The sequence below is a fragment of the Carcharodon carcharias genome, chromosome 17 (genome assembly GCF_017639515.1).
Source record: "Carcharodon carcharias isolate sCarCar2 chromosome 17, sCarCar2.pri, whole genome shotgun sequence".
Lineage (NCBI taxonomy): Eukaryota > Metazoa > Chordata > Chondrichthyes > Lamniformes > Lamnidae > Carcharodon > Carcharodon carcharias.
Window position 1 is genome coordinate 74,766,241 of NC_054483.1, and position 137,590 is coordinate 74,903,830.

General features: G+C 39.4%; 2 protein-coding genes across 5 annotated transcripts; both read right to left on the reverse strand.

Moving 5' to 3' along the window:
- Positions 1 to 17,615: 17,615 nt before the first annotated feature.
- LOC121290029 (regulator of G-protein signaling 10-like) lies at positions 17,616 to 71,754 on the reverse strand. The gene is made up of 5 exons (XM_041210170.1): positions 71,482 to 71,754; positions 42,008 to 42,126; positions 29,808 to 29,894; positions 25,122 to 25,265; positions 17,616 to 20,908 (listed from the first exon to the last, which is right to left on the reverse strand). Exons 1-5 carry the CDS (start codon positions 71,531 to 71,533, stop codon positions 20,759 to 20,761), a joined length of 552 nt encoding a protein of 183 aa, XP_041066104.1. The 5' UTR covers positions 71,534 to 71,754; the 3' UTR covers positions 17,616 to 20,758.
- A 16,336-nt stretch (positions 71,755 to 88,090) lies between these two features.
- tial1 (TIA1 cytotoxic granule-associated RNA binding protein-like 1) lies at positions 88,091 to 121,508 on the reverse strand. Of its 4 annotated transcripts, XM_041210260.1 has the most exons (13): positions 121,382 to 121,398; positions 119,802 to 119,898; positions 109,580 to 109,700; positions 109,180 to 109,329; positions 106,080 to 106,134; positions 103,099 to 103,186; positions 97,904 to 97,979; positions 94,553 to 94,661; positions 92,054 to 92,149; positions 91,853 to 91,937; positions 90,354 to 90,477; positions 90,092 to 90,234; positions 88,091 to 89,793 (listed from the first exon to the last, which is right to left on the reverse strand). In XM_041210260.1, exons 4-13 carry the CDS (start codon positions 109,204 to 109,206, stop codon positions 89,673 to 89,675), a joined length of 924 nt encoding a protein of 307 aa, XP_041066194.1. In that variant the 5' UTR covers positions 109,207 to 109,329; positions 109,580 to 109,700; positions 119,802 to 119,898; positions 121,382 to 121,398; the 3' UTR covers positions 88,091 to 89,672. The 4 variants fall into 4 exon arrangements, with proteins under 4 accessions (XP_041066194.1, XP_041066193.1, XP_041066195.1 ...); XM_041210259.1 differs by lacking the exon at positions 109,580 to 109,700 and having other exon boundaries at positions 121,382 to 121,508; XM_041210261.1 differs by lacking the exons at positions 109,580 to 109,700; positions 119,802 to 119,898 and having other exon boundaries at positions 121,382 to 121,402.
- Positions 121,509 to 137,590: the final 16,082 nt, after the last annotated feature.

The following is a 137,590-nucleotide window of genomic DNA, read 5'->3' on the forward strand; positions in this document are numbered from 1 at the left end:
TGTAATCTATGCCTCAACTGATAAAGGCAAGTGTCCCATATGCCTTTTTCACCACCCCACCAACATGCCCCTGCACCTTCAGAGATCTATGGACACACATGCCAAGGTCCCTTTATTCCTCAGAACTTCCTAGTGTCATGCCGTTCATTGAATATTTCCTTGTCAAATTACTCCTTCCAAAGTGTATCATCTCACACTTTTCAGGGTTAAATTCCATCTGCCACTTATCTGCCCATTTGACCATCCCATCTATATCTTCCTGTAACCCAAGATACTCAACCTCACTGTTAACCACCCAGCCAATCTTTGTGTCATCCGCATATCTGTTATTCCTGTAGCTTAGCGTCATTGTGAAATGCTATTTATTACACTAAAGAAAGTTGAGGCAAAGCTAAAAGATTGGGAATCACTCCACCAGAGAAGAAGCACAGATTACACTGCCTCACTTTATTGCTTCCAAACAAAATAAGGCAATCATGGGAAAAGATTGTAATACAAAGGCAATAGGAGTAACTGATTGAAAATGCTGGGCCTAACCTACTGAAATTAAAGTCATGATTGTGTTTTAAAGAGAGATAATGAATGTATTTCCAGACTTCACTCCATTATATTTGCTCAAAGGATCCACATCAAATAAATAGTAATGTTTCTATCATCATGGAAGTAATATCATCACTAGAATCTCACCACATTATAAAGATTTAACACAATATTGGTTTTAATCATTGTGATGCTGCTAAGGTGTAGAAATCTTTATAAAAAAATGTGACCATTTACTAGGTAAATGTGGAGAAATTGTTGATAGCCTATGATAGATGTGTTTAACTATTCTTCTTTCTTTAAACTTTGCCTTCAAGCATGAACATTTGTGGTATGATTTGCTATGAAAGCACAATGTGCCTATATAAAATAAATGTATATATTTAAGAGCCTCCTTCCTTATATTCAATAATGTTTCTTTTATACCCACCTTCAGGAGAAAGCCTTAGTGCCAGATGAAATCTGTTCAGGATACATATCATAGTGCCCTTATTAACATAGATTATTAATCCATAATGGAATTCTCAGGGAACAAAGGTCCTTTCACACCTGTGTTTAAATCCAGCCCAAATTGACGGAATTAGAGTCACAGGGTAAAATTGGATAGACTCTGAAATGGGCATGGGGATCACAATGTGAGAATAACTTTGTGCAGCCTGCTGATTTAAACAATGGTAGTGTGCAGTCCATTGGCAAGCACTGTTCAACAGCAACATCCTTCAGTAGGAGGCCTAAGTTCATGTGAGATTAAAACCACTTAAATGTTATATCCAGCCTACACCTCTTAAAGTGGAGGTACATTCAAGCTGAAGCAGATGCTGGAAATGGCTGTGGAACAGACTCTGACCTGCAAAAAGAGTGGCCAATAGTGTAACTGCAGAGGGAGTGTGCACTAACTTTCTTAGATGCTGCACTGAGTCCTTGGTGCAAGAATTGGAGAGAAGGAGAGATGTCCTCTATCCATAGAGGACCAAGAGACTCCAATGACAGACATTGCAAAGGCAATGGGGACAGATAGCCATGGAGATTGATGCCAGAAGTGTAGCCCTGAGGATCTGGATGCAGTGCCACATGAAGGTCAATGACCTCACATGAGCAGTCAAGGTAAGTGAATGTATCTTTAGTTGCCATTTCTAACCAACTGCACCAATAGCCTCACACACTGCTAAGTGCACAATACCCCCATTACTCATCTACCAACAACCTCTATCAATAATGACTCCAACATTCATAGCTTCAGCTTGCCCTCACATACTTGGGACTGTTGCAAACCTCACACCCACATCTCAGCTTGCACACACTACCAACTATTGAAACACGTCTGGCATATCATTCAAACATTAATCAGGCCGTGGCCAGTGGTGGGACTAAAATCAATGAAGTTGATAGTTTGCTCATACCCAATCCTCCTTCCCATATCTTACTTCCTCCTCATCCCACTCCCTCTTCTGATTTACAAGCTGCAGTTGATGTAAGAATGCACTTCTTGATTTCCACTCCTCCCCTATCACAACCTTACCCTTGTGTCTTTCTCCTTTCAGGTACCCAAGAGTTATAACTCTGGAGGAACAGGTGGAAGAGTAGGAATACAGTGATGATGAAGAAACATTGTCACTCACCTCACTCTCACAACCACCAACTCAGATATTTACCCCAAGTGCACTTCAGAGGGTAGATTGGAGGTGGAATCCACATGTAGTGAGACGCCAGACACAAGTGGCCTGCGACCAGGACAGTGGACAAAAGTAGCAGATCGCTGCCATCATAGCTGCATATACCAATATTCAAAGATGCTTTCAAAGTTCCACAGCAGTCCAACAATCCATCCTCCAGCACATGGCTAGGAGTTGTTGAGGCGCCAGTCCAGGGAAGTAGCAGTGGCTTTTCGGAACACAATCCTGCTGTCCATACTCAGGATGACAGCATTTGTCTTCCCACCACTGCCACTCTGCTGGTGCCTTTGATATTGTCTGTCAGCCAGCTCAGATTGGTGCCACCAATGCTGCGATGGTGCAGTCCAAATCCAGGCCTTCTAGGGCAGAGCTGCTCGAGGTTGTCCTGCAAGGCCACCTGCAGACTCCTCCATTGAAAGTCAGTAGCCTTCCATGAGCAATGTTGCAGCGATTGGGGTATCACTGCAAGGAACACTAAGACAAAGGCACATGAAGGATCAGCACTAAGGGAAAGCACAAGGGTAATTAGTTGACCATCAAATGCATTTTTGGATAGTTTGATTTATAAATTTGGGTTTGGGGTGTTTATTTTGTGCTGGCTTTTATTTTTGTATTGTGGCAAGGAGGACACTGTGATGATCAGTAACAGAGGGAGGGTAAGGTGTGGCACTGTTGGTGAATGGGGTTATGTTTACTAATATTGCACTTGGATGGCTTGCTCACAGGCAGCCTGGCCCAAATGAGGATGTGTTGGCTGCCTTCTCATCTTCTTTCTCCTCCTCAGCTGTTCACTGTATACCAGGTGACCAGGTCAGTGCCCTCATAATGGAGGTTGTGCCGCACAGAGCAGACCATAACCAACCTGGACATCCCATCCGTCTGCTTGGTTGGATGTAAAATTCCACAGCACTATTTTAAAGGAGAGGTACTGAAGGACTCCTCCAGAACATTCCAGGCAGTGAAAGCATTGTTTAAGCACGCCAACGGTCCACTTGATCACATTTCATGTGGCCACATGCCTTTCAATATATACACATTGCATGTACATATCTTGAGTACTGGAACCTTGAGCCACGTGGCCAGCAAATAGCACCTGTAGCTGCCCTCTGGCTTGTTGTGGCAGCACAAATGCAGATGGTACACTGGGCTGGCACAAAATTAAGCCATCATGACAAATGCCAGGATACCAGGCATTGACCTACATGATACATTATGTATGGTCGCACAGAAGTTGGACCTTGAGGTAATGGAATCCCTTTCCTTTGCGACAAATCTCAGAGTTCACATACAAAAAAGAAAGATTTGCATTTATATAGCGCCTTTCATGACCATCAAATGTCGGAAAGTGCTTTCCAGCCAATGAAGTACTTTTGAAAGGTCACCACTGTTATAATATAGGAAATGCGGCTGCCAAAATTCACGCAGAAAACACACACAAATAGCAACGTGATAATGACCGGATAATCTGTTTTCTGTGATGTTGATTGAGGAATTAATATTGGCCATGGTGCCAGGGATAACTCCCCTCCTCTTTTTTAAAATAGCGCTGTGGAATTTTACATCCAACTAAGCAGACAGATGGGGCCTCAGTTTAATATTCTGGGTCCAAGACCCACCAGCAGATTTGATCTGATTATAGCTTATTTTTTAAAAAAGTAAATCTAAATATCCATTTTGCATCACTCTATATTGTCTACCCACAGTGAATTCACCTCACGCACGTGGTAAATTGCCTTTCATTTTGCTTGAGACTTACAGGATGTTAATCTTTGGTCAGAAACATGATGTATCCTGATAAAGGAGGCCAGATTTACCAAAGGCTAAAGTTTATCTTAAAACACAGTGCCTCTACCAGAGAATGAGAGAACAAACCATGCACCTAAATAACAATGTCAGAAATAAATCGACAGCAAAATGCCACAGGAAATATTTGTGTGACTGCTGGTTCAAAATCTCAACTACATTGCGGTTAAAGGCTGAGGGATCTTGGTACCTAAAAAGGGGATGTCATGCATTTTAAATTTTGGAGTAATGGTCAGCCTAAAAATACAGAATTTAAATTTATACAAATTAATCATTTGATTAAGTGTTTGAATCTAATTATTAATGTTATGTCATTAATCAGGATTACTTCTGGTAGATTTCCTCATTAAAAACTGGCAATTTTTTGTTACAGTATTGTGCAACCATTAAGGCTGTTTCCTTTTTCAGTTTTATTAAAATTGAAACTACAAATGAGAACTCCCACAAAAGGATACACCACAAACCCTCCTTCCTTCTGTTAAAACGATTCTCCATCATTGTCAGATGAATATCTGATTCACTGTTTCTTACATGAGCAGCAAGTGTCCCAGTTTTAGTATTAGTTAGGTTGTAATCTCAAAACTGCCAAAATCTAATCTCTTTTGCATACTTTTTTCAAATATATGGTTCAACCAAGGGGGAAAATTCTAACTTTGGGCAGACTTTGGGTGGACAACAGGAAGAGGGCTTGAACCTTCAGCTTGAAGCTCCTGAAGAGAGGCTCAAGCCATTTTTCATGGCCAAGCCACTTATTGACAGAGGGAACAGGAACTCCAGAGACCCAAGATGGAGCTAAGGTAGAACTGTTTTCTAGGGGATAAGGGGGATGTGGGGTGGGGCACTGACAAGCCAGACATGGGGACAGAAGATTTCTGTGGGGCCAGGAGTAGCATCTTTTTAATAAAATGGTTTCAGAGTGATCTTTGGCCATTGGTGCTTCAAAATAATATCGGGGTAGGATCATATTTGCATATTGGAAGTAAAATGGAAAACATAAAAGAAAGGCTTGCATTTATATAGTGCCTTACGTGACCTCAGGCCTTCCCAAAGCTCTTTACACCTAATGAAGTACTCTTTGAAACATATTCGCTCTTGTAATGTAGGAAACATAGCAGCTGATTTGTGCACAGCACGTTCCCACAATGTGATAATGACCAGATACAGTCATCTGTTGGTCGAGGGATAAATAATGGCTACATCACTGGGAATATACCCCCTGCTCTTTTTTAAAGCAGTGTCGTGGAATCTTTACATCCACTTGAGAGAGCAGATGGGGCCTAGTTTAACATCTCGTCTGAAAGACGATGCTTCCAACAGTGCAACACCCCCTCAATGCCGCACTCAGTGAGTCAGCTAAATTTTTGTATCTTTAGAGTGTGACTGCACAACCTTCTGACTCAGGAGTTTAAATGCTACCAACTAATCCATGGCTGACACAAATTTAGCTCCTTTTTGAGTTACACAGATGCTTAAGCTTCCCTCTCGAAAACCCTGACAAAAATGGGAGTTTAATGGGGAGCTAAGTAGTGCACTGCCATTTTTGACCTGCTATCGTTCAATTCCAGCCAGATGGAGATCATGAAAATTATTTCCAATTACTCAATTAGTTATAATGAACAATCATTGCATTTCCTGAATGATAGCTGGAAATGGGCAGTCAATCAAAGATAGGTGTTGAAATTGTCCACCTTATACCATTTTTGGCTCCGTGGGAAGAAACCATCTATTGGCCCAATTTGCAGAAGGCTTTTCGATCCAGACAATATCGGTTCAGAAGAAAGTCTGTAGAAGAAAATTTGTATCCAACTTTATTTGTGTACTGTTTTCATACTGTATGATGTGAGCAACAGGAAACTAAAATGGTAAAAATAATAGTGTGATGATGACTCCTTTCTCTCTCTCTCTTTTTGTAGCTCATTAACACTCGCAATCACCCAGGCCTTCAACCATTTTTTAATGCTAGAATACTGGTTTTAATGTTAAGTAAAACAATGCTCCATTTTGTTTATAAGAAATGTTATGAATCGGCTAAATACCAATAAAAATCTGTAGCATCATTCAAGGATACGAGGTCTTGTTGCTCATGTTCCTTTGTGTGGTTGAAGACAATCTGAAAGTTTACAGAGCAGTATTATCTCTGATAAGAGCATCATTTTGATTGGCATATTTTAAGGTTAAAATTCAAGATTCAGATCTAAGAACCTTGGCTCCAAATCCAAAATTGAAACTATTCAAATAGCTATCACTACTGTCGATCTGAGGCATGGACTGCTGCTAGCTTTTACATGCCTTTTACCATTTATCAGGAAGGAAGTTAATACAAGCATTCCAATTAAATCACCCATTGTCCTTATAACAATTCAAGCACATGCACATTACTAGCAAGCTTATCCAACAGTACAGCACTCCCTCAATGCCGCACTGGGCTTGTCAGCTAGATTTTTGTATCTTTAGAGCAGAGCTTGACCCCACAACCTTCTGACTCATGAGTTTAAGTGCTACCAGCTGAGCTAGCAACAGCATAATACCTGTTCCTCCATATGCAATGTACAACTGTGGTATCATTATATTTGTGTACAATCACTTAATTTCATCAATCAAGAACCAGTCATGGAGGTGAAGGTAACATTAATGTCAAAAAAGCACTCTAGCTCTCCAAGAATTGACAGGTATCAGGCGACATCTTTTCATGAAAATATACTACTTCTTCAGATTAATATATATTTATCATGTACTAACTCTATTGCACAGAGGATATCATTTGTTAACTCTTTACTATTACAACCATAAGTGTTCCATTAGAGTTAGTACACATGTTGGATGTATGCTAATATGAAGTAATGATGCAACAAGTATTGACGGAAAGGGCCCACAGGACTCACTGGATTCAGGAACGGTCCCATCAGAGTGGAAGTTGGCAAATGGTATCTGATTTTCAAGAAAGGAGGGAGAGAGAAAACAGGGAACTACAGGTCAGTCAATCTAACATCAGTTGTTGCAAAAATGCTGGAATTGATTATTAAGGAAGTATTAACAATGCACTTAGAAAAGCACAGTATGATTAGGACAAGTCAACATGGTTTACTAAAGGGAAATTCTGTTTGACAAATTTATTGGAGATTTTTGAGGATGTAACTAGTAGCGTAGGTAAAGGGGAACCAGTATGTGTAGTACACCTGGGCCAGAATTTTCGGGTCGGTGAGTGGGGGTAGGGCCCACTTGCCAATGCGTAAAATGACACGTGCTGACGTTGGGCGTGTGTCCTGACATCACCATGCATCATTCAGATTTTCAGTTCAGCGGGCGCACACCCAAGTTGGCTGCACACCAGCCAAACTGTCAAAGGCCTATTAAGGCCATTTAAACATCAATTAAAACACTTAACGGAGCTGGCCATCCAACCTTATCATGGAACATCATCCACGGGCGGGATGAAGTTTCATGAAGGTATTTAAAATTTTATGAAAATTTTTAATAAGATTCATAGGCATGTCCCAGCTCATGTGATACTTTCACATGAGGGGACATGTTTTAATTTTTTTTTCTTTATTAAAATTTTCAGAACTTCAACTAATGTCCCTGAGGCAGCTCTTTGCCTCAGGGAGATTTCTGCGCTCTTTCGCGTCATACTGGGCGGGCTTTAATTGGCCCGCCCACGTAAAATGGTGGCACCCAGTCAATCACGGGTAGCGATCCGCTCCACACCTGCCCGCGCCTGCTCCCACCCAACAACCCTGATGGGGAGAAAATTCTCCCCCTGGATTTCCAAAAGGTTTTCGATAAGATGCCGCACAAAAAGTTAACAGACAAGTTAATTGCGCATGGAATTGGAGGTAATATATTAGCATGAATAGAAGGTTGGTTAACTAATAGGACACAGAGAATGGGCATAAATGGGCTTTTTCAACTTAGCAGGCAATGAATAGCGGAGTACTAGGTCAGTTCTGAGGCCTCAGCAATTTACAATTTATACTAATGAATTAGATGAAGATATAGAGAGTAATGTATCTAAGTTTACTGAAGATACAAAACTGGGTGGAAAGATAAGCTGTGGGGAGGACAGAGAGAGGCTGTAAAGTGGCATAGACAGGTTATGTGAGTGGGCAACAAGATGGCAGATGAATTATAATGTTGGGAAGTATGAAGTTATTCATTTTGGCCAAAAGAATAGGACAGCTGAATATTTTTTAAAAGGTGAGAAACTTGAAAGCATGCATGTTCAAAGAGACTTAATGTATGCTCATACAGGGATGTAAAAAGTTAACGTATAGGTACAACAAGCAAATGGCATGTTGGCCTTTATTGCAAGGGCGTTTGAGTACAGGAATAATGAGGTCTTGCTAGAGTCGTCCAGGGTTTTGGTGAGACCACATTTGGAGTAGTGTATGGAATTTTGCTCTCCACATTTGAGAAAGGATATACTTGCATTGGAGCCAGTACAGTGAATGTTCACTAAATTGGTCCCTGGGATGAGGGGGTTGTCCTATGATAAGAGGCTGAGCAAATTGTGTCCATATTCTCCAGAGTTGAGAAGAATGAGAGATGATCTCATTGAAACCTACAAAATTCTGAAGGGGCTTGATAGGGCGGATGCTGAGAGATTGTTTCCACTGGTTGGGAGTCTAAAAAATAGGGACACAGTCTCAGGATAAGAGGCCGATCATTTAGGACTGAAATGAGGGGAAATTACTTCACTCAAATGGTTGTGAATCTTTGGAGATCTCTGCCCCAGAGATAGTGGATGCTCAATTATTGAATACATTTAAGGCTGAAAAAGACAGGTTTTTGGTCTCTCAGGATATTAAGTGACATGGGGAATGGGTAGGGAAGTGGAGTTGAAGTCCAAGGTCAGTCATGGTCATATTGAATGGCATAGGAGGCTTGAAGGGCCATGCTCATTTTTTATTGTGTTACTGTGTTCCACTATTACCCTAGGCAGTGTATCTACCACAGGCAATAGAGCTCTTTCAATCTCATAGAAGAGAAATATGCAAAGAGACCTCACCTAGCTAAGAATGCCACTAATGAATTGCACCAACTCTGGGAATCAGACTTAGCACCATTTAACAGCATTCAACTTTTTCCCCATAGGCTCCATCTAGGCAATGACGAGAATTACTATTGTATAATTAAGGTTACTGATGCCCTGGCTTGACATGTTGCTGACGACATTAAATTCAGCGATGTTGCAACAGCTTTTAGATCAATGTGGCATTGCCTATCGTTCAGGTCACCATCGACGGCACCAGTGGGACCTTATTTTTCTTTATCTGGAGCCACATGTAAATCAACTGCTACATTTCCCACAATACAAGAGTGACTGCACTTCATTGGGTGTAAAGAGTTTTGGGGAGGCCTGAGGGCAGTATATAAATGCAAGTCTTTCTTTTTGCTTCCAATATGTGGGGAAGGATGGCAGTTTTTACAAAAATCAATCATAGTTGACAGCTTTATATTCCAGATTTTATTAATTGAATTTAAATTCCACCAGCATCTGTGTTGGTGGGATTTGAACCCATCCCCAGACAATAAATAATGGACTTACGAGGAGTAAATCCCAAGTTTCTATTTACTCAAGGACAAGAACAGAGTGATTGGTTGGCTCCATAGAGATATTGATTATTCATTTTAAAAAGTGTCAATTCCGCATGCTGCTTAAAAACCCAATAATAAAGAACATGTCATAGAAAGCGTAGAAACCTTATTGAAAGTCACTTGGTATGTTGAGACAATATTTATAATATTTGGACGGCCACATGGGGTGCCTTGCACTCTGTCCCTAAGGGAGCTGATAGTGTTGTGCTGCATGTGCACAGTAATTCCATGAGAAAAACCGCCTACATATTCCTGGACACAGCCCATTGTGCTGTCAAAAAGGTCACTGAAGTCTTCTGTGGGGTTGTTCAGCCCTGCAAATACTAATGAGACCAATGTTGTAAGGGGCTTGAAAGCAGCCTATCAAGTAAAGAACTCTTACTGCATAATTTCATACAACTAGCAGGCAATTCTGATGTAATGCTCTGACCGGGACAAGTGACTGTTGGACCCATTCACAGGGCAGGATTTTCGAGTCGTCGGGCAGGCGCGCGCCCAACACAGCCGAGCGTGAAACAGCATGTGATGATATGGGGCGCACTTCCCAATGTCATCCTGCACTCGCATGATATTTTGGTTGGCAGGCACATGTGAGAGTCGGCAGCACGCCTTCTGGCAATTAGCAGGCCTATTAAGGCCATTAATGTATTAATTAACCTGGATTTTCCGCTGCCCGTCCAACGTTACGGTTGGCTGGCGGGCGAACTGGTCAGGCGGCCTTTGGATTTTTGAGGAAACCTCATCCAAGGGTGGGATGAGGTTTCTGATATTAATTTTTAAAAAAACAAAATACTTGGGCAGAATTTTTATCATCAATGTGTTTAGGTTAATGATTCTTGTGGGTGGAAATTTTTTTCTGAATTCCATAATGTTTATTTTTGACTTTAAAATTCTTCAGCTCCCTGGGGTAGCTCTCTGCCTTCAGGGAGCTTTCAGTAAGCGCTCTCCCTTGTCCGTGCCAACTTCTACACTTGCCCTCTTCCCGCCCCCCACCTCAGCAGCACTGGGCCTTTCAGCGTGCTTTTCACATTGGCTAGCTGTTAACTGGCCAGCCAGCATGAAATTGCGGTTGGGGGCCGATCATGAGCAGTGGCCCGTTTCCCAGATGCTCCCAGACCCACCCACCACACCCGCCCGATGACTTGAAAATCCTGTCCAACTATTTCATAACTGATCCTTGGGTCTGAATCCCAAAGTAACTCAACAGGGATCATAACAATGCTAGAACTCCATTAACAGCTGGTACACTGTCATCAGCTCTTAATTCTACCTGTTATGCATTCATGTGAAGTCAATCAATCTCACCTTCCTCTAAATCAGTTAAATCATTCCTGGGATAATATCTGCTTCAATTACTGAATGCTGTGTTGAGGATCACTGACGAGAGGACCCTGTTTGGTATTCTAACATTAACAGTTTTATGACTGCATACTTGGTTATTATGAAGTAACTAGCCTATAGAATTGTTACAGACAAGGGAGGGAGGCAAAACTGAACTTCATTTTTCTCGCTGCCTGTCGATAAACAGAGGTGTAGTAAGTTTTGACATAGGCTGTGGTGTATTTCCCCAAACCGTCTGTTTACGAAGTCAATTTTTAAAGTATAGTTAATTCACACATTCAAATCAGGGGAATGGTGGCAACTTCATATACACACACAAGTACACAATAAGAAGCAAGGAAAGAGGAATTTTTACAGAAATGAATAACCTTTTTTTAAAAAAGCACCACAGATGTTGATGTCAGTATTGTCAGAGTCCAGGAAGTCAGAGTCCAGTGAGGATTGCTTCACAGCTGAGCTACAGTTCAGCTAGTTGAAGCAAGATTTTGCAGAATTCCTTTAAAGTTGATGGTGATGCAGCCAGATGAGGTTGGTATCCAGAAACTTGGTCTGCTCGACAGGCAACGGCAGGAGTCTTTCAGAGAAACAGGGTTCAAGGAGGCTTAGGCTTGATGCAGGCTGGCAGTCAGCCTCAAGTCCTTCTTTGATGTTTGTAGGCTAGAGTTTCGACAGTGGACTGAGTTGCAAGTCTTAAAATGTAATATGAAAACTTTCCAAAAGCCAGAAGCTTAGATCACGTGATGTGGCCCTTTAATGAATCAGTTGCAGGATAACAAGCAGTTTCTATGCCTCTGGTCAAAATCCATTGTGTACCTTAGGAGTTGGATGTAGGCGTTTGGCACCTCTGCAGTTATAATGAGTTTCAATGGCTCTCCCTTGTTATAGTCCAGGCTGGGGAGACAAGTTGCCTACTGGTCCCTGATTTCATTGATAGTAATTGATTGAGAAGTGTGAGATTCCACAAGGAAGAGATTTTAGCTTTTTGTCCTGTAACTTTTGTTGGAAATTCCCAGCAACTGTAGCCAACTTATGAATCATGTGACCTGTAGCAGCCCTCTTTTGGTTCAGCAAAGTCTATTTTTTAAATAAGCAGTAGGTTTGATTTAACAGTTTATGATCTCTTACATGTCTTAAGGACATGATAGAATGTTTCATGGAAGTTTTGAAAACTGACAATTGGCAGGCTTTCTTTTACACAGTCAGTCATCTTTGTTTCTCACCTTCACACTTTACTGCAAATCAGACAACATTTTCCAGATTTACCCCCAATTGTTCCGGCACTAACAAGTCTCCCAGGCCTGCCTGACCCTCTGATTATTAGTGGATATGACACAGATGGCAAGATTTCTAGTTGGTTGAGTAGTTATTCACTAGTGTATTCCCTCAGTAAAGGAAGCACTAAACAGTAGAATAGATCCACAAGCAACATGCAAGCATCACAATGCAGAAGGGGCAAATGCTTTGGCAAATGGAATAAGCATGTATACCAAGAGGATTGAAAAATATACATACAGATGGTGACTTGCAGTGCACTGGTAATGCATAGCTGATGATTCTATGTCCTGGCCTACATGGGACATCTCAGATACAGCTAAGCCCACCCTTCTCATGCACTACACACCCAACATAACCAGGTAGCTGAACCTGTTGTGGAATTGACTCAATCCTGGGATCATATTTGCTGTGAATCCTTTGTCCATTCTTTCTAAACCTTTGTCTCTTTCTTCTCTCTCTCTCTCTTTTCCTCTTTCTCTCTCCTCATTTGGACACTGCACCCATACTTTTGTACTCTGCTAAGTTATTCAATTTCTCCACTATTGTATGATACTGTGAAATCTTTCCCTTTACTAAATTCAATAATCTGAATTAAATAATTAAGAATTTCTAAAGCTATATGGCAGGGAATTTGAATGTATTTTGATAATGGTGAAGGAATTTCAGTACCAATAGGGTTAACAGGCTTAGCATTCATCCTCATATTGTATCCATTTCATACTGAACATTTGTTATAGCTATGAAATCTATACCCATGCTGCTCTAACTAAGCTGCATGTCAGCACATGTAGTCCAGCTAAAAGAATGGTCTCTTTTATAAGTCAGTCCTCAGTGAGACGCAACATGTGCTAGCAGGCATCTTGAAATCACAGAACAGCAGCTGTTTCCCTGACACTATTTTCAGGTTCTGCACAAAACCTCTGCTGATAAAATTAAAGACATCTGAAAGACTGATTTTTTTGTGGGGGAGGGTCGTGTGGGTGGCGAAGGGAGTGTATGAGATTATTACCACACAAACTGCATGTTAACGTCTGTAAACCAAAATTATTAAGTTACTTCTTTTAAATTCCTTCTTGGGAATAGAGGTGTAGCTGGCAATGTCAACATTTATTGCCCATGTCATGTTGCCCTGAGAAGATGGTGAAGAGCTTTCTTTGTGAATCATGTGGTTCAGTGAATTGATACAACTGAGCATTTCAGTGGGCAGTAAGGCTGGAGTCACATACGCAGCAGACTAGGTAAGGGTAAGGTAGGTTTCCTTCCCTAAACAACATCAGTGGTTTTATGACAATCTGACAGCTCCATCGTCACTTTTACTGATACAGTCCCTACCATTTACGTCGTCCACAGTTGTCAAGAGCTTACGTATATATCAGGTAAATAGTGCTAACCAATACTACAATAGTCAATTACAAAGGTGTCACGTAGAACATATTAAGTGTGCTGACTATTTTGGGTAGTTCAATAATTACTTAGCCTGTACTTACTGATTTAAATAGTTCCGCCAATTTCAGGAACAAATAGGGTCTTCGATCAATTTCAATGAGCAGTTCACGCCTTGTTAAAAATCTGTATTGCACATGCTAGTTTAAAAGGGTTTGCTGATTTCAGCCAAAATCTGTTCTTCAAGCAGTTTCACTCAGCTGTTTGCATTTGGAATTGTAGTGCAATTACCTTAGTGATGAGATTCTGAATGCAACTGCTAACCATTACTAAATGAATATTTCCTGCTTTTGGTTTTACCATCCATCAAGTAAAGTGGACAAATCATGTTAATGCCAACTCCAAGGGCTATACCAGCTTTTTAAACTCAACTCAAATTGTCACAGCAAGATTTCAATTTGCATTCTCTGAATTATTAATCCATCCCCCTAGATTAGTCGTCCAGTAACATAACCACAACATTTTTAGGGTTGGAAAACAATATGAAAAACGTAGTAATAAAACAGAAAATTCTGGAAATATTGAAGACACGGGAGCACAGATTTTGCTGTCATCAGTGGACAAATGGTACTAGCCATTCATTACACTTAACCTTGCCCGCAGACCATCTGTGACTTATGCACTTACGTGCAGTAATTAGAATCAAAACAGGGCAGCATCCTCTGCAGGGTATCAGGAACCCATGAAACAGGATAAGCATCAGTGTGTTTCCTTAGCCAATCAAACTGAAGAATCCTTAGTGAGATACACAGGGAGGCATTCAGCCACAAGGGCAGGGGGTGGCTTTCAGTGGGCCACGCCCCTCCCCTATGGCTTGTCCTTCAATCGGGCATTGAGTGCCTTTGAACAAGACACACCCCCATCGGAGGCTGCAAGCAACACCGTATAGGATTGCTTGTCATGCTTTTCAAATGCCGACTCCCCCACCCCACACTGCCCCTGCCAATAAGTTATTACCAAGTGCAGCGGGATGAGGCCTTTAAGTGGACAAATTAAATGCTGCTCCCCCACACTGTAGCCGTCTGCAAATCAGGAAATGTAAATTAGAATACTTAATTCAATGAAAATAAAGAAAAGAAAAGAGAGACAGAATTATGGCAGGTAAAATATACAGGGAGAAAACGTTCATTTTTGTTTTAATTTTTACGATTTCCAACTATAATTAAAATTTGAAGGTATGAGAGTTCACACATTTGAAAGCAAATTTTCAATAGCAGAGAGATTGTTTGACAGTAATTAAGACTAATCTTACCATTAAAATTTACTTTCACCCTAACTTTTTCTGGCATGTTTAATGAGCATCTAGTGGGTAAGTACTGCCATTTCATGTGCTACAATGCCAAGTCACTTGATGAGATTCTGTTAAAGATTCTGGAAGTGCAGGCAACTCAACAGCAACTTCCTGCTTTCTGAATTTAACAGCAGTTATGCAGATGCCTGCAGTTTCTATACAATTTTCTCCTTAATGGTGGTGAAAACTGATGGCCTAATCATTATTCCTACTGCAAAATCCAGGTCATTGTCTTTCCTCTTAACTGTCCTGATGCTCATGTTTGGCTTCTTAATATAAAACTGTTCAAGGAAGGTCAGGATGCATGAACTTTGGAGAATCAGTTTCAGAGTCAAGTTTTTGACTTTGACTTTTGACAAATTATCTTGGTGATGTGTTTAGATTCTAGGGCCTTGTCTTCTACGATTAAAATGGCAATATCACGGAATAACAGCTATTTCTTGAATTTGGGACTGCAAAGGTAGAGCACATCCTTAATCAATTTTGTGCAAATCCCCCTCCCCCCAGATCTGCCATATGGGCAGGGGCAGAAAATAGTCAAAGTACAGAAGCTCTGTAGTTTCAGTGTAAAGTGAACATGGTAATCGATAAAATTGTGGTACTGCACCCTGCAATGATGCTAAGAAGCAATGCTGCCTTGTGGGAGGTGCCACTTTTTATAAGAGGAACAGAGACAATTGAAAGGGAGATAGCTTGCAAGTATTTATTGACAGACATTAGGATTGATATGGAGCCGCACCAGAGATTTATATGCAGATGGAATGTAAAACACTGCCAGTAGCCTGTCAAGGTAATCAGAAAAATGGCTCATTTCCTGTCCCACCAAAGTAGTCTGAAATGAGGTTCATGTCCTGCCAAGAAAAATGATTCATATCCTATTCCACCAAGCGAGTCTCTAACGTGCTTAGTCTTGTTCTGCTAAGGTATTCTGAAACATAACCAGTTTTCTGTTTCATCAAGACAGGCAGAATGCTCTCAAAAAATAGAGGAGCTCAAAACAACTCATGAGTTAATAGCTCAGGATAATTGAAAAATCAATTCAAATGAGAAATGGACCTCGGGGGAGAAAAAGTTTATTTAGGATCATAAGGAAGATTAACATGATAGCATTAAAAAAATTATCAACATTAGAAAGATGTGGGTGATTACATAATTTGTTGTTAAAGATCCCATGGGTGCTATTCAAAGAGGAGCACAAGGTTTTCTGGATGTCCTAGCCTACAATATTCTCTCAGCCAATTACACCAGAACAGATTAACTGATCAGTCATTTCATTGGGGTGGAATTTTTGCTGGGATTCTTCCATGGAAACACCAGTGGAAATTCACCCCATTGTTCTTTGCGGGATCTTGCTGTGTGCATTTCGAAGTAATTCATTGCATGTAAGGCGTTAGGAGATATTTCTAGATGTAATAAAGGGCTATATAAATGTATATCTTCCTTTCAAATTGCTAAGTTTGAATAGATAGTTTTGCTTGCTGGAGGTCCCTATAACACTGCCCTTTGCTAAATCAAGTTTATTTAATAAGTTACAATTACTATATTTTATTAACAGACTGCAGCTATCTAAATAAACTTATGAATTTGCAGGGTTCACTTCTTGTTTCCCTTAAACAGTAGAAGAATTCCTATTGGCATTCATCCCAAAATATCTACATAAAACTTCCCAGGAGCAGTAATGGATAAAATATACAATTATCACAAATGGGAGAAGGAATATGAAACACCAAAATTGTTGTCTGAAATGTTTATCACTGCCTTTGAATAATGGTTTATACAGAATACAACAATGCCTGCAAAAGTGACATTTGAACATTACTTAAGTAAAATATCAGTTTGGGCTTGAGATGGAAGCTTTGCAGGATTGTATAAGTTTAGACAGTGGACACAAGCAGTCCATTCTGAACCTCCAATCCAGTGAAAGACAGATTCTGGCTTGGGTTCAAAGCTTCCTTCCACCTCTACATAGTTGAAAGGTTTTCCCCAGTGCTTAACAAAGACCCAGACAAGAACTCCAAAAACAACACTGTCTGCAGACTCTGAGAATGAAGATGGGAGGTTTTTAATCAATCATGTTTAGCCATGACTACAACTATTAACACTGGAACAAATGGAGAAACATTTGTAATAGCTTAAATAGATTTATGAAAAACAAGAAAAAATATTGAGTTTCTCACTATTTGTGAGCTATCCCAAGAAATGTCTAAAGTTAAAAAGACACAATTTGCTTTGTCAATCAGGTGGAAATCACACTAAACATTATTCCTGTATTTTAACCATTCCTACATTTCTGAATCTTTTAAAAAGTCTACATGGTTTTCATACAATGGATTCCTAAGCTCAGCAGGAGTTATCTAAGGCAACAATGAAGAAGAGAAAATTGCGAGGAAAATTGAACCCATACTACTTACTCCATACTTTTTAACATGTAGTTCAAAGTGGCAAAACTAGGACCAAACTGGAATCCATGTAAAATTTCAGATAGGGTGGTGTATTCTATTTAAACCCAACAGTGTACTGTACAACTGCACATCTATTCAATCAGTTTATTAACATCTCTAAAATGAATTTGGGAGCTGCTTTTCCTGACTGGACCAGTAGTTAGATAATTAAATATCCAAATGTGGAAAAAAGATTACCAGGGAAATCTTTACTAGCAAGGCAACATTGAATTTTAATATTCAAACATAACAAATACAAGACTTATATACAAATACAAAAACTAATCACACTAACTGACAAATATTTTAATGTAAACACAACCAGCATCAACACACATGGAATTTGTCTAAAAATAATTCTTAAAACCCTCCTGAATTCAAATATTTGTAAGATTTTGAACATCATAAATTAGTCCTGAAGGTCCCTCCTAAACCTGCAATTTCAACTCTTTAAGCCATTGATTATATTAATGATATACCATGGTCTGCAACAAATATAAGTGGTCACCATGATCTTTAACATGTTTTTGGAAAGATAGTTCAAAGCAGTATAGCAGCGTAGTGTGATAATGTACCAACTTGGTATGCCACGCAGTGCTTTGGTGTAAGTTCCACTCATAATTCCCCACAGATTGAGTTCCTGATCTCAAGCAGGGAGTATCAAGTATAAGATTGGCACTTCCTAACAGGAAAGGGGGAAAGAAAATCAAAGAATGAATGGATCACCCTTTGCATTGCCTAGCAGTCTGTTAAAAAGTGGCATTCATATAGGCCTGGGAGCAGATTGGCTAGCAGAGTCATTAATGGAGCACAACACAGCAGAAATAAAGCTCAGCTTTTCTTTAGCAGGTCAAAAGCAACAAATTAGCGCCAACCACATTAAAATTTACAATTGGATTTCAACAGAATAAATAGGCTATCATACCATGGGCCATGCACTCCTACTGGCATTGACTTTATGTGCCAAAGACAATGATGAGTTTGGTTCTTTAAAATTATGAGAACTTTCAAAGCTTACCACAAACCAGTGCATTGTGCAATGCATCATGACAATACAAGACATTTCATCATTCCAGGGAGTCTGCCTCCCTGGTGTAGTAAAACATAAATGTACAAACATATTGTAGTTGTTTTATACATCATTACATAGTATACATTTGAAAGACCTTAAAAGTAATCATTATTGTCTGATATCAAAAGAATTTTGGGTTTGTTACAGAAAGCATATCAAACAACTGAATGGGTTTCATCAGCTGCCCCTGTACAGCACATGGATATTGAATGACAAAACAAGATAATCAGCAACAAGATTCTGGCACAGGCAAACACAACTGACTTTGAGGCAATGCTGACAAAGACTCAAATGTGCTGAATTGACCATGTGATGCGAGTGGTTGAGATTGCTCCCAAAATAGATCTTTTGTGGTGAGGTTAAGGAGGTAAACCTAGGAAAAGCGGTCAACATAAATATTTCAGGGACATGCCAAAGCAAAATCTGATCAATTTTGTTATGCTATTAGAGTATTGGGAACACACTACCATTGATCAGTTACGTTGGCATGTTACTATTCACAAAGGAGTAAAATATTTTCTAAGCTCAATGTCTGATACTTATGGAGCAAAAAGGAGAGCTAGACTCAACTAAAAGCTCAAACATCATAGCTATCAATGAATATTATAAATGTAGGTGAATGTTCCATGCACACATCAGCCTCAGCATCAACACCACCGGAGAACACAAGCATGAATGTGACCTGAGATTTTGACTGTTTTCTTGTTGAGACTTGTGTGACAGCCATCATGTCAACAGACATGTCTTGCAACTATTTTAAGGATTCAAGGCAGTTGAATATGGATCTTGCTTTCCCATTCTTTTATTTGTAAAATGTAGTTTGTTCAGTGGACCCCGCCATGTGCTTTCGGTTGTTTTGTTTTCATATGCAAAGAATACAATATCCTAACAGCAACATCAAATGGAAATGTAACATGAATGATGGAAATGGTCTTTTAAGGTCACTTCATCCAAATTGCATGATACATCTTATGCCTTCTCACCATTTCACCTCTTTCCAGAACTGCAGATTTGGATTTCTAGCACTTGTGATTTTTAGTAGCACATATGAGTATGTACAGTACAATGCTATTGGGGATGAAAGATGGCACAGTTACCCAGTAAATTTATGCTATATACATCTTGCAATAGCCTTTGATGCAATCAATAGGTCTTATAAAGCTTATCCAATACAAGACAAATTAAAAATAAAATAAGTTCTAAGCACTTCATTCAGTACAGTGGGTGTCTGTTTATTTTCAGACAGCTAGCTGAATGAATAACCCCTTTTCTTCAACCGGAATTATTAAATACAAGTGGGATAAAATTGCAGCAAATGGCATTTGAATATGAACATCCAACACATATGAAATTCTTGGTGTTATTTTAATAAAGCTTTATCACATTTCTTTGAAGGAATTTTGTATGTTAATATTGCACTGCATAATTTTGCCACATTGACTTGATCAGATAAGTAAAGATACTAAATGTAATCTCCATATTGATTCATCTGAAATAAGGTCCATCCTCATTAGAAAGCTCAATTCACCCTTATTAGTTTATGAATTACAAACCTACTCGGATTCCAATGTTTTTAGTTTATATTTGGTTAAAATTGGCCACAGTACACATCTAGTTATAACGGGCACATGGACCATATTGTAATGAAGGTACAGCATATTACTGTTAAAATTATCAAATGTCATTAAACAGAAAAGGCACTAATAGTTCCTATTATGGTTTGTGATGATAATCCACTATGTTGCCAGTTTGATAGTGAGCTGCTTATTGAATAAAATTAAATGATTGAGAAACATATACAAGTGAAATTCTATCTGCTTTTTTTTGAATGGTGATTGTTTTTAAATAGTTCTTAGTTCAGGATATTCAGTAGTCTAAAGCAATTGATGAATGTCTTCATGTGCAGAAACTTGAACAGTAATGAATTCCAGCAATAGGTGGTGAAAGCATTATAAGGCAGATGGCTATCTTGGTGTAGTACCAGAAAATCATAACCACAAGAGAGTACTGTTGCTTTTCACATCAGAGAGGCCGAGGTAGAATTCAAAATGTCTACTCATCCACCCTGATGCTGAAATTTAGGTGCTATTGTTCACAGCTCCAGTGCTATAGTTGTGTACACATGCACCTTAGCTGAGAACACCCAGTATCATCATATACAAAGCACAAACACATCCCTTTCTTCAATACAGTCAACATTTAACCAGATAGGCATCATTAGGGTCCACGAGCAAGTAAAGCTAAGAAAGCACACTGTTGTTATGCAGCTAGTCCACATGTTCAGTTATCGATTATAAATCCTGGATGCCCTTTTCGGGACAGTTTCATCATTGTCTGGGGAATTCTTTCCACTTTCTTCCAGTCGCTTGACTTGTTGGCATAAATCAGATTTCAGAAAACGATTGTAACTGTCATATTTCATAAGAGTAAATATCTGAAAGATAAAAACAGTACGTCAAACAATAAGGTCACCAAACACCACCACCTCTATCACCTACGGAGCTATGTGATTCATTAAAGTGGCAGCTACTTAACTAGAAACTACATTGCTTAGTGCATACTTTTTAAAAACTCAATTCCGATTTAGAAAAGAGCAGCTGATGCTTAACTGTTCCAATTACAACATTGCAAACTGATGTAACACACTGGTTTATTCCAATTTAACTTCTAACCTTTAGCAACATCTGTGCTTTTTGGATCCTCAGCATAGGAGAGTTAAATTGTGGGAAAAACTGCCATTTTTAAGGGCAAAAAATGTGTCTATAATTTCTTTTAAATAGCAACTCCACGGGATTTCTGTTTTCAGAGAGTGTAAAAGTTAAACAGAATGACATTTTCTCTTTCCACAGGTTATATTTTTCTTACATTCTTTTCCATTACAATCCAGAAGGCAATCATTCTACATTTTCAGTTCTTATGTGTATTTCTATGGAATAGTTTTCATGTTTTATAAAATAATCATTTAAAGGGCAAGATAAAAAAAAACAAGCTTAGGATGGACAGAAAAAAACTACTAAAATAAAGGATAGAATAAAGTTCACAAAGGAATTAATGGTAAGACAAACTAGACAGATAGCCATAAATAAACTAAATACGCTAAAATATAAGACAATTCTAGAAAAGCAGAAACCACAGCCAGTATGGGAAAAATTGGCAAAATGGCCCTTTGTTTAGACCACATCAATGCCAAACTACAGAAAAATTATAGCTGTGTTTTTTAGTATTTTTATCTTGGTTCCTAAATAACAAGAATAAAAAGTGTAATCATATTATCAGCTGAGAGTACAGCATTAAAATCCAATTAGATTTTGGATTACTATATGACCAATAGCAAAAATGGAAAGGGAAAAGATTCAAAGCTTCAGTACTGTCACTGCCAGTCTGCATCATGAGAGTGCTCTGAACTTCAGGCAATGATGGTGGCATTAACTGAAATACATGAGACAGACATTAGAAATAAACCAAGGACCTCATTGTGAATGTGCTTAGGTTTAAAATATGCAAGGGTCCAGTTATATTGTTATACAGATATATCCAGTTCTATTATAGTCACCAAGGGACAGCATGTAGATGAGAAAAGGTAAGGGGCCAAGGATAGATTCTTGGTGGACACCAGAGGTAATGTGCAGGAGTGAGAAGAGAAGCCATTGTAGGTGATTCATTCTCTGAGTAGCCATTTGCTGCAGATTGCAGATGTGGGAAAAGAAACCGGCTCCACTGTTGTCAACACTTTACCGCCTCTCAACACAAAAGGTTTCAACTGTATTTCAGCACATATCATATTTCAGTGATGGCTGACAGCACTGCCTAAAAAGTACAAGGTAGCTTTGAAAGAATTTGCATGCTGAACAAATATGTTTCAAAAAAGATGTACCCTTACTTTACATTTTAAATTATTTCACTTTTAATTTGTGCAAATATTCTGTTTAAATTCTTGGCTGAAGAGCCAATAAATGCATAAACTAAGATTAAACACTTAGTGCAAGATAGTGAATTAAACAGAAAAGCCACCAACTCCCCTGAATGAAAAGAAGTTCAAAAATAGTTTGGAATGATTTTAAAATTAAATTTGATCCTCTGAATACATTGCAATTAAATTAGTTCAGTTCTGTTGCTTCACATGGGACACCAGATTGACCAATAATAACATATCTTCTGCGATATCTGGAAGTACTTTTGTCTCTCACCATTGCTCCTCCTGTGCCACACATATTCCCATGACCCAAAGGACAGTCAGGTGTTCCCTTCACAGGCTACTGCAAAGACTGCTGGATAATTGGCTGCTGCTAAATGCGCAACAATGAGAAGGTAGCAAGACTTTGTTCACTGATTCTCCTCAGCAAGGGTGAGAGAGGGATTTCAGCTGAATTGCCCTGGACACTCCTATAAGTGAAGCTTCTCTTGCCTGACTCCGATGAAGGATTTAATCTATTAGAAACAATAGCAGAGGAGGAAAGTGGAGGGACCAAACATGAATTCTACCACATACTGGTACATGATGAGATGTAGTACAGCTCAGCAAGATGTTTCAACAAACATTTTAATGTTGCTTTCATTAAGATTAACATTTTACAGAGGTTTATGGTTGATATTTACTTTGTAGTCCCCTGGAATTCATTGCAAGGAAAAGATTTCTGAGTCCATAAATTTATCCAGAAAAATGGAATTGCTATGGCATTTGTCCATGTTCTTTAACATAAAATAAACTACTCTGTATGAAGGGCCCCACAGAGGAAAATATGACTGTCACTTTGTCTGGTGTATGACAGAGAATCAAAGCTGGAAGTGCAAGTGCAAAGCCTCAGCATGAAAGTTAAATGAATTATTTTTATGTAATTAAGATCTATGCACATCTCAAGCTCAATGCAAGCCTGAAAAGGAATGTTTAAATATTTGCTTAAACCCACATTATAAACAAAAGGTAACTTTTGTAACACAAATAAGTGACAGCAAAGCTTGCATACCATCACAAACATAAACAATACCAAATACAAGGCCAGAATTTTCTATTTGGCACATGGGGATGGGCCCCACATGCCGACGAGTAATATGATGCGTGGTGATGTCGACTCCGATCTTTCAATCGGCGGGCGTGCACCTGAGCCGGCTGCACACCCGCCAAACTGTCAAAGGCCTGTTAAGGCTATTAATAAACTAATTAACATAATTGTCAGGGCTGCCTGTTCAACCTTAAGGTTGGCGGGCAGGCGAAGAGCCCAGGCGGCCTTCGCATTTTTCATGAAACCTCGTCCATTGGTGGGATGAGGTTTCATGAAGGTTTCATTAATTAAATAAAAATTATCAAAACTCATAGACATGTCCCAGCTCATGTGACACTGAATAATTTTATTTTTTCTTTTTTTCCCAACATTACAACTGCACTTAATTTCCTTGAGGCATGGTGCTGCCTCAGGGAGATTTCCGTACTCTTTTACACATGTGCGTGCAAGAGCACAGGCCCCGACTCTCCCTCCTCCCCCCACCCACACAGGTAGCGCTGAACGCTACCGGGAGTGCGTCATGCTGGGATGGCCTTAACTGGCCCACCCACGTAAAATTGTAGCGCACAGCCCATCACGGGCAGTGAATGGCTCCGTGCTCACCCATGCCCACTCCCGACCTACCCACCCAATGAGGAGAAAATTCTCCCCAAGAGCTACATATGAGTAGGTTCAATTGTAAAAGGTAAAACATTGCAATCTCAATATTTGACATTTTAAAAAATACTAACTAAAACCAAAAGAATCTACATCAATGTATATCATACACACACAGAACTGCAGGTGCTTTGCAAAATAGCATTAATCATGACACATGCTCTTTGAAATTAGAATGCCAAATTTTAGTTTTCAAAATGGATGTCAATGAATGGTGTTTATATCACGCGAAGCTGACCTCTTGATAAAAGGGACAGACCTGTTGTTCTTAATGACTATTTTTCTGTTACTAAAAAATCTTAAATTGTTACATTAGAAAAGAAATCTCACACAATCAGCTGCGTATACTTAAATGGAAAGTCTCGGCATTTTCTGTTTTATAGTGTTGTTATATTGTTTTGAGTTAGGGAGAAGCTGTGAGGCGGGGCAAGAAGCAGGGAGAAACCAGTAAAGGCGTACAAAGCAGGCTAAGAGATTAGGAATAAGGCAAAAACTGGGTGAAATAAGAATTTCAAATCCAATAGAGGCCGTGAGAATTTGCGGAAGCTTATAGAGAAAGCAAGCAGATGGGAGAAGCCCTTCCATAATACTTTTCCATTTTCAGTTATCAGCCCTTTGTCAAGCCATTGAAATTAGTGGCATTTGCAGCCACTTCTATGGGCATTCTGTGGCAAATACCTGTCCACAGACTTGGAGACTAGGCAGGCTCATTTCTAATAGGAGCAGTGACTTGGGCTGAATTCATACCAAGATTCCAATAGCATTCTAGAAAACATAGGTATCCTGTCAAATATTTATTATGTTACAATCAATATCTATATATCCACTGTTAACACAAGTATATGGCAACCAACAAACCAAAGAGCCAGAGATTGAAAAGAAGTCACTTTGCCTTTTAACCTCAACATTGCAATTAAATAGTTTCAAGCTAAATTCAATAAACACTTGCAAAAATTAGCTATCCAGAAAAATAAACATGGAATAGTTTACCTGTTCTTGCAGTTTCTGAAACATGAACGGGTGTGGTTGTGCCAGCATGCTCTCACTGATACGAGACTGTCCCTCCACATTTACTTGTGTTGCAGCCTTACTGCTCAGAAAGGTTTTGTAGATCTGCTGTGCCTTACCATGAAGCTTAATCATTACAATAAAGAGTATTCAAGGAATTAATACATAAATATTAGGCCTAAATTAACTTTGACACAAATGATCAATTAGAATATTAGCTATAAATTTATATGTATTAAGTCTATAATTACAGTATTATACAATACATAGCATAATACAGTCATTGTTTTAGTTTATATATAATTTTATCAAATATTATTTAGTGAGTTTGAGACATGAGCTTTCTTATCTCATGAGCCAATGGTAGCCATGGATTATTCTACATATATTAATAAATTAATCAGGAGAAAATTGTTCTATTATGAGGTACAAGTTTATGAAAAGACAAGATTATTTTCCAATCATCCAAATATAGAGTGGGAATACCCAAAAAAAAAATGATTAGGAGTTTGGGTCAGCAAATGTAATAGTTGAAGGCATCACAACATCCTGTGGCAAGGAAGCCACAAGAGATAATGCACATTTGGACCTTATTATATTGTAGGTGACTCAAATAACTCACTCACTAAGTGGAAATTATGATACCTTTTGAGGATGATGATTATAGATTTATCAGGTTCAACATTATCTGAGATGCAGAAATTTTCCTTTGCAATCAAGTAAACAGTCCCAAAAGGGATAACTTCAAAATTTCTGAGGATATAGGTGGTAGCTGTGGGAAAACTTTGCTCAACAACATTTTAGCAGGTAGAAGGTGGAATCACTTTAAAGGTATAATGCTGAACATGTTGAGTATGATATAAATACAAAGCTGGAACAGACAGGCCTAGACTCAAATGTAATCTTAAATTGCTTAACAAATTAATCAGCAACAAAATACGAAAGAAGAGAGAACACTACAAATCTGATAAGGAGAAACTGAAGAGGTTCACATAGACAAATACCATATGCAGAAGCATATTAAAAGGGTGATCAGATATGCAAAGAGGGTCTTGATGAAAATATGGATGCAGATGCAAAGTCTAACATCAAGAAATGATAATACCAATGAAACAGAGAAGTGATAAGAAGTTATAATATATAAACAGGGCTGAAACCAAGGATTGGTAGAGGCTAGGAGGGGAGATGGGGGCGTAGTGGTAATGTCACTGGACCAGTAATCCAGAGGCCCAGGCTAATGCTCTGGGGACATGGGGTCAAATGCTACCATGGCAGCTGGTGGAATTTAAAATTCAATTAATAAATCTGGAATTGAAAGCTAGTCTCAGAAATGGTGACCACGAAACTATCCATTGTCATAAAAACCCATTTGGTTCACTAATGTCCTTTAGGGAATGAAATCGGCCATTGTTACCTGGGCTGGCTTATATGTGACTTCAGATCCACAGTAATGTGGTTGGCTCTTAACTCCCCACTGAAATGGCCTAGCAAGACACTCAGTTCAAGGGCAATTAGGGATGGGCAACAAATGCTGGCCTTGCCAGCGACACCCACATCCCACAAAAGAATAAATTTTAAAAAGTTAATACACTGAACAATTATTTCCTTGAAATATTTACAAGGGTCGTAAATCATTTATTTACATGAACACATATCCTCATCAAACTAGAATGACCCAAATGGAATTAGTGACAGATATAAATATAATCCTAGATATAAAAGACCCAAATCAAATAAATCTTTAGCAATAGATAATATCTAGTGCTAAGTGAGGCAAGGGAGAAAATCTGTGAGGCATTGACGCATGCAGGAGAGTCCTAGTTAAATGATCCAATTTTATAAAAATGTGACAGAATGGATTCTAGTGCTCAAGCACAGAAGTCAAGGCTGGTACACCAGTGCTCTAGTGAGGGGCTGCTGCACTATCAGAGGTGCTGCCTTTCTGATGAGACATCTAAAAATGGCACTATTTCAAAGGAGAGCACGGGAGCTACTCCTAGTGTCCTGGTCAGTATTTATCCTTCAATCAACATCACAAAAACAAATTATCTGGTGATTATCACAATGCTGTATTTAGGAGCTGGCCGTGTACAAATTGGCTGCCATGCTTCCTACATTAAAACAGTGACCACACTTCAAAAGTACTTCATTGGTTGCAGGCAGTCGTGAAAAGTTCTACATAAATGCAAGTCTTTCTTTTTTTAATCATTGCACCACATTACTGATTCAAGAAGCCAAACTAAAAAAACTTGGGCTTTTTAGTCATGAAAGGACATAACTGAGGAGCTATCCTTAGAGGTTTGAGAGTGAATGCATGGAAAATGTTGAATCAGAAAATTACTTCTACTAAATTGTGAGAATAGGTCAAGGGGATGTGGGTTAAATTTAGTAAAATGCTAATTTAGATCTGATGTCATGAAGTTTTTCAAACAAAATGATCAACACGTGATGTAAATTCCTGGACAATGGGTTGAAGGTGAAATCCAAAACTATTTAAGAAATTATTTCATTTTCTGCTTGGTTATTTTGGAATGAAGAACTAAAATAAACCCAGTCAGCTTCCTCAACCATATGGTGATTTGTGAAATAACACCAGCTTAGTCTTCTGTCAACCTGCTTCAAGAAGTTTGATTTGATAATTATGCAGGCATTTAAGTGCTTGTAAAGTGTGAGATGTTAATATGAGGGAATGGCAATAATTTACTTTTGTCATTCAGTGTCTACATCAAACTCTGTCATTGTTGTTTACTTTCGTATTCTGCCCTACAGCAGGTGTGAGCGTTGGACTTCAACACAATATGGCCTACAGTGCGAGTGCAAATTTCTCTAGTTTTCATCTCAGTAACTCTGTGGCATCTCTGACTGAGTCAAAATTGTGCCAAAGCACAAGCAGTTACGTGCTGTGTGCCCATCTTCAGGCATTTTTAATGGTTTCTGTGAATCTACTGGAATTTAAAAATTGGCAAGCCTCAATCGTTAGACAATAAGGCATTTATCATGCTGTGTTAGATCTTGCCTGCTGGGAAGTTGACTTTACAGTTCCGGTCTGGTGGTTACATAACTGAATTTTTTGAATGCATGAGTATTGCAATTCAGTGTAGTTGTGTGCAAGGACAAAATTTAATATGTAATAAATAAAAAAAAAATTACTGTGTATCGTTAGCATTAACTGGAAAAAAAACTTGGGCTTTTGAATCACGAAAGGAAATCTGTGCCCTTAAGAATGAAAGTTATGATAAATTATTTATAAAAATTCTTCAGCTAGGATAAGGGATATCTCAGTGTTCTATCACATGAATGTACCAATGGACAGCACTATCGTTGCGGAATTCTCAGAGGGAGTTCCTGATTCTATCTGGACTAGTGGCAAGAGATACCAGATGAAGGTAAACACTGCAGTGACTCAATAGCAGCACAGCAAGGATCTCTTGGTCAGGGAGTACTAGGTGAGGGGATTGGTAGGTGAGGAACAACTAATAGAGTGAGGAAATCTTCAATGGTTAAAGAATGTGTTTCCTGGGTTAAATTAATACCCTGAGCCAGAGGAATCATGTGTGAATAATATGGAGATCAGTACCAAGGAGTATTATCCTAAAAAAGACAGATTAAGGATTTTACAGCTCCCCTGCCGGGTGTGTTTTTGGTGAGGGGGGGCATATAAAATATGATTGGCGGGTAGCCCACTGTCTTCCCACCAAACGCTGAGCTGTCCCCACAACACAGTAGGTGGGTAGGCACCGAAATCAGCAGTCCACCCGTCATTTTTAAAAAGATAACTAATGGGCAATTGAGTTTGTTAACAAGCCAGTTGACCTGTACATTATGTTGCCTATGCCATAATATGGCTGGCATGGGCAGGCAGGTGTGTTTAGGCCATTTTTAAAAAAACAACTGGTTAAAAGGCCATAAGGAAGTGGGAATTACATCATTTGGGGAAATACCCAATGCATATCAGGGGCACCATCGCCCCCACCCTGCCTGGCCTCCAAATCCCGTGCCCCCATCCTCCTCGTCCCAATCCCTAGGTTGTCCTATCCCTTCAGCCCTTAAAGCCCAGGACTTACCTCACTCTGGGCGCCATCACTCTTCCTTGTGAGCCTCCTTGCAGTTCTAACATTGTCCACTACTGAGTTCTGCTACTGCTAGAGTTGCCAGCTTGGTCGGCAGCTCTCGAGGGCGGGACTTTCTCCCACTGAGAGGCAGAAGTACCTGCTGAAGGCCGCTGGTAGCCTGTTATTGTTAGTGTTGGTCAGTGCAGCACCTACTTTCCTTCTAAGCAGGCTGAACAATAGACCAGCACCACACACACACACACACCACTGCCACCCCCCACCACCACCACACCACCCGCCTTTCCACCCCATAAAATTCAGCCCTGAGTTTTCTGGAATCTTTGAAGTACTGTAATAGTAACAATTTCTATATCCATGAAACTTAAACACTGTTCAAACAATCCACTTTATCCTGGAAATACAAAACACAGAGGCCAGATCCATGCTATTGCTGTAACTTGTCCTGTTACAAATTCTAAAGGCATAAAGATTCATGAATAATAATTGTTACAGCAAAATCAAATTGCAGATATTATGTAGAATTACACCTTCATAAAATAGCAACAACAGAAAGAATCCAGTTATCCATCACTCTAGCCAAATGACAGGTATTTACCAGCTGTTTGTCTTGAATATTCTTGAACTCCTCACATGCCAACCAGAATAAAACATTTTCCTCACTAAATTCACGCCTGAGGAAATCCTATGAAGAAAACAGAAAAAGAGAATAATACACTGCTCAGAGCTTATTAAGAACTCAACAAGCATTAGGGTTAGGGCTAAAAGCATGTCCATTAAACCCCACGAGAGTGGAGAACTGGGTACAATGCCAGTATGTCCAATTTACTGTGCTATTAATTGCCTGGTTATTAAAATCACTAATGTGTGTAATACTCTTGACCCAATTCCCCAATCCATATACCTGCGAGTGAGACTCCACGCCAGGGGTGCAGTCTCAGAAAATTACCCAAAATGTGACAGAATTCTGACTTTGTTAGTTTAACTGCTATGTGATGACTCGTGTTCTGGGAAAAGCCTCTTTTGTGTGATGTCCCTTTAAGATCAAAGTGGGCTGGGGAGTATTCTGAAAGAGGGTTTATTAGTTTCCTGATTATGATATCATCATATTCCAAGAAATGCCCATGTAACCCAAGGTTGCCCTTGGGGAAACCCATGTAATAGCAGTGAATTTTAAATCAATCTCTGAACTGCACTGTGGGAGCTGAATTTAAATATGCTAATGAAGTATGTTCAGATGCTGGCCAGGATTTTCCCCTTGGCGATTTGGGGGCGTGACCCACTCACTGAGGGGAAAATGACGCGGGATGACGTCAGGAGGAACCCCCGAAATCATCCCAGGACATTTAAATCTTAAGGAAGGCGGGCGGACAATGAAATTGAGGCCATTGACAGTCTCATTAAGGTAGTTAAAGACCTGCCCGTCCAACCTTATAATGCTGGCGGGCAGGCCAGGAGCCCCACTGGCCTGTAGATTAATGAAACTTCATCCACTGGCAGGATGAAGTTCCATGTCCGTCTTGTAAACATTTAACAAATTTTATGAGTTTGTTATCAACACGTCCCATCTCGTGTGACATTGTCACATGAGGGGGACTTGTTAATAATTTTAAAATGTCTCTATTTTTTGACTTTACTTACTTTTCATTAAACTCCCTGAGACAGGACTTTGCCTCAGGGAGCAGTGTGCTGTTTCGCACACATGCGTGAAAGAGCACACTTTGACAGTTGGGGATTCCCTCCCCCTCCGGAACAGGAAGCGCATAGTGCTTCCTGTTAGGCAGGCTACTGGGCGGGCCTTAATTGGCCCGCCCACTCAAAATGGTAGCAGGCCCCATTTCAGTGGCCGGGTTCAGCTGCCCGTCCGCTGGGCTCGCCCGCCAACCAAGGGCTAAATTCTGCCTGCTATGATATCCACTGTCGTGAAAATAAGAACTTAAGAACTAGGAACAGGAGTAGGCCATTTGGCCCCTCGAGCCTGCTCCGCCTTACAATTAGATCATGGCTGTTCTTCCTGTGTTTCGATTTTCACATTCCCATCTAACCCCGTTAACCTTTGATTCCCTTGCTTAACAAGAATCTATCTACCTCTGCCTTAAAAATATTCAATGACCCCCACCTCCACCACCTTATGAGGCAGAGAATTCTAAAATCGCACGACCCTCAGAAAAGTTTTCTCCTCATCTCTGTCCTAAAAGGGCAACCCCTAATTTTAAAACAATGCCTTAGTTCTGGACTCACCCACAAGACAAAACATCCTTTCGACATCCACCTCGTCAAGACCGTTCAGGATCTTGTATACTTCAATTAAATCACCCCTCACTCTTCTAAACTCCAGTAAAAACAAGTCCAGTCTGTCCAATCTTTCCTAATAAGGCAGCCCACTCATTCCAGGTATCAATCTAGTAAACCTCCTTTGAACCGCCTCCAATACATTTACATCCTTCCTTAAATAAGGAGACCAAAACTGCACACATATTTGAGGCATGGTCTCACCAATGCCCTGTATAACTGAAGCATAACATCCTTACTTTTATGCTCATTCCCTCTCATAATAAAAGGATAGAATTCCATTAGCCTTCCTAATTATTTGCTGTACCTGCATACTAACTTGGTGTACTAGTACATGAGTCACACATAGATCCCCCTGCACCTCAGAATTTTGCAGCCATTCTCCATTTAAGTAGTGCTCTGCTTTTTTGTTCTTCCTGCCAAAGTGAACAACTTCACATTTACCTACATTAAACTCAATTTGCCAGCTCTTTGCCCACTCATTCAACCTATCTATATCCATCTGCAACCTCCTCATGTCCTCTTCACAACATATTTTCCTACCTATCTTCGTGTCATCTGCAAATTTAGCTACCATGTCTTCACTCCCCTCATCTAAGTCATTGATGTAGATCGTAAAAAGTTGAGGCCCCAGTAAAGACTCCTGTGGGACTGCACTCATCACATCCGGCCAATCAGAAAAAGACCCATTTATGTATACTCTCTGCTTTCTGCCAGCCAGCCAATCTTCTATCCATGCTAATATGTTATCATGTTATCCACTACACCATGTGCTTTTATTTTCCATAATAATCTTTGATGTGGCACCTTTTCAAATGCCTTCTGGAAATCCAAGTACAGTAAATCTACAGGCTCCCCTTTATCCACTGCACATGTTACTCCTTCAAAAAAACTCCAATAAGTTGGTTAAATAGGATTTTCCTTTCACAAAACCATGCTGACTTTTACCCAATTGCCTTGGGCTCTTCTAAGTGCCCAGCTATAACCTTCTTAATGATCGATTCTAATAATGTCCCCACGACAAACCTCAAGCTAACTGGCCTATAGTTTCCTGTTTTCTGCCTCCCTCCCTTCTTGAATAGAGGGGTTATATTTGCTACTTTCCAATCTGATGGAACCTCTCCAGAATCTAGCGAATTTTGGAAAATTAACACCAGTACATCGACTACCTCATCGACTACCTCATTCTTTTAACACCCTAGAATGTAGTCCATTGGGAGCCGGACACTTGCCAGCCCGCAGCTCCATTAATTTGCTAGTACTGTTTCCCTAGTAATTGTAATTTCACCAAGTTCCTTTCTCCCATTCACCTCCTGATTTGCAGCTATTTTTTTTTGTGTCATCTGTAGTGAATACAGAAGCAAAATATTTGTTCATTTCTTTCACCATTTCCTTATTATCTACTATTAACTCCCCACTGTCACTCTCTAGAGGACCAACACTCACTTTACTTACTCTTCTTTTTAAGTGCCTGTAGAAACTCTTGCTATCCGTTTTTACATTTCTAGCTAGCTTCCTCTCATACTCTAATTTCTTTCTCCAGACTAGCCTTTTAGTCATTCTCTGTCGTTATTTATATTCTGTCCAATCATCTGTCCTGCCTCTCATCTTTGCAGAGTTGTATGTTTTTCATTAAGTTTGATGCTTTCCTTAACATCTCTATTTAACTAGGGATGGTGAGTCCTCCCCTTAGAATTTTTCTTTGTAGTAGGAATGTACTTGTTCTGAATACTCAGCCACTGCTTCTATATTGATCTATTCTCTAGCCTAGTTTTTCAGTTCACTTCAGCTAGCTCAGCTTTCATCCCCACATAGTTGCCCTTATTTAAGTTTAAGATGCTAGTCTTAGACCCACTCTTCTCCCTTTCAAACTGGATGTAAAATTCAATCATTTTGTGGTCACTGCTACTCAGAGGTTATTAATTAATCCTGTCACGTTACACAATACCAAATCTAATATAGCCTGCTCTCTGGTTGGTTCCAGAACATGCTGCTCTAAGAAACTATCTTGAAAGCATTCTAAGAACTCCGCATCCAAGTTACTACTGCCGATCTTATTTTTCCAGTTTATGTGTAGATTAAAATCACTCATGATTATTGCCGGCCCTTTATCACAAGCACACAATATTTCTCTTGAATATTTTGTCCTACACTGTGGCCACTGTTAGGGGGCCTGTAGACCACTCCCACTAACGACTTTTTCCCCCAACTATTCCTCATCTCCGCCCAAACCGATTCTACATCCTGATCTCTCGAGCCAAGGTATTCTCTAGCTATTGCACCAATGCCCTCTTTGATTAACAGTGCTACCCCTCCATCTTTACCTAGCTTCCTAATCTTCTCGAATGTCATGTACCCTTAAATATTAAGGATCCAATCATTGTCGCCCTGCAGCCACATCTCTGTAATTGCTTTCAGGTCATATTTATTTACTTCAATGTGGACCATCAATTCATTTACTTTGTTATGAATGCTATGTGCATTCAGATAGAGAGCCTTCAGTTTTGTCTTTTTGTTACCTTTGAAACATCTAGTCTTGACTGTTGATGTATTCTTAGGTCTTTTCTCTCTGTCCCTTCCTGCCATTCTCTGACCCTCATTTCTCATATTACTATTTTGCTTTCCTGTCTTGACTCTACACCTTAAATTGATTCCTCACCCCTCGTTTAGTTTAAAGCCCTCTCTACTTCCTTTGTTATGTGATTTGCGAGGACACATGTCCCAGCACGGTTCAGGTGTAAACTGCTCCAACGGTACAGTCCCCACTTGTCCCAGTACTGATGCCAGTGCCCAACAAACCGTAACTCACTTCTTCCACACCATTCTCTGAGCCACACGTTTGTCTCTCTAATCTGATTTGCCCTATGCCAATTTGCACATGGCTCAGGTAATAATCCAGAGATTATTACCTTTGAGGTTCTGCTTCTTAATTTGGCATCTAGTTCCTCATACTGACTTTGCAGAACCTCTTTCCTTGTTCTACCCATGCCATTGGTACCTACATGGACCACAACAATGGATCCTCCCCCTCCCATTGCAAGTTCCTGTCCAGCCCTGAGAAGATGTCCCGAATTCTGGCACTGGGCAGGCAATATAGCCTTCTGGACTCTCGCTCTTTGCTGCAGATAACAGTGTCAATCCCTCTTATTATACTATCCCCTACTACCACTACATTCCTTTTTGCTCCCCCCGCTTGAACGGCTTCCTGTACCACAGTGCCATTGCCAGCCAGCTCATCCACCTCGCAGGTTTCGCTTTCACTCACACAGGTTGTGAGCACCTCAAATCTGTTTGACAATTGCAAAGCCTGAGGCTCCTCCCCTACTGTCTGCTCTGTCCCATTACCTGCCTCACTGACAGTCACATCTTCCTGTCCCTCACTGCCAACCAAAACAGATGACCCTCTTCTAAGAGGTGTGAAGTATCCAGGTATTTCTCTCCCTCCCTTATGTTGCACAATGTCTGCATTTCGGCTTCCAGATCAATAAGCCTGATCCAGAATTCCTCAAGCTGCCTACACTTCCTGCAGACGTGTTTGCCATGGATCACCTTGGCAGCCAAAAGTTCCCACATCTCACAGCTGCAACATAACACCTTTCCCGCCATTCTAACTTGTTACTTAGTTAATTTACCTTAATTACTTTTTTCCTATGTGTGCTACAATTTACTGTGTTTATTCAATGCTAGTACCACTGACAGCTCAGGGGTATATACTTCTTAACTACAAGGTATGTGTTTTAGATGCTTGTTTAAATTATTTTTTTTTATCTTTATAGTTTGATTTTAATTTTAAAGTTTTCAAATTTTGGTTTATTATTTTAAAGTTTTAGTCCTTTTTATTTAAAGATCTACCTTAACTCGCCTGTCTTCAGCTGGTTTCTCTCACACTGTCCCTTAGACTGAGCACTTAGTGGCCAGTCAACATACTAGCTTCCCGTGATGTCACAGTTGCTTTTTCTCTTTTTCCCGGACTGCGCCCTTTTCAAACTGAGGTCTCTGCCGCTCTCTGTGGCCTTTCCAAACTGAACTCTCTCCCGCTCTCTCCGCCCTTTCCAAACTGAAGTCCCCGCCGCTCTCCATGTCCTTTTCAATGATATCAAGCATGTGCTAGGGCTGCATTTCTTACATTTGGTAATTTAACTCCCAACTCTTTCCCAACTGTCATGGGAGGGTGAATATTGAGATCCAATAGTCTAAATTAATAGGGTATTCAAAACATTCTCTTTAATATTCTCTTGTGTTCTTTATCCCAATGGCACACATAATCATTACTTAATTGTATCTACAGAGATTAGGCATAGTCACATCTTGGGACAGTGACAGCCATCAAATGCACCCAGTATATAAATATCTGAAGAAAAATCTCACATCCAGTCAATAGCTAAATAAAATGATTGTAAGAGAACCAGAGGAGTCTAGGCCTGAAGTAGAAGTAAGAGTGAAGGTGAAATAAGTGTTGTCACAGCACAGCGGATTTTGTTTTTTTTATTTGCCCCCACCCCAATATGTTTGCCAAGCTGGAGTTCAGGGATAACCCTCCATTTTCTTTTCTGCGAGGCATACATTTAGGAATTTATTTTTGTGGACGGTCTCAGCAACAGGATATAAAAAGAAATGACAGTAGGGAGTGGTTGACTCTATAAAAATCCTATTATGCCAGTTCACTCACCACAAGCTCTGGTGATGTATGAAACCCATCTTGCTCATACTAGCATAAACATAGCTAGTTTCTCATTCCATCCGGAAGGAAATCCCCTTAAGGAGACGCCTTATAGAAATACAGTTAAGGTCTACAAACCGAGGTTCCCATGGGTCCAAAGGATCATTCATCTATAGCATAACCCCAATTAACCATGTTCAACAAGAACTCATAACTCTCTGAAGATTGATATTTTAGAATCTGAGAAACAAATTCGTTGTCTACCATCAGTTTACAAAATTATACCCTACAAGAATCCAATACTATTATAAAGAACAACCACAAAGAACTCTGTTTATAGCACAGCCTATACAAATGGGAAATCACACATCAGCAAATTCTGGAGATAATGTTGAAAAAAAATACACCTGTGATCCTCAAAACAAAGGGTGACTAAAGTTCATCTGAACAAAGAAAAGTTAGGGCTGAATTTTTAAGCCCTCACGGGGGCTGTTATGGAGACAGGCAAGCACCTAGGTTCGCACAGCTAGTCAGTGCACCAGTTTCCCAAAACCCCTCCACCCCACCAGGGTCATTTTCCAGGTGGCAGGATGAGGGGGTGGTAGACAGGGCTACTTGCTCACAACTAGCAGTTTGCCAATTCAGCTAATCAAAGGCCTATTAATGGTTATTGTTAGAGACCAAACTGTTGCGATCTCCGCAGAGACCGATAACTTTAAAGAAGATATTTGAATTTCTAGTGACCACCGACAATATCTCAAGTTTTAAGACTTTTATTGTAACAAAGAAATTAAAAGTAACATTGACTCAATGCTATTTTGTAGGCAACTTATACTCTAAACTCCTCATTTAACTTTTTGCACAACGGAAGATCCCCTGCTATGGTTATATTTTACACTGTCCCTTAAGTAGACACTTCATTCTCCCAGAACAAGTCCAAAGTTATTCTCCGTTTCCAATGGCCTACTTCCTTATTCCTTTCCCAGCCAGGTATCTTCTAATCCCAGAGCTGACTTTCACTGCAAGGGTTACACAGATTTCTTCCACCTAGCCCAAGCGAGGTGAATCTTTCAGGCTCCTTTAAATGCTCACAAACTCAATCTCTTCAATCTGAGCACGAGCACCATTCTGTGTGGTAAACAAGAGGATCAGCATTTTCTCTGCTTCAGGTGCATGGACTAGCTGCCTCTATCTCCTGCTCACTACTTCTCTGATAGGTACAGACTGACTTGTGTCAGAGCATTTCATGGATATCTTAGACACCCTATAATCCAATACTAAAATGGCTTTCTATGGGCATTTCCCTTCCAGAAGTCCATCTCCATGGCAATGTGAATCACATGGGCCTTGTTTCCAGGTAGGAATGCTAATTAGCTATCGTCTAGACCCCCAACTCCATTCTATCTTGGAATTACACAGACAGTTCAAAGTACAACTGTTTATAAAGGCTGATATTCCTAACACCTCCCTGTGAAACTTGGAGACGAATAGTCTACCCACAGCTAGCATAACTAGGGGAGGTGGTGGCATAGTGGTATTGCCACTGGACTGGTATTTCAGCGACCCGTGATAATGCTCTGGGTGACCCGATTTTGAATCACACCATAGCTGATAGTGACATTTGAATTCAATAAAAATCTAGAATTAGAAGTCTGATGATGACCACAAAACCATTGCTCGTTGTTGTGAAGACCCATCTGGTTCACTAATGCCCTTCCTTTAGGGAAGGAAATATAGCCTACATGTGACTCCAGATCCAATGTGGTTGACTCTTAAATGCTCTCTGAACAAGGGTAATTAGGGATGGACAATAAATGCTGGCCTAGCCAGCAATACCCACATCATATGCCATTGTCTACAGCTGGGAGCATCTAGCACCTTCTAGCATCTAGCACCATAAGACAATCTGGGCCCCATCTTTAACAACCAAGCCACCTAGGGTTTTTGTTGGGCAAAATTCAGAGTAAGTCACATGACACCACCATGTTGCAATTTTACCTTAAAGAGACAGTCTCAAAACATAATAATCTTATAAACTTTGTATTTGTAATAAAGTGGAATTTTTCAATTAGCCTCCAGGTTCCCAGAGGTGTCAGGGAGCAGTATAGCTCCCAGCAGCATATGTGGGAAATGGCACTCCAGGCAGGCTTCAGCTGCAATCATGGGCCAATCGTCCCACTCCACAATGGTGGCCTAGTTTCTAAAGACATTTTTATGTTAAAGTTAAAAAAGTTGGAAATAGGGTGCCAAACTCTTGGGTCCCTTCTTTCTCACTCATCTAAAAAGACAACCTACTGCTCCTTACAAGCTGGAAGGCCTCTTATTTGCCCACCAGCTTAGAGAACCTGCCCACCACCCTTAATTAGACCACAAGCTTTACCTCTGTCATTAATTGACAAATTCAGTGAAAATCACAGCCAGGTAACTGTTCCCCGCAGTGCGGGTTTCTGACCCCATTTTATCAAAGCAGTGGGGTCCCAAAGTCCATGAGAAAGATCAGACTACACGCAGTGTTTTACATTATGGTACTCCAATGCCTCATACACCACACCTGTGCAGATAAAAACAGTAGACAAAATACTTATTTTAGTGTTCTCTTAAAGAAATGGGCTTATCTGCTCTTAGCAGCATTTATTTTCAATTTGGTCAACCTCTATGACTTCATCCTGCTGTCAGCTGATGTCACTTCCTGAAGAGTATTCCTCACTTATTAATAACTAGAGAATAGGGTAGTGTAGTGGTTATGTTATTAGTAGGCTATTAATCCAGATGCTGGCATAACTAATTTGGTAGAACACTAGTTGAAATCCCACAAAAAGGATGGTGGTTTGAGAAGTTGCTTTCGGTTGAAAAAGCATAAAAGGTGCTATCATTAAAAATGACCACAAAACTATCCAGATTATCATTAAAAGCTCAACTGGTTCATTCATACTGTTCAGGAGGAAACGTACCATACTTACTTGGTCTGGACTCTAATAACACCAATCCCACACCAACAAGGTTGGTTCTCAACTGCCCTCTGAAGCTGTATCAAACAGCTACATAGAGCAAGTAAGGATAGGCAATAAATGCTGATCTTGCTCGGTGTCAGTAAGGTATAATAATTTTCATAATGTTATTGGAATTTATTGTAGAGTAATAGTGGGGTCTCTATGTCTATATCTGTGTGTGTGTTTGTTTGTGTGACTTAATTGAATTAAAGGCAGCTGGCCTGAAGGCTTTGATGTAACAGGAGATAAGCTAAGTTTAAAATGTTAAGTAGGTAAACATAGGTGTAAAGGGAGCATTTACATTTTTTAAATAAACTAGATTAGATCGATTTCAAAGGGCGGGGTGAAATGTTTCACCGAGCCAGGAGAAGGTAAGAGACAATGGCCAGAATTTTTCCATCAGTGAGTTGGGGGCGGGGCCCGCTCGCCGACATGAAAATGACACAGGATGACGTTAGGTGTTCCCCGACATCATCCCGCCCCATTTAAATATTCAGGAAAGCGGGCAAACAGCGAGATCAGCTGTCCGCCCGCCGACCTGTCAATGGCCAATTGAGGCCATTGACAGGATAATTAAGCCAATTAAAGGCCCTGCCCATCCAACCTTCAGGCTGGTGGACAGGCCAGGAGCCCCAGCGGGCTCCTGATAATACATGAAACCTCATCCATGAGGTTTCATGTCTGTTTCTAAAAACTTTAATAAACTTTGTGTGATATTTATTTACATGTCCCATCTCGTGTGACATTACCACATGAGGAGGACATGTTAATAATTTTTTTATTTTTCTATTTTTTGAGTTTATAAAACTTTCAGCAACCTCCCTGAGACAGCACTTAATCTTGGGGAATCCCTCCTCCCTGCCCCCACCCCCCACCCGTACAGGAAGCGCATAGAACTTCCCGTCGGGTGGCCCGCCCACTCAAAATGGCAGCAGGGCCCGTTTTGGCAGCGACAATCGTCTGCCTGCCCACCACCAAGCCGGTGGGGCCTGCCCGCCCATCAAGGGTAAAATTCTGCCCGGTGTGTTTATTTTTCCCAAGGATTACTGGTAAAATTTGTACTTTGATGGATTTTATTATTAGAGAGGTAAAGTCCAAAGACATAGTGAAACAATTTGCATTCAAGGGGGAAAATATGTATAAAGGAGCAAAGGGTGTGTGTAAGGGATGGCATTCTAAGATCTAGAACAAGTGTGGAAAAGCCCCCAGCATCTATGCCTCATGCTGCTTTTTACAAAGAACTGAAATTAAGAAAACTCACTTTGAACTGGATTGTTCAGGGTATTGTGTTTCTCTGCCTGGGTCTTTTAAAATCTGTGTGTCTTACTGTTGCCTTTACAAAAGTGTAAGTGGGAGTTAGATTAACTAGCGGATTTAGAAGTTATCATAGTAGTAATTTGTAAATCTATGTCTGTACTATAAAATCATTTATTCTCTTAATGAAATTTTAGTTTAGTTTTGTAAGAAATCTGTAAGACTCGGTAGTCTTATTACTACTGAATTCAAGGTACGCATCTCCAAATTTATACAAATTGCAAAACAGTTGTGGCAGTGGTTTCAAGTTTCTCTTTGGGATTTGACGAGCTCAGCAGTTACCATCGGCTGTACCATAACACTCGTGATGCCCACAACCCAAGAGTTAATAAATGAAAACAAAAGTTGAGAAATAGCATAAAATATTTTATTCCTTTTGGTGGTATTTCAGTTCAGGTTTTCACTGTAAGAGTATATCATATTTTGTTGGATTCTTAGATAGTTGCAATAATAGTGAGGTTTCCTGTAAACCCAGAGCACAACACCAGAAGTGAAGTATCAACCTTGTTGATGTTGCTATTTTTCTCTGTTTAATAAAATGCTTTTTTCAGATAAATTAAAGCTAGGGCCAGAAATTTTCCTGTGTCAGGTGGGCTGGGCGGGAGCAGAGCTGATCTTACATGAGCCCGCCCAGTGTGACACACGGCCAGTAGTGCTCAGCGCTATCTGTGCAGATGGGGGCAGGAGGAAGAGTCAGGGCCTGTGCTCTTTCGCTCGCATGCTTGCAAAAGAGTGCAGAAATTTCCGAGGCATGGAGCTGCCTCGGGGAGATTAAGTACATAATAAAAGTTTATAAATAATAAATTTAAAAATTATTTAGACATTTCCTCTCATGTGACAATGTCACATGAGCTGGGACATGTTTATGAATTGTGCAAAAATGAATTACTAATTTTATAAAGCCTTCAGGAAACCTCATCCTGCCCATAGATGAGTCTTCCTGAAAAACACAAAGGCCGCTTGGGCTCTTCGCCTGCCTGCCAAACTTAAGGTTGGACGGGCAGCGCTGTTAATTACCTAAATTACTTCCCTAATGGCCTTAACAGGCCTTTGACAGTTCAGCGGGTGTGCAGCAGCCTCAGGCGCATGCCCACCGAACAAAAGATCTAAATGACACGCGATGACGTCAGGACACACGTCCGACCCCATCTCGGGTCATTTTGCGCATCGGCACATCAGGCCCACCCCCACACGCCGAAGGCAATATTCAGGCCTAGGTCACCAAATTGTTCCATGTTTTCCCCAAAGTCCGTGTGAATGAGCAGAAATGGTGCCAATGGTTCAGTTTAAATTCATAATTTTGATGTCAAACAGTTCAGAAACTCCATTCTGCCAAGGAATTAATGAGTGTAAATCAAGATAAGGAACAGAGGATAAAGGAATAGGAGAGATCAGAAAACAAGGAAGAGAACATAACAAAATCAATTTTTAAGGGATAGTCCCATTATGAATCTCCATTAAATGAAATAATTCTCAGATTTTCACTACAGCCACAAAAGAAACATTAACAAATCAATTCAACAAACTTAAAAGCATACAAACCCTAAAATGTTTTACTCCTTCTGGGTCTTCTAGGAGATTTTCTAATGAAATGGCCCACTTTGAGGTTCCTGTTGCATTCTGTTGGCTACCACTTGCACGTACATCATTATCATGTATTTCTGTAACAAAAAAGACACAATACTTTACAATTAATATTTCTACGGTATAATCCATTTTAGCAGAACTGATATTGGTTAAATTAGCTGAGGTTAAGGTCAACTTCAGGAATATATTTGCTATTTTTTTTTTAAATAAATTTTTCTTTTCGGTTCATGGAAAATGGAAATTCACCCCTCGGAGAATTCATGAATCAATTGTAACTTTTACAATCTGCTTTTCTATGGCAGAAATCTGTCTCATTTTTTTCCCCACATTTATCTACATGCTTGTTATTTGCATCTATGCAAGCAACTATTTTTTAATACAAATCATATGGCAATAATTGTGGATGGCAGGCAGAATAACAAAATTCAAGGCACAGCATTGAAAGTGGAGTGTAGTGGGCAGAATGGATGAGATTCAGTCACATTAGATTAGGCTGGCAGGCATCCAAAACTTACGCTATTATGCAACATTTAGGAGGCTTTTGTTTACACCAACTCCAATTACAAATGTATAAATCATCCAAATAATATTATACTTGACAGATCATATTTCACCAGTTTTCAACTCCTAACCAACCTGTGAAATCCAATATAACTGGTTGAAAAAAATGACAGATGACCATAGACACAAAAATAAAGCAATTTTAGCAAACAAAACGCAGAGGTAAGTAAATTACTTCAATAATTGTTATGAAAGCCAGACTCACCTCATTAAAGAGTATGGGGTGGTGTGGTGTGGAGGGGAGGGATGATGTGGGAGTGACTGGGAACTCCAGGTCCTGAGGAGCCTTGGGTGTTTTGTGCATGCATGGACCGGCAGAGGGCTGCACATGCGCAGCACAGCTTTTTGGCATTCTCAGGGCACCTGTGTGAAAAGGCAAAAAAAAGGTGCAAAAACCCAAGGCATGTGACCAGGAGTAGGGCACCATAATGGGAAAGAGACCCAAACGCCACCAGGGGTCAGGGAGAGTTCCCTAGGAACTCCCAGACAGGGGATAGAGAGGGGACCGGGAGAGGTCCCAATTAATTTAGGAAGAAAGAGGAGCAGAGAAAGTGGCTCCAAGCAGAAAAAGGGTTCAGTTGGCAGACTTTAAGGGGTGAGGTCTCAGGAGAAGCTCTGGTGATTAAAGAGGGCTCAGAAGAAACCCTGAAGATCTAAGAAAATGCAGAACGTTGGGGACTCCATGCTGCAGGTCACTGGGGCAAAGGTACCCCTTTGGAGCAGTAGTATTCTGCTCTGCGCAGCCAAAGAGCTGAAGTTGTGCTTGCTAGTTGGTGCTTGAGGGCACACTCGGGGATCCAGGGGAACAGAATCTCAGGATTGAAACCCTGCAAGATGAGCCGACATTAACGCCATCCAAGTTGAAGTAACTTTTGAAGATATTTCTTCAAAGGTGAAGACTTGTTTGCTTAAAGCCCATGGAATCCTGTGGCTATATTCTCTTAGTAAGTGTCTTGAATCTTAAACTTTGTCCACTTTAAACAAAAAGTTAAGATCCTGACTGGATGTTGCCAAAAATTTGGTCCCGGGTCATAACATAATAAAGTTTAAGACATTACCCTACTATTCTGGGATAGAAACTATTAAAGCTTCATGTGTTTTTTACCAACACTACATTGACAAGTTTCCATTGTTCCAAAATCACAAGGGCTCTTTTGTGATTAATCCCAAAATCTTCCTATGTCCCAAATTCATTTTGTTCAGATTAAGTGAAAGAAAAAGAAATGGCACATTTATATAGGACATTACTTAGCTTTATATTTAAACATCTCAAAGTCCTTCACATTCAATGAATTGATTTGAAATGGAGTTACTGTTGTTAGAGGCAAAAGCAATAGCAAGAGCCACAAACAGCGATGAAGTGAATGACCAAATTACCCATTTCTAATTGGATTGGTTAAGGAAAAAAAGATTAATCAGGATATTGGGAAAACTGTTCCACTATAATTTTTAGCTATTTTTATACAGCTGCTTGTTTAAGTCTGGTTCTAGGAGATGCTTGAGCCAACTCTAAGGCCAGGATTTTTCATTGGTCGGACGGGCTCGGCAGGAGTGGATGGTCGGCTCAACACTGCCATTTTACGTGGGTGGGCCAATTAAGGCTGCCTCCACGAGCGGTGAGCACTACCTGTGTGGGCAGGAAAGGGGAGGAGGGAAAGTCAGGTCCAGTGATCTTCTGCGCATGCGCGCGCGGAGGAGCTCTTCAATCTCTGAGGCACGGAGCTGCCTCAGGGAGATTGATGCACTTTTTAAAAAAATAAATACAAACAATAAAAATTTAATGAACGTCCCCTCATGTGACTGCATCACATGGGATGGAACATGTTTTTATATGCTCATTATTAGCTTTAGGAAACCTCATTTCCCTCGCGGGTGAGGTCTCCTGGCCTTTTCATCTGCCCGTCAACCGTTAGGTTGGACGGGCAGCATAACATTCATGTTAATTACCTGTTTAATGCCTAATAGGCCTATCAATTATCGGGGAGCGTGCAGCTGACTCCAGCACGCGTCCACCGAACAAAATATCATGAGACAACACGATAATGTTGGGACACGCCCAATGTCATCGCGCCTCATTTTATGTTCCGACGTGTTGGGCCCACCCCCGCACGCCAAATGGAAAATTCTGCAAGGGTTACCCAACAAAGTCTGGCTCCCTTATCCCAGTGACAGAATTGTAAACTCTAGAAACATTTGGCCCATGATTCTCCTGCCAGGATAAGGGAGGCAGATTTAGAAGTCATGAATGGGAAGAGCCAGTACACAGATAATGGTCTCCAAAATCTGACCTAACTAATTACCAGCGTAAAACCAGCTTTTAACATCCATTCGAACTGTCAAAATGGGCTGTTCCTTACCCAATGTAGTGTAAAGGGTTAATAGCTGTTATGCTAACAGCTAGAGTGCATCATCAGTAATATCAAGCTTGGCCTGAATAGCCAAGTGGTTATGGTACTGGGTTTGTAACCCCAAGATCAAGAGTTCAAATCTCACAATGGCAAACTATGAAACAATGTAACTTCATCTGAAACAGATGGAAACAGGTTTACTCAAAAAGAGTATCAGTAATATCAGATGATGCTGAATCACATGTAACTGAAGCCTGAGGGAAGAAGGTTCTACTTAAGAAGTTCTGCTTAAGTGTGTCTATAAATGTTCACTAGTTTGCAACAGCATGGCTTCCAGCTTTCTTTTATCAAAGACACCCAGAGCCTGGTCATGATATTAATGCACCTAATGCCAGGCCCCTTTGTACATCAACATTTCCCAATCTAACACCATTTAAATAATACTCTGCTATTCTTTTTTTTCTACCAAAGTGGATAACTTCACACTTATCCATGTTATACTGCATCTGTCATGTATTTGCCCACTCAAATAAGTATAAATTGCCTCAAAGCCTCCTTACCGCTCACATTCCCACCATGTTTCATGTTGTCAGCATACTTGGAAATATTACGTTGGTTCCTTCATCCAAATCATTGTTATATATTATGTATAGCTGGGGCCCAAGCAATGATCCCTGTGGTACCCCATTAGTCACCGCCACTCCAAAAAAGACCCGTTTATTCCTACTCTCTGTTTCATGTCTGCTAACCAATTCTCAATCTATGCCAATATATTACCCCAATCCCATGTGCTTTAATTTTACACACTAACCCCTTAAGTGGGACCTTATCAAAAGCTTTCTGAAAATCCAAATACACCACATCCACTGGTTCTCCTTTATCTATTCGTTAGTTGCATCCTCAAAAAACTTCAGTAGCTTTGTCAAACATGATTTCCCTTTCATAAATCCATGGTGATTTTGTCTAATCTGCTGATATTTTCTAAGTGTCCTGTTATCACATCCTTATAATAGACTCTAGCATTTTCCCTATTACTGATATTAGGCTAACTGATCTGTAATTCGCTGTTTTCTCCCTTCTTTCTTTGATAGTGGAATTACATTTGCCACCCTCCAGTGTGCCAGGACTGTTCCAGAATCTACAGAATTTTGGAAGATGAAAGCCATCGCATCCACTATTTCCAAGGCCACCTCCTTTAGTGCCCTGGGATGTAGATTATCCCTGGGCGGCCCTGGGGATTTAACAGTTTTCAGTGCCAGTAATTTCTCCAGCACCATTGTTTTAGTAATACTAATTTCCTTCAATTCCGCCTTCTCACTAGACTCTCGTATTTCTGGTTCCCTAGAATTTCTGGGAAGTTATTTGTGTTTTCTCCGTGAAGACAGAACTGAAGTAGCTGTTTAATTGCTCTGCCATCTTCTCGTTGTCTATTATAAATTCTCCTGTTTCCGATTGTAAGGGACCTACATTTGTTTTTGCTAATCTTTTTCTTTTTGCATACTTACTGAAACTTTTACAGTCTGCTTTTATGTTCCTTGCAAGTTTACTCTCATAATCAACTTCTTGGTCATTCTTTGCTGGCTTAAATCAAGTGCTAGAAAGGAAATCTCTAAAGTTAATTGGATGGATGCAAGAAATCAACTATTTGATTGTACATGGCATTTCTTTTTGTAAAACAAAGAAATTGTTAGGGATCTTCAGAGGAGGAAAATCTCTCAATGTAATGCTTTGTATAGAATATGGAGGTTTTTGATTTAATTGTTTTGAAATTTTAGTTGCGCATATTAACATTGATTTTTACTTAGAGAGAAGGGAGTCTGTTAATTGCAAATTAACTGTTTATGCAAGTGGTGGGCTTTAAATGGGGATTCACTTGAGCCCCTATAAAAATAATAATTAAAACTGTGGTACTGGGTTAGGAGGTGCATACTTGTACTGTGCAACTCTATAAATATATAAGTGTGTAATAATTAACTTCAGTTCTACCCTTCGTCCCGACTGGCTTTCTGGAATAGCCCCACTTCACCACTAATTGCTGCCAAAACCCTTATCCTCACCTCTGCCACATCCAGACCTGATTTTGCCAGTGTTTCTCATGTCAGCCTCCTAACCTGCACTCTGTAGATTCCAACTCATGCAAAACTTCATGGTCCACATCACTGCACCTACTGATTGACACTGGATTTCTGCCCCTCAATGGATCAAATTTAAATTCCTTGTCTTTATCTGCATACCCCTTCGAAGTCTTGCTATACTCTCCTTCAATCTACAAAACCTCCCATGCCCATTGCTCCTCTGACTCTGGGATTCTGCATATCAAACGTTCACTTCCTTCCACAGCACCTTTGCCTTGGTGAGACTTCAAACTACACTCTGAAGCTATCTTCCCAATCCCTCTGCCATTTGACCTCAGCTTTTCACAACTAGTCTCTTCAACCAAGCTTTTGCTTGTATCCTCAAGCCTTCTGAACAATGGCTTGAACTCCACTTCTTTCTTCCACTCTAAAGTATCTTGGGATGTTTTCTATGTTAAAAGCTTTATATGAATGTATGTTGTATTCTGGACTCATGTAAAGAATGACTACATAAATTAGGTGCTATTCCTGCAAAACTTTGGAGGAATGATGGTATCATCCAGGTCTTTAAAATATTGAGAGACATATATGATGTTTTCATAAGCCGGCTATTTAATTTGGGCTGTGAACATAAATGAGAGTAAACAAATTTAAAATTAACAAGTGAGATTATAAATTAGAAGAATTTTTTTCAGTTGTGGGCATTTGATGCTCTATCAATCAGCTTTTTCAAAATGGAGCTGGAGAAGTAAAATGATTAGAAGTTGCAAGGAATATAGGTCAATTGCCATGTTCCAATTTTTCAAAAGCCTTGTTAATGAGATTGAGGGTCAAATCCACATGGTCAGCGAACATAGAAATCCATGAGTTTTTCTTGAATATTTTAGGGGACCAGTTACGTACGCAGTGTTAACTGTCAAAAGATCAAATAGGTGAGGTGGAGTTTCTTTTAGGGTAGACTATATAACCTTTGTGAAAAAAACAAAATTGTCAAGCTCTCTTATCCTCTGCTCGCAACCATAGCTTTATACATCAGCTAAACTTTCAAATGGATATACAAGGAAACCATTGTCTGATAAAATATGACCTGTGGCTCATTGTAGACAGCAACAAATTGTTTACCCTAGGTTAGACTCTACAAAATGTATACTAATTTAATATAAAAACAGAAAATGTTGCAAGTGCAAAGCAGGTCTAAAAGAGTAAAGATCCTGGCAAAGTGTCTATGTAGAAAACATTGATCTATTGATTCTCTGAATGTTTCTCGCAATTCCTGATTTTATTTCAGATTGTCATCATTTGCAGGGACTTTTAATCCCCTCTGCAGGGTGAATCTAATCCAAGGCATTGCAAAAGCAAACATACCCAGATTCTTAAGTCATATTTACTCTTTCGTATAATCACTTGGTCTAGGCACCAGGACTCTGATTAAACAAAATATTTAAAGTAGTTTCTGCAAGTGTAGGAATTCTAACATTATGTAACTTACATTAGATCTGAAACAAGACAGAGTTGTGCCAATGTGGAGATGCTTGAGGAAATTTCAGAACACATGGTGAAAGTTAGAGGGAAAAACTTGCCAAGAAACTCTAAGGCATCTCTTATCTGTCACTTTTAGATTGTCATTGATGAATTCCAGAAACGGGTCTCTACTTCGACCCTCAGTGATTCTATTTTTCTTTGCAGCATTTCCTGACTAACGTTGTGTTCAGTCACCAAAACAACATTTTGATAATGTCATGAGGAAATCACAAGCCTAAACATTTGATTATCAAAATGATGACCCATATGCAGTTAGGTGACATAATAAATTGTGTAGATGGGAGCAGAAAGTTACAAATGTACATCGATGGATTGATTAATTGAGTGAGCAAATCAGCAGATGGAGTTCAATGTAGGGAGCTATGAGGTCATCTACTTTGAATCTAAGAAAAACAGATCACAGTATTTCATAAATGATAAGCAGCTAGGGGCTGTGGAGGAGCAGAAAATTGTAATTGTACCATCCACATGCAAATATCAAATTTGAATAAAACCAATGAACTACAGCCTTTGTCACATCAACTATACAATCTGGAATTTGATTAACATTCCAAAAGCTATTTTGCAGCAAGAAAATAAAAGCATTTAGAACTTACACTTATATAATGCCTTTTCCATCCTCAGGATGTTGCAAAATGTTTCACTGCCAGTGAATTTCTTTTGAAGAGTAATCACTTGTTATGTTAGTTAACGAGGAAGCTGATTTGTGTGCAACCAAGTCATACAAACAACAAATGTAATAAATGTTCAATTAATCTGTCTCATGCTCTTCCTCCAATAGTTTCACAAGATTTTACTTATACCTGACCAAGCAGATGGGACCGCAGTTTAATTTCTCACCCAAAAAGCAACAATGAAACATTTCCCTGTTGTAATATGCCTTTTGGGGTAGCATCATGCCTTCACTAGGAGGGAAGTATCATGTGATCCAGCCTCAGTTTTGGCCTGTGAATAGAACACATTATACACGGCCATGCTGCTGATGTCTTCAAGCTTTCTATCCATGTATATACGTTCTTATGTGCCTGGTTTAAATTAATGAAGCCACATTGTGTTTACACAATCCCTTAGTGATTAGTGCCTTTATATCATTATAAAAACACAATGTGGTGGTAAAACAGTGTGGCAGCAAGATTCAGTATACGTACGACATGGCAAAAAGTTTTAGATCACGCTACATGGCATGAGATGACCCTCGACGTTTTGGTCAGACCGCAACAAAGTTGCAGCATCAGACTGTTGCAATCCCAATGTGCTGACTGCACAGAAAAGCTTTGAAGACACAGGCCGGAACAGTGCTCAAATAAAGAGCTGGTTAGCAGATGGATCCCTCATGATGAGATTGCAGTGCATAGCATGTTAGTCAGTGAGTGGGGCAGAGCATCGAGGGGATTAGTAACAGGTTAGCTGAGTCAGGAAAGGTGAGTGACCAGAGTGTGGGCTGGATCGATAGCAAGGGAGAGTCAAATTGTTAAACGATCATAGATATTGAGCTAGAGAAGGCTGTGATTATAACAGGTGACTTCAAGTTATTGAACAATGAATGAATAAAACAAGGAGGAAGGTCAAAGGGATATTGTCAATGTCCACAAAATTCCCCTGTTTGAATTGGGGTGCAGCTGATCCAAATTCGAAATGTTTAAACAACATACAGAGCTATGGTTTCTTGATCCAGGTGTGTCTGAACCAGAGAAGTGAGCCATAAAAATTTGCCTAACAATTGGGCAAGCTGTGGTGTCATGGTATTGTCACTGGACTAGTAATCCAGGGACCCAGGGTAATGCTCTGGGGAACTGGGTTCAAATCCCACTACAGCAGAGGGTGAAATTTGAATTCAATAAAAATCTGGAATGAATCGATTGTCATGAAAACCCATTAGGTTCACTAATGTCCTTTAGGGAATGAAATTGTCCTTACCTGGTCTGGCCCTACATGCAACTCTGGACCCACAGCAATGTGGTTAACACTTAAATGGAACCTATGCCACATGGACTGCAGTGGTTCAAGGCAGCAGCTCACCACCACCTTCTCAAGGGCAATTAAGGATGGGCAATAAATGCTGGCCTAGCCAGCAATGCCCACATCCCATGAATGAATTTTTAAAAGTTGTGAATAAAGGTCTACACAGGCAGATTAACAGCAGAAGAGCTTAAGTATCCCCAGAAGGTATGGACTACATTGGAAGCCTAGTTCAGAATCAGGTTAAAATTCCATATTCATAACTAGAATTCATGTCATTTCCGGTAAGGCTACATACTGTGATTTTTCAGACACGGAACTAGCAGACAGAATTGTTAAGCTGGTGGTCACAACCACTCCCACGGAAGCATTCCAGATAGGTCTGCTCATCAAACCCAAAATGTACAGCATTGAAGAACTATTTAAGAATGGATGTAAGTACAAAGTAATCCTCAGGTTGATGAAGCTTACAGGTCCTAAATACAACCCCAGAAGTTGGCACCCTTAGTAGCACATATCCAAACTCTCATGAAAGTGTAATAATTTTTATAATATTTTTCTGGTTTATTGTAAAGTAGGTTTATGGGGGCAAGTATAGTTGGGTCTGTCTGTGTGTGATGTAATTACATTTGCAGTCAAGTAGACTGCAAGTTTGAACTCATCAAAAGAAGCTAGGTGCTTGACATGCTAATGAGTAAACACGGATGCTGGCTTAGCATGTAAGATGTGAAGGGAATTTGCATTTTTAAATAAATGAAGGGACATTTGGATTTCAAAGGGATCCCAATCTGTTTACAACTAGCCATATAAGCAAGACTAAGGGATGTGTTTATTTTTTTCTAAGGGTTACTGACAATGTATAGTGACAACATGAAAGTTTTTAGTTATGAGGGAGATACAGTTTCAAAGACATATGAAGCAGTAGAATTTACATATTAAGAAGAGAGAAACATATATAATAGGAGAATGAGGCTATGTACCAGGGGAAGGCTATGTGTGATCTAACAAAAGTGTGTGAAATAGCCTAAATGGAGCCTCCAATTTTTGTGCATAAGTTTGTTGTCTACCAAAACTGAAGCTGGAGAAAAGCCATTTGGAATTCCACTGTCCAGGGTATTGTGTTAATTTGCTGGATTGGTTTAAAATCTAAAATCTATTTTTGGACTGTTGCCTTATAGGGGGTCTAACTGTAAGTCCGGTTAATTAGGAGTTTTAGGAATTATTATAGTAGTAATTGTAGTCTTATGTATGTGTTTGACATCTTTTATTTTGTTAGTAAATATTTTAATTTAATTTTCTTAAATCTATAAAAGTCTTGGTGGACTTACTACTTTTGAATTCAGTGCACACATCTCGAAATAAATTGCAAAACCGTTTTGGTAGCGTGACCAAGTTTCCCTCATGGGTTTGGTCTGCCTGGCACACATCATCTACAATGTCATAACAAAACCTAGCTTGCCATGTAGAAGGTGCAGCCTTCTGTATGCTGCAAGGAAATGCCCAGCTTTCCAGCAATTCTGCAAGGCACGTGGCAGGAAGAGCCATTGTCAGTGCACCAAAGGCTATTGCAGCTACAAAAAAGCTGTGTACTGATCCAAAGAGACCATACACAATGGGTATCTTCGAGCTATAATAATGCCTATCTGGTATCATGTCAAACATATACATGAGGTGACTGACAAACCAGAAAATGACAATTATGTGCGTGGCGAGAAAAGGGTGGCGAAAACAAGTTTCACAGAGAATCTCATGGAAAACATAGATACTGTCACACCATCTGAAATGTTTGCCAAGATTCAAATTATTTGCCTTAAAAGTTGTTAACTACTCATTATTGGCCAAGATTGACATAGGGTCAAGTGCCAACATAATACCCTTGAATTCTAAAAGACATTTATTCACAGACATGGAAGGCCATGGTGAAACCTACTACTGTGCAACTTTCATCATACAATGGTTCACTAATTCCATGTGCAGGATCCAGAGACTTGGAATGCAAGTACAATCAATCCTCCTGGGTGTCAAAGATGTTCTACCTCGTGGAGACTAAAGGTCCAGCAATTATCGGTCTACCAGCATGCTGTGACCTTGCACTCATGACAATCCATGGAATCAGTCAGACCTCATCAATTTCAAACTACTCCTATCACCTCCATTCATGACCCAACATTGAAATATCCAGAATGTTTTGAAAAAATTGGCAGTTTCAAGGCAGCTGCAACATTACACTTGCAAGAGAATGCAAGTCTGTCAATTGATGCACCACACGTTCAGCATCCACTTACAAGACAAATTGAAGGCCGAACTGGACAAAATAAAGAGAGTGAAACATAACAATGCAAGAGCACACAGGTTGGTGTAACTCAATCACGTCATAAAGGGGGTCGGATCATTGAGAGTATGCCTCAATCCACGACGTTTAAACATAGTTTTGAAATGCCATCCTTGCAAAATACCCATATTAGAGTTAAATCCGAGATGTGCAGCTGCAAAATTCTTCTCTAAGCTTGATGGGAAAATGTGAAGTTGTTCACTTTGGCAGGAAGAATAAAAAAGCAGAGTATTACTTAAACAGAGAGTAACTGCAGAATTCAGAGGGGCAGAGGGATCTAGGTTTTCTTGTGCATGAGTCATAAAAAATTAATATGCAGATACAGCATGTAATCAAGAAAGCTAATAGAATGTTATTCATTATTACAAAAGTAATTGAACATCAAAGTAAGGATGTTATGCTTCAATTATATAGGGCATTGCTGAAACCGCACCTCGAACACTCTGTGCAGTTTTGGTCTCCTTATTAAAGGAAGGATGTAAATGCATTGGAGCGATTCATAAGAACATAAGAAATGAGAGCAGGAATGTGCTATTTGGCCCCTCAAACCTGCCCCGCCATTCAATAAGATCATGGCTGATCTACCCCGGCCTCAACTCCTCTTTCGTGCCAGCTCCTCATAGCCCTCAATGCCCCGATATTTCAAAAATCTATCTACCTCCTCTTTAAATGCTTTCAGTGATCTAACCTCCACAACTCTCTGGGGTAGAGAATTCCAGACATGCACTACCCTCAGAGAAGAAACTTCTTTGCATCTCAGTTTTAAATGAGTGTCCCCTTATTCTGTAACTATGTCCCCTAGTTCGAGATTCCCCCACTAGTGGAAACATCTTTTCAACATCTACCCTATCAAGCCCCCTCAGAATCTTGTATGTTTCTATAAGATCACTCCTCATTCTTCTAAACTCTAATGAATAAAGGCCTAACCTGTTCTCCCATCCTTGATCAGTCAACCCCTTCATCCCAGGAATCAGCCTAGTGAATCTCTTTTTAACTGCCTCAAATGCCAGTATATCCTTTCTTAAATACAGAGGAAATTTACTAGATTGATACCTGGAATGAGTGGGTTGTCTTATGAGGAGAGGTTAGACAGACTGGGCTCGTTTCCACTGGAGGTTAGCATAGTGAGGAGTAACTTGATTGAAGTATATAAGATCCTGAAAGATCTTGACAAGGTGGGCATGTAAAAAATGTTTTTTTTCTGGTGGGTAAGTCCAGAACTAAGGGTCTCCCTTATAGGACAGAGATGAGGAGAAACTTCTGAGGGCTGTGTGACTTTGGAACTCTCTACCTCAGAAGGCAGTGGAAACAGATTACGGAATATTTTTAAGGCAGAGGTAGATAGGTTCTTGTTAGGCAAGGGAATCAAAGGTTATTCGGGGGTAAATGGGTAGAACTCAAAACACAAACAGACCAGCCATGATCTTATTGAATGGCAGAGCAGACTCGAGGAGCCGAATGGCCTACTTCTGCTCCTATTTCATATGTGTGTTAAGCCGTTGGTCGGTACATCTCACAGAGAAGTCCCAAGAGCTTACTACATTTCGTACCCTGTTCAGATGATACGGTTTTCAATGACTTCCTTTCAGGCTGTTAGCCAGGATCTCATTCAAGCTTACATGGCAGCTTGACATGCCAGGATGCACCTGTATTACTGATGCAATTATTCATCTCACAACAGCAAAGCAAGAACATGACCATAATCTGCACTTATTGATGCAAGCGGCACAATGAAGAATTGGCGTTCAACAGTCTGAAATGTGCCATCAACGTACAGGAGATAAATTTCTTTGGTTCTATTTATTCCAGCGCTGGCACACATCCTGATCCAAGTAAGCCATGCCATCTCATCAAGATAAAGGTGATCTCCAAAGATGTCTAAGTCTCTTTAATTTCTTGTCTCCCGATTTCATTCTTCATTGCCAGGGGAACTGTTGAGAGGATGTGTCTTTCCTGTGGCACGTTGACCACCAATACCTCTTCAAAGCACTGTTATGGCCGTTATCAGAAGCATCAACATTGCAATCTTTACTATCCTAGGGACACAACTACCCTAGAGATAGATGCCTCAAAATGTCTGGGAGCAGGCAAACTACAAAAAGGCAAACCAATTGCATTTACTTCAAAATCTTTGTCTGTAATGTAATCCAACCACTCCAATGAGTGGGATACATTAGCTTATTTGCAATCATGCATATTTCATACTTATCTATTTGGCAAAAAATTGGTGGTAGAGACCAACCACAAGCCACTGGAAATTTGGCAAAAAAAACCATTGACCAGTGGACCACCAAAATTGTGTCTCTTGATAAAGATTTATGATTATGACTGAGATCAGGTACAAGCCAGGTAACTTCATGGTATGGATACGCTTAACAGATTGCCGAACCCAGCAAAAACAGATGATGTATCCTTGGATCTACAACTTGGAGAACATCAGTTTGATGTCAATGAAGTCAAATTGTGCACAACGCAAATTCCAGCATCTATGAGAAGAAACAGCAAAAGATTCTACACTACAGAAACTGTGGAAAACCATCATTGAAAAATGGCCTGGTTCAATTCAGCATGTCCATGATCACGAGACCATTTTTGACCTTACCAGTACATCTCGTCAGGGAGTCATTTTTAAAGTCAGGCAGATCACCATGCCAAAATCTGTGCGACCTGATATTCTTCAACAATCTAATCAATCACACACATGGGCATAGATCAGATGAGAAGACCTGCAAGAGAAACAGCCTATTGGCTGGGTATGAACAATGATATTGAAGTCGTTGTCAAGCAGTACGAGGTATGTCAAGAGTATATGCCAGGTTGGCACAAAGCATCATTGATTCCACATGAAGTTCCTGCCCATCCTTGATCCAAAATTGCATCCAGCCTCTTTCATATCCCTGGTACTAACTTCTTTAATTACTTTACCAAGTACCCTATTATTTGAAAATTGCACAATATGTCAAGCACAATGGTCACAAAAGTGCTCTTTTCAGTTTATTTGGTGTGCCTAGAGAGATCACTTCAGATAACAGTCCGCAATTTATTGTAAGCCATTTCAAGATATGTGAGAAGTGGAATATCAATCACGCTACTTCTTCTCATTACCCTGGATCTAATGGCCTAGTTGAATGAATGATTCACACAGTGAAATCCCTAATTCTCAAATGTAGACAGACCAAGATCATCCACAGGTTGCAATGTTACATCTGAGAGCAACATCTTTTTTAATGCAACAATTCATCACTGGCAGAGCTCATGTTTGGCAGGCCAGTGCATACCACTCTGCCTACTCTCAGATGAAAGAGCAACTTTTGAAAATGAAAGAGAAGATGACTAATGTGCACAATGAAAATGTGGGTAGATTTGCCAAGTTTATAGTTGCAACAACAAGTTCGCATTCAGGTTCCCGCAGAAGGCTTGTAGCAACCAGCTATGGTAACAAGGATTTGTTCGGAACCAAGGCCCTATGAAGTCATTACACACCAAGGCATAACTGAGGACAAATCTGATCCATTCCAGTTCCTTAACCACCATACGGTCCTATTGCATGTCGGACAAGATCCAAAATGCAACCAGGAATGGCAATACATGAACATGTACTGTAAATTGTTATCCTTCTTTGGAAGGGGGTGACAGTATCTTTAAAACAAAGGGGATCTTGTAATATATCTTTAAGGGATAGCAGCATGCCATCACTAGAAGGAAAGTGTCATGTGAGCCAGCCTCAGTTTCACCTTGGCCTGTGAACAGAACACAGACTCACACAGCTCTGCTGTTGATGTCTCAAAGCCTAGTATCCATCTGGATATATGTTCTTTTGTGCCTGGTTTAAATAAATGAACCCACAACATCTTTTACACAATCCCTTATATCTTTATAAAAACATGACATTCTCCAATAGGTTCCATATTTCGCCACCAAAAATCACTTTGGACACCCTTCCCTCATGCACTCACCTCCAACAAAAAAGTGCAATGAGTCCATGGACTTCTTTGTCACTAAGATCGAGACCATTAGTTCAGCTGCCTCTGCCCCTTCCCTTAGCCCACCAAGTCAAACTTCTCCTAAGGTTCTCTTCTGCCTTAGCCTAAACTTGCATCTTTTGTTCTAGTTTTTCTCCTATTTCTCCTCATGTCCTCAATGCTCATTTTGTTCATGAGACCCACCTCCTGCTCATTTGACCCTATTCTCACCAATCTACTAACGATCCAACAACCCTTCCTAACCCATGTTAGCTGATGTTGCTCACAGCTCCCTCTCACTAGCTACTGTCACCCTCCCCTGCAAATCTGTGATATCATCATTCCCACCCCCACCCCAGAAAAACCAACTTTGACCTTTTCATCCTAAAATTATCATCTCTTCTCCATTATCCCTTTCCTCTCAAGTCCATGTGTTATCACCCACCAAATCTGTGCCATCTTTTCTGCAACTCCATGTTTCAATTCATCCAATTAGGTTCCTGAACCACCACAGCACTTAAAATGTTCTTTAAAAAATTTTATAAATAACATCCTGTGACTATACAACTACAGCGAATTATACCTACTTATCCTCCTCTGTTTGTACCACCATTTTTTTCCACTGCCTCTTTATTGTGCAGCTGAAGGCCCTTCCAGTCATGGTCAGAGTATCACCTGCAATTACTTCCTCCTATTTTTCATTTACATGCTGCACCTCAATGACATCATCCAAAAACAAAACATCATGTTCACATGTTAGTTGATGACACCCAGCCACGCCTCACTACTACCTTTCTTGACAACCTGTATATTTATTTGTCAAACTGCTTGTCTGACATGCAGAAATTTCTTTCCATGAAATATTGGGAAGACTGAAGCTACTGTCTTCAGTCCCTGCCACAAACTCCATTCCCTAGCTATTGACTCCATCCTTCTCCCTGGTCTTTGGCTGAAGGCTAAGCCTGACAGTTCGCAACCTTTGGTATTGTATTTGACAGAGAGATGACCTTCTGACCACTCCATCACTCCATCATCAAGACTGCCTACTTGCACATCCATAACATCACCCGTTTCTGCCTGTCTCAGGTCTTCTGCTGCTGAAACCATCATCCATGCCTTTGTTACCTCCTGACCTTTCGAATGCTCTCCTGATCCACTTCCCACTTTGTACCTCCTGTAAACTTGAGCTCATCCAAAACTCTCTGCCTGTATCCTAACTCATATCTAGTCACATTCACCCGTCAACCCTGTCCTCACTAACTGACATTGGCTCCAAATCCAGCAACACTTGGATTTTAAAATGTTTTCCTTGTTTTCAAATCTCTATATATATAGTCTTGCCTCTCCCTATCTCTCTAACCTCCTTCAGCCTTATAACTCACCAAGATCTAATTCTATAATCTGCTCTCTAATTTTTATCTCTCAACTATTGGTAAATATGCCTTCAGCTTCCTAGCTCCAAAGCTCTGGAAATCTCTTTCAAAACCCCTCTGCCTCTCCTTCTTCCTTTTCAAGACATTCTTTAAAACCTACCTCTTTGACCTAGCTTTTGATCACCATGGGCAGCATTTTTCCCCCATCGGGGGGGGGGGGGGGGGGGGGGGGGGGCGGGGTTGTGAGGGCGCAGGCGGACGGATTTCCGATCGGTGCCCCCAGTTGGGGTTGCGCCTCCATTTTATGTGGGCAGGTCTTAAGTGGCCCGCCCAGAGTGATGTCCGCCTGGAAGCTCTGTGCACTCCCTTGTGGGCAGGGGTGGGGTATTCCCTGAGCCAGGAGTGCACTCCTTCGTGCATACGCGCGGAAGAATGCACAGATCTCCCTGAGGCAAAGTGCTGCCTCAGGGAGATTGGCTTAATTTTGAAAACTTTATTAAAGGGAGAAAAAAAATTCCTGATGTGTCCCCTCATGTGGCACTGTCACATGAACAGGGACATGGCACTTACTTTTATTTTAAAATTTTAAATCCCTCATGAAACCTCATCCCACCCATGGATGAGATTTCATGTTTTTTCTGAAGGCCGCCTGGGCTCTTCACCTGCCTGCCAACCTTAAGCTTGGATGGGCAGCTCCACTAATTGGGTTAATTACTTTTTTTAAAGGCCTTAAGTGGCCGTTGACAGTTTGGCAGCCAAACTGAAAATCTAAATGATGCATAGTGACGTCGGGATGCACACCCAACATCACTGCGCACCGCGGCCGACAGGAAAATGCTGCCCCATATCATCTGTGGTTCAGTCTCAGATTTTGTTTAACACATCTATGGAGTGCCTTGGGATGGTTTAATAGGTTGAAGTTGCATATCTGTGAGACAATGTGGAGGGATTATGATTCAGCTTTCGTTTCTGATATCTTATTATTTGATTTGTAAAAGCAAACTGGACTGACCATTGCTACATGGTACAAGTGGTTCTAATACCAAATACACACTTGAAAAGGAACAAACAGTAACTTCTTACAGTAAGAACAAGCAAAAAAAGGAGACTCCCCCACAGTTACACTCGCAGCTATCCACTTGCCCCAGCTGAAAGAACACGTGAAAATGAATGACCTCGGAGGAACAGAAGGGATAAACTTTAAAGAACATAAATAAAAATCACTGATATTGTCTAATAGATAAAGCTGACAGGAGAAATCTCAGTATCAAAAAATCCAATCAGTGATCTTGAAGTCAAATGCTTTCCACTGAAATTGCAAATATGTCAAAGCGCCAAGCTAAATTGGTTCTTCTGTGGCTGCTTTTACATCCAATGTAAAGCAATGGATGGCATTTTTCCTCAAGGTAGCTTGCATTAACTTTACAGATATACACAGATTATAGTGTCCTATCTGCTTTATAATAGAAATTAACAACTGAGTTGTTTAAAAACCAACATTTCTGCTTTGCTACAGAATTCTCATTGTACTCACTAGCAGTTCACCAGCCAAACTGGCAACAGTCTCAATTTCACTCCAAAAATAAATAGTCATGGGTTTATATAAAGTAAATGAAACATGGGCTATTTGGGGAGTGAACTGTTGAATATTACTGCCTGGCAGACTGTAAACTATTAGAAGTAAACTGGCCAATCAGTTTTGTCTCCTAGCTGAATTTAGAGCTTAAGTAAATGTTCTGCCATGGATCAATAAGTCTAGTCCCAGGATATTTCTAAATCCTGATAAATCTTTCATCAACTCCCCTGTTTGACGACTCAGCATTTTTGTCCCAGATTTTAAAACAGGCAGGCTATTTGTGCCAACGTTAAAATATCTCCGCATTTCAATAACCAGCAAAACATTTATGATGTAATTTTATTACATAAAGTTGCTTATTTGAATGTTGCACAATTGCAAAGCACTTTCTTCAAGAAATCCCAAATAATTCAAGAAAACTGATACACTTATGAATGTATCAGGATATTTCATGTAACTATTCTGTATTTGAGAATTTGTCAAGACATAAAACTGTTACTATTGGCATTGTTTGACAAACGAAAACAAGAGGAAAAACTGATTTTCTGTTCAATACTGATTCAGGAAGGGCTCCATCTGAACAGGAAGTCAAAACAAAATTAGGAAAGCAAAGAGGAACTACAAAATTAAATTAGTAAGCTATGTACAAGGAAATAGAGTATTCTACAGGTAAATCAATAATATAAGGAAAGGGACAGGACCACAAAAGGATATGCAAGATAAACTCAGGCAATAACAGTGAAATGGCAAAAATATTTTTAGTTACTTTGCTCAGTATTTGCCAGGGAGACTAAGGTGGGCATGATGTTGGAGAATAAAAATGATATAAAGACAGTTAAAGCGAAAAGACTGAAGTAGTAGATTTGAAAAAAAAGTTAATTTTGAGGGTATGAAAATTGAACTAGGGAAAGAAATTTTGACCATGAGATAGCAGAAAGGACAAATAAAGTTGTGGATAGGACCTTACAAAGACAAGTGGAGGTATCTGGCAAAAATAGCTAGCATCTGAAGATAAAAGAAATAGAAGAGGAAAGTACAAGTCAAACCAAGGAAAGGAATTGGAGCAAGATAAATGGTCAGGAAATAGATATAGTTTTATACAGAACATAAGTATAAAATGACTTAAAAATGTGAGAGAAGCAACTAATAAAAACCAACTAAAGTGCCTGTACAGAGATGTGCAAAACAAAATGACGACACTCGAGGCAATAATTCTTAATGAAGAGCCACATGTAGTAGGGATAACTACAAGGCTATATTAACAGTTAAATATTGCAAGATATAATGTATTTAAAAAGGATGGGACAAGAAGAATAGGAGGTGGGGTAGCTGTACTAATTAGAGACAACATTATGATCGTAGAAGAAAAAAAACGGCATAACTGATAAGATGGAAACACAATTCATATGGACTAAGGCAACAGATTGGAAGGAATTGATCATTTTAATAGTGGTATTCTAGCCCACCTTATAGTGGAAAGGAAGTGGTGGAAGAAATATATAGGCAAATCTATGAAACGAGTAAAAAACATCAAATAATCATGGGAGATTTCAACAACATTGTAGTAACCTAACAAACAGAAAGGGAAATAGAATTTTTGCTGTGCATTCTACTTTCTTACCCTATAGTCAAGAAGCTCAATCAGAGAGGAAACACCGCTGGTTCCAGTAATGAAAATAAACCAGAACAGATGAAAATAATAAGTGTAGGGGAACATCTAAGCAATAGCAATCATAACATAATCAGATTTAAGATAATGATCAAGAAAGATGCAAGTAACACAACAACTAAAGTAATAGATAGGAAAAAAGCTGAAATTGAGGATATGAAAATGGAACTTGGAAAGGTAAACTGGAAAGAAATTTTAACAAGATAGAGCAGTGGGAAATATTTAAAATGGAGTTCAGAAGAAATACATTTCTCTAAATAAGCAAGAAAACTAGCAAATGATGAAACATCATGGACAAAAAGAAAGTGAAATTTTAAAAAGTATACAGTAATTACATAGACAATAAAGGAGATTCTACATTGGATTGAAGTAATGATTTAGGATTGTATCTTAGCCATCTTTTTAAATAGTTCAATTTGAATTCTGCTAGTTGAGACATTAACAGTTAATGCATCTGCTTATGAGGAACGTGATGCACCAATTGACTTTAAAGGTGCCAAAAGGTCTGGATTCAAGGAGTTACATCTGTCTTAATTAAATTTGCTACTTGAGGCCTCTTTGTCAGCTTTAAAGAAATAAGCAAAAGGTTTGAACTCGGCAGCCTGAACTAAGTATGATACCTTGCCTTTAAACAAGATACATGTATTTTAAATAGGTTTTAAACTGCTTTGGTCTATTAACCATATCTGTAGGACAGAACATATATGCTAGGAATTACTACTAACATTTGTTAATTTCCTTAGTATCCATGGGAATATGTTAGCATGTCTATATGAATTTTTTACGTTAGTTTATATTATTGATAAGAGGATGTAACATTGATTGTACAACTGCTCTGCATTTACAAGGGTTTGTCATTTGTTTACAATGGAATGTAACTCCTGGGGCCTAAAAGAAATAAGAGACAACATTTGTCTCAGCCAACATGACTCTAGTTACAGAAGTGGACGTGACATCGGATGACCCTCACCCTAAGCCAATGAAAAGAGTTAATTCTGGCTATTTCCTGATAAGGGACGAGGAACAGTCAGAATTGGAGATATAAGTTGGGAACTCAGTCTCTGTTGGCACAGTTTCACCATTGTTACTTCAGAGACGGAAGAAGGGCATCGCCTGTGCTGACAGCATTCAAGGATTCCTGAGTCTTGCGGGATAAGAAATTTCTATGAGTCTTTATTGTGTTAAGTATATAAAACATATAACATCTTGCTTAAGTTCTACTGATTCATAATATTGGTTGTTTGTACCTTGTTAGGTCAGGACCCTGTTGTTATAAATTTTAAAAATCAGAATCTAGATATTTGAATTAAAAGGATTTTATATCTCAAAACCCCTAAAACTTACACCATGTAAACAATAAATATGAAGAGTTTAGGAAAGCAAAGAGGAACGACAAAATTAAATTAGCAAGATATGTAAAGTATTCTACAATAACAAAAGAAAAGTAAAGAGGAATAGACCCACTTATGGATGCAAAAGGTAATCTGACTGGTAACGACAGCAAAATAGCAGAAATATTGAATAGTTACTTTGCCTCAGTACTTACCAGGGAGACTAAGAAGGTAGGCATGAAATTAGAAGAGAATAAAAATGACAAAGACATTTAAATAGAATTGAGTAGATAACTGACAAATCAAACTTAGATAGGATAAAACCTCTGGTCCAAGTGAATTTCATCCATTCATATTAAGTTGGGAAAGAGATAGCAGAGGCACTATTACATATCTATAAACATTAGTTTAAAAAGAGAACCATGCCAAAGGAGAGGCAGACAGTTAATGTAATTCCAGGGAACTATAGACAGTTTGTTTAATATCAGTAGCAGGAAAGATAATGGAAACTTTACTCAGTAATTCCAAATTTTGCTACTATCATTGGAAAATTCATAGATTTCACGTTATTTTTCACTCAAAGTTTTCAACTGACAATTTTGTAAATCCTACGACAGTATAGGTAGTATGAAATTTACTTCTGTATGTTTACTTCAGTCAGTGAGAAAATCTGTTGTCTGCTCATTATCTCTCCTCTTCCATAGACAATGAAAAAATAGATATTGCAGTACTTACATAAAATAAAAATAGATCGTGGTCTATATGATTATCTCATTTTATTCTGTGCTTTTTTCATTAAAATGAGTAAACAGAAGGAAAGATACCTCTAAGGAGTAAAATTGCACATTTAATATTAGCACTCACATATTGACAAGAAATTATCTGGCCAGTATTTTATAAAGGATTTTAACCTGCTTAAAATAAAGATCATTATGGTGCAAAACATATTAACATAAACCATATGCATACAGAAACATTTTGTTGCATTTTTATGGCATTGAATTTTCCCCAAAGTTTTAGCTCACAAAATGTAACAGACAATTTTTTTAAAATCTTGGTTTACATTCAGATTTAATATTATCAGGTAACTCAAACAAGTGAGGAAAGCTACAAACCTTCAAAATGATTTCAGTAAAGGAACCTTTGCCAATCCTGTCACACTGACTGTAGCTACATCATACACTTACTACATGATTTTTGACAACTTTGCATAAGTCAACTGAATGAATTTGGTGGCTTACACTATAAATTGAGATATGAATATAGCTTTGAAGTCCTTGATCCACAATGGCTAATCATGCTGTCTTTACACAGGGTTAATGAAGTGTCTGGGTATTTTAGCAGCAGTGTGAATGCAGCAGCAGTAGCTATATTACTGCCTCCAATGCTGACCATTCACGTTGATGTTCTAAATCAAGATTGAAGAACTGGATGCCTGCTATTAGTTGCTGGTAAGTTAAACAGCTGACATGCAAGCTCTTTGATGCCCTTCAACTATGAAATGCCTTGATTTGTTTTGCTAGGTTAAAGGCATTAAATAATGTAAGTTGCCATTCCCTTCCTTCTCTCCTAAAACCAATGGCCCAAATCTTCCAGCCTCCAGTTCGTCAGCTATGGGACATGCATTGGGAGATGTGCATCAGGACCCCATGGAAGCCCTGATGCTAGACATAGGTGGGAATTACCTGGGAAGTTTAAACATCCAATGGGCTGATTACTTACTGCCCGGGACCCTCCGCAAATGCATTCACTGCCATGCTTGGAGTGGAGACTTTGGCCAGAAATGCAGGACTTACCTGGATAGTTACCCAGGAACTGTTTGACAGCTTACTATCTGGTCTAACAGCTGTGTAACTCAACGGAGCATCACAATGACTATCTGCTATCCACTCATCCACCTACCCATTCACTGACTCATCCACTCATCCATAGCCCACACTTGGACCTTTAAAAACATCTCTGAGTATGGCAGTTACTGCCCTCTCCTTTCCCTAACTTTACTACATTCTCCTTCCCCCAACTCTACTACACTTGCTGGACTTACCCTGGAGAAATCCATTTCTGCTTCAGCCAGGATCAGAAGGTTACAAGAAATGTGCAGAATTGCCAGGTTAGAAAATACTTTGCAAACAAAAGATCTAGGCAAAGGAAAGTAACTATAGTGCTTCAACTGCAATCAATTAACTTAGAAAAATGACAGAAATACACAGTATCATTCACTGTCACACCTGGCAGTGATGGCACTCACTCAGCCATCAGAGGAGCTGACCATACTTTGATACAGATGGCAACAAAGAAATATATACCAAACTATTTTTTTAAACTGAAAATATGCTGCAATCAAAGTTTACAATGTTGTTACAGTCTTTAAGGGCTTTAGATATCTTTATAAACAATAGTTTTATGCACACAACAGCCTTTTATCACACTGATTACTTAGTCTATTGAAATGTATTTCTTGTGTTTCCAAAATGGCACTACGAAAGTCTAAAGTAATGGGATTTTCCTTCCTCCTTTCACTATTCTTCCCCATTTTGGAAACAAAGTTGGATCTAAAAGACTTTTTTTTTATATTTTAAGTTTTTCTTGATTTGTTATTGCAACTATATCCTTCAACCCAACATGATATTATAAACCTCTTCAAATACTTCAATGCTTTTGTGTGTGTGTGTGTGTGTGTAATAAACTCTGATTACTAACATCTTTCCAATGAAGAATTCTGTTTTAAAAGATAAGAATTTGTAACTGTACTACAACATGAAACTATTACTGTACATTTATCTGAAATTTTATGTTGTTGCCACCCAAGTACAATTTATCCAGGTCTTCTCATAGACCCAGTAACAAGTAATGTCAACTTAGTGAGTCCCTTTCATGATTACAATTATATCTTATTGCTATGCAGCCTAGTATATTTTAAAAAGCCCTGAAACGCAATTTGCTAAAAACTGAATAAAAGGAATCAGCAGTAATTTGGTAGTAAAAGTGTAACAAATTTAAATAGTTCAGTAAAAGAAATATGAAAAATACAAAACAGAGCTATCTAACAATCCAAGTTTTGGTTCAAGATTTTAGGAGTCTATTTGAGCTCTATCAAAAAGTTGATGGAATTTAGTCAACTGACCATAAAGGATGGTATTTAATGGAAGTGACAGGGGTCTCACCCGCCTGCTAGAGAGCCAATGAGAGCCCCATATCACCTTCTTTTGGGAAGGCCCACCAAATTAAGTGCCTGAGTGGGCAGTGACAGGCCTTCCCTGAGATCAAGGAACCTGGGGGCAGAAATCCAGCCCCTGAGAGCTGCTGGCCAATCACAGGGCATTAAATTTTGCCCATGATTTCTGTAGTAGTATAATTCCAGTTCTCAATAAACCTATATTAGTAACTATCCAATTTGATGTGTTTGGCTATATTTTCCCCTTTCAAGCTCCACATTAAAGGAGAGTCAATGCCACACTGATACTTATGATTCCCAACAATTGATATATTTTGTCATTGGGCTTTTCTGTTGCTGTTGTCAATGTCCAAACCATTCTATGGTCTCGGATAAAGGGTTAAATGGAGGCATAAAGAAAATGGCAAACAAATGACAAAGCTGCTCTATTTTCTTTATTAAATCTTTCCTGTTGAGAGATTTATTCATGTGTATTTGTTGTGGCGAAATTGCTAATGTGTTTCTAAAGAATGGGTTCCTAAATTAGTGAAGAAATATATTAGTGCAAAAGGTTATCCAATGCTAACACAAGTGTTAGAACAGATCATTCTGTGAAAATGCATAGCAATATGTTGGACTCCCCTCGTATAATTTCTGATGTTAAGTTTTGCATTAAGTAACTAATTTGACATATTTTCTCACAAAATGGGATTTCTCTCAAAGAATCAAATAGACCAATTTACAAATTAAGTCCATTTTATAAAAAAAATCCAGGTTGTAAATTAAAAATGAATCACTGTATTTATAGCAATTCACAATGCATTTCATTTAAGCTTTAATATGCTATAGACGCAATATATTAGGAAAAGGGCACTGTCTAAATAAGGTAAAGTTAGATGATCGGAAGCATTTAATGATGCTTATGGCACAGATGTGGAAAGCAGCTACCAGTGTTTTCCATCAGTTGCTTTTATTTTCTTTGTAATTTTGCATCAGTTTCATTTGATAATCATCTCTTTAATGCTGTCAAAAACGGTAGGTAATATTGACATGATATTAGTAATCCTTTTGAACATTAAAGCTATGACAGTGACAACTAACTCACAATGGAAAATAATTAGCCATAAAAAAGTTAAAATTTCAACTCATCACAAACAAACAGAACACTAAATAATGAAAGTATCACACTTACCAAATATTCTGCTTGAGATTTGATCCTTTTGTCAGTTTTTTGCTTCACTGATTAAATATGTTGGCTTTATAAATAGCAATATTGTCCAGTATGCAACGCTGGTTCCTGATTTTTGCATTAGGCAGGAACTAGCTTTGCAAAGCAGAAGTCGGGATTTTTTTGTAAATAAAATGCATAATTTAAACAAAAGTAAAATAGAAAAACTCCTGATGGCATTTTGTTTTAACAATACGCCGTATTAATTGCTGCATCCTGTAACTTTAATGAATTTAAGGGTTACCTTGGGTCATTATTTACTCTTCCTATCCTGGAAATCAGATTATATATCTGCTAATTTCTGTTCGATGTTCTGTGACTCTACTTGGTCCATTAAAAACACCAAGCACCAATAGTGAAAAATTATCTTAATGTGCAAAAGAAGTTCTTGTGAACACTATCTCAAAAATCCAAAATACACACAGACCACTTCTTTAAAGTAACAATTATAGAACAAAGAACAAAGAACAAAGAACAAAGTACAGCACAGGAACAGGCTCTTCAGCCCTCCAAGCCTGTGCCCATCATATTGCCCGTCAAACTAAAACACTTTGCACTTCCGGGGTCTGTATCCCTCTATTCCCATCCTATTCAGGTACTTGTAAAGCTGCCTCTTAAACACCACTATCGTACCTGCTTCCACCACTTCCTCTGGCAGCGAATTCCAGACACTCACTACCCTCTGGGAAAAAAACTTGCCTCGCACATCTCCTCTATAGTTTTCTCCTCTCACCTTAAATCTAAGTCCCCTAGTAATTGACTCTTCCACCCTGGGAAAAAGCTTCTGACTATCTACTCTGTCCATGCCACTCATAATTTTGTAAACTTCTATCAAGTTGCCCCTCAATCTCCATTGCTCTAGTGAGAACAATCCAGGTTTCTCCAACCTCTCCTCATAAGTAATAACCTCCAGACCAGGCAGCATCCTGGTAAAGCTCCTCTGCACCCTGTCCAACGCCTCCATATCCTTCTGGTAATGTGGTGACCAGAATTGCACACAATATTCCAAATGTGGCCTAACCAAGGTTCTATACAGCTGCAGCATGACTTCTCAGCTTTTATACACAATAACCCTGCAGATGAAGGCAAACATGCCATATGCCTTACTGACTACCTTATCCACCGGTGTTGCCACTTTCAGTGATCTGTGGACCTGTACACCCAGATCCCTCTGCCCGTCGATGCACTTAAGCGTTCTGCCATTTACTGTATAATTCCTATCTGTATTAGACCTTCCAAAATGCATTACCTCACATTTGTCCGGATTAAACTCCATCTGTCATTTCTCCGCCCAAGTCTCCAACTGATCTATATCCCGTTGTATCCTTTGACAATCCACTTCACTATCTGCAACTCCTCCAACCTTAGTGTCGTCTGCAAACTTACTAATTAGCCCAGTTACATTTTCCTCCAAATCATTTATTATACTACAAACAGCAAAGGTCCCAGCACTGATCCCTGCGGAACTCCACTAGTCACAGCCCTCCATTCAGAAAAGCACCCTGCTACTCTCTGTCTTCTATGACCAAGCCAATTCTGTAACCATCTTGCCAGCTCACCTCTGATCCTGTGCGACTTTACCTTCTGTACCAGTCTGCCATAAGGGACCTTGTCAAAGGCCTTACTGAAATCCATGTATATAACATCCACTGCCCTTCCATCGTCGATCATCTTTGTCACTTCCTCGAAAAACTCAATCAAATTAGTGAGACACAACCTCCCCTTCACAAAACCATGCTGCCTCTCACTATTACGCCCATTTGCTTCCAAATGGTAGTAAATCCTGTCTTGAAGAATCTTCTCCAATAATTTCCCTACCACTGACTTAAGGCTCACCGGCTGTAATTTCCTGGATTATCCCTGCTACCCTTCTTAAACAATGAAACAACACTGGCCATTCTCCAGTCCTCTGGGACCTCACCCGTAGCCAGTGAGGATACAAAGATTTCTGTCAAGGACTCAAATTATACTGTAACGCTGTTAGGATTCAAACGTTTAAAGACCCTTAGAAGGAAAGTGTGAAATGTATCAAGCGCTGATCAATAAGCATTACAAATCCCATTACCTCTCTTCCTGAATTCCTAAATGGTCAGTGTTCAAAAAAGTGAATTCATAATATCTAGTTCTTGGGAGTCTTTTCTCAAAAATGTAACTTTCTTTTAAAAAATGTTGAAATTACAGTATTGGGTATCTAAGCACTCAAACTAGCATGATTTAACTAATAGGAAGTCGACAGTGCAAGAGTTTTACTCCAACTTTTAGCCTGCATTGTTTAATTTATTAATAGCTGGGTGTAACAATTATGTTGTGTTGATATCTGGCTTTGTACTAATTCATTGTCTGATTGCATTATGTATAGCCACACTAAACCAGCATGTTAATATATATGTTAGTCTTTGTTGATAATCTATATAATCTTCAATGCATCAGCTGACATACATGGTCAGTTTCCCTGAATTTTCTATTTTGGAGATTGTTACTTATGTTTAAAAATCTTATGAGATTTAATTTTATCTTATTGAAACAAATTGTAGTTTATCACCATGGTTAAACCACTGAAACATGAAAATTAAACAATTTTCAGAAGATTTCAAAAAAATTTTGCACTAGCCTATGTTATGAAATGCAGTCCTAATCTCAACAGCATGGTGTGCATAGTGTAGAGTAACAGCATGCTATCCTTAACAAACCATGCTGTTAGCTACTGGCACCTGTACTACCTGCAACACTTATCATAATGATCACAGCAGTGAACTGGAAAAAGTATTTGTTGTGCCAATGAAAAAAATGAATCAGAGAGAAACCTGCAGATTCTAATCAATTATATCTCACTGCATATTTCAGAGCTGCATTTTGTGGTTTGTCAAGCTCAATTACTGAGAATCATGTCCACTATGAAATATTACATTTTAGGTATACATAAGGCAGAGCCAATTGAATTAAAACTAACAATAAATGTAAAATCTCACCCTGCTGCACAACAATCATTATTTCAATACTGGATTGTTTTTCGCAATCATGAGGATTGCAGGTAGCACAAAGGAAACAAAAATGTGACAATCAGCCAAACCTATAAACCTGTACATTAATTAACCCAGTGGGGTATATGTAGAATTAATTTAAACCTATACCATATCTTATGTCACAACAAGCATGGAATATGGGATTCAAAGATAAATACACGCCGTCTCAATCATTGCTTTCCAACTGCAAAGTGGATACTGGAATAATTGGAAAGTATTCAGTCAACCAAATGTACAGTGCATGAGAATCTGTTTAAGGCATGTAGGAAGACATAATGTACTGATAACGCATTCTTCTTAAGAGTATCTAATCATTAAAGATCAATGATAGGAGTAAGGGGGCACAGTAGACGAATAACCCAGGTAAAGGAGAAGGGAGCTCAGACTAATTTCCTTTTCCGTAATACCAGTATGATGAAGATGATCATGGTTTGGATCCCAAAGCGGCTAGTTTTGCCCAGGACACAAACTTAGTGAAGGAAGCAGTTTCATCACACTTGTCATGCATGTCTTAACCAATTAGTTATGTACAAAATGGCTGTTCTGTATAAGTGATGTTTGTCTATCTTGTGAGACAGGTAATCTCCAAACAGGGCAAATGAAATCTGATAAGAAGAAATAACAGATGCGTAAAGAATATTTACACATACAAATACATTATGCCTCCTAACTTTCCTCTGTACTTTGTTCTGAAAAGAAAACTAGTACTTCTAAAGAAGTTAAGTGCTGCCAGATGGTAAAAAAATTACGAAGAAAAGCGGTAGCAAGTCCTTCCCGTAGCCAATTCCTCATTCATGAGGTCGAGAAAGCGCATTCTTGGACTAACACCAATAAAAAAAAACCATTTAGCAAACAGCAAGAGCTCTCTGGCGGGTGGAATTTAAAAGAAAAGCAGATTGGACCGTTAAAGATCAAGAGAAACTTGGGGAGTCAGCTACTTTCTATCTTGCAGTTTCCAGCTTCTAGTTCCGCATTTTGGCGCAAAAGTGAGTCTGACAGCGAGGGGCCGGCGTTCAGCACAACTTTCCGCCCGGGCAGCCGGCTTCTCGTAAAGTGCGGCAACTCCGCAAAAAAAAACCGTTAGCGGGAGAGGGGGTGGGGGGGGGGGGGGAATGGGGGGTGGGGGGTAAGGGGAGAGAGGATGAGGGGGTGAGGAGGGGGAGGGGGGGTGAGGAGGTGGAGGAGAGAGGGGGATCGCGTGAGGGGTAACAAGAGCCATAACCCAGCAAAGAGAACCAGCCGCAGTCCCGACTGCTGAGCGGAGATGAGGCTGGAAGCGGCGAGTGTCCCCCTTACCTGAGGGTGGCCGCTTGCGGCTCAGCCGGCTGACAGCTTTGGACACGAACATGATCCTCGGTGAGACTTGAGGAGGGGTGGGGGGGAGGGAATAAGGAGCTCGGACTCTCTCTCGCAACTTCAGCTCTTTCCCTCTCTCACTGAGTCACTGACGCGAGAAGTGTGCATCTTCCTCCTCCCCTCTGCTATAACAAGTGTGGCATGGGCTTCCTGTGGTTACACTTGGCTCAAAATGCATCACAAGTTCAGCCCTCGCAATTCATTGACACCCAAACAGCCTCTGAAAGAACAGGAAGAGAGAGAGAGAGGAGAGTAAGATCAAAGAAAGGAAATATGAAGCTGTGTCATCAGTGTAGGTGGATGAAAGGATATCCATTTCCTTTTACTGATTTCTCAGTACAGTCATCAACTATGCAGAATTCTTCTGGGCTGTTCAGGAATTACCCGGCCTATAGGAAACTCTGCCTGCTTAAAGAATGCATACTTTAAATAAAATCTTAATAGCTGGCTGTATTGTCATCAAGTCCAACGCTTTGCAAAGAATTTAATAAGTTTTGAGGCAGCTAATCAATAGGAGTTGGCAACATTTCATTATTTGTGTTTTTGTCCGCTTTTTTGCTATATAGAATATAAATGACCAAAACAGGCCATTCAGGCCAATTAGTTCATCCTGGCATTTATGTTCCACCTCAGCCTCTTCCCATGTTTTCTCCTATTAGTGTAACTCTTCTCCTTTCTCCCACGTGTGCTTATCTAGCTTCCCCATAAATGCAACTATCCTATTCACCTCAACTACTCCCTGTGGCAGCAAGTTCCACATTCTCATCACTTTCTGGGTAAAATAAAGTTTTTTTTCTGAATTCCCTAGCTGATTTCTTAGTGACTATCTTATATTGATGGTCTTCAGTTTTGCTCTTGCCCACAAGTAGAAACGTTCTTTCTATGCCAACTCTTATAAAAATCTTTCATAATTTTAAAGACTTCTATTAGATCAGCTCCAGCTTTCCTGATTGGTATAACCTCGCAGTTCTGGTATATCCATGTAATATTTTGTAGCCTTTTCAGTGCCTCTATATAATTTTCATAATATAGTGAGCAGAGCTGTACATGGTACCCCAAGTGTGGTCTAACCAACATTTGATACAAACTTAGCATCTCTTTACTTTTCAATTCTATCACTCCAGGAATAAACCCCAGTCCTTAGTTTACTCTTGTAATCTACTACGGAAGTGATTCGAGAAATTATGGCATATACACAATAGAATTATCCTTCATCTGGACCATTTTAATTGTCTCAACAACATCCACCTGTTTCCATTGTTATAGCTTGCTTCCAGTATTGTCCTCTTCAATTTTGCAGACTGATCTTGTAATGACTTGATGGAGCAGACAGGTTTTAACAAGGAACAGATAAACTTTATTACAGAGAGCTTTTCAGGTGCTATATGCTCGACCAGGACCCTTGCCAGGAAGCCCCGCCACCCCTGGATTACCCGAATTTGGGCTCGTTGGTTGAAGCCTCCAAGAATATCACGTGACCCCTGATAGATAGCAGAAGAGGCTATACCTTCAGTTACTACAGGCTTCCCTGTATCTCAGCCCAATTATCAGCTGTCTCACTCTTTGTTTACTGTTAGTGGTTGCTGTTGGGAAGGATCCTGCTCCCACTTTCTGTTTTCAGGTATTATAAACCTCTTTGACCACTTGTGTTAAGGTGGAAAGAACCTGCTTTTATATATTGACTTTCACATCCTCAGAACATTCCAAAGTGCCTTACAGTCAATTAATTACTTTTGAACTGTTGACTGTTAGGCAAACACACAAGCAATTTGTACACAGCAAGGTCCGACAAACAGTACTAAGATGAATGACCAAATAAACTGTTTTGGTATAGTTGGGGAATGAATGTTGGCTAGGACATCAGGAGAATTCTCTGCTCATCTTTAAAAAGTACAATTGAACTCCCTCGGTACTGCATTGATTGGTCAGCCTAGATTATGTGCTTAAGTCCTGGAGTGGGGTATTAAACTACAATTTTTTGGCTCAATCCAGCATGCTACTAACTGAACCCATGTTACACTTTTAGCAGTGAGACTTTCAGCACTGACAATGTCAGTGGAAAGAAAAACAATCAATGAATTGATGTATGTTCATCATACGAACATACGACCTAGGAGCAGAAGTAGGCCACTTGGCCCTTCAAGCCGTCTCTGCCATTCAATAAGATCATGGCTGATCTGACTGTAACCTCCTGCCTATCTCCAATAACCTTTCACCCTCTTGTTAATCAAGAATCTATCTAGCTCTGCTTTAAAAATATTCAAAGACCCTACTTCCACTGCCTTTTGAGGAAGAGAGTCCCAAAGACACATGAACCTCTGAGAGAAATTACTTCTCCCCATCTCTGAAATCCCTAAATGGGTGACCCCTTATTTTTAAATAGTGACCCCTAGTTCTAGATTTCCCCACAAGAGGACATATCCTCTCCACATCCACTCTGTCAAGATCCTTCAGGATCTTAAATGTTTTGATCAAATCACTTCTTACTCTTCTAAACTCCAGTGGATACAAGCCTAACCTGTCCAACATTTCCTCATAAGACAACCTGCCTTATGGCAGCCGGATGGTAAATGCCAAGCTGCCCAAATCCCAGAGGGAAACTTAAAGCAGCTGCCACAGATATTTGCAATTTGTATTTATTTCAAGATGTGGGCTTTGAATCCAGTAAAAAGAAGGCCACCGAAGCTTAGAGGGTTTTTACAAAACTAAATTAAACATTTATTTATTTAGAAATGATTTTAAGCACATACATATGTTTACAAATTTCTGCTATGATAACTCCTAGCTTCCCTAGTTAATCTAACTCCAGTTACAGCTCCGTTAAGGCAACTGTAAAACACATAAATTTTAAAAGACCCAGGTAAAGTAACACGATACTCTAATCAGTTGAATTCAAAGTAAGTTTTCTTCACTTCAGTTCTTGCAGACAGCAATTTGGGCACAGAGACTGAAGACTTTTCACAGTTGTTAGATCTTAGAATTCCTTCTTCCCTACACACAACCTCATCTCCTTTATATAGATTTCCCCCTTTCCAATGTAAATCCCATAGTTCTAATATTCCTTTTCAACTCTACTTTCCTAATAATAAAAATTTTTCATAGAACCAATTTTATCAGTAAACTTTGGGAAAAATAAACACACTTTCTTAACTTCTTCCGGCTAGGTGAAACATTTCACCCCCTCCTTTGAATTCAAGCTAGTCTGGTTTATTTAAAATGCAAATGTTCCCTTTACACCTCACATTCTAAAACTTCCCCCATGTTTACCTACTTAGCATTTCAAACCTAGCTTCCCATCTGATATGTCAAAGCACCCAGACCAGCTGTCTGTAATTCAATTAAAACCCACACATATCCATAAACACAGAACCCACTATTAATCTACAATAAATTCCGATTACATTATGAAAGTTATTATATCTTCCTAACACTGCCCATTCCTGGTATTAGCCTAGTGAACCCTCTCTGAACTGCTTCTAATGTATTTACATCTTTCCTTAAATAAGGAGACCAATATTGTGCACAGTACTCCAGATGTGGTCTCACCAATGCCTTGTACAACTTCATAGTAGACATAATAGGACTGAAAATGCTAAACCAGCTGTTGGGGGTTGGAGATTTGAAGTTATCGACATTAAGTCTAATAATAAAAGGAGAAAAGCACATTTCAAAAAGTAAGTTTATTTAATTTAAATTTACAACCTGTGCTATTGGGAGCACCAAGGCTGATTTAATGATAAAAATTGGTCGCATTGGGACACCGAAGCACAAACTGTAAATTGGAATATAGCTTCTGGAAAATTGGAACTTGCAAAACTGCATCCAATGAAAGTTGCAGCTCATTTAACTAAATTACAAAACATTTAATGAAATATGTAATGTGGGTCCCATCACATGTATTATTTTGACCTTGACAGAAGCCTGATACAGACAGTCTAAGATGATATATTCTGTTTGATATCTTACTAGGAGACAAATAAAATCACTCTGTTGAATGATGAATTCTGTATTTGTAGATTTGAAAATACCTAGAAGCCATCAGCCCCAACAAGGGACCATATCTTCCATGCAGGGCAGCATCTGTAATGTAAAGGACAAGCAGTAATCATTGTTCTCAAGGCATTTGAACAATGGTTGATAGTGTTACCAACTCTGGCTGGACATATTTCAGGAGACTTGGAGAAAGTGACATCATGGAAAGCCAGCAGCTCGCATGAGCGGGTTCTAGGTTTATGAGGTTTTTTTTATTCATTCATGGGATGTGGGCATCACTGGCAAGGCCAGCATTTATTGCCCATCCCTAATTACCCTTGAGAGCTGCCTTCTTGAACCGCTGCACTCCATGAGGTGTAGGTAAACCCACAGTGCTGTTTGGGAGGAAATTCCAGGATTTTGAGCTGGTGACAGTGAAGGAACAGTGATATATTCCCAAGTCAAGATGGTGTATGGCATGGAGGGAAATTTCCAGGTGGCATTCCCATGCATCTGCTACCCTTGTTGGCTGAACACGGATACAAATCCTGCCCCAATCCATTTTAATGCTGCCGTTGTACAATAATTGTGGTGGGTTGGGGTAGAGGTCCTGGAAACATCAGCAAAAAGAAAATCTCAATCTGAGCAGCTGAGCCAGCGGCTACTCTCACCTTTTACTTCAATTTCTGATATTGCACTTGACAATTCATATGACTGCATCCCTCCTCCCCACCTCCTCCCACAGCGCCCCCCCCCCCCCACAAACCCCCCCACCCCCCCATCCCCTATCATGTTCACAGTGTCCCAGCCAGTGCTCTGAGACCCTCCTTACTGATTTGGGAGTGATGATGCTAATGAACCAAACTGGCCCAACTCACTTACTGGCGTCAATGAAATATTGTTTTGAAATCTCCCAGAAGGCTTTATTTGGCCACGAGATGATTCATGCTGATTCCAGGCCATTTCAGGAGGGTTGGAAACCCTCTTGATGGCATTGGTCACTGTTGCCAATGTGGAAGAAGATAGGCAGAATTTCATTGTAACTTTTTGTCAAGCTCATCATCTTGTGTTCAGATAGACTGTTACTTGATGTAAAAGTCATGTTAGTAATCAGAATACCAGGTATTAGTAAGGAGGATGTTCAGGTTTGAATAGCATACTGTCTCCACATTGCTGACTAACATCTTTTTCTAATTTTGTAGGGCACAACTTGACCTACTGGAGTATAACTAAGCACATGCCCTGAACTCATGTGAAACTGGCATTATTAAAGAAAGCTTATTTCCTGGATCTGTGCTGCAGCAGACTGCAGTCAAAATACAAAAAGCATGGTGCATACTTCAACAGAGAGTGAATAGCATTGTGGATGCAACACTACATCAATGTCTGGCTTAATCATGTCAGATTCCTTCCCATGTCATCTTGAAATGTACATGCAAAATAACATTTTAGGACTGTCTTCACTGCAAGGGTCTGTGTAGCTCAGTAGGACATTTGGTTGTGCATTTACTACTGAGCCAAAAGGGGAGCTCCATCAGTATAAACTGTGATTAAAGTAATACATTATTTTATTAGCTTTCTTCAAAACACACTCCCACATGCACACATATTTGACAATCGACTTTTGTCCTAAAATGGTTAAACATGCAGCAAGAATTTTCAATAGGAAAGTGATTCATGGGTGCATGTTTCATCCATATTATTTGTCAGTAGAAAGTATGTCATACAGATTTCTTTTTTCATTTCATTTCATCCTTTCCTGACTCATATGCTCCCTAAAACTTTACTGATTTTGTAAAACAATCATTATTGTTGAGGATTTTGTAGGCCTCTTTTTACAGTGAGTTGTGAAGGAACTATAGATTTTTGTTTAGTACCGCACTTCAGTGATAAAAAATACTGTAAAGTGAATAAAGCTAGAAATATATCTATGTACATAGTCCCATGTCCTTTCACCCATGCTAGTTTTTCGCTTCCATTTTATATATAGGTTGTAACAGTGTGTCATGGCACCTCTTCCCCTTTTAAGATGCAAACTTCACAACTTATGTAATTTTCTACCTCATATGATTCTCACTTATCATTCACACCTGCTCTTATAATGAATTTTACTAGAACAAAAGTGTACTTTCTTCAACAATTCTGCAAGAATAGGCTACCCCTCAGGATCTATCAAAACATCGCAGAAATGTGGAATAATTTAACTAGGATTGTTCAAAATATTGGACAAACCAGTGGTGGTACTAGAGCTTAAGCAAAACCCAACACTGATAATATTAAACTGGTGAGTGACATACGGTGCAGGCGGAGTAGGTAATTCTGAATGAAAGATGCCCTTGCCATTATATCAACGTATCAGATCAGGCTCAATGGGCTAATTGGCCTACTCCTGTTCCTATTGATGAAGATACATATTTCAGAAAAAGTATACCTTACTGAATTTAGTTGAAGATGTTCCCTAAGAATGGGCTGAACTGATGTTTTTAATCTCAGTATTCACCACCACATTGAATAAATGTTGGAAATACTTATTTGACATTAATAATACTTTAATAAACATAAAGTAACAAGGAGGCTGATTATCTCTGTGCTCTGTGGGTAACAAATTATAAACCCTGAAAGTTTACTATTTTGTTGAACATAGCACACATAAAGTCCTCCAAAGTGTTTTATTCTAATTTGTACCATGTCAACAGAATATCGCAGCACCTTCTTGGTAATGACCATGAAATTCAGCTTGCTGTAACTCCAAAAATACTACATCCTTACAAAAAAGGAGCTAAACGTGGTATCTTTTTAGTCCTATTTCAATTAACCTGCTGTAATTATGTTTGCCAATACAATCAAACCTAACTTCTGTGACATTCAGATAAGAGAGTTCATTGAAAATTTATAGAATTTGGAGTACACTTTGGGTCATTGGCTATGTAATGCTTTACCACATTCTGCAAGGACACCCACAACCAACCTAGTACATAGGCAGTGGATGTGGTCACATTCCTTAACTTCTTTGCCTGCAGCAGCTTATAGGTATGCAGCATGGCTGCCCAATATGGATGGTACCCTGGAATGCCAAAGAGGGTAACCGTGCTGACACCCATCTGGCACAATATAACGTTCACTTCTCCAGCCATGTAAAGGGGGTTACATGCTGTGCCAGCCTATCCCTAGATTCTGTCTCATACCTCTGCACTGGTAATCTTTCACTTCGATTTTGCCTAGCACAAAACCCCCATCCCAGTCCTTAACACACTTGCAAAGTGTTGGGAATGCCTTTTGGAACTTCCTCTTTTAAGTTTCTGCATCACTTTAAATTTCATCTACACTGCAACTTTCCAGTCCCTTCATTAGACTAGTTTACTGCATAGGGCCAAAGCTTCAGTTGTAGTTTTAAATGCTTATATAAATGAGTTGATCCAGCAAAGTCCACCTACATTTTACTTCTGATTACGTTTATACAGCACATGGCCAGTTGGGACTGAACCTGATGATGTCTGCCCTCTAAAGTCTGTTCAACAAGCACTTTATCCGTAAGATCAAATGTAAAGTTAGACTTTCTTCTTTGTAAATAGTCACATTGTTGTTTAATTATTTATTTAAACAAAATTTAATATGGTATTTTATAAACCAAATTGACTTTTTTCAAGATCTATTTTACTGTGAAGAAAATTTCTGAAAGTAAACGCAGAGTCGTGAAGTTAAAATGAGGAATTTAGAGTAATGTAATGGATGATTTCACCACTCAAATTCACTTCCTCTATCAAGCAGAAACTTGCATTGGAACTTGCAGTGTTCTGTAAAATAGTTTGTGTGTAATTTTCCTTGTAGTTTCACAGAGCGTTATGGCATAGCCGAGCTGTGTTGATTTGTTTAAACGTTCTTAAGTAAATTACTAGGACTTCTGGTGCTCCTTTCATTGAATTTTTTAGCCAAAAGAAATTCTTAATGCGCTAGATGAGCCTTGTGCTGGAATGCTGAATTCAAACTGTATTTTAAATTAGATTAGTTTTAGGTGAGCTATAAAGATCGTAATTGAAAAATGCAGAAGGACTAAGATATTGTGTACCTTAATACCATTTGAGTTTTCAAGTTTTGACTATCTTGTTCAGGCTTGCTCAGTTCACAGAACAATGATACATAGACAGGTTGGTGAAATGGGCAAACACATGGCAGATGAAATTTAACACAGAGAAGGTGATGTGATGCATTTTGGTTGGAAGAACGAGAAGAAGCAATTTAAGCTAAAGGATACAATTCTAAAGAGGCTGCTGGAACAGAGAGGCCTGGGAGTATGCTCCGGAGATAAGGGATATCATTACATGGACAAGTCAGAGAAACTGGGGTTGTTTTCATTAGAAAAGAAAAGGTTAAGAGGAGATTAGAAAGAGGTTTTCACAATCATGAGGGGAAACTGTTCCCACTGGCAGATGGGTCAAGAAACAGAGGGCACCAATGTGAGGTAAATGGTAACTATCACCTATGGTGACATGAGGAAATGCTTTTTTTTACAAAGCAAGGATCTGGAATGCACTACCTGAGAAGGTGATGGAGGTAAATCAATCAAGGTTTTCAAAATGGAATTGGATAGGCACCTGAAGAGAAAAAAATTAAGGCTATGGGGAACATGCAAAAAGAGGCAATGGGACAATAAAGTGGAGATCCAAAGAAACTTGTACACCCAGGTATGTACTCCATTAGAATACAAGGGTGTAAAAGTAATGCTTCAGTTATACAAAGCCCTGGTTAGATCACATCTAGAGTACTGTGAGCAGCTCTGGGCATCACTCCTTAGAAAGGATATATTGGCCTTGGAGGGGATGCAGCACAGATTTACAAGAACGATACCTCCATTGGTTAAATTATGAGAAGAAATTATACAAAGTGGGGTTGAATTTCCTAGAATTTAGAAGGTTACGGGGTGTTTTGATTGATGTTTTCAAGCTCTTAAAGGAAACAGAAAGGGTAGATGGAGAGAAATAATTTCTGATAAAAAAAACATACTTTTTCAAAAAATGATATTTCATCCATGTGTAAACCACTTCTGTTGTTCTGGATCACTTCCCTGTCCTATATGTAGTCTCCCTTTTGGGCAGGAATATAAGCCACTTACTTGTGATTTGTTCTGAGGGACTGAGAGTAAAATACATCAAAGGCGAGAAAAACTTTAAAACTATTGATGATCAATCATTGACTGTTCAGTCATAATGGGCCGTAAACTCAGAGCTCCCCAGCACTGGATTTGGGGGGTACCTAGAGTAGGAACCAGGTAAGGGTTTGCATGGCAATTGCCCAGAGGAAGTGCATATTTCCACTGGACAATTGCACTGTGCTGGGAACCCTCCAAAAACGTGGTTCCACCAGGGTTATACCAATAGTTACCCTGAAAATGTTAGAAGAATTAAAACCTCTTCTAACTTCTGGGTAGCTATTGTAAAGACCCAGACCGACCCCCCAACAGGACACCCCCAACAGCTCTGATTCCCCAGGGGATTCCCCCCATCCCCGAATAACCACCTCCTCCTCCACAGTATTCCTCACCCGCCGACCCCCCATGGGATTCCCCCCACCTGCACAGGACCCGGGTCCGACTCTTACCCCCGACCGACGCCCCCCCCCCACCCAACCAACTCCTCAAACGTCCCACCCTCCAGCCACCCAGCTTCCAAATGTCTGGCCCGCTGCACCCCCTCCTGATGTCCAACCCCCTCCCCTCATCCCCACCCGACCTCCGAACACCTCCACCCCCAAATCCTTTTCACTTACCTTCTCCCTGGCCTGTCAGTTTGAATGGGACCTTTAAATTTACCTAAGTTTCGGCAGCTAGTGCCGTAAAAAAGAGGATGTGTCCTCCTTCAATTCGACAGTGCTGGACTTCGGGGCGAGACAGGCATGCAATAAATTGGTGTAGGTAAGTGGGCACAGATCCAACACTGATTGCCACTCCAAGGAAGCTACAGCCCGATATTTTATTTAATTAGCTTAATTCCACAGAAGATGGAAGTTGGCTCATGAATATGGAAAAACACAATAGTAATAGAGGGAAAACATTATTTACACACAAATAAAAAGGCAGGACAAACTGACAGAGAAACAGGTCAAGCAAAGGAACAGATGAAATAAAGTTAGTTTTGGGCAGCAACATTTTGTGGGGACTAGGCACAATGAAACAATGCTACAAATATCACTACTAACAGTCATTAATACGCAAACATTTAAAACAAAATCAATCATTGGAGTCGCAGATGCTGCTTGAAAACTTCATCTGGTATGCAGAGTTCAAACTTCATATTTTAAAAATGAATTATTGTGCTGAAATTATATCCAGCTCATCTTCACCCTCACAAAAATTGATTTGTCAGTAAAAATCACCTGCTACTAAGAAGAGAGCTCAAAGTGGGTATTGTGGCAGATGTCAATCAAATTCTAAATTGTCAAAATAAAAGAACTTGTTTCTTGCAATTTTGCAAGAAATGGAATTGCTCTTGCATTTTGCCTTCCTACTCTTTGGCTTTGCTAACTCTGCACAGGTTGATCCCATCTGTCATCTCTTAAATTCCTAACTATTAACTTTTGCCAACCATTAAATTCTTGCCCTTCAACGACCTTTTAGCATGAGCGTTCAACAGCAATTTCAAAAGCATAAACCTCAAATCTGTAATTTTGCTACAAGTACTCTGTTCGCATCCATGTATTTCAACAAACGGATCATCTGGTTATCATCACATTGCCGTTTGTGGGAGCTTGCTGTTCACAAATTAGTTACTGCATTTCCTGCGTTACAACAGTGATTACACTTCAAAAATACTTAATTGGCTGTAAAGTGCTTTGGGTCATCCTGAAATGAAAGACACTTAATAAATACAAGTCTTTCTTATTGTTTTAACAACTTCCTTTAACATGTCGCTTTTATTCTAGACTTGGATATTTTAAGACAATTATAATTTTGTGACATTTAGCAGTTTGTTTTTTTAAAATCATGTTTACACAATTTGTGTTAATGTTTTTTATTAAACGTTAATTTATAATAACGATATTTGAGTACAGTCACAATTCTGTACTACATCCAGAAACAAGATTAGCAATCTTAACTTTTCCTCATACTACTTAGTACTTAATTAGTTACAGATTTAGCTGCTGTCCAACAGCACCACTGCAGACTATTATAGATACACCTAATTATTGCTTGGAGCCAGGACTAACACTATTATTTCAACCTGTGTGCACCAGCAGAAAATATCGAACCAGTCATTTTATTGTATGTAGACATCTCACTTCTTTTCTAGGGATAGCCATCTGCCAGCTTCAAAATCTCTGATATTAAGCATTAAATTCAGATTGTCTCCGCTCCAACTGCTTTTGATTCAAGCTGTACTCAGTCTATAACAGCTGGCAAGAGAGCCTTGAGGACTCAGGGATTAGGAGGAAATAGTCTTGGCTCCCACAACTGAATAATTATGACCTGAATTGTGTTAAAAAAATTTCAGTTCACAGACCAAACATGCAGTGTTAAACATCAAATCTTCACTGAGCTAAAATTCCTTTTGGCTCAATGTCAGCAAAACCCAAACTATCCTATACATGTTCCAGGCTGCTACTTCGAGGTCAATAAACCTTCTGAGTTCAATTTCTGTTTGACCCTGTGCTGTTTCCTATTATCTTCCATTGCTGAAACCCTAATCCACACCTTCAACAACTCTAGGATTGATTTCTCGAATGACCTGCCTTACCTGCTGTCAAATTTGGGGATTTTTTAACACTAGTTATTCTTTCAAGTTCAGTGTTACCAGCAACTCCTCTGAACAGATTTCAAGCCTCTGAAGTGTACCTTTCCTGCCCAATGTCTAGGTAAAGAATTGTGATTGCAACAGATAACTCTTCCTCAGTACAGTTCCTAGAACGCATGACATGTCTCCAAGTGATTCTTCTTTCTTCAAAACGCAGACTGAATATGTAGTATATCAGACCAAGACTCGAGCTCTAGATGCTGTTTATATTTAAATCAAACAGATACATATTGTAAAATATAGAATCATACATTTCACTACCTGCCTCAATCCCTCACTCAAGCACAACTCAATAACAGCACAGAAAATGGCCTTTTGGTCCATTGTGCTTGTGCTGGCTCTTTGGCAGAGCTATCCAATTAGTCCTGCTCCCCTTCTTTCCCCACAGCCCTGTGAATCCTTTCCTTTGAAAGTTATTATTGAATCTGTTTCCACCATCATTTCAGGCAATGCATTCCAGATCACAGCAACTCGCTGTATTTTTTTTTTGCTCATCTCATTGCTAGTTCTTTTGCCAATCATCTTAAGTCTGTGTCCTCTAGTTACCAACGCTTTTTGTCACTGGAAACAATTTCTCCTTATTTTCCCTATCAAAATCTTTCATAACTTTGAACATCACTGTCAAATTTATTCTTCATTTCCCCACTCTAAGAACAACCCCAACTTTTCCAGTCCCTCCACACAACTGAAGTCCCTCATCCCATCAAGCCAAAAGACGTTGTGCCTATCACACAGATGAGTAATGTGCTATATCAATATTAGTGTCAGTGTGATGCCAGGTATGTAGGCCATACATCCCAACAATTGGTGGATCGCATCAAACAACACGTCCCTTCGGCTGTTCACAATAAGCTAAGCGCTGATCCTAATCAACCAGCCTATGCTTGCAAAACTCAGAACATAATGTCTAACATTAGATGAGATTGAGATTGGACAGCACTTGCTGAACAATTCCAAGTGTGCTAGGAATTATACTAACCACCAATTTAAGATTATCATTTGGGCAATGTAGTTCACTTATGCTTGCTAGAAGCTGCTATATTCATATGCTGGGACCTGTCCTCTGAGCAGAAAGAACATGTCCATGTTCCTTGGTTCACTCTCCATTACAATAGCCTCAACCAGAGTCAACTGGTTAACCAATCAGCACCCTATTGTTCCTCCCTTTGAAATTTGCTGAGTGCAAAACGAAAAGCTTCAACAGCTTTTTTCCCCCAGCAATACTCAAGATCTGTACTGTCAAATAACTATCTGAAAAACTGAAATATTAGTTGAGTTTTAATAAGTAAAACTGAAAGCTTGAATATCAAATGAAAACCATTTTTATCTACAAATTGTTGTGAAAGGTTACTAAGACTACTTGTCAAGGTGAAGTAATTATTTCCTTAAATGGCTCACAAGATAAGCATTTTTCTGTTCAGACAATTTGAGACAAATTAAAGGGTTCTTCCACTGAGCCTAAATGACAATTCAGTCAAGAGGAAATGAAAGCAGACACTACACTAAATTGAAGAAAAGTAAACGTATGGTGTATTAACTAATTAAACAAAAAACACACCAAATAGTGAACCCAAGTTGATATACTCAACCAGTGGTATCCCTCACTGCGGTGGGGTCAGAAACATGCTGGTGGCCTTCACTCTTGTGGTCTGAATTGCAGGTTAGTAACTCCCAAAGCAAAAAAAAATCTGAATATGCAAACAGGACCTCCCACAATATGTGGCAATAGCAATCCTCTCAGTAAACACCTTTCACTGATCAGGTATGCTCCCAAGTTACCTTTGACAATATCAAACATGAGTCGTCACAGAAATTTTTGCACCATCTCATCGGCATGTATGATTATAAAGAGGCCGGATTAGGGAATGGCCCCTCCAACAAGGACTAGAAATTTTGTCAATATAAAGACTGGTCTGTTCAAAAATTTGCATTTCAATACAGATGTATCTTCAGAGATCCTATCTCTCCAGGTTGTGGCCTTCTATCCCCACAAAGATGCAAGTTTAATCTTCAGTTTTACATCTGTTTGGCTGCGTTAACTTTGAAGGTTATGCATTCAAGGGTCACTCCATAACTTGCTGTCGACATACTTTCAGCAGCAAGTCCTGCTTCTTTGGTTCTCCCATGAGATTCCTTAATCTCCATTTGTTCCCAACGGGGTTGAGAAGATTTACCCTCAGCAAGGTTCCAGGTTCCACTCACCCCTTTATGGCTGCTCCTCACATAGCATCTGCTGTGTCAAAAATGCTGAACCCCATACTCACTCTTCTCTCATCTCCCTCTGTCCTTCCCCCACCCCACATCCCTGTTTCTCCCACACAAAGCAGGAAAGGATTGAGTAGGGATTTGAATTCTATATCAAGCTCCAGAGTAAGAAAATGCTTGTTAAGGAATAACTTTACTGACAAAAAGGACAATCTAATTTAGAATGCAAACCAACAAGGCTTATTGGATGAAGATTGATATTTAACATTTCACTAGTCGAGGCATGGCACGATACATAGACTGTCACAAATTGAACTTATCTTTCCTGTGGATCCCAAGACTGCTGGGATCTTCTCATGGTTCCTTGAAGCTCATCTCTTGACTCATGATGCCATTCTGCTGAGCCAAGTTAGCTCCAACATAAAGCTACAAAGGGATTTGTGTATAAGACTTAAATTCTAGTGGATCCTTTTCCAACCCAAAGCTTCTGGTCCACCTTATCTGTTAAAGCCACACACTTCAGTTGCCTGCTGATGAATGTGTTCTCTTTTTCTCCCTGGTGGAAACATCTAAAGCCTGCAGCTTTCCCAAAATGACTGGGATTGTACTTTACTACTGATTCACCCAAAACTATACTTTACTAAGCTAAGTGCTTATACATTTCCTATTCATTCTCAAGGCAATTACTTTAGCCCTGGCAAACCTGTCTATACTGGGTCCACTGATCTCCAATACTAGGTCTTACAGCAAACCCTCAGCCCATGACAAATATCTGTCGACTGGCAATGCCCTACACAAATGCTAACTCCCTAGCAAGTACACTATTCCTAACTTTCTCCTGAACTAGCAAATGTCCTGTGACAAATGTTAACCCTTGGCAAGTGCGAAGGCCTGTGATGCATCCCCTTTTTGCAGGCAGCTTTGGGCAATTAGCCCAAATATGTGCACCTGAATCAACCCAACTAAACTGCTAACCCAATATTTGCAAATCTTGACAAAGCGAAGGGTACTCCTAGTTTCCCCACAACAATCTAACCTTAATTTGTACCACTTAACCAGAGGTCCTATCCTCAGATCATTCTTCTAGCCAATCAACTTTATAGTTTTAGCTTCTATTTACTGTTAAGCCTGATTTATTGGAGCTCAAATGTGCAAGTGTGTCCTAGCTAGAATTTCAGTTCATGTTTTCTTAAAGTAACATTACAGTATTTGGCATTTAAAAGGACGCCAACTTTAAGACTAACAACCCAAAAATCACAAATAATTTCAGTATACAAATTAAGACTTCTCACTCGGCTAACTTATAGAACAATTTGATAATGTAAGCTTTATTAATTACACAAACATGCCAGAGGCAAAGTCCAATGATGGAGTCTAAAAATCTAGGCGGGGAACAGTTTGTTGAATTTGTGGAATCAGGTGTAGCATTTCTGCTTTGCCTGACTCCACAGAAATGTAACTTTTTAAATTAAGTCTTCTGGACCTTGAGCAGCTCCAAGGATCTCTAATAATTGATTAGGCTACTTAAGGCCTAGCACTAGACTGTATTTGCAGGGTGCAACTTTTCCAAACTTCAATTGGGGTCACAAAACCAACGTTCAAACCCCAGTTTGCACATAAAAAACACCTAAAACACCATCAAGCTGGTGCAGGAACATCCAAGTCACTAGCTTTCAATTTAGCAACTGGCATTTCCCCAAGGTGTAGCAGACATTAGAAACTAGAATATGAAATTTAGACTGATGTTTTATTCCCAGAAAAATAGGCAAAACAAAGTTGAATTTCTCCCCACCTCCCAATTTCATAAGTAGCTGTTTGATATGCTTTATGAAACAATGCAGGTTGCCAGTTTTGCTATTCCTTTATAGTTCATAATTGTTAATTTAAATTTTCATTGTCATCACTTATTTCTATATCTTTTCCAATGCTTTGTAATTGCAGGCTGTCTCCAAATCCACTGTTCCTTCTAGTTTGTCAGGATCTGTAAAATTGGAAATCTCAATTTGTCTTGGAAGCAAAAAGTGCTGACTGCCTAAGTGAACTTTATGTGCCAGCTGTATGAATAAAATAAATGTGTCTGCCTGCAAAGAATTAAAAAGGAAAAGATTGCACATTAGCTTCTGGAAAACTCAAACATTTGCTTCACTGTCTCAGAATATCAATTTTTTTCTAAATTATCAGTAGGGATGTGCACCTTGCACCACTATACAATATCACAAATCACCATGAACAATGCAATTTTAAAAAAAACTGGCAGATCAAGTTTTTTTGGGACTAAATTACTAAGGATAACTACAATCTTATCCAGGCCAATCTTTGTAAGTCAAAATGGGACAAGCACAAGACAACAAATTTGTTATTTAAAGCCAATATTTGCCCACAGTACTCTTATTTTTAAAATTGAGATTTTTTTCTGAAGATAATGCTTTAGTGAGCTGAAACAAATTGAACTCTTGTAATATTTTCAAACAAACATGTACCTATACCATATGCTATTTGCCATTTTTGTAATCAAAACAAGTTAGTTTTCAGAATAGTAAACTTAATTTAGCTACACAGATCTAAGAAATGGAAACCAAGTGAAGTAGTTTATTTTTAAAATCATTTTATTTCTTTAGATACAGAAGAAATAATCCAGAAACAACTAATGTCAATTAGCTTTCAACGTCTTCATAATCCACCCATTCCACACTCAATGAGCAAGCATTTATTTTTTTTTTACAAATGTGAATCGCAACAACATGCAAACCACTCAAATATATCTTTAAAGTGAAGTTTCATAAATGGTACAGAGTTTTGAACTGCACCTCCAATTAACAAATGGCACACGTTACTGTTAAAATGAAACAGTTGGTTCTGACATGATTGTTGTATTTTACATTTTTAATTTTAGACTTAAAAACACTCCATTTGTTGGTGGCCTGAAGAAATCATGTAACTATTCAACCTTGCATTAAATTTTATATGGTTCAATAAATCTGCATGATATTAAGCACAGCAATAGAATTAGGTAGAAAAGCAAAGAGCACCAACTATTCTTAATGACACTATGCCCAAAGCAGCTTGAAGAAATAAAATTTAAGGCTTCAGTTTGAAATTTACTTTGTATAATTTTACATACCACATAACTGCAGTAGGAAAGATATATTAACATACTCTTGTGAAACACAGCCATACATTGCACATTCTGGGCAACCTGCTACTTCAGTACTGTACAATTGAATAGCTTTTAAAAAAATCTCAACCGCTGACACAAAGTAGGAAGTGTGATACCTTTACACTAGAGCATGCTTTAATAAATCATACTGGTGTATTAAATGTTATCTATAGATATTTACACTTGTAAACTTCACCCTAATCCCCTTGCCCATGTGTATGCAAGTTATGTAGAGCTCATCTAATATAGCCAAAACAGTCAGTACAAGGGACTTCAGCAGTCCAAATGTAGCCAATGTTCCCTTCTCAGTTTCCTGATTTTAGAGTGTTATGCAACCCACTTTTTAAAACAAAGAAACTGTTGCCTTCATTGGACTTCTAGTTCAATCCATACGATGGTGAAGCAAAAGGAAAAAAATTAAAGTCCAAGTACAAATTAAATTTGATGCATCTCAATCTATGCCAGTGCGCTGGCAATTCAGGATGGCCATGAATTAGAACTTCTGAAAACAGCAGCCAGTTGGTCCATCGCAATGTGAAACTCAGTTGTGTTTATCGAACATTAAGCCTGGCTTCATGATACAAGGCTTTAAAACTCCCTTTACATTGATAGAGTATGAAATTAATATCGTGGAATGCTCAGCTAAAAGAAAAGATTGTCAAAAGTCTGGTTGACATTTTCCCACTAACACTGTATTTATTTAAATTCATACACAATAGCACTTCATTTTCCAAAATAAATTCATCATTCTCGATTACTTCACACTTCGAAAACAAGTTAACAGATTATATGTTTCCCCCACAACCCCTCCCTGTCCCCAACAAAAAAAAAAGAGCAGAACAGGGAAACATTCACATCCTCCACCATGAGCTCAGCTGTGATAGAACTTTTAAAATATTCAGCTTTAAAATAAATAGTCTATACTTTATTCATGGTGTCAGTGAACATGTTGATGTTTTGTCAATAGAAAAATCTGGGCTCCTCATTTGTACGTAAACAGAACGAGTCCCTGCTCATTGCGTCTGGTAACCTGCCATCCCAAAGCCAGCTTGGTTAGGTATAACAGCTGTACCCTGACCTTGGGCAGGCTGAGCACTAAATCCACCCACCCAGGCAGCTGCAGATTGAGGTTGACTGCAAAGAAAACAGAAATATCACAATGAGTTTAACTTAAAACTTCTTACTGATTACAGGACATGACTTAAATTACAAAATATCAATTTCCTAATAATCTTGCAATCAGCATACAAAGTAGGATTTAATATAATAGGTCAGCGAAGTTGGTACAGGTGAGGGGGGGGGGGGCACATTTACAGAACTGTTATGTACACAGGCTGAATTATAGGCAATTAAATTTTAGCAGACCCAGTTTCTCCACAAAAGGCTGACCTCAGTAGTGAGTTCAAACTGCTTTATCCAATAAATTACTTACTCTACTCCAAATCCTTGCTGATTCCACGCTTGGCCATACATGCCATAAGAGGGCACCTGCCAACCATTGGCTACATACTGACCATACTGTTGAGCATTGCCATACCACTGGCCCCACTGACCCCAGGGCTGAGCAAATTCCATCTGAATAAGAGAGGAAGTAATAAAATTACTGCAAATTAGCTACTTGTGACACGCTGTAGTAAAACCCAAGAAGTTTGATATTCAGCTGTAAAAGCAAGTTACTTAATACATCAGCTTACCTGTTGATACTTGTTGGCCGAATCAGTAGTTTCTTTACCCCAATAGCATTTAACAATATGGCCTTCGATAGTGGTTCCATTAACTGACACTATAGCATGAGCAGCACTATCATGGGTTGCAAACCTACAAAAATTACAAGAATGTTAGCTTCTGTAATTCGACATGATGATTAATTTGCACCAGCTCATAACATTCATCTAAGATTTAGGGGCAGCCTCAAGGACTCATGATGTACATGTCTCTATATCAAGAACAAAAAACTTGTGCCCGCCTGCTGTACACCAGACACATTGAAAACATATGCACAAGCTACTTTGGCATCTAAATTTTCATCTTGGAGGTACTAGTTTGTGTTGGAGTAACAGCACTCCCATGTCTCTCGCACTTCTGTAAACCTGACAGTGTGCAATGACTGACATGCTCAATGTTTTCATACTTTTCAGTAAAGGTCATCTTCTTGAGGACGTTAGCTGGCAAGTTCTTGATGAATTTGTGTAAGCTATCAACTAACAGAACGGGCCCCTATATTTGCGCGCAAATTTGCACCCCTTTTACCATCCATCAAGATGCTATCATGCTCTACAAGATAGAAAAAGTCACAAACATCACCAGCCTTGTCATTCACAAAAACTTGAAAATTCTACCAAGTCCTTCAAACTGCCAGCCAGGAAATAGCAGCTACCAACCCAGTAAACAGGTGGACATAATTGGGGATGCATACAACAAAGAGTCAAGACTTCACCACTAACCCAACAGTAAGAGGTCCCTGGCTTCAACCTCCCTCAAAGGCAGTGAACAGTGCTCAACTGAATCTGTACAGGGCATGAAAAATGTGGCTCCTTGCTCCTTAAGGGGAAGATGATGGAAGTGACTGCGGCCTTGAGTCCCAGACCATGAAACACATGACATCAACCTACCCATTAAGATCTCCAATCAGTATCTCAGGAGTCTGTTGAATGAATGTCTCATCAGGCTAACCAATTACAAGCTTTTAGGTACATTTATATATTGGCAACTCACCATAACTTCACAGCTGAGATCATATGACCAGAAAGCATTCACCATTTGCAACTGACTGAAATATTGATTCTAATGATACAGTTAGTGATTTGGAGGTTCAACATATTGCATCCCTCATTCATGAGAAAGCATGTTTCAGCACAGCTTAATACAAATCAAAATAGAACAATGCAAACAAAGTGGTGGTAATAGTTTGTGTTGACCTGATAATAACAATCAAACTTAACCACATTTACAGTAAGATTGAGAGTGAATATACCAGCGGCACTGCTGGGAACTAGTGGACAGGGATTACAAAAGTAATCTGTAAAAATATTATGGAGTGGCCACATTAGCTTTTTACAGTGCAAGACCATATGATGTACAGGGGTACAGCTTATATGTGAAAACCAACAAAGCCATAGATTAACTTTCTAATTTATTTTTAAATATTAAGAATTGTTTCACATTTAAAAGTTATATTTCAGGTAAAACCTACCTAACGAATGAGTACCCCTTTTCTGGGAAAACACGAATTTCCATGATTTGCCCAAATGGTGAGAAAGTTTGACGCATAAGCTGTTCTATAAGAGTTAAAAGATTATAAAATGTGCAAGAATGTTAGTTTGACAATATACAAATATTTTGTTTTAATAAATGCTGATCCACTTTTGAGTTATTAAATCAATGTTGTCCATACCCGTTAGGCCTGAAGCAATACCTCCACAGTAGACGGTACAATTTGTGGAACTAGACTGATTGACTACTTCTTCAAATTTTAGATGTTTAGAACTACCTATAAAAGAAAAAAGTGTTAGAGATTTCAACCTGCGCCAACAGCATAGGTGATTATGCTACTGGGCTACTAATACAGAGGTCTAGATTACTGAATTGACAACATGAATTCAAATTCCACTGTGGCTGCTGGAAAATTTAATTCATTTATTTAAATAAAGCTGGAATAAAAAGTTACCATTAGCAATAGAAACTAAAAACCATTAAAAAACGCATCCAGTTCACCAATATCCTTTAGGGAAAGAAATTTACCATCCTTACCCCGTATAGCCCATGTATGACTCCAGGTCCACAGCAACATGGTTGACTCTTAACTGCCTTCTGAAATGGCTTAGTGAGCCATTTTAGCCAACCATTCCAGCAAGTCTAAGAATAAAATCAGACAGGCCACCCAAACACCCCAAACACCTGTCCACCCAGCCTAGTTGACCCTTCAAAAGTTTTCCCTATTAACATCTGGGACTTGTTCTTCAAGCAGTCACAAGGACAGCAGGTGCATAGGAACCTCACCATCTGCAAGTTCCCCTCCAAGCTTGGTGCACCTGCACCACACAGGCTGCAGCAGTTTCAAGAAGGTGGCTCATCACTCATTACCTTCTCAAAGACAATAAATAGCAATGTTTACATCCCATTACTAAATTAGTTAAAAATGGGGAAATAAGCAAGTGCATACACAATGACTGGCCACATCAAGAGTTTGGAGATGGGAGAATAAATTCTATGATCCTAGTTGCATACAAGTTACTAGGTGTACTGTATAGTACAATTACTTCTATGAATAATGCAATGTCAAAAAAGAACAAAGTGGCTTTTGTATGATACTTTGTGCCTGTCAAATGAGATTCACTAAGCATACAATCAAATTGAACACAAATTAACTATTAGGCCTGAGGAAAGGCGAGTTAGTATAGCAAAATAAAATTAGGCAATTCTGTTAGCTTAAAAAAATTACAAAAACAGAAATGGGCCATTTGACCCAACTACTCCAAGTTGGTGTTTTATCTGTTACAGGATCCTAATCCTACATTCCCACTCCTATAACCTCATACCTAATCTATTCTTAGGAGACATGGTCACTACTTCAAAAAATCTACAACCTCACAACTCTTTCGTAAAATAAAAATTCTCCTATCTTAATTCCCTTACATTTAATCTTCAATCCATGTTGCCTTCCATTGGAAACTGCTTCAATCTACTCCAGTCCTTTCCTTTTTTAAAAAACACCAATCTAATCGTCCCTGAATTCTAATGAACACAGTCCGACATTTCTCCCAATTTTTGCTGTTTCCTAACAGGCAGCATCCCAGCAAATCAGTGCTGTAACCCTTTGTTAGCTCAACATTCCTCCTCAGTGTGAAGCCAGAACAGCATTCCAACTTAAAGGTTTGATATATATTCATTGACAGATTTTTTAATATTGTATCCTCGCCAAAAAACCCAATATTTCATTAGCTTTTAAAATCATAATGCCTAGTGAATCATAGCCCCAAATCCATCTGCTTTTCCAGTTTTCCCACAAAAGTACTTTAAGAGCTCCAACTGCATTTTTTTCTTTATTCCTCCAATTTATCAATAGGCTTTCAGCCCTCAATTATCCATTACACCTCCTATTTTAAAAGGCTTCAAATTTGTAAATCACTTCTCTGGCCCTATATCTAAATCACCAATATGCACCATGAACATAAATGGTTCCATAACTGAATCCTGTAGGAAAGCACTGCCCACTTCAACCATCCAAAAATTGCCCATAAATCCAAGTTTTTAAAAATCCAATTTGGTATTTCCCCTGCAATTCCCTAACACTTTCCACATGCACCATGTTTATTCCACTAATCACCTCCCATAAAGAATATTAGGATTGTCAAGCACAATCTTTGTTTCTGCAATCTATGTTAGCTATTTCTAATTATTTTCTCTTCATCTGGAAAAAAAAAAGTCATTTCACTTTTAAAGAATTTTCAATGCTCCTTACCACCAACTGGGTTTTAAATTTTCCAATCTTCCAGCACACATTCACCCGATAGAACATGAAAATATAATTCTAGGGCTCGTTCCTTCATAAAGATTGTGGCCCACTTACAGAAACAGGTTATTTTTGCAAGAAAGTGCTAACTGTTAATAAATGCCTTAATTTTGATTAATGTTAATCAAATCTGGAAAAAGATTAAACGGATCTTGAATGCACTTCAAAATTATTTGTTAAACATTGTTAAAAAATTTCAAAGACAATCAAGTTAGCAAAATACAGGCTCCAGTTCTTCACAAAACTGGTTGACAAGATTACTTAATGGTAAATACAAATTCTCATCAATTCAGTCATTATTGGAAAGCAGGTTTAACGTCAAAGACAGTAAATTGAACACCTTCTAAAACTACTGGCATAAAATAGATAAGAGAAACCTACTCTCTGGGGCACTCTTTGGAGCTGGCGGTTTCCGCGTTGCCCAGTTTGTTCGAATTTGCCGGCCTCCCAGCCACTGACCACCCATGTGCACAATTGCATTTTCTGCATCCTATGGACAGCAGATAAAGAATGTAGAAGTGATGTAAACTCTGCCTCTAACAATAATTATTGAATTCAAAGTTCACTTTGCTTCCCAATTATAAAATTCCAGACTGAGTGTTAACAGTGTAGCCATGCCAATATGCAAATATTCATTCAATTAAATCCCTTGTAGAGGAAGTGTGAACGTACAGAAATGATGCAGTACACTTTCTAGGTTACTAGTTGCTAAACTATTCCAATTCTACTGTATCAATGGAACACTGCATATACTAATATTTGTAGTCGAGCAACTGACGTTTGCAGAATACAAAACATTTGTACAGTGGATTGTGAAGTATATCTACAATGACGAAAGTTTATTTTTAGTCCATAGGTCAATCTCAACTATGTAAGTTAACCATTTCTCGGAACTAATCATTTGCTTTTTACTGCTATAACATTTACAAGATTGCGGGTATGTGGGCTAAGATCACAGGCCATGATTTCATTGAAAAGTGAAACAGTCTTGAGTGGCTAAATGCAACCAGATCAGCAGAAATGTGGGGATTCAGAATTTCTGTAGATTATCTGGAATCCTACTTACAAATTTGCCCAAGTGCAAAACCTTAAGTTTTGTAGAATTCAAATCCAAGCAATTTGTACTGAAAATTAAATTTCACAGAAATACAAGTTAATATTAATGGAATAGATCAAATGTACCATTTTCAAAATATCCAATTATTGATTAGCCAAAAGGCAATCATATTACTTTCAGCTTAACCAGATGAGCACGTGGTTTTGATAATTTGCTTTACAAACCATATACTTTTTATCTGAAGTTACAGCAGTGATGTAGTGAACAGAGATGGTTCCAGAAGAGAACTCAAACTACACTGCCCACTACCAATTTGAAGCCAGATTTTAAAATTCCGTTAGTCATTAACCAGTCCTGGGCCAGGAGGATGTGTCAACAACACACATGAGAATCTGTCAATGCTATTCTGTAACCTGCCACAAGTTGCACAATAATCCTTCAAAAGAGCATGCCTTCCCTCTTCGTCCCTCCATTTCTTTCAGGAGGCAGTCAACCTACCTATCCATCCAATCTCCTCTCAGCTGAGATCTAGTTCAGTGACACAGCTGCAAACAAAAATCTGATCATTTTGCATATTTAACAGTAACAAATGAGCAGAGTGAAAAATAATTCACAAAATGGTAGTCAACATCCCCTCGGACAATAAAATCTCAATTTAACAGGTGCACTTCAGATTTACTGTATTGGGTAAAGATAACCAATTATACATAATGAGCATTCATAAAATTCAAAGTTGTTACTATTTAATTCAATTAGGGCATTATATCATTTAGTTTTGCACAGCGCTATCCTGTCATTCAGACTTTTATCCTCCAAGAGAATGCATCACCTACAAAAAACTAAAATTGAAGTAGACTCAAATTATAAATTAATTTTATCAAATAAACATGCCACAAATATTACTGGTTTCAATCACATTCTCCACCTCAATGTATTGTCACATCCATCAAAATTTTAAATATTTATGGAGGAAAATATCTCTGCAGTCCCAAGTATGTGCTATCACTTATCTACAGCTTCCTTTTACTACTACAAGGAGATAAGCCACCCAAAGAAAGCAGTTGCTTTTTTATCCATTACATCAAAATTGCTGAAACTGTAATTTCTGTATGTTTAAGAAATTTTCAGATTTCTCAAATGAATAAATACACTAGCGAGTGTGGCAGAGGGTATGTCAGACCCAACAAGTCAAAAGGGCAGTGAGCGCATATCACTGCCACGTTGTATTAACTCAACATTATTACAATTATGCAGTTCTTCCTTGGGCTTTTCCCTGCCTGTAACTACAAAGCAGAAAAGAAAACAAATTTTTATTAAGAGCTTCCAACTTACTGAGGATGCTTCAGGCCAATCCACATCCAACAACCTGCTCTGAAAATTCTGCTCACATTTTGACAGCTCTGACAAATTGCACCATAGCAGCTGAGGCAATCCACAACATTCTTAAAACAAGAGTGTCAATTTAACCCATCTCTCATTGTTAATGGATCCTTGAAAAAAATCCCAGGATCTGGATCAACATCTTTGTCAAAAAAACGAATCAGTTCTTCCTTGGGCCATATCGTGTGCACCAAGTTTCATTGAAATTGTTCATTAGTTTCAGATTTATTGTTTACAAACAGACTAAAACAAGCAGACAAAAACGTTACCCCTAGCCACCCTCAGCGGCAGAGGTAAAAACATACAAATCGCTCTGTTCAAAGTATCTTAGGACATGGGGAAGGTGAAGAGAAGCTCCATTAGGATGATTTCAGGGAGAGGCGTAAGGTACGAGGGAACTGTGAGAATTTTTTTTTAAATTAGAAGAATTTAATGTAGTCAAGTGCAAAATCAAATGCTTAGGTAAACAGAGCAGGCAGAAGGGTTACAGAATTAATAGAAATACTAAGCAGACCAAATCAGGAGAGAAATCTTTGCCATTCTAATTAGAGTACTCAAAACAATCTCTAGCTGCAATCAAGAAAGCTGCATACATTGTGCAAGATAAGAAACAGTTCTTTTTAAAAATAATTAAAAATGTCTTTGATAGAAAGTCTTTCCTTATCCATTCTAACTAGGAATTCAGAAATGAAAGATCATGAATTTCAAACTGCTCTTAAGAGTGAGGAGAGAGTAAAAATTCATAACTTCTTGAAGCTTAGAATATTATGCCTTATGTTATATCGGACTCCATCTATGCTACTAATTTCCATGTTTCTTCCTCAGATGAGAATTCTGAAGGGGTCAGGTTTGAGGCTTTCAAATTACTAAGGGCAGGCAACATTATTAGGTCCAACTTAGTTGTCGCAAAACAACCTGAACAAGGAAACAAATTGAGAAGTGGTACATTCAGGCAGGGTCCAAGGAAACATTACAAAGATAGGCAGTTTCTGGCCTAGCTTATCAAGGGAGATTTGTTGGGCAAGCACCTTAAGATTTCCAATATAAAAATGAAGTATCTGAAAGAAGTACAGTAACGGATACAATAGCTAGGACACAAGAAATGGATCAACGGCTTATCCAGCCTAATTTTCCATGACTTGGAAACAATTATTATAATGGTACTCTGCATTTCAGACAGATATTCAGCTGATGACTACATATTGTATATTGTGCATTCAAAACATCGGGCAAGTATTGAAATTTCGCAGTTTTAATGGTTAAACTGTTAACTAACTGCATATTTCAGAACTTACCAGTTTACTGTAGAAAGACACAAATCCATAGCCTTTAGATTTCCCTGTTGCCAAGTCTTTAACAACACGAGCATCCCTGTGTAAACAGATACAACTGAATAAGTAAAAATGTAACATACCCCTGAACAAAATAAAAAAAGGAACCACACACACTGTATTGTCAGCACAAGTCAACTTCGAAAAAAAATGGGATTTTTATAATCCCACCATAATAACTAATTGTTCTATCCTTTGTTACAGCTTAACCTTTAGTGTAGCAGTAAATAGCAAACATGCAAACTGTAGTATCCTGAACTTTGTTTCACTAATTATACTGAACTGGAAACCATGAACTCGTCAACAGATTTTTAAAAACACGAACCCTCACTAGCACTAAACTGAGAAATAGTCTGTAGTACAAAATACAATTCCAATTCCAATTTTCCTTAACCATGCATTTCTATACAGAGCCTTTAATAATGTGTGTTCTACCTAGCCACACAAATATTTGAAATATAAAAATTCAGAAAAGAGAAAAAAATAGGAATTAAAAAAGGCATACATCGCCTGTTAACTGAATTCTTTATTTTTCTTGGTATGGTCAATTCTCTACCCTCTTTTTGGACTGTGGGCAGCTGTAAATTTTGAAAAATTGAGACTTTCAGAAATTTAGAAAATGAATATGAAACTAAAACAATACTAAGCACACCAGTACGAACAACAATTACATAGGATTTGTAAGCACGTCAATAGGATTGGGAATACGAAATTCGCACTATATAGAGCACATTAAAATGTTAACAATCAAGTCTAATAAATTTATAAAAAAGAGAATAAATAGAAATGAGAAAAAAACTACAACTGAGTTAATGAACTTCCAGTGTGCACAGTTCCTTGCAGTTAGCCATGGGGATCCTGTCCATTCTTAACAGCAATTCTGTAAAATAACCAGAATGCTATTACTTTTAATTATGACTCAAACTACAAAAAGCTGCACATTTCTCCATTATTTTCTGTAGCCTATGTACAAGCAGTCTTACAAGTGCTCTTCGTTTGAAATTTACACTAATTTACTATTTAGACAATTGAAATGGATGAGAAGTACGAAAGCAACAATACATACTAGACCAGTCATTACAACACAGGTAGTTGACAGTATACAAAATGTTACTCAATGTGTAGGTTTAAGTGCAAACAATCAGAATTTTTTTTAAAAAAGTGTTAATTTATGTATTTAAATCATTTTAAAATGTAGCATGTACTGAATCTTGCAATTTTAATTAAAGCTGTCAAGAACCAGCAAGCACTAACATTGATGCAATGGCTCTAGCATGCATTTTGAACACAAACAAATTCCGAAGTCTGCCAGCAACACCTACTGGTAGAAAACTAGTACTACACATGAATTTATACTGCCCAGTTGACATGCAAATTTACGTGTTGGCCATAATTTTATGGGGAAATGGTAAGCTCGCGGAGCATGCCATCATGAGTTTAAAAACAGTGATTTGTGGTGAGAAAGAAGTAAACCATCAGCTGTGAATTGCCGCAAACTGTTGGGACAATTTACACTGTTAGCCTCACAAAAAAAGGATCTCACGGTCAACCTCCCCATGCACGTCAGGAAATTGCTGGATTTGTGCCATAACTATGAATTGCTTGCTGCGCAAAGTTAAGGTTGTTATTTCATGGCACAATGTGGTGATTTATGATTCTAACATTCCAATCAACTTCAGAGAGGGACAGAAAGTGAACAATTGAAACTGAAGTCTCACACCTGCAGATTCGTTTATTTTTTATTTTTCCTATATTCCTGTCCGCTCAATTTCTTTCTGCAAATTTGATTCAAGAATTTCCTTCTGTTGAGAGTTGTTTCTTTCTTGATCTTTAAACTTCATTGGTTAAGGAGATGGATTATTGGTCCTGTCATTCACCAAGATCTCATTTGCTCATTATCAGCTCACACTTCGAGCAATTTACATTTGAGCAAAAATATGAACCAAAGAGAGTGATGAATAAATAAAACAAACTCACTATGCATGCCACAAGATGTCTCACTCCACCTAATTCTAGGCAATTGTTATGGTCATAGTAAATAATTAAAGCTAAACTACTCCAGGCATTCACTTAACCAAATGTATGTACATGGTAGACAGTTCCAATAATGGAAATCTAATAGTTTAAAATATGTTTAAAACACATTGGGAAGGTAATTTAAACTCAGCCATGGAATCCATAAACAATTTTTGAAAAAAGCAAATGAATTGTAACTGTGAGGCATGATTACAAGGTTTGAACAGATGTTCATTTATCATGGTATCTAGACTTCAGAGCACAAGAGTTTTGCTACATCACTCATTTTTATTGCTAGGTGTTCTGCTCCGATGGCAAGTTGCCATCATCCAGACAAGCTCATCTGTCTCCAAAAAAAACAAACAAACTGCTGACAGGTGTCTTTGATTTGAGCACAATTCTTTTTGCATGCCCATTGCTGTGGATTGAATTGCATTGATTGAGTTTCATTCTCAGCCAGAACCCCAACCCCTCCCGACCAGTTACATCAATGCACCACAATCTCTCACACCACTAAAACTCTGCATTCAAATCCATCTTCAAGCATAACACTCGCATAAGAGCTTAAAATGCAATCATATTCTGTTTAACTATGCATGTTTTAGTACAATGCCAAATTGAAAGCAACTTAATTCCCAGCTTCTGATTTGGCTTCACAAAAATATATTGTTGATGTACACTTGAAAAGGCTTAGAACTAAGTTGTGCAAGTCAAGACAAGTCAACCTGGGATACAACGAAGGCTGCCCTCAATCACCAAGATGTCACAATACAAATAGTCAACAAATGAAACAAAAACCACATAATTCCTGTAACACACGTAACCTACCACGTGATTTTGCTTTCTCTTCAGTCATTATTTAGTGACCTACTTGCAAAGCGACTGTCTGTAAATTAATCCCTTTATAGGTCAACACACAACATTTAATGATAATATTCCATACAGTGACCAAACTGATAGGACAGGAATAAGTAATAATCAGTGAAAAGCAGACTAGGTACAGATAATATCTGAAAATGAAAAAGATATAAAATGCCAACAATCCACTTAAAATTATTTCTCAGAGTCAAAGAATTCTAGCAGCTTACAAAATATCAATTCTTTAAAATATTAGTTTAATTTGTTGGTAATCTAGTTGGTCCTGAATATTTGAGCTGTTTCAGTTTTATACACTAACTGATACTATATTTGGAGCATATGTGATAGAAGTGTGAATGGTAGCCACTGTTGGACTGTTCACGTTGCTATTGACAAGGGGAAAGTTCAAGATTGGCACACGTGCAACAAAATGTAACCAAAACTATGCTCAGCAACATCCAGGCATTGAAATAGTAATGAGAACAGCCAACATCATGATTACAAAGGAATAGTGACTACAGCCAGCCAGGAGTTTCTTTTAAATTTCAAGCTCTGAAGTTCAAAATACTATCTGCATAACAGCTGCAGTAACATTACAATTCCAGTTCAAAAGTTGCAACAAAAAAAAAAAATCACACTTTGAACTTGTAAACAGATGGAATACTTAGTAAACAAGGACCATAGAGCTGCAAACAAAGTTTTCCTTAAAACTAAGATGCACAAAGATCTCGCACTAATCTAGTCCTTTAAACACGATAACACTATTTACATTATGCATCAAAACATTTGCAGAATTTCCAAATAAATTCTAAATGTAAAGTTTCTGAACCGGATCACAAACTACAACATCAAGGGAAAATGCTGATTTGATCCAAAATAAATCACTGCTCATGCATCCACAGCCCGTAATTAAACATTTATACATGTAAATCAAATCCATATGCAAACCATTTCTACTACAGCTGAACTTTTGCTTAGGTTCAATGAAATTCCTAATCCAAAACAAAATTTGTGCAACTACAAAATACAAGAACAGCACTTTAGGAAGACAGGTACCAGGATGACAAACTCAATTTTCCTGTTCGGTAAAATTTACAATAACTGAATCACATCTACATATTCTGAATTTATTGTGAAAACTCTACTTCAAAACATTGGCAGTTACATACACTAACTTATTCATGGAAGATTTTCCATGATTTGGACAACATACGGAATTAGAACAAACTATTTTAATGTCTACTGCATGGTTGAGGCCTAGTTCTGACATCTGTATAACAGAGATTTATCAAGCTTTAGAATAGGTTAGCTGGTATGCATCTTCCTATACAACTTAAAAAAAAAGCAACATAAAGAGGCATTTTCTCCTTGGTTCTGGATAAAACAGCTCCAGCTCAAAACAAAAATCTTTCATCTATGGACACCATGTGTTCTGAAATAACCCTTAGAACCACTGAATCCAGGACAAGTGACAGAAAGCTGTAATATTACATGTCTTTTTGAAGTATAATTGAAAAGGATTATAGCAGAGAAAAGCTATTAGATACTTTACTGATACAATGAAGGTGGTGCGTAATACTGGGATCACAGACCAGGTCACTGCCATCTTGACCTATGATGCTAATCCAAATACGATCAGACTTCTATGAATTAGCACTAAATCTGTTCCAGAAAATATAAAAAAAGTAACAAATAGTGAACTGCTGCCAGTCTTTCCCCTAATTTTGTTTTCATCAATTCAGGAAACTAGCATTATTTATTTGTCCAAATATTAGTAGGGAATTAAATGCAAAATTGAGCCACATGCTAATATAATTATCCAAGAAATATCTTTCTTAGCAGCATACATCACTTGGAGAGTGAGAGCGCTTTGTTTTAATATAATTGCCCAACAAGTTTTAATGTGTGGCCAAAATTTGCTGTAAATTTCCAAGGCCAATAATTCAAAACTAACCTGATAAAATAACCCTTTTCTCCTTTTAGCTCAAAGAAGTTGTGAAACTGTTAAACTACAAGTTATGGACTAGTCTCCAGCAGGTCCTACAAGCCTTCCTTTGGATCTTAGTTTAAATAAGCTATTTGAGTTAAAAGGCTTCACCAAATAACTGGAAAAAAGCCACATTTTCCTTGTGCAAAATGTTACATCCTCTTCACTTCGTCACTTGACAGAACTCAACTGGGAATATCAGTTTCAGTGCCGAATTGATTTTTCTTTTAAAGAGCTCTGATAAAAGAATATGTTCAATGTACAAAGCTTGAATTTTAAAGAACTGGGAAATACTTACGATATTCTACCAAAGGGTGCGAATGCAGATTTTAGATCCTCTGTAGTTATTTCCGGGCTTAAGTCACCAACAAACACATGAAAATGATCTGAAAAGATAATAGCAATGGATTAGTTAAATTGAGTATCAATTCTACACACCATTTCCTGTAAATTTAGGTTAGACCACGCACACAAAATATATTGATTTGACTTTGTATATCTATTCATTAATACATGTCTGTATTTGAGACTTGGTATTATGCCAGTTTTGTGGGGGGGGGGGGGGGGGGTGGAGAACGGCAAAAAAATTTAACCATATTTTCTGAGGCCAAACAGTGAGGCACAAAGGCTATGTAATATCCTACGATCAAAGTGTGACAGCGACACACTGCATAAAAAGGGAACACTTCAAAGGAATAGTCAGCAAGAATTTAAAACCAACCGTCACTCTTCATTACTCTGCTCTAATCGTGAGGATAACTATCTGGGTGCGATGCTTAGATTTTCAGAAGGCATTTGTTGAAGTTTTACATACAAAACATTTAAGTAAATTTCATGCCAAATTAGTTGGAATTAAAAGATGATTTTGCAACAGGAAGTGTTATCCATTGAAAGGAATCTTCAGGGGTATAGAATTCTCTCAAGCACCTTGCTATTTTATCTTTCTTGCAATATTTGTTTCATAACCAATGATATGCTCATGTGGAAAAAAATCAGTAAGGTAGATCCGATATATGGAACAAAAGCAAAGTATTGCACACAGATTTCTGTAATTAGTTTTAAATTAACAGAAAGGTACAGAAAATTGGAAAATAAAGTGGTTATTTGGTCAGGGGTGGGGGAAGAAAGTAACCAGCGACAGTAGCAAATATATTGTGAAAGAAGCTGTTCAATCCGTTCAAAAAAAAAGTATCATGGTACAAAGAATATAGGTTATCAGGATAGGTACACACATGAATGGTCTAATGCTTCATAGGAGACAAGTGGTTTTGCATGCTAGAATTGGATAGGGGTTTTATTTGTGATGGGCAGTAGGCAATGGTTAATTAACGGAGATTTAGGAAGAGTCTTGCTGCATTACCTTTAAGATTCAAGTGTTTATACATAACACTCAGGAGATTGCATGGGAAATATGTCTGTGGAAAGAACTGACTTGGTTGTTCAAATGGCCTTCCTTCATTCCATGTTTTATGCCCTAAATTAACTACGTCAAAAAATGTATTTTCATAAAATGCTTGATCCATTTGTGCACACAATATTCACAACTTCAGTACAATACTAATTTCATCAAGTTTTCTGAAAGTATAAAGTCCAAAATAAAAACTAGGGTGCACTACATTCTCCGACTTTGGGATTTCAGTTTGAATTTGAATTTAGCCCAGATTAATGGGTTTAAGTATCTTCTGTCAACTCATTTTAACTGTCCTATACAAAATGAATTTTAGACAGTCTCAACCCAATTCCTGGCATTCATGGACACATTGCACAAAACTGGCACACTCACTCACAGGAGCGGCAAGGTGGCTCATTTGGATATGGGAAATATTAATGCTGATGTTCTCGAAATGGTTTTGAGCCACAATACCAGAAGAGAATGATCTACATTGCTGAGTCTATACCTGATTCTAACATGAATGCCTGAAATGGAAAGCATCTTCCAATGCAGTACATTTTTTCAATTTGAACATTAAAAACTTAAGTTTGAAAACAAATAAAAACCTTCATACACTTCATTGTGTCTTTCATTCGAGCAATTCAGACATAAGCTTTTGGACAATCATGCAAATAGCTGCTGAATGCTGTGGATCACAACTGTGTGCAAACATTGAAATGTTACTCCAGTTAAGGAAATTGAAGTTTGTTTCAAAACATCTGTTAGCCAAGTAAAGTTGGACCAATAAAACAAGTCCTCTGTAGTCTGCTTCAAGGGAGCAGTTAAATGACATTTAAAAACAGCTTTCCTTTGCTACAGATAATGCCACTCATTTACATCTTTCCAAAAAGTATTTGTACAATATCTTGAAATTATTCACATTCTATATAACTTTTGCTCAGTTTTCTGTACGGGTGGCAGAAATAGACCAAACTCTCTAATAATGCAACATAGCAATGATGTATGGCTGATTTACTCAAAATCTACTTGGTTGTTAATCAAATGTAAAAAAAAATCAACCCACTTCTATTTCATGCTAGCTGGATTCCAGAATAAAATATTTGCACATTCCCATTATACATCTTGAATTATTCATATTTAGGTTTAAATTGTAACTAAATATCAAGCTTTCAGGAAACAAACAACTCCAAGAAAGGAGTAATGAAACAGGAAGTCTTGTATCAATTCAAATGTTACGTAATAAATACATCAACCACTTATCCAACTTGTGAAACAGCTGTCTGTAACATTTTCATCATCCTTTTCTTTAGCCCCATAAAAAAACTAAAAACAGGAAAAACTAGCTTTTAATCTGGGCAAACAAGTCTGACCCAATATTCATTTGGAAATTAAGCATGCAAAATTTAGAAAGTGACCCAAGTCAGAAGAAAAAAAATTGTTGCCCTATTAAAAGAAAGAAACATGTAAATGACTTACAATACATTACTGGGTTTAACATCTACCTAACTTCAATTCCAGAACTGGAAGGCTCAGCTTTTGCACTGAATTACAAGGTGTTTTCTCTTTCCCTACAAGGCATTTCACTACTACATAATTCTTCAGTTGAGACTTTTAGTTTAAAAGGTAAAATCTTGGATGCAAAAATAACGCACCAGAATCCTTCAAAGCAGCTCAACTGCCTAATTTTCCTTCAGTAGGGCCGTGGGTTGAAAACATTCTTTCAAATGTGTAAAAACACTGGAGCATAACATTGCTATACATGTCTTTAACTAAATAGCATGTTACACAAGTATCAAAACCAGCTTCAACACATTGGCCGGGGGGGGTAGGAGAAGAAGAGAGAGAGAGAGAGAGAGAGAGAGAAATCAAGAAAACAGAGCACTTACTAGTTGTATCTTTCTTCTGGCTACTTGGTGTTGTTGCCCAGTTTACTTTGACTTCCTAAAAAGTAATTTAAAATGGAAGCACTTAATTAAAAATAAATTAGAATTTGCTTATTCTTACACAAGAATTTCAAATTTTTAAACAATACACTGCAATATAATATTGATTTATTCTGGCACAATACAAGACGGAACTGAAAATATTAACAAAAGAACCAGCATGGCTTTGTGAAGGATAGGTCATGTCTGAAGAATCCAAATGATTCTTCTAAAGCAGTGGTATAATTAATGGACAGGATATATCTGCTGATATTGTCTTTATGGACTTCCAAAAGGTAGATAAAGTTCCTCAACAGAGACTTTTAGCTGAAGCCCATGGAACTGAAGGCAAGTTATTGAGCTGATTAGGAAATCGGTGAACAGGAGACAACAGATTAGGGATAATGGGCGGGTAGTTTAATTCGCGAGATGTGACTAATGGTGTCCCATGGGGTTCTGTGTTGGGACTTCAACTATTTACCATATTTATGAACAGCTTAGCGGGATATACAAATTTGCCAATGATAACAAAAAGCAGCAATGTAAGCAGTGCAGTTGAAAACATAATCCATCAAAACCTCACAGCTTTAAGAGACTGGGCAAAGCAGTGGCAAATGAGAGGTCATCCACGTTACACCTTAAGGATACCACAGGGTGCTTTGCAAAATATTGAAAAGCTAGGAATAGTGGAGGCCCAGAAACTTGGGGGTCTAGGTACACAGACTAAATTGTCAGCAGTATAGAAAACAATCAAAAAGATTAATGGAATGCTGGCCTTTATATCAAGAGGACTGGGAGTACAAAATTATGCGCAGCCTAGATAGGGTAGACAGGAAAGACCCGTTTCCCTTAGCTGAGGGGTCAATTACAAAGTGTGTGTGTGTGTGTGTGTGTGTGTGTGTGTGTGGGGGGGGGGGGGCCATAGTGATTAATGTGATTGGTAGAAGGATTAGAGGGGACATGAGGAAAAACCTTTTCACTAGGAGGGTGGTGAGCGTCTGGAATTCACTGCTTAAATTGGTGGTTGAAGTTGAAATGCTCAACTCGTTTAAAAGGTACCTGGAAAGCAGCTGAACTGCTGTAGCCTACAAGGCTACAAAGCAAGTGCTAGAAAGTGGGATTGAAAATGAGTAGCTAGCTTCTTTTTTCTCTTTTTATGGCCGGCGCAGGACTGAATGGCCTCTTTCTGCACTGTAACTTTTCTATAGTTTCTACCAAGGGGTAGAAGTCATGCTTCAGCTATACAAAGCCTAGCTAAACCACACCTCGAATAATGAGAGCAGTTCAGGGTTCCACAACTGGAAAGGATATACTTGCCTTGGAGTGCAGCATAATTTACAAGGATGATACGATTTCTCCAAGGGTTACATTAAGAGGAAAGATTACACAAGCTAGGGCTGTATTCCTGGAATTTAGGCAGTTAAGGGGCAATTTGATCAGTTTAAAAGGTTAAGGGGTACTGATAGATAGGGAAATCTGGGATAAGAGAACGTCTTCTAAAAATTAAGAGTCAGACCTTTCAGGAGTGAAATTAGGAAGCGCTTCTACATGCAAAGGGTGCTACAAGTTTAGAACAAACTTTGATCAATGGCCATTGATGCTAGATCAATTTTAAATTTGAATTTGATATTGTTATCCAAAAGGTAATAAGGGATAGGTGGAAGAAAAGCAGGTTTGCAGAGTTAGATCACACATCCGCCATAACTCATTGAATGCCATGGGCTTGAGATGCTAAATGACCTACTCTTGTTCCCATGTGTTAAAAGTTCTTTTATATTCACATTATCTACATTTTATTCACATTAACTGCAGATAAATACATGCATTATGGCAACCTACTGTATTTTAGAATTTACAATTCAGAGATAGGCCAGTCAGCCTAACAGGACTATTTCAGTATGTGAACTCCATTCAAGACTCCACCATCCCATCAACTGTGCCCGCCCTGCCCCCACATCCTGCTCTTCACATTTCCCTCATGTATGAATGCTTTCTAATTCAACCATTCTGCGGCAGCAAGTTCCACACAAAGCAATCTAAAAGAATTAGGAGTTTTTTTTAATTGATCTGATAATGGGTACATTATATTAATGGCTCCTTGTTGTGGACTCAATTGGAAAATGTTTCTCCATATTCATCCTTAATAAATCTTTCCTTACTTTGAAGACCTTTACAATATTGCCTTTTGGCTTCCTCTTTTCAAGAGGAAAGAGCCCAAGCCTGCTCAATCTGCACTAACAGTTGCCTTGTCTAACAACATTTTCAAGTGCTTCCATATCACTTTTGCAGTATGGAGAATTGTATTCGATGTGTGTCTAACCAAGGTTCTATAAATATTTAACATTAGCTTGCTGCTTTGTATTGTATTCCACTCAAAATATATCCCAGAACTTAAAGTGTGCACTCTTTATGGCCTGATGTGGAGCCAATAGTTCAACATGTTTTGGTTAGAATTTTCCATAATTTTTCCCCTATGCCCAGATCGTCCACATAAACAGGGACTCCTTTAGTTGTATTAACAACATTCCCCAAATTAAATAAAGCACCATGTAGTCAACCCACAGGCTACACAAACAAGCAAATTACAAATGGTTGACAAATCAACAGCTAGGTTTTAGAATAATTCAAGAAAAACAGCTCTACAGTTAAGACCATTATTCCTAGAGGTCTTTCCTAATATTCTCGAAGGAGCTCTTTAGCATTTTAGTTACTCAAACAATTTATTGTAACATTTGGTACTTTACAGTCCACATTTTACAGACAGCCAGGAACCATTAGGATCTATTGGTTATTCTTCAACCAATTGAAGAAGGTTTGATTTATCAAATGGTGCATTATGTAGAGAACATTTCATTTTCTGAGGGGGCTAAAGCAGTGGTTAAAATTTTACTAGATATTCTTTGTAAAGTTTCATACTGAATCTCTAATACCTGTAAGAGGAAGCCAATGAATTTTACTTATCTACCTAACTGAGAAATCAGACACAGGCACAATTCAAAGTATTACATCTTAACTTTTCCAGCTAAATGCTCTCCTCACTTACCCTTTAGATACGATAGCTTACCTTACCCATTATTTTACGGCCATTCATTGCAGCCAATGCAGCTGCTGCATCCCTATGCTCATAGAATTCCACAAAGCAATACGGATCATTGCTTGAATGCTGCAAAACAGAAAATCCAACAGAAGAGTTCACCCTTCTGCCTGCGGTTTGCTGAGAAGAAAAATTCATGAAAACTTAGTACAAAGAAACCAAATGAAATACTTACAGATCTACATTATAGCCTTTTACTTTTATAGCCAATCTGTCCACAAACACAAACAATTTAAAAGGAAGTTACTGAACATTTAATATTTCTGAACATTTTTAATGTAATACAGGGCTTCCCCTGGCTTTTAAATATATTTAAGAAAACAGTATTTTTACTAGTTGAACCCTAAAATCATTAGTAAAAAGTGCTAACCTGTTGGCTAACTTCCACGGCCAATGTTTTGTGCGGCAAAGAATAGCAAATATTGTGAGGGTTTAACTTTTGCAGAGATCTGCTGCAATTGCTGTGACACTGATCTTTCCCCGTCTGCAATCTGTAATCAGGAATGGAGCTGAAAGTATGTCTCCAGTGAAGGGGGTTATTTTTATCTGGGAAGGTATGTATGACTACTGCCATATGAGCATCAGTTGTGTTTTTAAAAAGTAAAATTTGATTTACAGGTAAATGGTAAATAGAAAACAGGCAGATGAAGCAGCTAGAGTTCATTAAATGTTATTATGTAAATAGCATTTGCTCACAAACTTGAATAGGAAGCAATTCTACTAGATCATTAAGATAACTTGATGATTAACCCTGAGCTGACATGAACTTGCAACAATGTGTCCACTTTAATATACTTACATAAAAATTATACAAAATAGATGAAAAGTATTAAATACTTCAAAGGTGCTATTTTTGAAGTCACTGATTATTTTTCAACTTGTATCCTGATTCAAAATGTTACTGTAATCTTCAGAGGGCTAAAATGAACAATGTGATAAAATACATAGCATCAAGTGAGCCCTTGATTTGGTATTCAGTTGGTAACTGTAAATCAGCATACTCCCAAGTTGAAAATGCATGTACAAACCCAGGGTCTCCAAAATAATCAAACTCCCAATAGTTAACATCAAGTGCTCAGCAAATAGAGTGGAAGTATAACTGTATCTACAACATTTGAAGACTCAGCCCTAATTCTCGGTTTTGGACCCACTTTTTGTAAGCTTATCTATTATGATTTTGAAAGCACAAGTGCATGTGTATATACTTTAGACCATTTTCAAAAAGAGCACCTGAATGACATTTAAGCCATACAATAACTAAGCTTGCAGCAAATTTGATTCTGACCTCAACACAAATGGACCACATGGTTGGTGCAACAATGCCGTGTTGAAATAAAATCACTTCAGCATTGGTGTAGTAATATAGCATTACTTGTGGAACTAAAAGGCTACTTTCATGATATCTTTAAAAAAAATCAGTGACATAAATAAAGTCAAGTTACACTGAAAATCTGCATGGAAATGTTATATTTTATGGAAGAAAAATAGAAACGTGATGTACATTCGGAATACAATTTTCTATTGCATAAACTAAAAAAGGGTCGCAGTAGAATTTTTATTAGATAATATTCCTTGCAAAACACATAGGCCCTCTTCTGCATATTGAAGATATATTTATAAAAAAAAATTGGATCCAAATGCAATGATTAATAAATGGCTCCAATAGAAATTGTGAAAAATCATCTAGAATACTTTATGAAACTACACTTTGGGTAGGTGCAGGACAGGACAGAAATATTCAAGAAATATCAACCCTCTCCAAATCTCAATATACTTCCTCTGCACTTATGAGGCTCATTCCAGTGAGAGTATTAGAGTTAGCATAACTTATAGGTAGGGAAATTAATTGACACAATGTAACATTACTCAAATATCTACACTTTATACAATAGCTGGTGGCAGGTTGTTGTCCTAAGCAGCAGAAGTCTCTGTTCCTGGGGAAACGTGTGTAATAAATTAAATAAATAAATAATCTACCGAAGCAAATCATTTACTCTAATTATAGGTTTCATCTGGTGTATTTTATTCTGTGTAACAGCCTAGACAATATGGCTCAGATAATTGTGTGTTCTTCATAAAGGATACAATATTAATCTACTGTTGCTTAATAGCACCTAAAATTAAATGCTGACAAAGTAATATACAGAATCATAAAATCAGTATGGCAATTATATCAACTTCCCCTTGTTGCTGTTCCTCTTTTTGCAGGCAACAGTTCAATCCTCAGAGCATCCCCCCCGCCCCACAAAAAACATGATTATAAAGACAGCTCTTTTTCTCGGGAATCCAAAACTAATCCCACTACTTACTTTCTCCTCCCTGCACAAAATATTTTTCATTTCATGTATTTACCCACCTTTCCGCAAAAAAAACAATGGTCTCTGCTTTAACTGCTTCCTCTCATAAGACAACTTGTGCACTAACAATCAAGATATTTCCAACTTTTTCCTGAGAATTTTAAATTGATGTTCATTCATTTCCATTGAGTAAAATTCTTTCCTTATAAAAACCTATTGAAGCTTAAAATCTCAATGTTCTTCATTTCTGCGGAAATGGACTCAACATCTCAAGCCTCTCAATTTATCATCTAAGATTTTCCTAAAAACAAACTACACAACAGAAATCAGCGTAACTCAGGAAATAATTAGCACAATGCACAACCTGAGGTCCTCTTTGTCTTTACAATACAAAGAATGTCTCAATGCTTCCTTACAGTTCAGATAACAAATGACTTTGCTTAATAAGCACCATATAGAAAATGTAGTAGCAGCATTAATGCAACAATGCATAAATGAATTATAAAGAAATAAAGTGATACAATCTTTACAATCTTCCTGAACCAATATCAGCCATGGTTCAGTGGAATACTCTCATCTGGAGTCAGTGGGTTACGAATTAATCCCCCCTCCAGAGACTTGAGTGCATAATTTAGGCTGGCAGCCCAGTGCTGTACTGAGGGAGACCTGCCCTGTTAGTGATATCTACACTCAGATGAGACAATAAATCAACGCCCTGCCTGCCCCCTCAGGTAGATTCCACAGCACTATTGGAAGGGCAGAAAAGTTCTCCCCAGCAAGTTGGCCAACATTTATCCTTCAGCTAAACCTAAAACAATTGTCACCTTCTCATTGTTTTTGGGACATCACACTACAAAAATCGGCTGCAGTGTTTCCCTGCATAACAAGGCTGACAATACTTTAAAAGTAATTTGCTGACCATAAAAGGTTTTGGAAAGTCTCGACATAACAAGTGCTGCGCAAATGCATTTACCCTTTATTTCACGAAATTAGTACCAAATTTGAAAGCTAAGCCAAAATGAAATAACTGCAAAGTTGCACCACCTAATTTAACCTTTAAGTCAAAAATTTGAAGATAATCTTAGCCATATTGAAATTAAATGGAAGTTGCCGTAATCCCAGAGGACATAGGCTGCTCTCTCATTCGAGACACAACTGGTGGTGAGTTTAACCTGAGGGTCACCACACCTCAAGCAGGGGTGGGGGTGAGAAGGCCTCATGGATGACCTCAGCCAGAATAGGAATTGAACCCAAGGTAACAACAGTGCTCTAAACAGGGAGAACCTTTAAAGGATGCCCTATTTTCAAATAGAACGCAAACTCATCAAGTAGCCTATCAATAACCTGAACATTCCATTCTACAAAAGACAGGTGACATTTAGTTTGCGCTTGGATATAGCAATGTTATTGAAGAATTTGCCCAAGGAAAGTGGTGTGGTAGAGAAATTGAGAGAGAATGTCTCTCATTGTACGAAGTGTGCAGGAGAATAATGAGTGTTATATGTAATTAGACAGGTACATGGGGGAACATGCATGCATTCTGGTCCACCCAGACAGCCAGAAAGTTTCCTGGGAGAAGCAATGAACCCTAAAGATTTCAAGGTCCAAGTTGTAAAGACCTAGGAACAGGGAGTAGGCCACTTAACCCCTCTTGCCTTTTCCATTCAATGAGATCAGGGCTGCTTTACCAAATTCAGACTTAAAATTTACAATTGATCTAGCATCAATTGCCATTTGCAAAATATTTCTAAACTGCTAACAACTTTTCTTTTCCCACCTATTTCCATTATTTTTAAATGTATTTCCATCCGTTGTTTTATCTCTACCTTTTAGCCTATTTCGATCCCGTCCCTTCACCCCACGCACCCCCACTAGGGCTATCTGTACCTTGCTTGTCTTGCTTTCTACCCTTACTTAGCACATTCCTTGGATAATATCACCACCTTCAACACCTCTTTGTCCTTTTGTCTGTGACATCTCCTGGCAACCTCCACCTATCACTCGCTCTCTATCCAGCTCTACCCTCCCCCCACCCCCTTAAACCAGCTTATATTTCACCTCTTTTCTATTTTTACTTAGTTCTGTTAAAGAGTCATACGGACTCAAAACGTTAACTGTGTTCCTCTCTGCAGGTGCTGCCAGACCTGAGTTTTTCCAGGTAGTTTTATTTTGGATTTCCAGCATCCACAGTTTTTTGCTTTTAGCTAACATCTTTTTATATAGTGTTTCCCAACTTCACTCTGAAAAGTCTGTTCTACCATTTAGACTATACCCTCCGGTCCATGGCTCCCCAACCAGCAGAAATAGTTCTTCTCTTATCCATCCGCTGTTCTATTTTGGAATTTAACCTTTGGGAGTCCAGATATCATTCTGGCAAACCTTAGCTGCATTCTCTTCATCTTAAGATGGGATGCTTAGAACTGCTTACAGTGCTCCAGACATATAGTCTAACTAGAGCTTTCTATTACTGAAGCATAACTTCTACCTTCTTGTATTTCATTACTCTAGATAAAGGCCAGTATTCCATTAGCCCTAAGTATTTTCTTTACCTGTGTGACATTTTAATGATCTACATACCTGGATCCTCAAGTCTCTTTGGACTGCTACCATTTATAAACTACCCTGTTCTATCCTTCAAGGCCCTAAGTGGATGACTGAACATTTAGTTGCATTGCAATCCATTTGCCACCATTTTGCCCACTTTTGATCAACACCTCTTCGTAATTTCACATTTGTATCCACATTTCCTGCAATGACGTTTACTTACATCTTATCAGCAAATTTGGTTTTGTGGCTTTCTATCCCATCATTTAAATCATTAATATGAACATTTGAGGCCCCAACACGGAACCTTCAGAGACACTGTCACACCTGGTCAATTAGAGTACCTGTTCATTATATAAGCACTGTCTCCTGCACTCAGCCAGTTTCGTAATCAGGTCAATAGTTTGTCTTTAATTCCATGAATTTCAACTTTAGTTAGCAGTCTTTTCCTGTGTTGGTGGTGGTGATGGGAAGAATTTTTAAATCAAATACCTTCTGAAAGTCCTTATAAATAGCCACAGGCATTCCCATCTAGAGGTTAGTCACCTCTCCAAAAAAGTTCCATCTTTGTCAGGCATGGCCCCTTACAAATCCCTGCTTGATCTCGCTGATCAATTTAACGGTTAAGGTGTTCAGTCACTATTCTTAATTTGCAGACTCCAGTAACTTTTTGACAACAGGTGCTCTGTTGACTGGTCTATAATTCCCTGGTTTCCAACTCTCTCTTTCATAAGTGACAGAATGACAAACACAATTTCTCAATTTAAATGGAATAGTTTCTGCATTAGGAGAACTTTGACAGATTATAGTTAAAACATCCGTAACATTCTCGCCTACTTCTTTTAAAACTTTGGTTCTGGGAATTTGTTACTCTGTAATACCATTATTTTCATAGCTGTTGTTATTTTGCTTACGTTAATTTTGGGGAGTCCCTGATTCAGTATTACTTTTCTGAAATATCAGACATGCAAGCCTCTTCCTCCACTATAAATACTGATGCCAAGTAATTAATCACCATGTCTACCATTTCCTTGTTTTTATTGATAACATCACTGTTACCAGGTTTTCCAAGAAACCTACATTGCTCCTGACCACCCTCTTTTCTGAAAAAAATTGTGTTGATTGCTTTTAGTGCTCTTTGTAGCTTATTGTTTTCTCCCCTTTTGCTGTTCTTTCCATCCTTGTCAGGATTTGTGCTTCTTTTTTGCATACTTTCAGCTTTATGTTGTCTCATCCTTTTAGTCACACATGGTTCGGTTTTTCACAAGCAGAACCTCTTAGCTTTTAGGGGTATTCAGTATCATTTTTTTTAAGCACCTTTCACTGATTGGTTAATGGGTTTAACCTATTAACAGATTTTCCCCAGTTTCCTGTGGACAGTCTCTGCATCACATTCAAGTTAGCCTTACCTAAACCTTGAATCAGTATTTTGTATTTCTCCCTTTCAAATATGATGTGGAATTCAATCAAGTCATGATCTCTATTAGGTTAACATTTCCACACTATTAAGATGTTAGCAATGGTCAACAATGCTTGCAGATGACATTGAGCTATGTAGTGGGGATGATGAGAACATGGCCGAGTATCTGGAGAACTAGAGAAAAGCCCTGGATGACTGGAGTATGATCAGTAGACCATGCCAAGGCAAGAGGATCCGAATTAAGGTTGTAAAGGTTATGGGAGAAGACTTAAGAGTAGTTTCAAGTACCTGGGTCAGTGATGGCAGAAAATGAAGTATGGAAATGGAAAGGAAATTAAGCAATGGATTAGCTCAGCTCTGAGTAATTGGAAGTAGTGCAGCATTGTGAGATAGAAAAGTATCTCAAACTGAAAGGAAGAATCAACAAGGCAATAGTGAAACCAGTCTTATTTATAGTGCAGAAACTTGGGCAGACAAGAACAACTGGATACTGAGATGTAGATGCTGAGGTGAATGTGTGAAGTGACGAGAAAGGGCAAGATCAAAAACTAATACATCAGTGGGTGAGTGAAGATCGGAGGAGCATTGAAGAAAGTAGCCGAGAAGAGATTGGAATGGTCTTCCGTTAGGGAGAGGGGGAATGTGGCAAGGCAAGTGATGGAGATAGGACTGCTGGAAAAGAGAAGAGGGAGGCCCAAAACCAGGTAGAAAGATGCAGTGGCGAGACACTTAAAACAAAACAGGGTTGGAAGAGGAATGGGTGACTGACAGGAGATGGAGAAACAAGCATTGTACCAACTTGAAGTAAAATGGGAGAAGTCAAAAGCACCACCAGTAGGGTGTTAGCTAAATCTGGCTCATTACGCATTTCTGAATCTAAAATGGCATGCTCCCTTGTTGTTTCTGGGATATACTACTGCAGCAATATATTCTAGGCACCCTCATGAAACTCTCCAACTTTCTGACATGCTAGTCTGCTTGCCGCAATCAAGAAGCCAGTTAAAATCTCCCATGAAAATGACTCTGCCTTTACTATGCGTGTTTAATCTCTGTATTAAAGCATTTATTATTTCACAGTTGCTACCAGGGCACTTATATACAACTCCCATAAATCTTCATTTTCTATTTCTTAATTCTACCCATAAAGTCGAATCTATCCAATTCCCTCTCATTATATTCTCGCATCCATGAAGTGATTTCATCTTGCATGATTAAGGCTACGCCATTTACTCTACCATTTTCCCAATCTTTTTTGTAGAACTTATAACATGGCATGTTTAGTTCCCAGTCATGACCATCTTGCAGCATGATAGTAATAGCAACCATGTCACACCCTCCTGGTTGAATTTACATCTACATTTCACTCAATTTGTTCTTTACACAAAAAAAGGATAAGGATGCTTATTTGGTCCACACATCCTAATCTGTCCTTGTGCTCTTCTTTCTTAATCATATTTATTTCTCTCTCCTGATTCAATCACTTTTACACCTTTAAGTTTATTATTACCTGTAATGTCTGAAGCATAATGTTTAAAACTGTTCCTCTACTCTTTTCCCTTTGTTTTTGAACAAATATCAACAAATATCCACATAAGCTTACCTCCCACTGCCCAGCCCTCTGCTCATTTTAAGTCCTTATGACAGCCCTATTTATCCTGTTAGGACCCTGGTCCCAGCCCAGGTGGAACCCATCCAAATGGTACAGTTTCATCCAGTCCCAGCATCCCATGAAATGAATACCCCCTTCCCCACACAATCCTACTGTTAGGTCAACTCTCATCTATACCCCAATTTGCATATGGCTCAGGAAATAATCCTGATGTCATATCATTTGAGGTCCTATTCTTTAATTTAGTCCCTAGCTCTTGGTAGTCTCCAAACAGGATTACTAACCTACTCTTCCCTACATTGTTGGTCTGAACAGATCTTAACCGCTCCTTTGCCTCCAATATCCTTTCAAGCCAGTTCAAGATGTTGTCCGTCTGGCCCAAGGTAGGCAACATACCACGTGGGACTCCTGATCCTGCTTCCAAAGGATGCCAACTGTCTCCCTAATTATTGAATCCCCCGCAGTTACCACACACCATTTCTCCACATTTTCCCCTTTTGGACAGCCTCCTGTTCCTCAGTGCCATTGGCTGTCCTTCCAACAGTCTTATTCTTACAGTTAGTAAGTACATTTTAACTTTTGATAAGAATCAGTTTATGCAGATCCTCATTCTCCATCTTACTTGGGTTCCCCTTATTCTGCACACTATTGATCACACCAATCCCATTCTGAACCTGCACTTCTCAAAAGTGTGAGCAAAGACTAGAGCAAACTGTGCACATACTGCATCCCCTCCGTGTCACCAACTCACACTCCAACTCTGACTGAGTAGCAAGATTCAAAGCAGAGATATAGATTGCAGGGGTGTTCAGTTAAGATAGTCGCACAGCCCACAAACTCCCAGAAAATGCAGTCCAGGCACACAACCTGCTCTGCCCCACCAGTTAATACTTATTCCCTCAAGCTCAAAGGAATCACAACTATTGGAGGCAAAAAAGCAGCACAGCCTTCCCTTCTGCACCAAATTCCCACCTTCTGCACTCTGCCTATGCTGCATTCGCTGCCCAATACAATTCTCATTTCAAGGTTAAGATGCGAGGCTGCAATAGCCCTGTCCATGCTAAATTCTTTTAGTTACACACATTTAAGTTTTTTTTTAAAATTTTGCATGAACTGATATAAACCCAAAAATAAATGAATTGTAAAATGCTTCAAACAGATTGATCGAGTGAGGTCACTGCATGGATTCAAGCAGGACTACTAATAATTACTATAGGGTACTATTGCCCAACTCAAAATATACAACATTGATCTGTGTTCAGCAGGCTAAGAGAGAAACTTTAAGATGCCAAAAAGCTACCGATAAGGGTTCTGCCCAAAACCAATTCTTTTTCACGCGGATGCTAGGCAATATTTTGTACGAATGGGGCACTCATATCAGAACAATTTTTTTAAAATACTTTTGCGTATTTAACACCAGATCACTACTTTTGAACTTGTAGATTACACACCCACTGATCTTCATTAATAAAGACACAGCAATGTATTCACCCCAATGGCAAAGGTACACATGAGATGTAAATGGGTTCTTCATTGCTTTTTGGTTAAAATGAAGGTTAATCAAATTTTTATCTGCATAGCCATCTTCAGTTTATCCATGATCAACTATTATTCTGTATTTGGTCAAATTCAGTCAGCTATTTTGAATAACTAATTAACAAAAAAATATTTTCCTGCAATTTACCAGGCAATAGCACCCAATTTGTTAGACTAATGTATCCAAGCTGGTATTTAGGTAACCAATGGAATATTTTTGTTAACACATTAGTTGACAACCTTCTAAGTCATTTAGCAATGAGAAACCAATATGCTTCTGGACCAAAGTGGCAATTTATTGCCCATTAGCACACTAACATGAATACCAACTGTTGGGAGGTAGAATCTAATTTAACAGATGATAGCATTGTAGAAAGTGTAATGATGGAGATGATTGGAGCACCAAAGGAATTGGGAACGTGTAAGCTGCCAAGGTGCTGACCTAAACTGTGCTGCTCTCATGAACAGCCAAATTAGCAAAAGGCATGTATGTGGAGGGAGAAAAGCTGTCCCTTGGCTGCTGTGGCAAAGTCTTTTACCAGCCATGTCAGAGTTGCACAGCATGCGGATCTTATCTGCTGTCAGTGTGCAGCCCTCCAGAAAAACTGGGATTTGTTGTGTGGCCCAGAAAGATTATTTCTTGTGGTCACCAAAAAAAATTATTGCACAGCATCAGGCTTTCACCCCACCCTTTCTTCCCCACAGTGCATTTACAGTATTCCCTACAAAATGTCCCTATTTATTTTAAATTATGCAATTGAATGTGAAACTTACTCTTAGAAACCAGTTATGTAAACTGTAATTATTTCCACAAAGAATCAGTTTAAAAGTTCTACTCCTCCCAGAATAATTCACTTTAAATACATCATAACTGGTGCTTCTAGTGGTGCATAAGTTCGAAACAGTGAACAGTCATAGTTCAAGAACCAGTATTCTTCTTGAAGCCATTCAAAAGGATGAAAAACTATATTAACATTGAGATCATCTCACTTTGCACAAAACAAAATCAACACAGAAATTGTTCCCATTTGTAACAAATGTACTTTGGGCCTCTAATAAGTGCAGCAAAAATCTTTTAACTTTTGCAAGTACGAAACACGCTTTTACAGCAGAAAAGAATTCAGAATAATCAGTGACATAGTGAGGTTATGTTATTCTTGGGAGTGTAATCATGTTGCATTCTTACCTCGGTAATCATTTTACAACTTTTGCACGGGCCAATCTGACTAAAAAGTTGAAGTATAAGGGCTTCAGTCACATCTCTAGAGAGGTTACCTACGTAGCTGAAAAACAAGTAGGCATTTCAATGTCAGTTACCATTGTTTGCAAATTATCATTTTAGATTATTTCTGTATCTTTAAATGATTTAACTGGTAATTGATTAGTTATGTTGTGATCATTCCTAATTAAAAGATCATGTGGTGCAGGCACTTCAGTCGATTTTATTTGGTTGACTTTTTCTCTAACAAGTGGTAGAACAAACACTTGTAGGATTCAGATTATATGAAACCGTCATCTCCCTGTGCACAGGCAGCAGTCTAGTGAAGTGATGCAAAACAATACTTTTTCCAACAACTGAGTTTTCCTGGAGCTGCCTAACTTGGGAGGGACAAGCTGGGAATGTCCCCTGGAAAAATATGAAATAGCAAACCATGATGAAACATTCACACGGCAGCACTAATAAAAGATACACGTGCCATAAGGCAAATACATGCATACAAAAACAAGCTGCTTGTTTATTAGGGAGGGAGGTACTTGACATTTCAATTGTTCAAAATTATTTTTTAAATCAACAAGCATTTTCTGGCAAGTTTGATCAAATAATCACTTTTTAAAAAAATACACCAGTTTGAATTATTATAAAAACTAAACTCCAAAGTTTTATACAGGTACTGAAATTAATATATTCACAAGTTCTTTCCAACACGAAAATCATAAGACTCGTGCGAGAACAATTATTCATCTTCAGTCATAACTCAGATTCAATATGGCAATCTTCCCTGATCTTTAACACGATGTTGTAGATAACTAGACCACATGTACCAATAAAGCTGCAAAGCTAACAGTTTTGGAACAAACGATTTTTACAGAGACGGGAAAAGGTAGAATAAATAATCACACTTGCTGACCAAGCTACATGGATGTGTGGACATTTCGACATAAAACCCCAAAAATAGACCGAAGTGAATATGGCAACAAAAAAATAAAATTTAACTTCGGCAAGAGGAGCAAATGTTTTTGGAGACCAGAACGTCTCCTCCCGTCATATTAAAAAAAGTGTTGCACCTTTTTTCTGAAATAAGTTTATTTCCATACCCTCCCCCCCCCCCCCACTCCGCCAAACAACCCTAACCCTCTCTCTCCCCCAGGAGACAAGATTGGGCCCCGGGTGAGAGGCAGCTGCCGGGATCCATTTACTCGGCGAGGCCGCTCGTTACCAACAGAAAATGGACCGGGGGTGGACGGGGGGGCGGGAAATGTCCTGGTTGCGATGCCCGGGGCCGGAGTCGCTAGCCTCAGCCCGCTCCATTTCCCCTCTCAGAGCTCGAACCCGGGGCTCCAGCCACGAATCCCGCTCCTGGCGCCAGGCCTTCAGGAGGAAGGTAAACCCGACGCCTCCTCCAGCCGTCAACACGAAAACAAAAAAAATAACCCTTCCGAATTTGTTTCGAACACGCACACACAAAAAAGAAACAAGGTAGGCTTTAATTAATTTGCGTGTGTCTTATTTTTTTTTTGCTCTCGCTGCTGTTTGATTTGACTCACAGGGTGCGCGGGTACGAATCGTCCTCCATGTCGGGAGCCGCTTCCTCCGCTCTCTCCGCGCCCGAAGCTGCAAATGGCGGAGCCGGTGAGTCAGCCCAGGCATGTGCGCATGCGCAACCACCTTCTCTCTCTCTCTCTCTCTCTCTCTCTCTCTCTCTGTCTCAACAACTTTGCTGACACTTTATAAAGAATTCCAAACTTTTTTTTTCATTTATGATCACCAGAAATATTGGACTGCTTGGGGAAACTTGACCTTAAAACTGTGGTAACAGCTTCTGCTTCTGAAAGAAAGCAGAAAACCAGAAACCAAAAACTGCCTCAATTCCATCTCTTTTTCTATTCCCCCTCCCCCCCACCTAAGAATCACCTCCCCTCCACATCTATTATCCCATTCAAATCACTGTTTGGTCATCATTAAATTGATGTATTTTCTTTCATTCCTCCAAAGTTGTTGTGCAGGAACCCAGTTCTCTGTGAGCTGTAGTTTTTTTTTTAACTCTGAATTTTTTTAAAACAACTACAGCTCCCAGATGGGTTCCTTGAGATTAAACAACAAAAATGGAAAATTCTACAGATGCTGGAGGACTAAAATAAGAACAGAAAATGGCCAAGCACTCAGGCACTACCTGTGGGGGGGGAACAAGAGTTAATCCGTCAGGTTGGCAACTTTTCATCAGTTCTGATTCATCAGGTCCAGTTCTGGTTCATTCAGCCTGAACTCTCAAACCTATATCTCCCTCCACGGTTGTTGCCTGATCTGCTCAGTATTTCCAGCATGTTCTCATTTTTAATTAAAGAGGAGTTGGCTGTGTGATTAGGTGCAGAGCAGGAGATGATTAAACAGAACTGATGATGGTGCAAAGCAAAAAGAGTTGATAATTATGGAAATCAGAGAAACAAAATAAGAGTCAAAAGGATTTGTGAATGGTGACAGCAGAATAGCAAAGATGGAAAATCTAGTAAATCCAGCTGTCAAAGGAGAATCCTAAGGCCAAGCTCACATCTTTTCCACTCACAGTAATTCGTCTTCAGAAAAGTGAAGTAGAAGCCAAAGATCAGCCATGATCGTCTTGAATCGTGAAGAAGGCTCGACAGATTATATGGTCTACTCCTACTCCTATTTCTTATGTTATTATGTACATCAGAACAGTGTAGGGGGCCAAGAACATGGGGTGGAACAAAGGATTGAAGTGGCAAATGAGTGGAAGCTCAGGGTCCTTCTTGTGACAGAACAGAGGTCTTCAGCAAAACAGCCAACCTGTGTTTGGCTTCCTGCATTGTAAGCAGCAAATACATTACATTGGATTGGAAGAAGTACAAATAAATCATTGTTTTACTTGGAAGAAGTGTTTGGGGCCTTGTGCAGTGGCAAAGGAGAAGGTGAAGCTAGGACAGGTGTTACACTTGCATTGTAAGGTGTCAAGGGCAGCAATGATGGAGGGTAATCCACCAAATTCAGACGCTTTGTGGGACAGAAGTTGAGGACAAGGGGGATCTTATCGTGATTCTGGGGGAGGGGGAGAAGGTGTGACGAAAAGCCTGTGGGAAATTGGACAGACCTGGTTAAGGAAAAGAAGGATATTTCAGAAGCTCTGATGTGGAAGTTGACAGTATCTGAGAGGGTGTGACAGAAATAGAGAAACTAAAAGAAAGGAATGGAGTCCTTACAGGAAGCAATGTAGGAAGAGATATTATCAAAGTATCTGTGAAAGTCAGTAGTCTTGAACTAGGTGTCAGTGGAGAGCCACATCCAGAAGCAGAGAAAAGAAGTTGAGGAAAGGGAAGAGTCAGAGATGGACCATGTAAAGGTAAGGGAAAGGTGGAAGTTATCCCTAATGACAGAAATTACTTTATTAACCCTCTCTCTTCCTCCAACAGTATTCAAGCCAACATGAGATGGGTCCTGTCAGGCAATGATTAAGCAAGGGATAGTTCTTCTGTGTTGATTGGCCATGTGGACGTTCCTGACCTCTATTAAAATTGTAATCTGTAATAACTAAATACTGGTGACTCACAGCATCAACCATTTAGTGAACTAGTCCATACATCTTCAAACTTTAACAATAAATTGTCTTGGTTAAAATGACTCAGATAGAAAATTTAAAGGGCCACCCATCATTGGTTGCTGGGTCACAGTAGCGGGGCTGTTCTACTTCTTTCCTGGGTTTCTAGTGGAAGTGTCCAGGAGATTCATCTTTCATTCTGGGAGGTACCTAGAATATTACTGTTGTGTTTTTATACCCTAAAAAGACCCGATTATCCTAGGAGCATAATCCAGTTTTAGAAGGATTAGTATAGTTTAAGATTCATGCTGTTTATAAGTTATGGTTCCTAAATTGTTGGGACTACAGAATTCACTGCTGATAATGCTTGAAACAGTGCCTCCCAGAGGGTGCGGTAATTAGGCTTAGGCCACAGTTGATAGGGCCCAAAAGAAATGTTTCCAAAGCAAGGAGCAAACCCGTCTTCACCTTGCTCTTGATATCAAGAAACCTCTTCATTTGCAACCAGGTAGGAGAAGAAAGAATAACTGTGTGGATTTGGCTGCCGAAAACCCTTAGTACAGCTTGTACCTGTGAATTGACTGAGTATGACCTCCAGCCATGTTGGCTGCAATGTTGGCTACATTCTTAAGTCATACCTCGAACTTTCAATGGCAAAGAGAGCATTGTTGACCAGATGCCTCCGCTGTTCCAATGTGAATAATGAATTAATTTTTCTATCACCACTACAACTTCCTCTTTAATGGTGAGTTGCTGTCTTGCCTAACTTTTTACTCAGCCAAATATGCTACAGACCAAATGGTCTGGGCAAGTTCTCTAAGTGTCAGTCACTTACTCAATTTATGGAGGGACTCCCATTACAAGGATTAGTGCTACCCATGGGCTAGCTGAAACCCATTTTTGTTATTCTCACAAAAATTAGGCCTTGTCTTCAGAATGAAGGATGCTTCAAGTCCTTTCTTGTTCAGGGCAGCTGGCCTCCCTTTCCCTCCTGACTTGCTTGTGCATGCCACAATGTGAAAAGCTAGGTTTCCTAGAATACCAACATTGGCAGATAGGAAAATGAATCAAGCAGACCTGTGCCACAATTTGCTACCACAGGCAAGTATCCACAAACAAACATGGAAAGAGCTTTGGTTAACAAAGCTAGATAGGCCAGGGGGGTTTAAATGACATATTGTGGCATCAGGCCACATCCTGTGGGAGGTACATCTGATTTTAGTGACTGACGATCCATGAATTTACAAGAGGCTCTGGATGTTCGTGATTCACAGAGGAATGCTGCCTCTGCGGGACAGATGCGTCGTGGAATTGTTTTTACCATATTTTTTGCTTAGCTGATCCTTGCTATCACCTATGATTTGTTACACTATTAGTGTGCTCTTTGCTCATTCCCTGCTCATCAAATACTGTGAATTATTTTGGACTATTTTTCTTTCCAGCTTTGCACCTTCTTGCTTCCCCCAGTTTGTTCACTTCAGCTCTATGTTTTCTTTCCTCAACCTACTTATTCATCCCAATTCTGGCTTGGGTGCTACCCAAATCTCATGTGTTGGATTGATTGGAGCCTCTAATTCACGGTACAACACATGTAGTTGGAGCAGAGTGCAATATACGTCAAATTCAGAATTCTGGATAAAGTAGACAGTATTATTAACACAGAGAGATTACAATTATCAGCACTTTATGCATATTCTATACAGCAATTGTCAAACATTTACATTCCGCATTATGGCATTATTAAATACCCAGCAGGTTAAAGATATGCAGAATTTGAAGGGTGGCTCAATACAAGGAAGCTTCAGCACACCAACACAAGCATGTATGATTTCCAAACATGTGAATACCTGATCTTGACCTATTAGTAAAAAAGAGTTGCATTTATATTGTACCTTTCACGGTCTCATGATGGCCTTAAGTGTTTTTTAACCAATGAAGTATTCTTGAAGTGTAGTCACTGTTGTAATCTAGGAAACAGGCAGACAATTTGCACACAGCAAGATTCGACAAACAGCAATGTGATAATGATCAGATAATCCCTTTTAGTGGTTGGCTGAGGGACTCCCGTGCTCCTCTTCAAATAGTGCCATGGAATATGTTACATCCATCTGAAAGGACTGATGGGGCCTACATTTAACACCTCATCCGAAAGATGGGCGATTAAGGAATTTTGCCTGTGTGGAAGAGATGCATTGTGGAATTGTCGTTTTCACTCTGCTCCTATGGAATGTAAACTTTGGAAATATTGCAACAACGAAGCACGGGTAGTGCAAAAAGACATCAAAAATAAAGAATGCTTCTTTCTCTTCTTCTTACGCAGTCCCTCGGGACAGAGGATGACTTTCTTCCCCTCTGGGGTTGTGGGTCCTGAGGTGACTAAAAAGTCCAATGCTGGATCCGCACACTCTGCCACATGTGGGGCAGGTAGGTTGGAATGCTCAGATTTTAGTATGGTCCATCTGATGTTTGTGCTTGGCCTCCACCTGGGCCTTCAGAGACTTTCGGTTTGGGCAGTCTTGAGATTCCCACAAATTGCTGGGGATGTTGCATTTTTTTCAGGGAGGCTTTGAGGACATCCCAGAAACATTTCCTCTGCCCTCCTGGTAACCACTTGCTGTGACAGAGCTTGGAGTAGAGATCTTGTTTTCAGAGTCTTGTGTCAGGCATGCGGACAATGTGGCCCGCCACAACCAGTGCCTCGATACTGGGGATTGGCCTGAGAGAGGACACTGATATTGGAGCGCCTATCCTGCCACTGAATTTGCAGGATTTTGTGGAGGCGTTGCTGGTGATATTTCTCCAGGGATTTAAGATGTCTGCTGTACGTTGTCCGTGTCCCTGATGCATACTGGAGGACAGGTAGCACTGCAGCCCTGTAGACCATGAGCTTGGTGCCAGGTTTGAGGTCTTTGTCATTAAACACTTGTTTCTTCAGTTGGCCTAAGGCTGCGTTGGCACACTGGAGGCAATGTTGAGTTTCATCATCAATGTCTGCGCTTGCTGAGGAGGAGGCTCTCAAGGTATGAGCAATACTCCACATTGTCCAATGGCTCGCCGTGGAACTGTTCACCAAGAAACTGGTAAAGAAAAGGGAGAATAGAATGTGAATGAAATTTAGCAAAAACATAAAATGGACTGTAAAAGCTTCTATAGGTTTGTGAAAAGGAAGCATTTGGCTAAGACAAATGTGGGTCCATTACAGGCAGAGTCAGAAGAATTCATAATGGGGAATAGAGAAATGGCAGAGAAGCTAAATGATTATTTTGTGTCTGTTTTCACTGAGGAAGATGCAGGAAATCTCCCAGATTTAGAGATCCAAGGAACTAGGGAGAATGAGGAGTTGAGGGAAATTAATGTAAGTAAGAAGGTTGTATTGGAGAAATTAATGGGACTGAAAGTTGTTAAGTCCCCAGGACCTGATATTCTGCATCCCGGTGAATTGATAGAGGTTGCTGTAGAGACAGTAAATGCATTGGTGATCAGTTTCCAAAATTCTATAGATTCTGGAATGGTTCCTAAAGATTGGAAGGTAGCTAATAACACCCCACTATTTAAGAAGGGAGGGAGAGAGAAAACAGGGAACTACAGACCTGTTAGCCTTACATCAGTAGTAGGGAAAATGCTAGAATCTATCATAAAGGATGTGATAAATGGATACTTGGATAATCATGATCTGATTGAGCATAGTCAGTATGGATTTGCAAATGGGAAATCATGTTTGACGAACTTGTTGGAGTTTGTTGAGGATGTTATTAACAAAATTGATAAAGGAGAGTCGATGGACATAGTATACTTGGATTTTCAGAAGGCTTTTGCTAAAGTCCCCCACAGAAGGTTGATCAGCAAAATAAAAGCACATGGGTAGGAATATACTGGCATGGATTAAGGATTGGCTAACAGGTAGAAAACAGAGAGTAGGAATAAACAGGTCATTCTTGCATTGTCAGGCTGCAACTAGTGGGGTATCAATGATTTGGATGTAGGGACCAAATATAGTATTTCCAAGATCGTGGATGATACAAAGTTAGGCGGGAATGTGTATCGTGAGGAAGTTGTAAAGTGGCTACAGGAGGAATGGAAAGATTTAGTGAGTGAGAACATGGCAGATGGAAAACAATGTGGAAAAATGTGAGGTTATCCACTTTGGTAGAAGGAACAGATGTGCAGAGTATTTCCTAAATGGTAAGAGATTAGAAAGTGTGTGCAAAGGGACCTGGGTGTCCTTGTCCATAAGTACTGAAAGCTAACATGCAGGTGTAGCAGGCAGTTAGGAAGGTTAATGGAATGTTAGCCTTTATCACAAGAAGGTTTGAGTACAGGAGTAGTGAAGCCTTGCTTTAATTGTATAGAAGCTTGGTTAAACCGCACCTGGAGTACTGTGTGCAGCTTTGGTCCCCTTACCTCAGAAAGGATATTATTGCCATAGAGTGAGTGCAATATAGGTTCACCAGTCTTGTTCCGGGGATGGCGGAACTGTCTTATGAAGAGAGATTGTGGAAACTGGTTCTGTATTCTCTAGAGTTTCGAAGAAAGAGAGGTGATCTCATTGAAACCTACAAAATACTTAAAGGAATAGACAGGATAGATGCAGGTAAGATGTTTCCCCTGGTTGAGGAGTCTAGAACCAGGGAACACACTTTCAAAATAAGGGGGAAGCCACTTACGAGATAAGGAGAAATTTCTTTGCTCAGAGAGTTGTGAATCTTTGGAATTCTCTACCCCAAAGAGCCGTGAAAGCTCAGTCATTGAGTATGACTAAGGTAGAGATTGATAGATTTCTGATTAACAATAATGTAAAGGGTTAAGGGGATAGTGTGGGTAAAAGACATTGAAGTATTTGATCAGCCATTATTGTAGTGAATGGCGGAGCAGGATCGATGGGCTGAATGGCCTTCTCCTGTTCCTATGTTACTATCTTGATCAGCAGGGGGTAACATTGCGCAGTGGGAGCAGGCTGGTAGAGGACCTTTGCTTCTGGATTTTTAGCCTAAGGTCCATTCTTTCATTTTCCTCCATGAACATGTTGACGATAGTTTGGAGCTCTGCCTCTGAGTGTGCACATACACAAGCATCATCAGTGTACTGCAGCTCGATGACAGAGGTTGGGGTGATCTTGGTTCTGGAATGGGGGCATCGTAGGTTAAGTAGTTTCCCAATTGTCTTGTGGAGTAGCTCCATTCCGGCGGGGAGCTTCATAGAGATGGGATGAAGTGTTGCAGCAAGGAAGATGGAAAAGAGCATTGGTGCGATGATACAGCTTGCTTGATCCAGGTTGCACTCGTATTGGGTCTGTGGCAGATGCGTTGCTAAATATCACAAATCCACCGTGGGAAGTAGAGGGAAAAAATATATTTTATAATGGGAATAAAATTAGGAAAGAATCTTGTGTCAACCAAGTTTTGTAAACTGATAGATAATTAGTATTACAAATATAACAGATGATTTTATCTTTCAATATCAGTAAAGTACATAACTTTGTGTCAGGCATGTTATATATTACTTCAGCAAATTTGCTGAATGGAACAATGGGAAAAGCTACTGTCATGTTTAAACTGATATTTCCAAAGGAGACGATAATTATCACTTTTGCACTTTTATTTACAATTTGTTGTTAGTTATTTGAAAAAAAATCAGTAAAATTAACTATGAATATTAAAAAAAAATGAACATCAGGAATTGTGCTCCAGGTCTCAGTCTACCCATGAGCAACATTACAGGTAATTTATGAACCCTGATCAATAATGCTGACAATCCTAAAATGTATTTGCAAGTACTAACAATTTTATTTTTTAAACCTTCTAAGAGTCTTTTATTTCTGATTTTTGCTTTTATCTTTAATGTGATTTTTTTTCTATTAAAAATTCTATTAAAAGGCATGAGAACCTTCTTCTCGCATGGGATTGATAGCACCCCCTGGTGGCCTACCTTTAAATAGACAGGAGTCCTGACACTGGAAAGGAGATTTTCCATTCACCAAAATCACAGTGTTGACACCATCTAATTTTGGTTGGATGTCGCTAGTCTGACTGCAATGTAAACTCCCAGGCCAGTTTTTGGGCTATCAGTAGGAGCTCAAATTGGGTCAGGGTGTACAACCATGCTGTCATCAACCCTCCAAAGGCAGCAGAACATAATTAAAGGCATGTGGCCATATAAGAACTTGCATTTATATAGCACCTTTCACCAACTCAGAACTTCCCAAAGTGCTTTTCAGCAAATGAAGTACTTTTGCAGTGTATTGACTTGCAAGGTAGGAAATGTAGCAGCCAGTTCGCACAAAACAAGCTCCCACAAATAGCAATATGTTTTAAAGTAAGGATCAGATATCTGTTTTGTTGACATTGGTTGCAGAATAAATAGTAACCAGCAAAAATGGAAGACTGCCCATTCCCCAAATGATTGGGTGGGAAGAAGATTCATTTGAATAAAATTAATGAGCGTAAAAATTGCCCAGCCCTGATGCTGGAGATGTTATGTGGGGTGATGGGGGTGGGCTCAATATTCCCAATATTCACTTCCATCAAGATAAAGGCAAAATACTGCGGATGCTGGAAATCTGAAACAAAAGCAAAAAATGCTGGAAAAACTCAGCAGGTCTGACAGGATCTGTGGAGAGAAAGACAGTTAGCGTTTCAAGTCCGTGAAACGTTAACCCTGTCCTTCTCTCCACAGATGCTGTCAGACCTGCTGACTTTTTCCAGCGTTTTATGTTTTTGTTTCTCTTCTATCAATGTAGACTAAGGAGAACTTCCCTGCTTTGTAAAATAGTACTGTGGGATATTTTTCTATCCACCTGCGAGGACAGGCAGGGCCTTACCCAATTATATAATGTCTTACCCAAAAAACAACACCTCTGTCACTGCAGCACTCCCTCAGTACTGCATTGGAATGCTAATCTAGATTATGTACTTAAATTGCTGGAATGATGTAGAACTACATAGTATATACAGCACCGAAAAAGGCCTTTCAGCCCAACAGGTCAATGCTGGTTTAGGCTCCACATGAACCTTTTCCCACCCTACTTAATCAAACTCCATCTTCCCCTCTGCAGTCACCACTCTCCCTGTGAATCACTCTGAGAAGGGCGCTATGTAAATGTAAGTTGCTGATGAGTGGGAATATTCTCCGCATCAAGTTGCTTTTTTAACTATAAACACATTTTCTGCAGTTGATTTAAAGTAAAATGTCACCTTGTCGATGCTGGTAACAGACATGCCCCAAAACATATGACCTTCCTAATACTTCCAGAGTGGGACCCACAACCTTCTGACTCAGTAGTGGGAGCGCTACCAACTGAGCCAAGCCTGAAAGATATTGAATATAGAGCAGGGGTATTCAAACACAGACCTCATTGAGGTCTAGTACACAAATGAGCTAGTACACTTACTGTTACAAGGTCACAAGCACCAAAGAAAACTGTTGCTGAAAGTGAATTTCCAAGGGCAAGTTGAGCGCAACACAACAGTAAAAATTCATCTTTGCCGGCTGCACAAAATGGATTTTAAGTTGATGGAATTGAAGATTGGAAATCATGCGTGTGAGGGTGGCAGGACAAGTGGCAAACCCCGCCCTCCGAACACCCCCCCCCCCAACCCCAACCACCACCCACCCATAATGTCACCTGCATCAGGTCTAGGCAATTTTAACTCTCAAGGTTCATTTGAATAAAATTAATAGCCTTCCCATCCGATCATCTGGGGAACGGGCAGTCTTCCCATCACAATTGTTGGCGGACCACCCAAGATATATTTAACGTGGAAATGCACCTCTTAAAGGAGGTTACAGTCTCTACTTACAGATTCCATGGCAACACTGCAGACACTGCAGGTTGAAAGCCTGTCAATGGGTATATTGATGCCACTTTAGAGCTTTAATGGAGGAGGTGAGGGACAAAGACCGGGGTCCTGTTCCCCCAGAACTTACCGGAAGATAACCCAAATGAACATCGAGCAAGCAGGGGACAGAGGTGGCTGAGAGGGTCATTCCCAGCAGTAACAACCCCAGGACCTGGCTCCCTATTAACAATACCTATCAGCACTCCATTCACCCCTCTCCCAACACACTCAATTATTTCTTCCCATCAATAGCAAGGACACATTGCAACAGCTCTCTTTCTGATTCCAAACACACTCAACTCTTTCTTTATTATCTTCACATCGCAGAAAACAGCCTTCTCTTTTCACATCTAAAAACTCGCTTCACATTCCACACACTTGCCTTTACATTCACCATCTCTGCAGACAGATTGTATCTTGCTTCTACTGCAGCAGATGCATTATACACAGAAGTTTTACATACCTTCATTTTCCTTTTCAAGAGGTCACTCACTAATTCTCAACTTCTTTTTCCTGCAACAAACAACAGCATATAATGTGAAAGGAAGGAGCAAGACCAAGGGAGGGTTACTTGACATTGTAGCCCCCCCTACTCAAATGCAGCAGGAATTCCTGACATCATTAGCCCAGCTAAAATCACAAGCATTAAGAAAGGAGAGGCTAGTGACTTTACTGAGCAGGGTGTCTGAATATTATTTATAATTTGCTTCAAAAAATTGCACATTGAGCCAGCTTGGCAACACCTGGATGCATGCTGAAGATGTCCCACCATCTTGGTATCATCTTAACTGTTGTCCCTTTTCTCTTTCTTCTGGGTACTTCTCAGCACTTGAATGCTGCAGAAGAAGACAATTCCAAGGAGGACCATTCACGTGAGGGTGAAGCACCAATCATTGCATCCCACCCAAGCACCAGCTCAGATATTGGCGCCCCACGTGGATTAAGCTATGAACTAGAGGGACTTGCAAATGGTGAAACATCCAGCATAAGTAAACAGCAATGAGCACCAATGGTAGGGATAGCCCAGAAGACAGCTTACTGGAGGGTGAGGTCCTCTGCCAGTTCAGGACAGCAACGAGAACTTTAGAGGCCCACCTATGAAGGGAAATCTGCTTGACAAGCAATTATACTAGGAGGTCTGCTGAAGTGTGTCAGAACTATGGCTGAAAATATGGCGGGGTCCACTCTCAGACCTGGTGATGTCATCCCAAATTGCCTCAACACTTTGCAGTAAAGCATAGAGAGTGGGGCCACCCCCCTCCCCCTCCCCCTCCCCCTCCCCCTACCAGGGATGCTGCAGTGTGCCCTCACAACCGGAGTCAATTTCTCCAGTCTTTTTAGCTTTGGTAGGAGTTCAAAGGGCTGCCAGGCAGACTTTGCACTGCATCTTGGATGGTTGAGTGTCACGGGATAGCATTGAGATAGTTGCCTGGGCACCTTGCCTAAACTTGCATTATCATGTTCCTGTGATTGGAGACCAGTTGCACTTTGATGAGTGGTATTCCTTCCTATTCACAAAAGTTGTTGGATGGTTTTCCAGTGCTTCTGTGGCAAGATCTGTGCACCCTATCACAAAAGCATTCTTTCAATGAATTAATGATTTGAATCCACCAGCTGGAATTGAACTTTTAAAAACAGACTAAAGGGTGACTTGAGCACGCAGCCAAAGATGGCTACACAATTTGCATCACAGTGCGTTCGACATTCCAACCCATTGAGATGGAGACCAAATATCTGCAAAAACACACCAACGACAATGACCTCAGGGGAATGAATGAACCACATATCCTGTCCCCATTGGCAAGGCATCAAGACTGGGATACTCAGGTGGATGGAGATGAACCATTAAACCTAATCCCTTGGACAATGGGACTCTGGCTGAGAGGGGGATTCCCAGACATGAGCTAATCAAGTTGCAATGAGAATATACTAGCCATCACCATGCTTGAATTACAAGGTGACAAGCCCACCCTTTTTGCATTTAAGCATCTGCTTTCTCTGCAGTATGGGACAAGCAGCCAAGAGGCTGAATGAAGAAAACCTCTCTCTCTTTCCAACCCCACATGCAAGCTTTCAAACCCTGTTTGTTGATTGTAACTACCTAGGTGGCAGAAACAGAGGCTTCTTAAAGGAACTCAACCCCGCACTACACCAGAATAACAGGCAAATTGTCTGTTTGCCAATGAGGGAAAGCAGCAGGACCACTGAATTCAGCCTGAAGTCAGCCAAGTCACCAACCTCCACAAATTGTATGCCGCTTTATTTCTCTGGACTCTAACATGCTTAACCTACCCTTCCACACTCGAAAGTCTATTTGTTTTTGTGTGAACTTCCAGTGTGCATGTATGTGAAAGTTGGAATATTATTTTACTTAGAATGGGTCAAGTACTTCGTCAAGACTCAAGAAAACCCATCTGATTGTGTATTTGATGATCACAGCACATAAACCGTTAAACATTCACTAAAATGGCAAGTATATTTTTGAAAAAAACCTGTTGTGGTCAAACAAGAAGTAGGAAAAGAGAGGGGAGCCATCCTGCAGCTCCTGACCTGATCATAACAACCCCTATGATGCTTTGGATGTAGGGGGAAGCCAGCCACAACTCCAGACTGAAAGATTTCCACTGCAATCAGCCAATGACAAAATAAGTTAAAGGTAACAAAGTAACTTTGACGACCACTGATAGAGCATGGCTCTCTGATCTAGCAGGCAATAGGCTCTGTTGCAGAAGACTCCTGAGGTCTGCGATAGCCTGCTTGGGGAACACTGTTGATCAGATATATCCAAGAAACTAACTTTCTGCCATTACACCCAGGGTTCTAGGCATGACCTCCTACCAACAGGACCATTTACCTACTGTTATTTAAGAGGTTCACCTGCTGTTCATACAGGTTGCTGAAGAAGCTGCTGATGCTCCATTGTTTTACCTCTTCCTCCATCTGTCAATAATGGCACCCATTCAAAGCAATTAGGATTTAGTGGGGGTGGTGGGTGGGGGGGGGGGGGGGGGGGGGGGGGGGGGGGGGGGGGGGTGGGTAAATAAGCCAACAATATCTGAAAGAAGCTATTTGGGTGCTGGAAACTCTTCTGCCGATCTCCTACTTTCACTGGCTTGGAGAGATCAATTGTGGCATTACAACTATGTTGAGGTCTAATAGCATCATAGGAACCTGATTCACATGCATTCATGAGGTCCCTACATGTCTTGACCATTGTATGTTGCATGTTCAGTCGGTCTCACAAAGAGGTTCCAAGTCTTGTATGTTTGAACATTAAGGCCATTATTTTTCGCTCATTGGGCGGGCATGTTCCCGACCTGAATGAGCGTAAAATGATGCATGATGACATCGGGCAAGTGTCCCAACGTCAATGCACACACGGACGATATTTTAATTGGCGTGCGCATGCGGGAGTTGGCAGCGCACCCACCGATAATTAAAAGGCCTATTAAGACCATTAAAGTAATAATTAAGTTCAATTTTTCCCTGCCCATCCAACCTTACAGTTGGCAGGCAGACAAAAAGGCTAAGTGGCCTTTTGATATTTTAGGGAACCTCATCCACGGGCAGGATGAAGTTTCCAATCGCAAATAAAAAGTAATTAAAATGTTTAAATTTCATAATATGTCCCTGCTCGTGCGACAGAGTTACATGAGGAGCCATGTTTTTAACATTTTAAAATTCTTTATTTTTAATTTTTTAAGTCTTCAGCTTCAGCTCAGAGCTGCCTCAGGGAGCTTTTCCTGTGCGCACCTGTGCGAAGTTCCCCGCTCGCCCTCTTCCCCCCTGACATCCTGCAGTCAGCATCACAGTGAAGCAGTTTGTGAAGAGTGTCCTGCAGGAAGCGTGGCGGTGAAGCAGTCTGGGAAGAGTATCCTGCAGTCAGCATCGCGGTGAAGCAGCTTGGGAAGCGTGTCTTACAGTCAGCATCGCGGTGAAGCAGTCTGGGAAGAGTGTCCTGCAGGAAGCGTGGTGGTGAAGCAGTCTGGGAAGCATGTCCTGCAGTCAGCATCATGGTGAAGCAGCCTGGTAAGAGTGTCCTGCAGTTAGCATCGCGGTAAAGCAGTCTGGGAAGAGTATCCTGCAGTCAGCATCGCGGTGAAGCAGCTTGGGAAGCGTGTCTTACAGTCAGCATCGTGGTGAAGCAGTCTGGGAAGAGTGTCCTGCAGGAAGCGTGGTGGTGAAGCAGTCTGGGAAGCGTGTCCTGCAGTCAGCATCATGGTGAAGCAGCCTGGTAAGAGTGTCCTGCAGTCAGCATCACGGTGAAGCAGCCTGGGAAGAGTGTCCTGCAGTTAGCATCGCGGTAAAGCAGTCTGGGAAGAGTATCCTGCAGTCAGCATCGCGGTGAAGCAGCTTGGGAAGCGTGTCTTACAGTCAGCATCGCGGTGAAGCAGTCTGGGAAGAGTGTCCTGCAGGAAGCGTGGTGGTGAAGCAGTCTGGGAAGCGTGTCCTGCAGTCAGCATCATGGTGAAGCAGCCTGGTAAGAGTGTCCTGCAGGCAGCATCACGGTGAAGCAGCCTGGGAAGAGTGTCCTGCAGTTAGCATCGCGGTAAAGCAGTCTGGGAAGAGTATCCTGCAGTCAGCATCATGGTCAAGCTGTCTGGGAAGAGTGTTCTGCAGTCAGCATCATGGTGAAGCAGCCTGGGAAGAGTGTCCTGCAGTCAGCATCACGATGAAGCTGTCTGGGAAGCGTGTCCTTCAGTCAGTTTTTGTTGAAAAAAGCAAGAGTGACATCACAAGACAGTGCGAGAGCGGCAGAGAGATCAGAACCAGTGCGGGTGCGGGGAAGCTTCAAAAAGTGATGTCAGCACAAAGGTCAGAGCTGATTGGTGAGTAGTGGTAAGTGTTTTTCTCCAGTTTAAAATAGATTAATCTAAGGAAAGGTAAGTGTTCTAGTTTTTATTTAAAGTACATGAATAATTTAACTTTTTTTTACAGCATTTAACTTAAAGTAAGGGTTTTTTCCAACTAGAGGCATGGCAGGGCAGCTCAGTCCTGTGTTATGTACCGTCTGAAACATGTGGGAAGTCCTAGATGCTCCTTGAGCACTGACTGACCACGTGTGCACCAGCTACAGCTACTTGAGCTCCGAGTTTCAAAGCTTGAGCACCAGCTAGAGGCACTGAGCTGCATCCATGAGGCTGAGAGTTTCATGGATAGCATATTTTTAGACATGGTCACCCCACAGCTTACTGAAGTGCAGACAAAGAGGGAATGGGTGACCATCAGTCAGAAGAAAGGTGTCATGCAGGTAGTCAGGAAATCCCCAGGGTGCATCTCGCTCGAGAACCGTTTTTCTGCGTTGGAAAATGGTGAGAGTGACGGTTCCTCTGGGGAGTACAGCCACGCTTATGACACTGTGAGTGGCTCAGCTGCAAGGGGGGGCAGGAAAATGAGGGGAAGAGCAATAGTGGTAGGAGACTCGATAGTAAGGGGAATAGACAGGTGCTTTTACGGCTGTAGACGTGACTCCAGGATGGTATGTTGCCTCCCTGGTGCCAGGGTCAAGGATGTCACTGAATGGCTGCAGGGCATTCTAAAGGGGGAGGGCAAACAGACAGAGATCATAGTACGTATTGGTACCAATGACATAGATAGAAAGAGGGATGAGATCCTGCAAGCAGAATTTAGGGAGCTAGCAAACAGATTAAAAAGCGGGTCCTCAAAGGTAGTAATCTCTGGATTATTTCTGGTGCCATATGTGAGTAAGTATAGAAATAGGAGGTTAGTCCAGATGAATGCATGGCTGGAGAGATGATGCAGGAGGGAGGGCTTTAGATTTCTGGAACATTGGGACCATTTCTGGGGGTGGTGGGACCTGTACAATGCGGATGGGTTGCACCTGAACCATAATGGGACCAACATCCTTGCGGGGAGGTTTGCTAAGGCTATTGGGGAGGGTTTAAACTAGCTTGGCAGGGGGATGGGATCCTGAGAGGAGGTTCAACAGGGGGAGATGCACAGCCAAAATTAGAAGAGAGAGCAAGTGAGTCCGGAAGGCATAGAAATTATAGGCCAGTTAAGGCACAAGGGAGTTTGGCAAGGTTGGATGGTATTTATTTTAATGCAAGGAGTCTGATGAATAAGGCAGATGAGTTGAGGGCACAAATTAACACATGGGAGTATGTTGTCATTGCTGTCACAGAGACATGGTTGTGAGAGGGGCAGGATTGGCAGCTCATTATTCCAGGATATAGGGTCTTCAGACAAGACAGGGAAGGAGGTAAAAGAGGAGGGGGTATCGCAATATTGATCAAGGAATCAATTACAGCAGAATGGAGGGATAATATTTTAGAAGGCTCCTCAAATGAAGCCATATGGGTAGAACTTAAAAACAAAAAAGGAGAAATCACATTGCTGGGAATGTACTA

Coding starts and splice junctions, on each gene's coding strand:
- LOC121290029 (XM_041210170.1), bottom strand. CDS start 71,533: ATGTTCGTGTCCAAAGCTGTCAGCCGGCTGAGCCGCAAGCGGCCACCC. Junction 25,266..29,807: donor ATATTCAAGACAAACAGCTG/GTAAATACCTGT, acceptor GTAATGATTAAG/CTTCATGGTAAGGCACAGCA. Junction 20,909..25,121: donor TTCAGAAACTGCAAGAACAG/GTAAACTATTCC, acceptor TTTATCTTTCAG/ATATTTACTCTTATGAAATA.
- tial1 (XM_041210259.1), bottom strand. CDS start 121,410: ATGGAGGACGATTCGTACCCGCGCACCCT. Junction 109,330..119,801: donor GTTGTAAAATGATTACCGAG/GTAAGAATGCAA, acceptor TTTTCTTCTCAG/CAAACCGCAGGCAGAAGGGT. Junction 103,187..106,079: donor CCAGAAGAAAGATACAACTA/GTAAGTGCTCTG, acceptor TTATCTTTTCAG/ATCATTTTCATGTGTTTGTT.